Consider the following 112,762-nt stretch of genomic DNA (forward strand, 5'->3'; position numbering starts at 1 on the left):
AATACTATACTAATCAAATTACACCTACTATTTTTTTCTCCAAGGCAGTTGTCAGTAGACAAGATATTCCAGGTGCAACACTGCCCTCTCCTACTCACCTGACTGCTCCCAGGAACTTTGAGATCAAGTAGGTAGAAGGATAACAGAGATGGGAGCCATACCCAGACTGGGCATAGTTGTTCTGCCCAGGACATTGGCTTTTCTTTTCTCTGGGCCTTTACTCTGCCCACCACGTCACAAAAATTGATAGCGATGTCAGTCACTAGATGTCACAATGACCTCGGTCTTCCTCCAAATGGAAACTCTGACCCCTCTCGTTTAAAGGAAGTACTGAGTTCCTACTCTGTCCAAGGTCCTCCCAGGGGAGTGGCTTACCATCTCATCATGTTTTGTCTTCATTACTTTCTTGATGTTTCTTTGTGCAACTGCTTCTGTGCTTCCCTCTCTGTGTACTTAGGGAGAAAAGGCAAAAGTTTCAGGTGCCTTACTAGGAATTATTTTTGTCAGCTGCTTATAATTAGAAAAGCACTAAACCAAGTTGTCTGCTAGTCTTTCAGAATATTTCAAGCTTTTGGAAACCAAATCTGATTCATTGCATTCTAAATGGTTTTGAATTGTAAGCAGAGGCCTTATTTACCAATGTCCAAGAAAAAGTCATGTTCTAAGAAATATAAACATAATATGGCTGTCTTGGCCTCTAACTGATGCTTATGGAAAGTTAACCACGTACTTAACATATTTGGGTGCAAGGATAGGCGTATTTCTGGCGATTCCCAATGAAATCTCTTTTCCACCTTCATGGGGATACACAGTTTAACTTGGTGCATCAAACTGCTTAGGCCCTGAATTCCAGAGAAGTATCTGGCATAGACACAGGAGTGGCAAGAGTCTAAAAAAGATGAAAAAGACTGTATCTGTGTCTTCTTGGTCTTTCTTGTGCTTCTGCAAGTCATACGTAAAATATATTATGACCTTGGAAATGGTCTTTTCAAAATCCCCTCCCTGCCTGGCATCAAGTCAGAGTCTAATATATCATAGTGTAATGTAAGCCAGATATAAGCATCCTTTTGGATTGAGCTGGCTGGTAAATTAACTTATGCTAAGCGGCTGTCTGCCCGTGACTGTCAACTCTATCATCCTTCTCTGTCTCCTTTTCCCTTTCCCAGACATTTCATTTCACTGTGGATGACATTTCATCTCATTCTCAATACCATTGCATCTCCTTGCAATGTATGAAGTTTTCCAGTGGACAGAATACTCACTGACCCTTCTAAAACTGACAAGGATACTTGTACGCTCCAAACAAGTTCAATAATACAAGATTGTTTGTCTTCCAGTCTCTTCTAAGAGGCTGAGTTCTTAAAAAGGAACACCTGTCCCACCTGAGCTCAACTTCCAGAACTGGACTTAAGCCTTCATTATAGACACACATCCCCAAGGATAAGCCGTCACGTGAAGGTCTGTAATGGGCTAGTGGACAAAGGTCATCTAGGAATCAGATCAACAGGTATTTGGAGCACTTACAGTGTGACCTTGGATGTTGGTCTCAGAGCCAGCTTAGGAGTACATGATCACTATGTGCTTTATGATAATAAGAAGAGATCCATGTTCCTAGCATAGCAAATTTCTGGAAGTCTCCTATACATATACTAGCGCTCTAAGTTCTCCTACCTCTTCAGTTCAGATGCAGAATCACTTTTCCACACAATTATTTATTGAGGTTCTACTAAGTGCCTGGATATCTATTAAATGCTGAGAATACAATTCTGAAAAAGATAGGTGTGGCTTAGTGCCTCACAAAACTTTTGATCTGGTTGAGGAGCCACCTATGAAGAAGAAAAGGGGCTAGGAAGTATAAAATGCTGTGAGAGAACACAGGAAAAAACAATCACTTACATAGGTGTTGGGAAGCAGAAGGGCTTCCCAGAGGAAGCAATATCTAAGCTGAGACCTAAAATGTGAATACAATTTCCTTAAAGGAATAGTGAGGGGACCACATGGAAAGTCTCCAGTGGATTAGACATTGTCTAGGTTTATTGTAGTAAATACACACATACACACACACACACACACACACACACCACTGTAGACTAACTATAAATTCTCTTCTGAAACCTGAGCTGTAAGACTTCTATCACCCAGTCTTTGGAGCTCAGACTTGTCAATGTCCGCTCCGGCATCATAGCTCAGGACCTCCTAGGAGGAGAAACGTCTAACTCTTTTGTGGAGAAACAATTACAAAAATGGCAATAACTGACATTTGTTAAGTTTCTAAAGCACTGACTCAGTTTCACTTGATTCCTGTAATATGTCAGAGTTTATTATTGTCATTTAACATGTAAAGAAATGGAGGCTCAGAGAAGTTAACTGACTTGACCAGAATCACACAACTTGTAAGTGACAAACTGGGACTCAAATGGAGATCGAAGAGGGGTTAATATTTACAAAATTCCTTGAATAGTGTCTGGTTCATAGTTAGTGATACACAGAAGTAATGAAAGATGCTAATAAAATAGGTTTTCTGATTCCAAAAACAGCTTTTTTCTTGATCACCATGGTTTCTTTGGTGTCCTATGGAGCAGTAGAGTTCTTCGGGGATTTATTAATGACTCTAGGAGAAGGCAGACCAACTGGAGCTCAAGGCCCATCCTACCCTTACCCAATGCCCCAACCAGAGCAAATTAATCCCCAAATAGTTCATTTGCTTGAAGACTTTCTGGTGTTTGGGTAGAAGGGAGCAGCCTCACCGATGACATAGGCATATATTCTATGAATACTACTTGGGGGTGATGGTGATATTATTGGGAAATTGTAAACTAAGTATGAGAAAGAGAAACAACAGCTTCCTAATTTCCAAATGCATTGTGTCCCAGGAGGGAGAATAGGTTTATTAATCACAGGTACAGGTAGCATTATCTCCCCTGGAAGAAAGACCTAGAGTTTTTAACTTTGAGAGATTTATATTTAAACACCAAGCCTTCAACTGGCTAGTCTGAGCCTCAGTTTTATCATTTATAATAATGGAGCCAATAACCCGCTTTACGGGACTGTCATGATGAGGCCCTTTGTTTTGTCTCACTGCTGTATCCTGATGCGTGGAATTGTACCTGATACATGGTAAATGCTCAGTAAATATTTGTTGAATGAATAAAATTAAATGACAACCATGCAACTTTCTAACTCAGTATCTGGCTCATCGAAGTCGCGTTATTTTCTTTCTAGGAGGATGAATCAACTGGATGGAGACAGAGAATGCTTTTGGAGAGGCCAGTGGAGTGAAATAGTAATAATAAGTAACACTTCAATACTCTGTGTACCAGGTATTATTCTACATGTCCACAGATATTAACTCCTGTGCCCTTAGGAAAGTTACGTAACCTCTTTCTGCCTGTTTGCACATCTGTAAAGTGGAAATAATAGTTCTGACCTCATAGTTTAATCCATAGTGAGAAAGATATCGGTTAATCCATATATAATTCTTAGAACAATGCCCTGTGCATAGTAAGCACTCAAAATGCTTTAACTCCGATTAATTAGGTTGTGAAATCCCCACCACTGCACGTTTTATTAACGCACTGTTCTTCAGGGTTCAGTGAATTAACACTTTACCAGTTCTGAGATGAGATCAGTGTAGGGACTAGGAGCTTACCAGAGGACACTGGACGTAAGCTGGGCCTTCACTAAATTTTCATGGGCAGAGTAGAGTGGGAAGGTCAGCCAACGGGAGGGAGACGTGTAGCTGGGGATGGATTTAGAGTCTCCTCCAAAATGCTTAAATTTCTAGTTTGACCATTTACTAGTTTCCCCACCTGTAAAATCAGAACACTATCTGCTTCACAGGGTGTTATATGAAATAATGAACATAAAATTCAGTGACAGGCACGTAGTAAGCATTCGATACTAGTAGCTAATATTACTATTACCATAGCAGACATAGAAGGACAGAAATAGAAGCTTGTGAGACGATGAGAAAACTAGCCCATTCCATCCAAGAGTGGAGCTAGAACTGGCTCCCCAGAGTGTATCATTAACTTAGTAATTTTTCACCTACGTAAGACCTTAATAGCACAAACCTGGTTTAAGTGGACCCTTAAGTTCTAATGGTTTGAATCTGTGGCGTGGGAAGTGGGAACTGATTTTGGGTATACTCCTTAGAATACATTTTGTACTTAAATTGGTTAATGTTAAAGTTGCTGGGAAACTGGATTAGTGGAGAGGGGATGTCCTCTTTCTTCCAACCCTTTCATGCCGGCAGAATTGTGCTCCTTTTGCCACCTTGCTGCTGCTGGGGCATGGAGCAAGAAGTAACATGAGTCAAGTTACTTTCCAGCCCCTCTTTGGCATGCTCGATATAAATGTCTAGCTCCCAAAATAATTTCCTTGACCTCAGTGCTCTTTTAGACTCCTGCATTCCCTACTTGATCCTTTCATCCAACCCTACCCCAGATATCTTATAGAAGCATGAGCTGAGGCCTGTCTAACTTTTCCTTTCGTGTGTATGGCAGGAGTTATTATTTTAACCATTTGTTCACGTTTCTTTGTGAAGATTGCATGCATATTTAGATGGAAGGGCATTTGCTCATTGTAGCTTTATGAAATCAAGTGTGAAGTTTTGTGCATTCATCTACGACATACGCAAGCCCCAGGTGAGGCACTGGACTCGTCTTCTACAATCTACCTATGAAAACATTGTACATGTAGTCTTTCTTCCTTCCATATGACATAGAAGATACCACATTAAAAACACTTTTAGAAATTCTTCCAACCTGTGTTTCTTACGCTGCGCTTCACCAGCCAGGCTTGGGACCCAGTGCATGAGCCTTCCCGATACACCAAGCTCTGGTCTGAGCTCTTGGGTTCTTTTGTTTGGCCACACTGATTTGACACTTAGCATATAATGGCTTCATTATCCAGCACGTTTATTGTGTCTCCCCACCTAGATGGCACATTGCAAGGTAGAGACCAGGTCGTCAGCTCCTCTCTATCCTTCGCTACGTAAATGCAATGCACTGGCAGAGAAGGCTCTGAAAATAATATGTTACGCTTATGCAACACAGTCCTTCTCCCAGTTCTGAAATAGCTTGACTAATAATGATTGTGTGACTGAATCGTTCTTTTTCTTTGCTCCAAAAACAGAAAACACGGCGTTCCTGGAATTTAGCTTGGGGTCTGTAATACTCAGTGTTTAAATACTGGGTTTCTGATGCCTCACAAGAGGGTTATACCTGAGAGTGTGGCAACGAACAAGTTCTGGTTATAGAGAATCAGCCTGGTCCTAATTCCAGACCCCGTGTTTAGCTTTTAGAGAGCACAAGGCCTCAAACAATTCTATTTATTAATTGGATTTGGCAAAGGAACCTAATACATTATAAAAATACACAAGCATTAAAAATAATGTTCAATGTAGAAAGTTAAAAAAGATGTGCAAAAGGAGGCCACGTTGCTTAACTCACATACAAGTTTAAAAAAATAATTCTATTAAAAAACTTTAAGTTTATTGGTAACACTGAAGTGTTTAAAAAAGAAGAGTCAGATGTGGGATGTTCGCTCAATAGCCTCAGGGACGAGTTTTTGTTTTTGTTTTTATTTCTTTTTTAACATTTTGTATAGCTTATAGTAATGAAGACTTTATAAATCGTAAAAAGATGAAGGAGGGTTTCTTAAGAGTGCATCTCCTGAAATTTTAAGCAAGTTTTATATACACGTTCTTTTTCTGGAGAAAATCCAAAATTTTATTTGAATTCTTAGAAGGGGCTTTTAATCAGGAGAGATTTGAAAAACACAGATGTTCTTCCTACCCACTACTCTGAGTTTAAAAGGAGAGATGGAGGCATGTCGTGCAGGGTGTCAGGCAGGGTCTCTAGTCCCGCTCCCCACATAAGAACGCAGGACACGGCGAGGCCAAAAAGGAACACCCACGGAGCCATAAGTAGGGGAGTCATATCTCTATACTCTCGCTGGCGGCTGGGTTTGAGAAACAGGAAACAGGAGCCACACAATTCTCAACCCTCACTGTGCCGCTTGCAGGCTCAGCCACCGTCTTCTTGCTAGCCCCCATTTGCTGCTAGCGTAGCCACGGCAGTTATATTAGTGACCAATGGCTCACTGGTTACAGCTGACGGCCAACTAGCCACAGCTGATGGCCATTTGATCACAGTCGATGGCCATTTACTGCCTGAGCCAGCACCTTTCTATGTGAGGCCGAGAACCTGGAAACTGCTTTTTGGGGCTCTGTCCCCACAAGGCACTTCCAAATTATCTTTATCTCATATATGTCTCAAGTTCCAATGCATTTTTCACTTATTTCACACTAAACAAAAAAAACCTTCTATCTTTAACAGGCTCAAAATTTAAAAGAAAAACCAAACACAGGTAGTATTTATTCAAAGGCTAACCATATAAAGATCCCAGGGGCCTACGGAACTTGACAAGGATTTCTAGAATTGCTCTTGAGAGCTTTGGCCATCTGGAGTTCCCATAGGACGGGGGCTGCTAAGTCATTAAAAAGTGTTAGCTTTTTAGTTTGCCTGATTAAAAACGTAGTATCATCTCCCACAGGTCCCACAAAACCTACTGGAAGTACTTAACTGATTCCCACACAGTGAAACCATTCACCGGACAGTTAATTAGAAGCTGTCCCTTTTCTAGACTCAAAGATGTCTTCAAACTGCTCTGCACAGTGTGTCTATTACACACATTATTGAAAGAAAAGAGAAGTGGCCTGCGCTTGTGGGAAAAGTTCTCACAGAAAATAAAAGCAGAAGAACCATCTTCTAACCAGGGGCCTTGTGTGATGTACGTTAGTTTCTCAAACTTTTGGCTTCTTGTTAATTAATTAAGTAGGGTGGAGGTGGAGCAAAATGGGTTTTTAGTGGAAGTCCTTTTAAAGATTTTACTCCCGGTGATGTGCTCATTTTAAAGCGGTGAGTGACACTCCATTGGAGAACAGTGGCCACTCCAGTGACAACAGCATTTGCAGAGGACAGGAAATAGTTCTAAAGATATATTTTCTATCTTTTACATTAAGGATAGCTGCAGAATATGATTAAAATACCAAAAAGAATATCCAAACTAAGAAAATTAGAGAAAGAACCTTAACTGTTCTGATTTCCATGTCCTAAAATATAATTTTATTCTTCCTTCTTGACACCCAAGCCCCAATCTGTTACATAGAACATATCTTATTATACTAGATAGGGAAAAACAAGAGGGGGAGATCATTTATTAATGAATCATTTGTTCTTAAATAAACATTTATTTTTGCCATTTGCCATGTTTTCCTCCCCTCCTCATGTTTTCAAATCCTCTTTTTGAGGCTCGAACCTTAAAATACATAGCTTTCAGGTGGATTAGTTATTTCTAAACATCATTAGAGATGTTTTATTCCAAGTAGGATATTAATTTCCAATTAGGCCATTTGAGAGCATTGGCTTAACATAATTCAAGCTGCTCCATGAAAAACCACAACTCAAATGGAGAGTTAGAGGAGAATCTTGGTTATTATTCAAAATGTGCTTCCTTATTACATACTATAGTCGTACATATTTACAGAGAAGTGGCAGAGAGGAAATCAAGAATGTTAATACGAGACTTGAAATCTATTTTTTCTGTAAAGATGTATCTTATAGTATGACCTTATCTATTTGTTCCATATATATTCATATGAATATATATATATATATGTATATATATATATATATATATATATATATATACATATATATATATATATATACACACACTCTTTCCTTCCAGGTTATAATTGATACTATTTGCATAAAAGAAATAGTTTCACCACTATGGGAGTGTGTATTGGGAGGAGAGGGGCACTTTAACTCTGAATAATTAGGTTGTGAAATCCCTACCACTGCACGTTTTATTAACGCACTGTTCTTCAGGGTTCAGTGAATTAACACTTTACCAGTTCTGAGATGAGATCAATGCAGGGACTAGGAGCTTACCAGAGGACACTGGACGTAAGCTGGGCCTTCACTAAATTTTCATGGGCAGAGTAGAGTGGGAAGGTCAGCCAACGGGAGGCAGACAGGGATCTTAAATCCTCACCCCACCAACTCACGAAGTGTTCAGGGCCCATCTGCCCTTCTCCGGGGCATGTAAAAGGTAGGTTGCTCACATGGGGAAGTGGACAGGATCTGCCACGGTCTTGGAGCTAAGACTGTAATCTTTTCTGCAAGGTGGTCACCAAGCAAATAATGGCTACTGTCAAAGGAAGACTTTCCTGGGGTGCTGTGAGGAGGGAGGAGGGGTGATGCAGCTCCAGGCCCAGGCAAAGGACCCTGTCCATTCCAGGGCCCATTCCAGGGGGGACGGAGCCATCTGCAGCGCCAACTCAGCCCCTGTAGTCCCTGGACCTTCAAATAATGTCCCTGTCTGTAACCTTGGCTGTAATCTTTCTCATTACTGTGTGGCCCCATTGATCTCTGCTCTCAGGGCCTTTCTTTCTTTCCTCCCCACACCCAGAGGAAATCTTTTTTCATCTGGGTAGGAGACTCCACTTTTCTCAAACTCAACTTTCTCTCTAACATTTTGGCTATATTCTGAATCCCATTATTCTGCGATGGCCAAGGCTTTAGAAAACAAAGATAGGCAGTCTTCTCCTTTTCCCCTACATTTTTTTCTCCTATAAATAAGATAGCTAATGCTTAACTGGCCCTAACTTAGGCAGTTCCTGCAAGGCCTGGCCTCTCCACCCACCTCATCACACTTACCCTCACTCAAGATGCTTTCTTTCAGCTCCTTAACTGATTCACTCTCCTTCCCTCTCAGAACCTTTGCCTGGATATCTTCTCATTTTAACTCCCTTGCCTGGTTAACTCCTCTTTCTCATTCAAATCTCAGGCCTCAGTTCCTGACACTTCTTCAGTGATTCCTTTCCTGACCTTGAGACTGGGTCAAATTCCCAGCTGTGATTTCACAGAAGCAGGGACTATTCTTTCGGAGTATTGTTTGTGTCATTATTGAGTAACGTCTGCTTCCACCCCGCAACTAGACTGCCAATTCCATGATGGCAGGGATGTTTTTATCACTCTCACCATTAAATCCTCAGTGCCTAGTATACTGAGCGTGATAAGCTCTTCTGGAACAGTCATTTTTTTTCTTTACTACAATCTTTAGAGTGACTAGGCTTGAATCAATTCTTTTTGAAAAACCCCCTAAATAGCTAAATAAGTTAGGTAAGATAAATCTGAATTTCCAGGGATTTTGTATTATTTCGCTAAGAGAATAATTGAATCTGGCAGACAATGATCAACTTTGAAAGAAAAGACTCAAAGTTGAAATTCCACAGCTAAGAATAAGTAGATATTGTGAAAGGTTATTAGCCTTGTAGTAGACTTAACTTATACACACTGTACTCCAGGAATTCAGAAATAAACTTTTTTTTTTAAAAAAATAAACTTTATATGTCCACAAGCCCCCATTTCCATTCAGTAACAGAAAAACAATAAAAAAATCTTTCCACTTAAATATAACTGTCTTTTGGTTTAAAACAATTTCTTCTTGGTAATGATTCAGACATTGTAGGAATTAAACTCTTCCCCAGCATTACCTCTGGGTTCCAGCACAGGAACTTGAGATAAATAGAAAAGGCATTATGAATCAGTAAACTAGTCAACATACGGTGGTTACTTCCCCTATAAGAAAAATAAGATTAGAGAGATTGCCTCATACCACATACAAAATAAATCTAAATATGAAAACAAAACTTATAAACTAGTAGAAGAAAATACAGAGGAATATTTCATGGCCTTCAGTAGGGCAAGAAGAAAATAACTAACACAAATAAAAGAAACAGTTAAGTGATCTTTATTTGTAACTGAGAATGAAATGCTCTGGCTAGAAAACATTCTTGAATTAATAAGAAACTTTGCTGATGTGACTAGACACAAAACAGTCTAAAATCATTTACTTTTCTCTATACTAGTAGTAATCAGAAAAAAGGGAAAATATACAGTAGCAGCTAAACTACATTTAGGAATAAATTAATAAAGGATAGATATGATAATCTGAAACAAATGTGATAATATCAACATTATGTAAATTGGCAAATATATATATTGTATATTTTTTTCAACACTTTTTAATTAAAATTTTTAAATTAGAGTATGTCAAATTAATGATTATTCTCTTATGATATTACATGAGTCTTCTTTTTCCAAGTTTATCATTGGCTGACTTTACAGTAATTATAAGAAATTAATGTGGTTGTAGTGCATGGGTCTGAATCTTTTTCTTGTTATTTGCTTTATTTTGTTTCTTTACTTTGTGGTAACTAATAATTACATGAACATCATGAAATTCTCTGAGATATTCATTTTAGAGTGTAGGGCTGGGGCAAATATCTCTGCAAACCACTCCAAGAGTTGAGAGATGCAATTTTGGATCTTTTGGGGGAGTTGTTCCTCATTGGGACAGGTAGAAACGTGAAAATGGCACCAATCTCTACGATGAGTTCTCTGTTTTGCAATACAGGAAATAAGGCGTGGTACCAGCCAGTAACACAGGCAGTAACTCTGCATTCGCAAGGAGAGTTTAGTGGCATACAAAGAGGAAGTTGGGGTAAACAAAGGTGTGCTCTTTATTCCTAGTATGGGAAACAAGACTCTAACTTTGCATTTAGTTCTTCAATTGAGCAAATACTTAATCATATCAATAGACTGATTGTGTTTAATAGGTACTGTTGGGGAGATATAAAGGTATTTTACAACAGTCCCACCTTTAAAGAAATAAATCATGATATTGTTTTTTAAAATAAATAAAAGAAAAAATAAAACTGGAGTGAAGTGGGGTCCCTATCCTTTCAATTTTTCTCACTGACACATTGGCTGAGAATTTTCTGAGAGTTCTCTGATCAAAGAAACTGACTTCTTTGGACTTAAATTGGGCTAATGCATGCCAATAACATGTAATTTATAGTACGTTAAACCAGCAAGTCTCGTTTTTCACCAATTCAATACTGTGTTATAGGTCCTGTTTAACTTGGCAAGGAATTTTCTAGCTTTTGTGGTGATAGTAAAATGTTCAACAAGGAGAATCACAGGAAGAGATTTGTGTTCCAGAATTTACAAGTCAAACTTAGAAAATATCGACTTCAGACAGGCAAATCCGCATACACACCCACGTAAAACAAGTTAAATAAAAAGTGTAGATCTTGATGTTTCATTCAATATAAACGTGTATATTTAATCAATCCTGTAGAAAATTCAAATAGTTTTCAGTCTTTTGTATTTGCACTTTGTATTTCTTTTAAGCTACTATAAGACCACAATGTTTTATCTGAATTCTGAAACATGAAAAGCTCTGACCTGACGTGAACTCATTTGGCAATAAATCTATGATGCTATTAAGCTATTTATAACCTTTACACATCTGACTTTATATGAATGTTTCCCGCAAAATTATTAACGTTAGATTGTGCCGTGTTGCCCTAGCTCCCCACATACACATTATCTTTTCCAAATTTGAGAAATTCTGAATTCTGAAATATATGACATCGTGAACTTGTTGCAATGATGTTGCTAACTTTTTTTGATATCAGAGGGATTATTCATTATGAACTTGTACCAACTGGACAGTTAACCAAGTTTACTATTTGCAAGTGCTGAAAGGTTGCATGAAAAAGTTAGATGACCTGAACTTTTCGCCAACAATTCACGGCTCTCACATCACGACAATGCACCAGCTCACACAGCACTGTCTGTGAGGGAGTTTTTAGCCAGCAAACAAATAACTGTATTGGAACACCCTCCCTATTCACCTAATCTGGCCCCCGGTGACTTCTTTCTGTACCTGAAGATAAAGGAAATATTGAAAGGAAGACATTTTGATGACATTCAGGACATCAAAGTTAATATGATGACAACTCTGATGGCCGTTTCAGAAAAAGAGTTCCAAAATTGCTTTGAAGGGTGGACTAGGCGCTGGTGTCAGTGCATAACTTCCCAGGGGGAGTACTTCAAAGTTGACTGTAGTGATATTCAGCAATGAGGTATGTAGCACTTTTTCTAGGATAAGTTTGTGAATTTAATTGTCTGACCCTGTATGCTCCTAGGGTTTTGGATAAGGGACTATAGACGTGTATACACTACAACAAATGTCCTTGGTATTTTCATTTTGTTAGGATAAATTTATATCATGTACAACACATATTTAAGTCAGACTTTCTGGGTTTGAATCCTAGTTGTCATTCATTAGCTATACCTATACTTAAATTTCTCAGCAGTAAAATGGGAATTATAGCAGTTGGATTTATCCGAGAATTAAGTGAGGTAACACATGCAAAACACTTAGAATAATGTCTGGTGATTACTAAGCATTTAATACATGTCAGCTATAATCATAACAGAGTGTACCAATTGATGTTTCTGACAATAGTGTATTTACATCTCTATGCTTTGCCTATTATCATTCTTTACAATCTTGTCTAATGTGATAGTCCCTCCAAATATAGCCCATGTTTTCCTTGCATTCCTTTGATTTCTAGTGATGTTGAAAATATTTTCATACTTTTACTATTTTATGCTCAATGATTTTTCTTGAGTGTCACACTCTTTAAAAGATCTTCCCTATTAAAATATTACAATATTTACATTTACCTACATTTTCCTAGTATTTGCAAGTTTCTTTCCTTCCCTCCTTCTCCTTTTCCTCCCTTCCTTCCTTCCTTTCTTCCTTCCTTCTTTTCTTCCTTCTAAGAGTTCATTTTAATGCACAACTAAAAAAAAATCCTACATTGTTAGCCAGTTACCCCAATACCACTTATTGAGTAATCCATCTTTTTCACCACTGATTTAAAACCTATTTTTATCATATGATAAATTCTTTGTCTTTTTCTAGACATCATATATCATTCTTTTGATGACCTATACCATATTGTTTAAACTTCTGGTAGGTCAAATAATCAATATTTTTCTCAAAATTTTTCGATATTGATACATAATATTTATTAGCAGTTTTCAACAAACCTACATTGGGATTTTGATTGGGCTTAACTTGGATGAAATGTATACATGTATATTTCACTCTAAAAGAAACTTTATTAATACATTTTTAAGGCTTCCTATTACTAAATCTCAAAACAGAGTAAATCGATAGTAAAAAATAAAAATACTTTCTATAAATATTTCCTTCCAAATGTGTCTTTTGTTGGCAGACTAATAATAATTCATAATAAAAACAATTTGTATAACATTTTACATTTTTCAAAATATTTTTCAAAGAGGACCCTAAATTAGCTATAATAAGTTAAATAAGCATAAAATTTAACAATAGAAAAGTCTGTCACATTGTTGTATTTCTACTGTTTAAAGACTATTTTATGTATAAAGAGTAAATAATTTCATACAATATTTTAAAACATTCTGTAGATAAAACTTTCTCAAAAAGAAATTTAATCCAAAATGTTACCATAGATGGGTGGGAGAGGGATTAAATACATTAGAATATGCTGAAAGGACACGTAGTTTTTCCTGAAAATAAAATTCAGTAAAATCAAGAAAATATTAAATATTACAGATCATAAGTTTCAGCTGTTAAAATTAGAAAATTCTCTAAGAATCATATATTTTCTTTTCTAGTAACAGGATATGTAATCCTCAGATATACTTTTGAGAGTAGTCTTATTAAAATATAAATATTATAAGAATTTAATAAGTGTTTCAATAATGTATTTTTCTATCAGATACAAACATATACATACAAATATTTAGGAAGAATCCATATCACCTTCTGGTTATCGATGACAAATATCTGTTAAAGTCATAGTCTTTTGTTTAACCTTATACAGAAATAAATTGAAAATAGTTAAGACATAAATTTTTAATCATTTTGGTGTATAATTAGTTCAGATTTTATTTTCAGTAGTTTTTCTTAATTTCTAATTAGGAATATTATTCTTATTAAGAAGATTATGAGAAACATTAAGTAATTTAAAGTTAATACTTGACACCTATGAGTCTAGTTAGAATATATATGGCATATATATGTTATTTATAAAAATAGATAAACAATAATAGATATTTTGTTTCTTAGATGAGGTAGATAAAGTAAAATATTCTGGAACATGATCTGAACATAAAAAAAAGAGAGAGAGAGAGAGAAAATAGCAACACCAGTTCACCCTGTATGAATCAGATAGCTGGAGAGTTTTTTATTTTTTAACCATATATTTTATTATAAGTACAAGACCTCTGAAACACATTTCTACTTTCCAGAATCTTGCTAAATTTAAATTCAAACTTTTTACTTATTTAATCATTATTTAATCTACCTAGGGAACTTTGCTTTTCAGACCAAAGACCTTTGCAATTAAACCAAAGATTACTAGTTTTTCATTTTTTTATATTTAAGTGGTATTTTCCCTTTACATATCTCATATAGTAAAATACATCAGGAAAAGCTATTACTCTTCAGATGTTGTACAATAAGTAATTACTTAGATGATAAAGAGTTAATAAAAATTTCAAGGTCTGCTAAAGAATTATGAAGCCCATCATTCATATCTTGACTTCTAAGAAAATTTTTAAGAGTATCTAAAGCAGTTATTGCCTCATTTTTTGATGGTAAAGGGAGTTCAGTTCCCACAGTTCCTCCATCATCTTCTTCGTCAGAAGTATAAAATCCACTTTCTTCTGATTTACTTTCTTTGGTCCACACCGTATCACCATCTGGTGCTGCTTCACAGGTCTCCAAATCATCGTCCAGGGCAGCGTACTCTTCTATAGATAAACCTTCAGGAAATTCCACTCCTGCTGCTTGGGCATGAGCAACCAAATCAAGACCCCTCTCCGTCTCTGCATTTGTTTTGTCACTTTCTCCCTGCTGAGATTTAAATCCTGCCTCTTCATAGCTCTTAACAATAATCTCTGGGGATACAGCCCTCCAACAGAGATGCAACGTATCAACTGCATCTAGTAGGGAAAATGTAAATTCTTTACTGCCTTCAACAGAACTTAAAAATTTCTTGATAAGACAATGTCGATATTTGATTTTAAGGCTTTTAATAACACCTTGTTTCATAGCTATAAATTTGGAAGATAAACATGATGGAAAAAATGCTAACTCAATGGACTTTAGGTTCTTTACCTCTGGATGTGCAGGAAAAGAATCAACAAAAATCACCACTCTTCGTTGCTGGGCTTGAAATTTCTCATCAAGCTTCCTCATCCATTGTTCAAATACATCTGAGGTCATCCATGCCATTCTGTTAGCTTCATAATACACAGGCAATGATTTTATACCTTTGAAACAATGTGGATTTCTGTTTTTTCCAATGATCAGTAAAGGAAGTTTCTCTGAGCCATCCATGTTTGTCCCAACCATCAGAGTTATTCTGTCTTTGCATAACTTCCCAATTGAGCATGTTTCTCCTTTAAATGCAAATGTATTCGTAGGTAACATTCGATAAAGCAGCCCAGTCTCTTTTATATTAAAAACATTTTTAGGATGATAATCATTTAAATAATAAGGAAGTACATTTTGGTGCCAGACAGTTGAAGGGTCTACTGATACACCTGTAGCTTCTACAGGTTGAGCTCTGAATACTAAACCATACCTGGATTTAAAGCGATCCAGCCAACCATTACTGCACTTAAAATCATTATGTCCCAGTTTCTGAGCAAAATCATTAGCTTTCAGACGCAGCATTGGACCATTAACTGGTACATTTAGACACTGAGCAATTCTATACCACCTCATCAATGCTTCTTCCAGATCTGTGTAAAAAGCAGTTCTCAGTCTTTTTCTCTTTGGATCAAATCTCAGAGATTCAAAGGCTTCTAGAACTTTGTCTTTATTCTTCATAATAGAAGACAATGAATTTTTCTTTATTCCATATTCAGCTGCAATCTCTGCTTTTTTCTTGCCACTTTCTACAGCATTTATGATGTCGATCTTTTCTTCAATGGATAGACTTTTCTTTTTCTTCACTGTTACGGGAAGAGTTGAACCATCCACAGAAGCCTCTGCCATCTCAGCCAGTGCTTATACAGAGATTTCTCCTCTTCCTGTTGTCTATTTCTTTAATTAAAGTTTTTTCCCAGTAAGACATAAATTGCTGCTTTATATCCCACTTTATATATTAAAAGTTGGTATATGTCTAATCATCTTATTCCTCTGGAAATTGATAACTAAATAGATTTTTTTCAAAGGCTCTAAATAAGAAAAATGTTATATGCCGCTAGAATAGTTTAGAAGAGAAATTTCCTTCCCAAGACTGTGTGTAGCTCAGTTTATAGTTTATTCCGAGTTCCAAAAGTCAAACTAAAATAGAAATCTCATTATGTCAAACCTGTCCAGTCCTGCTGATATATTTTTGGAATGTCAATCCTTTAAGACGATCCATTTTATCCATTCGCGCATTCAACTTCCTATTAATTCTCCACAGAAGGCCTCAGAGATAAGAAGAAAAAGCATTCAGAAATTTTCATGCAAAATGTTACCCTTTAATATCCAAGTCTCTTCAGGGTAGAGAAGAAAATGGTAGAATCCTTCTAGGGCTTGACAGTGTATCTTCTGTCTCTTGAAAACGTAAAACAACAACAACAAACAAACAGCATTTTTAGCAATATGTCAATGGAATATCAAAAAGAATATTTATACTAGTTAGTTATGCTTTTAATGTTAAAAATATGGGACTACGTTTCTGAAAATACAGTAACCAAAGCAAGAGAAATGCTTACCCACTAAAGCGCCTCTGCAAAAAGCTCTTTAGCTCTGCTCTGTGCATTTGAATTCTCACTTGCCTTTGAATGCTTTGTAATATATACTTCCAAAATAAACCAGACAAATTTAATCTGTTTTGAAAATGTGGGCTTACCAAAATTAAAGAACTAAAAATGGTGCTGGATAGATCTTTGGTGGCTATTTTTTACATGAAGTCACAGACTGCCCCCTCCGACTTCTCTAAAAGAAAAACATAGTCAGACAGTAGTCACGAGGTTCAACTTTTAATAGTACGCGGGAGTCAGTGTCTCCTTTATAGGAGTCTACTAGAAAATGCTTCAATTAAAAAATCAAATCAAGTAATTTCATTACATAGTTTAAAAATCTAAATCTTATTCTATCTAAAAGCTTAAAAACCTAGTAACTTTTACATCACTTTGACACATTAGCTAGATGCACAGAGGCCAGAAATAGTTGACAAAATGCATAGAAGTAAACAAATGATTAAGAGGATGTAATGTAGAAAAAGACCTAGACAAAAAGGAAGGAGAGAGACCATGGGCTTATCGTGTGAGGATATAGGTTTTGGGGCAGACACACTTGAATTGACAAGTGACCCTGCCACTTAGTGCTTACGTGATCCTGGGTACTCAATCACTTGACCTAAGCTTCCTTATTTGTAAAATAGGGGTTAACTGTAGCACCTACTCATAGAGTTATTGCCCATTCAATGGGATTCAATGAGAAAGTGTAAAGCACTTAGCAGAGTATTTAGCACCTTACAAGGTGTTCAATAAATATTTGGTGATGATCTCATCATTACCTTCTCTCTAATGTCCCTTTGGCTGTGTAAATCTAGAAATTCACATATTTACAATATATGCTAGATCTGAGCTTCTTAAACCGAACTGTACTGTGAGTACAGTCACAGGACCTACATGGGCTTGCCCCTACCTTCCCAGGTCGGGTTTCCCCTACCTATAGGCTTCTGGCCTACTGTAGGCCAGGCTAATAAGCTAATTTGATGAGTGGGTGTTATTGCTGTATGAAATAGTGTGGGCACTCCATCCTTCCAGTTTTTCTCTCTGTCCTCCCAAGTTCCAAGATGACACATGCTTTTTTTTGCAAATTTTTTGAAAAAAACTTCTTATCTGAATTCCTCTGCCTTTGTTGTCCAAATCAAAGAAGTAATTTGTATCATTGGAATTACAACCAGTAAAGGAGTTCTTATTACTGCAAAATTGTCTCAATAATAATTATGATAGCCTAGGCTTTAGTTTCCAAACTGCTTTACTTCCTATATTCAAAACAACTCAGGAGAAAGGTGAAAATGGATTTCAAAGCTCATATAGTTATAATGTAGTTGAATGCAGTCCAGAATCCAGGCTTTCTAATATCTAGTTTACCATTTTTTCCCTATATTATAGGGTCCTTGAATCACACTGATGTAGCCTCCTCTGATACTAGTTACACATTCTATGCCCCTAGCACCAAGCCAAGTCAGCATTTTGATTTTTGATGCCTAACCAAACCTAACAAACAAACAAAAAAAGCAATGTCAGGCCTCCATAAAAGAGCAGGCCGTTATGAATTCTTTGAACACAAATAGCAACCTACGGAGGGTTAACTTTTTAAGTAAATAATATTTGACCATTCAACTAAAAAAAAGAAATCTTGTTCATATATGGGATCTCCTATATCTCTTTCTGCAATTTCTTTTAAATCTACAATTATTTCAAAATAAAAATTTTGAAGTATCTTGTTCTTATTAGGAAGACACCAATCCAGAAATTGAGGTAGTAAGAACCAAGCAAAACTACTCTGTAATCTCCCAACTTCTCTCTCCCTTCTTTCTTTTGTTCTTTCCTCCTTTCTTTTTTTCTTTATTCCTTCTGTCTTACTTCACTTGTTAGAAAGAAACCCTATCATCTCAAATAACAAGGATTACAGAAAAAGTAACTTGAATTTTCTCCTTTACCCCGTCCCAAATAAAGCAATGTAATATACATAATCAGAGATTACTGGTTATCTTGATCAAATTGAAAACAGTGATATGTTTATTTAGGAAAATAATTAGTTTTTTTCTGATAGTTAATGGTATATATTTCCTTCTAAAATAGTAGTCAAAGCTGTAATTTTCCACGGTAAGATACAATATATCGTCATTCCTGAAACAATCACATTTCTAATGCCAAATCAGACAAGCTAGACTTTTTCCCTAGAAAAGAATAAGGCACCTTCTGCCTAAAAAATGAAGCTGACATTTTCTATTCTCCTACAGTATAACATCTGGGATATTTTTTGCAGGAATTATGACAGCTGCTAATATTTCTCAGAAGTACACATTCTCTCAATTAAGCTCGTTAATCATTCTACCCCTTGAAAATATTATGGCAGAGAAATGCTGTACTATATGTTCGGGACTATTTTCTCTATGTGAACAGTAAAACTAACTAAAGAATAGGCATTCACTAAAAAGGACTTACCAACTGAACCCCAAATTAAGAAAACAATGGTCAACTCGACTGTGAATAAGAGCAATGTAAATCTTCTTTCAAAATAGAAGATACCTTTTTGTTTTTGTTTTTGCCTATTAGAATGGTATCTAGTGTTTACCAGGATGCAGAAACATAGACATATAATTTGGTACAAAGCTTATGGAGGGCAAATTAGCAATATGATATAAAAACCTTTAAAATGTGCATAACTTTTGTCCAGCAGTTCCATACCTAGGCTATTATCCCAAAAGAATAATTATAGATGTAAAAAATCGAGCTTACAAATGTATTCATTTTCTATTACTACAGAAGAAATGATCACACATTTAGTGGCTTCAAACAATAGCCATTTATTATCTCAGTCCTGTACGTCAGAAATCCAGGTGGCTCAACTGGGTCCTCGGCTTAGGGTCTCACAAGGGAGAAATCAAGATGTCAGTCAGGCAGGGCTCTTATCTGGAGGCTCTGGGGAAGAATCAGCTTCCGAGGTCATTCAGGTTATTTGCAGATTTTAGCTCCTTGAGGCCTTAGGACTAAGGTCCCTGGTTTTTTGTTGACTGTCAGCAGAGATTGCTCTCAGCTCCTAGAGGCCTATATCCAGTGCTTGCCTTTTCAGCAACAGAGAACCTTCCTCATGTCAAGTCTCTCTCATGCTGCCAAACTCTCTGACTTCCTCTGCTGCCACCAACAGGAGAAAACTCTCTGCTCTTAAAAGGCCAAAGGAAATCAGTTCTGGCTCACCCTTTTGATTAACTCAAAGTCAACTGATTAATAACCTTAATTACATCTACAAAATTCCTTTTGCATGTAATATAAAATAATCAAGGGAATGATATTCTATTATGTCTGCAAGGGGACGAAATTATACAAGGTGAGGGTCATTGGAAGTCATCTTAGAACTCTACCATACTAGAATATTCTTCATGTTGTTGTTTTATAATTATAGACAAAACTGGAAATAACCTAAATGTGTAACCAAAAGTCTTAGGCAAATAAATTCAGGAAAATCTATATGCTAAAATACTACTGAGCCATTACAGGAGAATATTTGATATGAGGAAAATTCTATAACATATTAAGTGAAAAAAGCAAAATACAAAACTGTATGCCAACAAATACAACATACATTGAAAGTTACATGAGCCCAGAGACTCATGGCTATTCTTACAGTGCTTACTGCTCAGCAAATAGAAAGCTCTCAGTAACAATTTGTTAAATAAATGAAGACAAATATATAAACATGGGAGAAAGACATTAACCAAAATGTTGAATATTAACTCTAGGTAATGTAATTATGAATAAGTTCAGTTTTTATCTCTTCGTAGTGAAAATAATTTCTACTCTTATGTTCTACTCATTCTACTATTCATGGGCTTTTTTTTTTGAATGTTCCATTAATCATTATCCTCTAATAAAGGGTTTGTTTCCAGAGAATTACAGTGTGCAATCAACAACAAATATCTCTCCATAAAAAGGGAGATGTTGATAAAGAGTGATGAAATTATTGCGACATTTCCAGAATCCCCCCAGAAAAGATCTAAAGGCAGCATCTTCCTCTTTCTCTTGAGGAAGTGATATTGATAAGCAGTATCAATGTTCAAAATCTAAAGCACAGAGAAAAGGTCGCATGCACATTTGCTTCATTCAGAAAGGAATATTAACAATATCCTTGAATCTGTTGCATCATTTCCTTCCTGGTCAATAAATGAAAGATAGGCTGAGAGAGTTCTCCTCGAGCCAAAGGAATAAATGGTACTCGATTTTTTGAAAGCTGAATAATAGCCAATAATAGTGCAAAGGTACATAAGTAGAAAATCCCCATCATACGCATATATGGCAGGCAGCTATTCTCTTTTTCTTACCTCTCCAAACATAATTGCCAACTGAGAGAAGTTATTATCTATTCTTCCTAATAGATAATAGGAAGAGAATGGGCAGGCAGAATTCCCTAAGCTCTAGGGAAAGAAAGAGAAAAAAGGAAGAAAGGAAGGAAGGAAGGGAAGGAGGGAGCAAAAGGAGGGAGGCAGGGAGAGAAGGGAGGAAAAGAGGGAGGTAAGGAAGAAATAAAGAAAGAAAGGAAGATAGGAAAAAGGAAGGAAGGAGGGAGGGAAGAGGGAAGGGGAAAAAATCTCCGTCTAAGCAGGGTTAGATCGAAAATCAGATCTTTTAGTTAGAATGAAAATTTTCCCCCATATCCACAGAATACCTGTTATTGCTTCCTTTTCCCTAAGAAAGTGCTAGAATTTCAGTTTTCTATCACTAGCTGAAGTAGCTTCCTGTGTTTTCTTCAAGCCAATCTACATTCTAATTTCCCTTGGGGCAGCAGAAGTCATGGGAAGATGAATCCTCTGTATAGCTTTGCAGAGCATACACTATGTATGAGGACTAATCATACACAGTACCAGAATCACACTAGACTAAAAGGTACCTAACATGATTCATAGTACCTTCATCAAGAAGAAGTTAGCATTACTTCCAAGTAGTTCCATCAGAATCTCTATCAAAAACATCAGCAGCTTCCAAGAAAACCATCCAGCTAACAACGAAAGCAAGTGTCCACCTTTCTAACATAAGAAACATCTCTCAGTGTAACAGACTAATAGTTAGACTAATTGTAGTAAACTGTGCATCCCCAAACTCAGGAGAGCCAGCAGGAATCCTTAAAGCATCAGCCAGCTCAAACAGTTCAGTACACATCAGTCAAGCACCCCTGCGCTCTACCACCTCCTACTCACCCTTTTGAAACCCTAAGAATAACACTTGTACACTAGCTACTGAATTCCATTCTGTTCCTACACAGTAAGAGCAGTAATTATTTTAATTGGGATCCTGTTATTATTGAGAAGACTAACAGGATGGCTTTGAACAGCAGAGTCCACAATAAGTTATGGAACTGAAGTTGCAGTTTGAGTGACTTGGCATATTTATTTGGTCTTTTCTTTTAAGGATAGAACCATTGAAGATAAGGGCCCATTATACACAAATTTATATTTGGGATTTAAGTACTGTTTTTTGTCAGAAGAGGTGTCCTGGAGATCTCAGACAATAAATACTGTTATTTTACTTTTGAAACATTTGTGGTGTCTTGGGTATTCACTATTCACAGATATGGGGAAGATATCGGTACAGGGATATACTGTCCACTGGGCTGAAATTCCCCAGAAATTTGTAGAGGCAGAGTTTTGCCTTTGGGCATTTAGTTATTAAAAGTGTCTTGTCAACTAATGTGACAAGTAAAGGCAGGTGAGAAGTACCAAAAAAAGTAAACCCTATGGAGGGCACTGTTAGCCTTCACATTTCTACAAGTGAAATGGCGGCAAAAAAGAGCATCCACGGCTGTCAAAGGGAAAGCAGTCCAGCACCTTGAAGGGAGATGTGTGTGGATGGATCAACTGTATGTAAATGAGTTTCAGGTATGCCTGGCACCACTGCGGAGCCATATATTCCTTCCATTCAGTGCCGGGGCTAGGGAGACCACCCGAAGTACAGCCTGGGGCCTCGACTTAGGAAACGACAAAGGCCTCTGACAGAAGGGATTGTCAGCGGTTTCTGTAGACAGAGTAGTCATCTACTTACGAAATAACAGGGCGAGCAAGAAAGCAGAAATCGGTCGTCTGGATAAAAAAAGAAGAGCAGGAAAGAAAAGTACCGGGGATCCACTATCAGCGAGCGAGCAGAGCAGAAAGTGATCACAAAGAAGGAGCAAGTAACAAGAACTCAGAGACGCCAGGCGTGGGGGTCTGGTCTTCCTGAAAGGGGTGGGCATGAGTGACGTAGCCGGAGGGGGCGCTCTTTAGGCACTGAAGAAGTGAGGGAAGGTGCCTGCATCCCGTCTGCTCCCTTAACCCCGCCTTCCCTGCACACTTCCACTCCCCCGTGGGACTGGAGTAACCTCCGCGCTACCCCGCAGCTAGAAAGAAGCTTTGGTTCTCCGGTGACATGCGTGGCGGTGAGCTACGTCCACCTCCACCCTCCCGCCACCGGCTCACCGTCTGTTGGGGGGACGCCTAACGCATGAGGCTGGGGTGTGTGCGTGAGAAAGAAGGACTGCTGAGGGCTCCTGAAGACCTGCGACCTCTCTAGATCAGGCCCGCGCGCCCTTCCGCAAGCTCCCAGCTCTGGCAGGTGTATGGGAACCCCGGCACACCTCGGTGATTCCGCCACAGCTAGAAAATTACCCGGGCAACGGCAGCAGCGGAGCCCCGGATGTGGTTGCTAAGGCCGCAGTGGAGGGGCGGGGCCAGCCTCTGGAGAGGGGCGGAGGGGGCCTTGTGGGAGGAGCGCTGGCACCATAGAGACGTGGCCGGGCCGGGCGAGATTGAGGGAGAGAGAGGCCGTCCAGGGCCCTGGACAGCGCTACTTCCGGTCTCCTCACTTCCGGCTACGCTCCTCTCGGTGCTGGTGTCGTAGGCCGGGTTGGAAGATCGCCGGTCTGTGTCCTCGGCGGTTGGTCAGTGTGAGGCTGTGACAGCTGCAGTTGCTCCCCGCCCCAGAGGAGCCGAGGTGCGTGGGGGGAGGGGAAAGAGGAAAAGTACCCCGTCGCGTTTCCGCTCACTTCTTCTCAGGGTTGAGACGATTCCAGAGAGCAGTGGCAAAGATAATCCTCGACGTGAGAGCTGCCGGGTTCCCAGCGGACAGGTGAGGGCGGAGCTGGCCCACCTGGCAAGAGACGGGGGAGGACTAGTCTGACGTAGTTGGCGGTGGCGGACACGTTGCCTTTGAGGTTCCGGACTTTCACAGGGCAGTTTTATCCTTAGTCTGTACCATATCTGCCCAAGTATTCGGCCTTTGGTTTCTGCCCCTTCGATCCTCCTGTCCCCCTGAGTGTGTCCGCTGAAACAGCCGGAGGAAGAGGGAGGGCTGGTCCTTCCAGGGCGGCAACCCTTTTGGCTTTGCCTGCACTGGATGCGAAAAGGGGTTGCAGGATCCACGTCTTCCTCGACTAAGTCTCGGAATGGGGCACCGTCAAGTTTTGTGTCCAGCCTTCATTTCTCTTGTCTCCCTGCATCCCTCCGCTTCCTCTCTCCCTCAGTGAGAGGAAGGGAGATAGGGATAGTCCCCCCGAGAGGTTCGTCGGGCTGTGGTGCAGAGAGGAGCCTTGCTTAGGAAGTGTCCCAAGCCTGACTGTGCTGCTGGGGACGTCCAAGGAATGCTGGCGTTCGGGAAGGAAGTTGTGCTGTCGTCTTCTTGTCTGTTCCTCTTTGCCAAGTTACTACTGTTTACGTGTCTAGGAAAAGGAAAGAGTTTTTTAAAAATTATTATTATTTTAAAGAACAGTTTCTGGAGGCTTTTTCCCTTTATTATTACTTCCTTTGTTTTGTTCTTATCTCCCTGTTGAGCCCTTTGATCTCAAAAAGTTTGTAGTTTAACTTCCTGCAAATCCTTGAGCCACCCCCACTTTTAGGATTTCTGTTCCCCTCACTTAGTTTTCAACTAAAGTATATAAGTCCTCTAACTGTTATTTGGTAAGGAAAAATGGAAGATTTGCAAGACTTTTCCTAAACGTGTCCTTTCACCTGCAAGGTTGTGTTCACGTTTGTCATTTAATTAACTTCGTGGGCATGGAACTGTGCACCGGAATTGCTTACCTTTAAATCAGTCCTCTGTTAAGGTTGCAGGAATTGGCCATTTCACTGCTACTATCCCTGAGTGATTACAACACAGTTTTATTAGTACTGTTTTAATTCCCCTTTTCTTCCGTTTGTCCTGTGTTTGTTTTCTTTGCTTAAAATGACCAACACCCTCTCCCAACTACCGTCTGACACTTATTATCTGTAACAGTAGAAAATATTTCTAATCTTATTTTCTGGATTAAAATCTCTATCTCAGTTACTTTTTCAAATTAATAAATTATGTTAATCCTGGGCTGTGTCTTGGGGTACATCGTTTATGTGGTCTGACTCATTCCCCAACCCTGAAATTAAGAGCAAAAAGGTGCATTTGGGGTGGGGGTGGGAGTGAGGGGGGGCGAATCCATTTTTTTTAAATCAAATTCTCAAAGGAGATATATAACCTCCAAATTGTATATGTATATATGTATATAAAATATATACATATATACATATATACACACATACATATATATACATATATACATACATATATATGTGTGTGTGTGTATATATATATATATATATATATATATAAAGTGTGTATATATGAGATATGTAACCTCCAGATATGTAACCACATGTTGGTGTCTTATTAAAGATAATGAAAACTTTTTGTGGGGCTGTTTTTCAAATTGTAAACAGCTTGTTTTGGGCGAGTAGAATGCAGAGATTCTAGCTTTATACTGAAATCTCTTACAAAATGTCAGTGTTTCTAAATTCCTTCCTACACCTAGAGAAGGAAGTAAGACTGCCTACTTCAGTTCCTGATTTGCGGTTTTGAGGTTTCTTTTTAGGTATAGCTGTTTGTGGCCAATGCTATGGAGATCCAGTGGATTTATAAATTAATATGTTTATTATTTTTTAAATACCTATTAAATATCACCAACCTGCTAGATACAATTTAGTGTAAAAAATTTAAATTCTGGTTGTATTTTGCTTTCATTTTCTTGTTTGTCACTTGAGGCATCTAGTGCCTTGGCTTTGCTAGAAAGGACAAATAAAATGTTTCACTAGTGAAACATTTCAGTGTGTTGCTGCTTATCTTGAAATCCTCTTTCTCTCTATTCTACATTAGGTATATTAAGGATCATTTTCTCTTGTGAATAAGTTGTATCCTTCCAAACTTAATGTAAGTCTAAAGTGCGTATTTGAACATACTGCTTTGGTTGTGAAGTGTTTGTAGATCAAGGATTGAAGTTCTAAATGTTTGACCCTTGTTTCATAGAATGTTAGAACTTGAAGAGACCTATACAGCTCTATATATAGAGTAATCCATATAGAGTAACCAGTTTCTTCTGCTCACAAAATAAAATAAGAATCCATATAGAGTAATCAGTTTCTTCTGCTCACAAAATAAAATAATTTTCTCTCTGTCTAGCATTCTTACTTGTAGGTGCAGAAAACATAACTTTATAAAGAGTAGATTATGCTAACTTAGTTTCCTTCTAATATAATGACAAAGTCAGAAGATAGATTATATCTAACACCATAACAACAATTAACATTCGATTGTTTATTGCATGCCAGGGATTATGCTAAGTGCTTTACATGATTATCTCATCTAATACAACAACCTTATTTTTATAGAAATCCCCATTTTTATAAATGAAGAAACTAAGTGATTACTAATGAAGCTAAATGATTAACTGAGCTAAATTAATCTGCTCAGAGTTAGACTGGCGGAGATAGGATTGAACCTAGGTTGTCTGACTCCAGTCTGTGAGCTCTTAGCTGCTACACTAGACTGCTTCTGCCGTATTTCCTTTACATCTTTTTTTGGGATGAGTTCGGGGTATCTCACCTGATTTTCTATCAGATGTTAAGAAAAGAAGATCTTTTCCTTTATCTTCAGTGGATGAACACTGATTGAATGTCATACTGACAAAAAGAAATAAATTTGTGGTGTTATTTGATAGACTTCCCACGGGGATGGGTATAAATCTGTATGTATGTGGTGTGTGTGTGTGTGTGTGTGTGTGTGTGTTTGTGTGTGTATTGTGACATGAGGGGTGGAAAATGTGAAAATAAAGGTTTTAAGTTATAAATAAACTCGGCATTGTGAAAGTCTGGAGATATAGATACATTCCAGAATGATAAATTTGGGATGGAGTAAGGAGTAAAGTCAACAGTGAATTTAAGATAATACGGCTATAGATGAAAAACTAAAAATATTTGTACAGACTGGCAAGACTAGTTCCACATAATATGAAAGATGGTTAATGAGGGACCGTGACAGTCTAAAAGATATGCACCAGCATTAGTTATAGGATGTATGAAAAAAACTACAAAACAAGAGAATGTGAAAATGATCTTGTTAACTTTGGTCGCTACAAGCTTTAGGCAGTCATGGAAGCCATTGAATAGCTCTTGCAGATTCCCAGCTCTTCTCTACAAAACAAAAGTATGTATTTTCTTTCTCTCTTTCGTTTGGTCCTTTTTCTTCCCTCCATCTTCTATCCCCCTCTACCCCATTACTTTTAAACCTTTGTCTTAGGATAGTTATAGGCTGGTGTTGCTGGAAATTGCTCAAATCTTTTGTGAAAATATGGCAATATCTTTGCCATATTATCACCAAAGAGTTTTTATTTTGTTTCATTTTTGTATATCTATGATAGCATTGGGCTAGCAGCTCTTTGATGTTCAGACTTGATCCTCTTTGGGTGATTGACACACTGTCTTTGGAGCAGGAGCATAAGAACTGCACATGGTGGTGAGGCCTAACTCATCCAGAGGAAGGAGTGAGTTGGCCAACTCGTTTCTGCTAGCATGAGGTCGTGTTTTAGAGCAAGTTTTCCAACTTTTCTATATTGTGTCACACGTAGAAAATGATTGTATTTGTATGACAGGCTATAACCAGGCCCTTCCTGGCTCCCTGAGGGGGTGAGGAGGGGGCGGTCAACAATTTCACCACATCTGCAATCTATTCTTGGCACACTGGTTGGAAAGCTTTGCTCTAGAGAAGAAGAATATATTACTGTTTGTTTAATACCTTTTGTCTATTTAGCATGTAATAATTTACAAAGCACTTTCACGTATATTCTCATTTTACTTTTATTTCAGTTAGGTTGAGTAGGTAAAGCAGGTAACATTACCATATTAGAAAGGAAGAAATTGAGGTTTTATAGCTAAAGTGCTATAAAGGGATGGGTCAGGAATTCAAATCCCAGGTGCAAAGAGTCCTTGGGGTTAAGCCAGTGACCTGTGACCTCTAGGATGTCCAGGACCATCCCTGTTTTGTTTCAGAGTGCCACCTTCAGCATCTAGGGCAGCTTTAGGCACAGAGAAGTCCATAATAGTTGTCATTTATTGAGTGCTATTCTGGGTAGGCTTTATAAATGCTCTCTGTGTATTAGGAATTCTTATTTTCTGTTAACAATGGAAGAATCAGGTATAGAAACCAGCAGGAATAATTAGTCCAAGGTCACCCAAGTAGTGAAAGGAGAACCACAAAACTCATAACCAAAGTTGCTTGACTCCAAAGCTTGGACTCTTCACTCTAGTGACTAAATGGTATCAGGACATTGCAGGGTAGGGCCTGGATTCCTATGAAAGTGTGTGACATTGGTAGCAAGAGGGTGATGTGATAGTGGTGAAAGGAAGATAGGCAAGTGGACTATTAAATGTTTATTCTTAGTAGTTTTGAGATAGAGTTCTAGAGATGATGGCGACCTAATAGGATTCCCAAGGTTTTTGAGGATGGGCATAAGTAGAAGAGAAATAATGGCTGGAAGTCAAAGATAGTAACTTGGATCATTGGTGCTGTAGGTACTACTAACTAAAGGGTTAAAAATGTAGATACTCTCTATATGGCTAATGTTAATTATAGATTATTTCTTAAAGGTAGGTTTACAGATTATTTTTATTTTCCTCTTTCCATATTTCCTAGTTTTTCTATATGGAATATTAATTACTTTTAAAAATAAAAATAGTTTTAATTATACAAGTAATATACCGGGCATGCCAAAAAATTGTATACAAGTGGACATTTTGGTCAACGTTGCTCAAGCAGTAGTTCGCTATAATCAGAAGTGTCTGGACGCTGATGGTAACCACTTTGAGCACCTCTTGTAACAGCAGAAGTCAAATGTGACTTGTATTCATCTCTTGTTATAGATATATACTGAGTATTACAATTTTAATATAGTTTTCCTTTCTTAAAATGTGTATACAGTTTTTGTACCCTCTGTATATTCTTGAAATAAAAATTAAAATAATAGCAGATGGAATGAAAACTATTCCCCACACCTACTGCCTGTCAATTCACAGGTAGTTGTTGAGGATTAGATGAAATCCATGAGGAAGCTCAAAACCCATGCTAATACCATAGCCACCAGCCACATGTGGCTACTTAAATTGGTTAAAAGTAGGATTTTAAAAAACTCATTTTCTTAGTCACATCCGGCACATTGCCAGTGCTCAGTAGCCACCTGTGGCTAGTGGCCACTTCATTGGACAGCGCGGGTGTAGATCATTTCCAACAACATTGGCCAGTCCTTCTTAAACTTTAATAAAATACTATGTAATTAGTGATGTAATTACTATACGATTGAACCAAGATTTTAAAAATCTGTGTCCCCATGGAGCCCACCAGTTTTTGTTTTAGCTGGTAAAATATTATTGCCATGTTCTCTCTTAGCTTTTTGTTTTAACTAAATCCAGATGGTCAAAGTCTAATGTTTTTCTTGGATATTTGGGGATTATCGTTAGCTGCTTTTCTAGGATAAAGATGATAGCTTTTCTAAGAGCATGAGTGTTTTCTATCCCCTTTGAGCTCTAGACCTGTATATGAGTATCTTGCTATCTAGTTGGCAGCCTCTCTTGAATATATTAAAGGTATCTCAAATACAACGTCTAAAACTAAACTGATTTCTCCCTCACTCCCCCCAAAACCCCAAAATGTTGGTCCTCTTTCTTTGTTTCTTATTTAAGTGAATGACTACATTATCTTTCCAGTTGTAAACTCCAGAAAACTAGGAGTGATCCTTAATAAGTCATCTTCCTGATACAACCAGTCTGTTAAGTTCTATTAATTTTACTTTTTAAATGTCTTTAATCTGTGCTTCTTCCCATTTCTACTGCTACCACTTCAGTGTATTACCATCATCTTGCCCGAAATTTCTACAGTAGCCTCCATTCTTGTCTACCCACTCCTACTATCCATCCTTCTCTAATCCGTTATCCATCCCGAAGGCACAGTGACTTATTTTGAAACATACATCTGATTGTCACTCTCCCCTCCTCCTCCTCAATCCTTTTATGGCTTCCCATTGCTTCTGGGGTAAAAATGAAACTCCGTGACAATGCTTAGCCCTCTAGCCTCCTCATTTACCATGTGCTGCTGACCTCTCCATTTCAGCCAAGCTGGCCTCCTTTTAGTCCTTTCCATTACAAGACCTTTCCTTACACATGGTTTTCTCCCTGTCTGGACCACTCTTTCTTTATTTTCACTTCACTTGATGGCCTTCCTTCATGTCTCAACTGAAGTTTTGCTTCCTTAGGGAATACTCCCAAAGTAGGTAGTAACGTACATTTACCACAGTTGCAATTTACATTTATTTGCGTGATTATATGATTGTCTTTCTCTTCCATTGCCTCCAAATGCCACGAAGACAGGGAGCACGTCTTATTTTCTTTTGGGGCTCACTGTTGAGTCCCTAAGACCTAGCTACGTGCCTGACACCTAAATACTGATTGAATTGCGAAGTTAATGTTATTAAAGATTTCAGTTCATGGATTTTTGGAATATAGGATTTTAAATAATGATATTTATAAATATAGTAGTTAAGATAGTAGTAGTTCAACTGCCACTTATACTGTTTTTTAAAGTAAATGAAAGATTATTTTAATAATACGTATTTATATTATTTTTACAAACAATAATTATAAAATACAGCACAGTATTCTTAGATTATTTTATGTTAATAATAAACTCATATTTTAGAACAGTTTTAGGTTTACAGAATATTGCAGAGATAGTACAGAGATTCTTATATACCCTATGCCAAGTTTCCCGTTATTAACATATTACATTGGTGGTACATTTGTCATAATTCATGAACCAATACTCATACAGTCTTATTAACTAGCATGTGTTCTCATTGCCTCTGTTTTTTCCTAATGTTCCTATAACAGGATCCCAGCCAGGACACCACATTACATTTCGTTGTCATGTGTCCTCTCAGTTTTGACAGTTTCTCAGACGCCTTGTTTTTGATGACAACTTGATAGTTTTAAGGATTATTGGTCAGGTGTTTTGTAGACTGTCCCTCAATTGGGATTTGTCTGTGATTTTTTCGTGAGTAGACCGGGCAATGTGTTTTTGGGAAAAAGACTCCAGTGGTAAAGTGCCATTCTCATCATAGGAAGAGTAAATACTGTCCATAAGCCTTACCATTGTTGACGTTAACCTTGATCACCTGGCTTGAGATAGTGTTTGTCAGGTTTGTCCATTGTAAAGTTACTTTTCCCCCCTTTTTTTTGCATATTGTACTTTTTAGAAAGTCCCTATGGGAAGTGCGCACTTAAGAAGTGGGGAGTTATATTCCACCTCCTGAACAGTGGAGAATTTTTTAAATTCTTTGGCAAGGGAGATTTGCCTTTCACCCACTTAGTAATTTATTCAATCATTTATATATATCAGTATTGACTCATGCATGGTTATTTTATACTCCAGTGCTGCTTTACTTATTTTGTTGCTCGAATTGTTCTAGCTTTGGCCACTGGGAGCTGATCTTTCAGTTGGTTCCTATATTCCTTTGACATATCCCCATCAGTGTGAGTTTTTTTATTGTTGTTCTTACTATTATTTTTTTAAAAGCACCTTTTTACTTTCTGGCACTATAAGATGCTCCAGGCTCATATTATATATTTCTGGCCCCAGTCCTGGAATCAGCCAATTCTCCAAGGAGCACTGGTTCCCCTTTATTGAAGAATGGCATTAGAAAACCAAGATCTGAGTGTTAATATGTGCTTACTATTGCTGGGGTTGCTTCCAGGAAGTATAAACTAACTCATATATATACATATCTATAAATATTTCTGTATGTAACTATATATTAAGCTATATTCTTAATTATGTACTCTAAGCTTTTTTCCATTGAAAAATATTACCTGTGAATATTAAGGGGTTCATTTTAGATGTTTTGGGGAACTTAGTAACAATTAAAATAACTCTCCAGTTCTCTTGGGTCTTGGTTGGCTTCACTGCTAATGTTCTGGAATTTAGTTAGCCATCTATGAAGAATGAGGCCACAGCACTCTGAATAATTTAGAGTTTATTTACAGCTAGTTTTCTTTCAGGGAGTAATTTAGTTTTGAGACTCTTATCATTTTACTTCTCATTAGTTTCTCTGTAACACAACCTGAGTGGGAAAAATAAAAAGACTTCTCCAAACAGTTAATGTAGTTACTTGGTTAATAGTTGGTAATGATGGTGAGGATGGGAATTGTTGAATATCTGTTAGGTTTATTTTTAAATTGTTTTTCACTACTATATGTAATTGAGAATTACATGTATTTTGCTAAAGCTTTCTACTTTTGAATTATCTAGATCGATATGTTTATCTTCATGAGCAGCCTGAACTTAATATCACAATCTAGAAGGACTTCTACATAGGTGTCTAGCAAAATAGCTTTTGCAGACACCAGATAGTTGTTGACATAAAGACAGCCGCGTAATGTAAATGATTACCTTATTTCTTTTTACTTGATTCTGCTTATGAAAGGAAATGTGCTGTGAACGTATTATGTTGTAAACCATTTTCAGTTTAATATCATTTGCATTGGGCAGCAGGGAAAAGGACTTTTTTCCTAATTTAAGAAAACTACCAGTATAAAGAAACAAAATTATTTTAAATTGTTTTGACTAATACAGAAAGCTTCCGTAGTTCAGATATTTTTCAACTCTAAACATATGTAGTTACTTAATGTAGTCACTGTGTGTTTTAACTCTAGACTTTTTATTGTAAATAAGTCAGTTCAACTTGAAAGTTAATATTGAATTATGAAATTAAAACAATTACGAAATTAGAACAAGTCACTCTTCCTATTTATTTATGAATGAGAAAAGATAGACATATTCCAACAGATTCCTGAGAATGAAAGAAATAGAGCCACTTTATTTAATCTTTAGCCTGGTTAGCCATTCTCTGCAGTATTAGTGATGCAGCAGTCTAAAAAAACTAAGCAAGTTCAGATCAAAGCAAGCCCAAGTTTTGCTACTGTTGCCCCGTTTTTGTATTTACTGCCTTAGCTTGTCCTTGGCGGTCAGAACTCCCTGGTCATCCAAGGTATGGTATTTATAGTACTTCTCCAGCTTTTTTACTGAGTGCCCCAGAAGAAGAACCTTTCAGAATGTCCTTATATTCTCACCCCCATTCCTCTATGCTAACATCTTACATAACCATAGTATAATTATCAAAAATAGGAAATTAACATCAGAACAATATTATTAACTAAATTATAAACGTTATTAGAATTTCACCACATTTTCAACTAACTGTCCCTTTTCTGTTCCAGGATCTTGTATAGTAACCCACATTGAATTGAGTAATTTCTCTATAATCTCTTTTAAACTATAAGTTTCTCACACTTTCCTTGTCTTTTATGACCATGACACTTTTGAAGAGTACTGATCAGTTACTTTGTAGAATGTTCCTCAGGTTTGGTTTGTCCAGTGTTTTCTCATGTTTGGACTAAGCTTACGCAGTTTTTGGCTAGAATACCACAAAAATGACGCTGTGTCCTTCCTTCTCAGTGCAGCCCATCAAAGGGATTACAACAATGTTGATATGTTGCGATCACTTGGTTAAGTGAGATCTGTTGAATTTCTTCACTGTAAGTTATGAGTTTCTGTACTTACTATCTTTCCCTTTTTTTTAGTAAATAATTACCTTGTGGAAGGTGCTTGGAGATGATGTAAATCCTGTTTGTCCTCACACTTTTGCCCTCTAATTTTAGTATTCATCAGTGGATCTCGTCTGCAACATTTATTACTGTGATGTTTACTTGGTGGTGGCGCTGTTTCCCTCTTTTTTTTCTCCGTTTATTAATTGAGATTCTGTTCTGAGGAAGAATTAGCTCTTTACCCCCATTTACTTATTTATTTGATTATTTATAGCAGTATGTGCTCATTAATATTTGCTTTATTCTATGGGTTTAAATCCAGTACTACAATTTATTTTGGTGCTCAGTTTGTTCCAGCATTGACCACTAGGGACTCCTTCAGGTTGACTCTTTCAGCAAGCCCCCCCTCTTTTTTTTCCCCCCTTAACTTTTCATTACTTTCTGACACTACAAAATGTTCCAGGCTCATTTTGTACTTCCCCTGTCCCAGCCTTAGAATCCACCGGTTCTCCTTAAGAGCTGTGGTTCCTTTTGTTGGAGAATGGAGTTTAGAGACCAAGGTCTGAGCATTAGGTCTGCTTATTAGAGCTGAGTGTCACGGCTCCTAGGCCCTATCGGTGAACAAAGCTAGGAAACCTACACAGATACACACCGTATCACCTGGTCTTATTTTACTATAATATAAGACTGGGTATAATATAATATAATTAATATAATATACCGGGTCTTATATTAATTTTTGCTCCAAAAGACACATTAGAGCTGATGGTCCAGCTAGGTCTTATTTTCTGGGAAACATGGTACATAACATACAAACATACGAGGTTAGACAATTAAGTTGCGAACTCATCCTAGAAAAAGTGCTCCACACCTCATTGCTGAATATCACTACGGTCACCTTTAAAGTGCTCCCCTTGGAAAGCTATGGACCGATGCCAGCACCTAGTCCACCCTTGGAACAATTTTGGAACTCTTTTTCTGGAATGGCCATCAGAGCTGTCATCGTATTACCCTTGATGTCCTGAATGTCATTCCTTCAACATTTGGAAAGGAATGTCTTCCTTTCAATATTTCCTTTATCTTTGGGTAAAGAAAGAAGTCATTGGGGGCCAGATCAAGTGAGTAGAGAGGGTGTTCCAATACAGTGATTTGGTTACTGGCTAAAAACTCACTCACAGGCAGTGCCGTGTGAGCTGGTACATTGTCGTGATGCAAGAGCCATGACTTGTTGGCGAAAAGTTCAGGTTGATCAACTTTTTCACGCAACCTTTTTAGCAGTTCCAAATAGTAAACTTGGTTAACTGTCCGGTTGGTACAAATTTATAATGAATTATCCCTCTGATATCAAAAAAAAGGTTAACAACATCCTTGTAACAAATTTGGGAACTTAACTGTCTGAGTATGTATATAATACACACACATACTAACAAACACACATTAAAAACACACATACAAGTATGTGTATAATACACACACATACTAACAAACACACATTAAAAACCGTGAGTTTATACTAATAACTGATTCCAGTCCAACACCACAAGTTTTATTTTAGCATTTCTCCTTTGTTTCTAGTTCTCAGTATTTATATTCTATTTACTTATTTGTTCAATTCTATTATGCACATAATGTAATTTCAGAATTATTAATCCATAACCCTGTGAAAACACTTTTACTAACTAGATTAACAGCATTTATGTACAATTCTTTTTGTCTTTTGTCTTACGGTGTCTGGTCAAGATACTCTTTTCTCCTTCCCTTTCCCATTCCCACCCCCTCCCCTATTTCTCTCTCTTTCCCTCCTTCTTCCTTTACCCCTTCTTCTCCCTTCCCTTCCTTGGGTTATTCATTTATAATACAGTTAGTTTCATTTGTTAGTGTTTTTATATCTTTTTGAGTTCCCCCTTCGATCATGGTTGGTTTTAATAGTTTTTTTTAATGAAGGATATGTGAAAATTACTATGGTTCTAAGAGTCAGAATTATTTAAAAATACGTATTTAGAGAAGTGTCGCTCCCTCCTTATCCCTGCTACTCTGTTCCCATTTCCTACTTCTTTGTACTTTTCTCCCACCTGCGCCCTGTAGTTAACCTATCTCCTTAGTTTCTGGTTTATCTTTCTTGTATTTCTCTTGTTTCAATGAGCAGAAACATATATTTTCATGTATTCACTTTCTTCTTACATGAAGGTAGCATACATATAGGTAATTTTGCGTTTTTCATGTAGCAGTATGTCCTGGAAAACTTCTTGTCATAGAGATCGTCCTCATTTTTTTACATTTGCATCATACTCCATTGTTTGGATGTTTATTCAGTCACTTTCCTGTGTAGAGACATTTAAACTGTTTCTGATATTTTACAGTTATGAAAAAGGCTGCAATGTGTATATACTTTTATATTGTTGGAGGTGTATTCCCAGGATAGATTCCTAGAAATGGGATTGCCAGGGTTCAAAAGTAAGTGCCTATGTGATTTTTCAGGCATTACCGAAGTTCCCTCCAGAATGGTTGTACCAATTTGAATTTCCATTAGCAATGCATAAGAGTGTCTGCTTCCCTATGTCCTCACTAGCAGGATGTTTTGTTATATTTAAAAATTGTTGCTGGTCTAATAGGTGAGAAATGGTATCTCAATGTTGTTTTAGCTTGAATTTCTCTAATTATGAGTGAATTTGAGCATTTTTTATATTGTGGATGGCCATTCTAATATCTCTCTTTGGTTAATTGTTCATATCTTTTTTTTGTTTTTTCTTTGTCTCTGGTTTTGGTCTTCTTTTCCCTTTGCCTTTAAGTTTGTTACATATTAGGGATGTTAGCCTGTTGTGGCATATGATATAATATGTTGTGAATATTTTATCCTAGCTTATTTATTGTCTTTTGTCTTTGTAGTGTTTGTGTTATACAATTTTTAAAACATTTTTATTTAATCAAATTTATTAATTTTTTAAAATTGTCTCGATTCTTAGTCAGAATTAGAAAGCCTTTCTGTACACCAAGTTTAAAGCTTAATTCCACTATAAAATTAACTTCTTAACATATTTCTCTTTATTCTAATGAACTAGAGCAGTTCCTAACTAAATTATTTAATGCCTGCTTAACACATTTTACTTTTAGGTATGTCTGACTGCAGCAATGATATTACTGCTCTCGGTGCATCTAAACCAGCCACAGAAGAAGTCAAGTCTAATTCTGAGGTGATTGGGTGGTTATTTTTACCGTTATTTGAAGTCGGCCCATCGCAATCAAAGTTTTAGACTGTTCAAATTGACTTAGTTGGTCTAAACATATTCTGTTGTAAATAAACTCTTTTACACACATTGACACAGGATAGGAGTGGGAGGGGAGAGGTTTCTTCATAATGAGAAGTAAGTTACCATTTGCCTTTTCACATAAAAATGAACAGAAAAGTTAGGATCAAACTATCGTAAAGTTTAAATCTGAAATGAGGTTTCTGTTGAAATGATAGTGGTCATAGGTTCACATCGGAGCTCATCTATTCCCTTATGCTCTCTCTAGTCAGGTGTGCAGCAGAATTCAAGCGTAGCCTTTTGGGTTTTGGGTTTTTTAATATTGAGTTCTGGAGTTTACTTTAGACTCACTGAATCTGAATCTATAGTGATAAACATGGGGCCATGTGTATTTTTTTTCTTTTTGGAAGTTCTAAGGGTGGTTCTAATATATACCATGTAAGAACCACTAGTTCTTTAGAATAAGGAGAAATATATTAAGTTAATTTAATATTGAAATCAAGTCACCAGCTGTCTTTTGGATATCTAATGCTAGTAACACCTCTCATATTTATAGTGCTTAAAGATTTACAGAGTAGCACTTTCATGTTGGCCCACCTTGGTCCTTAGAACAATTTGGTATCATTCAGTTAGATAAGTAGAACAACTACTATTTTCCCCATTTATTTGTCAAACATGTAACTTTCAGAGAGGTAAGTGACTGACTTGTAGGAATTGGCAAGGCTAGGACACAACATGGGGTTTTCTGACTCCAGCTGCAGTATTTCTGAACCAATGTGCCATCGGTACATGTGGCACAAAGCTAGACACAGTCTTTCTTCAGTCAAGCCAAGGCACTGAGTCTGTGTGAAAGACTTTAATAAAGGATTGAGAGCTAGATCATTTTTAGTCCAAAAGCCAGAGACGAGTTCTGGTTGGTAAAATATATATTATCTGTAGAGGATTTGGAATTCTTTGTGTTTTAAAAGTTTGGCTGTTTACCATTTGTCAAAGCAGTGTTCTAGTTATATTTAGTTCTGGGAAACTAGGGAGTTATGTATACTACATTTATCTTAACTCATGGATTTGATTTTTTTATGATCAGATCTCTGAATGTATACAGTTGAGAGACGATCAGAGGAAGTTTGATGCATGTGAACTACAGGAAGAATTGGCAGCCTAGCCAACAATGGGCCTCATAATAATAAATGAAAGTATTCTTTCTGTGATTTACCACTGTGAGTTTCATCTGTGTGAATGTCACTCAGATGCTAAATTAGAAGTTCCCTGCTCTATAGTAGAGAGTTAAGCCTAGATGACAGTGATCTGAATCAACTGCCAGGTAATTGATTGTTCAAATTTGTCTGTAAGTTAACAATAAAATCCATGTTAGGCATTGCCTGTGTTTTTAACCATAACCAAGTGTGCAGTGTCCACAGGGAATATTGTAACTTTTTTAAAAGATCAGATATGTGAGTATAATATGAATTTATGCCCAAATATAAAAGCATTATACAATTAACCAAAGTAGGATTTAGGAATATTTTGTGGTTTTCAAGTTCCCTATTTATTAGTATTGTACTAACTTAAATCTGCTTTTTTCAAAATACATAATGAAAACATTTTGGTGTCAAATTTGCTCATAAGAACTCTTCTTTTAATATATTATAGCTCTATATGTTTTATGGCTGTTCTCTTAACTGTTCTATACACCAGAATTTTCAGTAATTCAGACTAATCCTAGCAGAGCTTGGCACATCACTGGTGGTCAATTTGATGAATGAATGAATTCCCACTCTAATAGTGTAAGTGATACAGATATTGGTTTCTTGGGAATGGAATATAATGACCTGGGTGATAGTTTTCATTTCTTTACAAGCAAAACAAAACAACAAAAATTCCAGCATTTTGTGCTGAGCCAACCCTGAACAAGAAGAGACTTAAAGTTTGCTTATATGTTCTGTGAGGTGAATTGTCTTGCATATGATCACTTAGCCAGCTAATTACAGAACCCAGGGTGATTTCCTAACTCTCAAGCTAATGGTGTTTCCATTAAAATGTCTATCTCATCAGTGACCATAAAAATGCTTTCTTCTTCTACATGGTTTTTTTTTTTCTGATACCAGTTTTTTTTTAATCATTTTGAATTAAAAAAGAGAAGAAAATATGAGCTTTGCTTGCTTTGTACTCTAGTCCAGTCTTGATTAGAGAAGATAAAAGGAGATTTTGTTCTTTGTTTTTTTGTGTTTTTTTTTGATATTCAACTTCATACCTCAAAATGTGTTTAAACTGCTGCTTCTGTATCTGAGGCAGAACTCATGGCCTAATAGGCATCATTCACCAAGAGCCTGTTGGTGCCAGGCGCTGTACTAGGCTTTACATATATTATCTCATTTAATGCTACAGTAACCTTGTTTGCAGTTGAGGTTTTCTCCCTCATTTTATAAGTTAGGCAAAAGGGACCTAGAAGGGTTAACATAGCTAATAAGGAAGAGAGCTGTGATTTGAACCCAAAGAAACTGGAAAAGATAAGTAAATTTAAGAAACTAATTAGGAAAATATTACTTAAAGGTAGAAGCAAGAAAGTTTGGAGCACAAGCAAATAAGCTGTATTTTTAACAACAACAAAACAGGAAAGCAAAGTAGGTGTGTTAAGTATTTATAAGCATATCCTCGGATTATTAACTGAATTCTTCTTTTCTGTCTGCTCTTCAGTATAGTAACACTAATACATATACCAGTTTCTAATATCAAAGAAAAATATACAGATATTTGCATTCTTCTTTTATGTAAGCAACTCAGAGGTCTAAAAAGTGAACTGAGTGCAGATCCTGCGCTCAAGGTGCATGCTGATTAATAGAGGAAAGTTTTAAATGTAGAATAATAATGCCTTTAGAGTGGTACAGATGAAGAATTGGGGCAGTTCAGAGGAGCATCAGCCAGGAGGATCAGTGAAGGTGGCATTTAAACTGGGTCTTACGTGTGGGTAGAGTTTGAGCACGGGAGTGATGATGGTTGCTGCTTGAACAGACACACAGGAAGGAAATTGAGAGACCTGTATGAGGAAGTGTGAGTTAAGTCTGATTTAATATGGTATCTGAAGAAGTATAATTGGTAGAAAGAAGGTAGTTCAGGTCACGTAAGGATTTTGAGTGTCAAGAGGACTTGGCTTTTATGTTGGAAACATTGGGGAGGGAGACAAACATGTTAAACATATACATACGTTATCGTGTAATATAAAGTAAAGTAGTCCTTACTGCTATAAAGCAAAATAAGGAAATATAGAGTGTTGAAGAGTGCTGATTTACATTAGTTGGTCAGGCTTCCCTTCTTGGGTGAAGTTTGAGCAGAAACCTGAATGAGATGAGGGAGAGAGTCATGTGAAAATCTGGGAGTGAGAACCTTCAAAAAAGAGGAAAGAGCAAGGGCAAAAATAAGATTGGTATGTTTGAGGAATAGTGGCAGGGATCTGTGGCTGGAACTGAGTGTCAGTGAGGAAAGACCGGAGGAGATGTGGTTCAGGTGGTAACTAGCAGCTGAGATTGGCTTGATACAGAAACTAGAATGACAGGCAGAAAAGGGGAGAAAGTTGGGAGAAGATTCGAAAGGTAGTATTTAGGTAGGTCTGAGGATCATCTTCCTTTTAAAACCATGAAATTGCCAAGATAGAATAAAGAAAAAAAAACAAAACACGGCTACAAACAATAACATTTGTAACCATATTTGAACTCTTATCTTGATACTGGTCTGTTTTAGAAAAGTGTACTTAGGGTACCCATAGTGACAAAGTTAGGAAGAGTAGCTGTACTGGTAAATACTAGTATTGATGGAACTATTCCAGTGTTTGTCCTGTTGGTCCTGAGCTGAAATCAGGGGACTGTAATTATAACATCTTTATATAGCATTTTCAGTTTTCGAAGCAATTGCACATTTGATTCTTATAATAGCTGTGTGATATATAGGTGAGTTTAACAATCTCATTTTATAAATGAGGAAATCGAAAACTTACGGAAGTAAAGTGACTTCTAAAAAGTTATAAAGAGGGACAGAGCTAGGCCTTAAATTCATGTCTCCAGATTCCTTCATTAGTTCTCCTGAGATTTCATGCAGTCAGCTTATTCACTTAATACCTTTGAACCATATTGAATTAACACTTTGTGATAAATACATTAACCATTTTTTAAAGAAGGTTATATTTTTACTAATACAGAAGGAAATTTCAAAGACTGTTTGAAATATCAGTTTAATAGAATTGCTTTCTCTTTTTGTAGGCACACAAAAATCTAAATAATTTCATCTGACACAGAAGGCATTTGTGCTTTTTGGTATTGGAACAAAATATGGCCTCTGTTGACATACATAATTAGCCCACTAAGCATTGCAACCTCCATTGTCTGAAGCCATGACTATAACAATTAGAGTTGATTATTTGTGGCTTCTTTCTTCTTTCACACTCTTTACTTTCTTCACTGCTCTTTTGTCTAGAATTGTCTGAAATTAAGCATTTAGTCCCATAAATTAGAAGAAAATATAACTACGACTTGATAGTAAACAAAAATCCCTGCTGAACATACACAGCCAGTAAACTGAGCATTAAAAATATTTCACTGTATCTTTTAATGAATTTTCAAATAACTTTTTAAAGTGGTAGATTTATGAAACAATTAGAAAACCTTTAAGCTTATTATTATAACACCTTGTTTTTGCTTGCTCAGTGGTAAATTAGATTAAAGAGCACTGTTAAATGTGTGTTTTAGAAGATACAATGCCTACTACAGTTCCAGAAGTCTAATTAAGGCTAAGACAAATTCTTTTACATCCTTTCTAGAAAGTTTCTACCTTGTTTGTAAGCATTTTAGAAATTAGGTTTTATACCACTAATAATATTTCCAGCATGCCTTCTCTTACATTTTTAAGACAGATTTTTAGTCTTTGGATGAATTTTTGTTAATGTTTCATGTTTTATTTTCCATGGGGTATTCACCTATAAATGCTGTCAAATGTGAAGTCTTTTGTAATGTTATGTCGAGGTATATTTTCAGGATTTGAAAAACATAGGTAGTGCCAGAAAAAAATTACATGAGCTTTTTTCCTTTTAGCCTGGGTCTTGGGCAGCTACCATGTTTCCCTGAAAATAAGACCTATCCGGACCATCAGCTCTAATGCGTCTTTTGGAGCAAAAATTAATGTAAGACCTGGTATTATATTGTATTATATTATATTATATTATATTATACCCAGTCTTATGTTAAAATAAGACTGGGTCTTATATTAAATTTTGCTCCAAAAGATGCATTAGAGCTGATGGTCCGGCTAGGTCTTATTTTCAGGGAAACACGGTACAGAAAAGACTATAGACTAGGACTTGAATTGACAGGGAGAAGAATTCCTGTGCATTCTGAGGGTGAAGATGAAGTTAGTAGACATTTGGTTACTGATTGGCCAGTATGGGAGAGTTAGGGGAGAGGATGGTATGAGAAGTAGCCTCCGAAGTACGTAGGTAGGGGTCCAATTGTGCAGTTTTAGAGCAATGTTAATAGCTATTGGAGTGCCAAGAAAAGTTTGTTTGATTTTCTGGCATTTTGAGCTTTTATGTAGTAAGGACTCAGGCTCTGCCTCTCCTCAGCCTCCTCATGGGGAGGCTTTCCCAACATTGGAAGGGGGCTGTGGCTGGGCAGCCAAAAGGAGGAGATATACGCAGTGCTTGGCTGAAGCCTGATTTGGCAAACCAAAACGAGGCACTTGTCTTTTGCTGTTGTGAAAGATCTAGGATGAGGACCTGTTATCTGAAGAACAGAGAGACTTTAAATACTCTGCTGTCCTTTAAATATCCTCTTAGACGCAAGTACTTGTGATTTTCAGACTCTGAGTCAAACGGAATATACGATGTCTGTAAATGACACTTAAGACTGCAGTGATTTTTCTGGTGAGAGGGTATTGGTCTCACATATTTTTGTCATGGAGACATATTTTGGAAAATGACGAACTGTTTGCTACTGGGTTGTGGAGCTGCAATTCAGCCCCCTCCTTGTAGGTGGGCGCTATGCTCGGGCCGTATGCCTCCCCACCAGACGAGTGTGATCCCTGTGCGTGGATTTTGGGTTTGCAGAAAAAAATAGGTTCTCTGCCAATAAAGATGATAGAATGGAATTTTACCCTTAAAAAAAAAATCAACAGTTTATTGAGGTAAGATTAGCTTATGGTAAAATCCACCCATTTTAAATATACAGTCCAATGAATTTTGACAAATGTATAAACTTGGGAAATCATAATGACAATCAAGGTACAGAATATTTCCATCATCCTCAAGTTTCTTGTGCCCCTTTGCACTCAGTCTTCCCCTACTCCTCCCCTCTTTCCAGGTACCAACTGATCTGTCATAGATTGGTTTTGTATGTTCTAGAGTTCTATGTAACTGGAATCATGTAGTATGTATTCTTTTATGTCTGGCTTTTTAAGCTCAGCATAATGATTTGAGAGTAAGCAACAGTTATCGCATATATCAATGATTCATTATTCCATTATATGTATATATCACAATTTGTTTTTCCATTAACCTGTTGCTGGACATTTTTTAGTTTTTAGTTTTGGGTTCTTGTGAGTAAAGCTACTATGAATATGCCAGACGCGATGTGCTGGGTGAAAGGAACTACTGTAATTGGGCCTTTAGCAATGCAGTGAGTGGTAAAGTGTGGGGGGCGGGAAGCGTCCTGTATACAGTCCTGTGCTTAGGACTCAGCCTTCAGTGAGCCTGTGCCTTTGGACTGTGAACTTCACCCGCGTTTCTCAGCTTCTTTCCCACCCCCTGAGGGGGGGTCAGGATGGCCAGAGTGTGCTGGATTGGGATCTATATCCCCTCCTCAGGTCAGTTAGGCACTGATTATACCCAAGCAGCTTAGGCTCCGGTTTCTCCTGAAGGTAGGCCTTCTTGGAAGAATGGAGTGCTCTGGTGTATTTAAAAATGGTTCTGTTTCTCCTCCCCAGCTGGAAGGATGAGGAGAGACAGGCACCTGTTCTCTGTGAAAAGTGGAATAAATTGTTTAGCTTACTAACTCTGAAGTTTTTCAACTTTAGAAATAAGGGAAAATAGGTTATTTTTAAGGTCCTTTACAGAGATGAAATGGTCATTTTAACTTATAGCCACACATGTTTTTTTAAATCACATACAATTGGAGCAAGAAACATTTTTACCAACCATAATTAATGTTCTGTTATTGATTAATGTATTTAGTTTCTGAAAGAAATTTGTATTTTCTGTAGTTATAAAATTAAGATACGTATTTTTAAACATTATTTGACCTTTAGAACAGTAAAGTTGGAATGTAAAACACAATTCTCCTAGTATGGAGGTTTAAAATTTTTTATTACATCAGGGAAACTCTTTAGACAAAAGCTGACTAGAAGCCCATTATATACAATAGGAAAGGTAGAATTGCTTTAGTTGAATTAATAATCAAGCTTGTCTTTCTGTAATATTTTTCCATTTGTAAGTGATAGTCTATCACAACGTTACTTACAAGAAAAGGATATTGCCCCCTTGTACCTATAACAAGTAGCTTGTCGAGAAATTTGAGTGAGTTTTCAAAGCTAGATGTATTTTTTTTTATTATATTAGTATCATGTTTATTATATGTGAGTATTAGGTAGGTTGTAATTATTTCTAAAAATGCTACAATGATGGCTTTTCAGTGCCATCAACATGAATATAGTCTTTTGAATATTTGCCTTTTCTGACTTGGTGTTATTTATGACTATTTCTTTTCTCTTTTTAGGAGTCTACCATGGCTCAAGAATCTCCCAAAAATTCAGCAGCAGAAATTTCAGTGACTAGTAATGGAGAAGTTGATGACTCTCATGAACATGGCTTTAATAGGGTAAGAACACTTTTCTTTCTCTTCATGCAAAGAATCATGATAAGCCCTTAAATGTTGAGATGAAAGTAATACACAGAGTTTAATATGGGAACATTTCCTGAGATTGGCTAAAATGTCAGTAATCTTACATTATCAGGTAGGTCATGTTAGTGATTTGTCAAGATTAAGCTCTAGGCCAGTAAGCACTTTGGCTTTAATGTTATCAGTAATTCTGTTGTATTACGAGAACAAGAGTATGTCTGGTGATTTTGGCATATAACTTTATAAAACTACTTAATTTTATTTGTGATAAGAAAAAAATACTAACTATAGATTATCCTTGAAAAAATTGGCACCGTCTAATCTCTTTTCTATGTGTCTTTAGTACATAATTCCTAGATAGACTACTCCTAACATTGCTGTTCACTTTCTAAAGTGGGAATCTTGACTCAGTGGAAAATGTGATCCTTGTAATTTCGATCAGCCTCTTTTTTGAAACTCAAATTTAATTCATTTTAATGGAAACACCTAGGTTTGAAGATAACCTGGGTTCAAATTTTAGCTCTGCAATTTCTAGTGGTATAACCTTGGAAGAGTATTTATTTAATTTTTCTAGTTTTTGTTTTCTAATCTCTATAAATGAGAATCTTATTTTTATGAGGATATTAATATTAAATGAGATAAAATAAGTAATATGCCAAGTATAATCCTAGAAATAGTAGTGATTGATGGTTATTTTTTCTGGAGATATTTTCATGAAGCATCCCTCTATGACATTTGATACATGTATAAAACTTTAAAAATGTAGTTTTCATATTCTTAAAAAAGTAATGGTTGAAAGATAGTTGAATTATTTTACAGTTTAAATAAGACTCTTTACTTCATACGTTTAAGAATAAAATCATTTACGTATTTTAGTTAACAGAAGGTGATTATTTCAGATAGGGATTTCTTGGTCTCAGCACTATCAACATTTTGTTATTGTGGAGGGTTGGTCTGTGCATGGAGGATGGTTAGCAGCATCGCTGGCCGCTTGCTGCTAGACACCAGTAACACCCTACTGTTGTGACAAACAACAGTGTCTCCAGGTGTTGCCAAATGTCCCTACAGGTGGGGAGAAACTCGTTTCTGGTTGAGAACCACTGTTTTAAATAGATCACTTTCACTGATTTTAGAAAATTCCACTGAATTTCACTTATTTTTGCCTCAGCAGTCCTTTGGAGGAAATTAATATAGCTTCAAGCTTTATGTTTATTTTAATTGCAACTGGTTTAACTTGGTTTCTAAGCACCTATGGCCCCAATATAGAGTGACTCACAGAAGAAAAAGACTCTGAACACAAAAAACATTTTCACTTCACGTTTTAGCCTTTCAGGTGTTTGAAAACACTAAGACACACCTGCAATAATAAGGAAACCCAAGTTACCATCATTAGACTCTACCAATTACTTACATTAATTCAAATAACTCATTATACCAAAGTGTTAATGATTGCTTCATCTTTCCATAACAGCTCCTCTTGCAAATTTATTCTGAAGATACTTATTATCTGCTGTATACCAGGCACTGGGGATATAACAGTGAACAGAAATGACAAAAATACCTGCCATCAGGGAGTTGATATTCTAATAGACAATCTAATGAAAGCTAAGGGCCTTTGTCTAAGAAAAATGCGAAACATACAAAATGCTGCATTGTTTTGAAGATTCACCTGCCATCTTGAATGTCTTCTTGTTGATCTTTTAAGCTTTAGCTTATACACAGTAAAAAGCACAAGTGTTAGGTTCAATGGACCGCACCCACATCAAGTTTTAGAACATTTCTAAGACCTTAATTGGCTCTCTCTTGCTCTCCTCTAGGCAGCACCCCTCCCTTTCTCCCTGTCTCCCAGGGTAATCACTGCTACTTTAACTCTTAGCTTTTGACTGTTTCTGAACTGAATGTAAATGGAATCATACAGTATGTACTTATTTTTGGAGTGGCTTTCACCCAACATTATGCCTGTAAAATTTATTCATATTGTTGCTTGTGGTAGTATTTAATTCTTTATATTATAGTTTTCCATTGTGTTAATATACCACAATTTGTATATCCATTCTTTAGTTGATGGATACTTAAGTTGTTTCCAATCCATGGCTATTATGAATAAAGCTGCTGTGTCCTTTCTGGTGCAGGTCTTTTGGTGTATATAATCACCTATTTCTATTGGGTATATACCTAAGAGTGGAATGCCAGGTCATGGATACATGATGTTTGGCTTTGGTAGATATTGTCAACTAGTTTTTCAAAGTGGTTGAACCAGTTGACAATCCTACCAGCAATGAGTGAGAGTTCTAGTTTTTCCACATCCTTACCAATTCTTGGTATTGTCATACCTTTTAATTTTAGCCATTCTGATTGAAACATAATGGTATCTCATTGTGGTTTTAATATGCACCTCCCTGATGACTAATGATATTGAGCATATTTTCATATTCTTATTGATCATTTGGGTATTACCTTTCATGAATTGCCTTTTCAGGTCCTTTGCCCATTTTTCTATTAGGTGTGTGCCTTTTCTAATTCATTTGTAGGAGTTTTTTATATATTCTGGGTCATTCAGTTGAATATGTGTGCTGCAGGTATTTTCTTCTTGCTTTTGCGCTCTATTAAAGGTATCTTGATGAACAGAAGTTGTTCATGTTAAAGGAGTCCAATTTATCAATGTTTTCTTTTAGTGATTTTTGTGACCCTTTTAGGAAATCTTTGCCTATCCCAGTATGATGAAGATACTCTTTTATTTTAATAGTTTTATTTTTTTGCTTCTAATACTTAGATCTGTGATTCATCTTGAATTAAAATTTGTATATGGTGTAATGTAGGGGGTCAAGGTGTTTTTTTTTTATTCATAAATATCCAATTAATATTCACTGTTTATTGAAAAGACTATTGGTTATCCCCTGGGGGCTTTTGCTATTAATCAGGTCATCACATGTGGATTCTTTGTTTTATTTCTTGGTCTTTTTCTCTATCCTTGCAATAATACCACACCATCTTTCTTCCTTACTTGCTATGGTAATTACATTTGGAACATATATTAGGTTCAGCCTTGATACCTAGTAGTTAATTCCTCCACCTTTGCTCTTCTGCTTTGTAACTAAACCTATTTGTGAGTCTTTAGTTAAGAACCTTTATTTGCCTTTGAGTAACACTGAAAAATATTTTTTTTAATCCTTTCACATTTTAACTTTAGAATAAGAAGCCTTACTAGAATGAAGTGAATTAAACCATAATGTATCTGTGTAAGTGCTTTGCTTATGCAGTTAAAGACAGTTAACTTCCTGCTTTCTAAGTTTAGTCATTGGTTAATGTCAAATTCTCCTTTTAGAGATTCCCCTGCAATGTTATTTCACTTTCTATTGGAAGGTAGGGAAAAACAAAAATGAGATGTTGTCTTGGAGTTTTCCCCTAACTGGATATGAACTTTACCAGTGGGCAAGCCTCCTAAGAAGCAATAACCCACTTTTTTTTTTTTTTTTTTTTGCAATAACCCACTTTAACCAGTACATCCCACTTCACTTCCCTGAAGAAATTCAACATCATAAAACTTGTTTCTGTTTGTATTTGCTCTTATTACAAATGTATGGATAAGTCTCTTACATTTTTTAATATACTTTAATTAAAATGAAAATTGGCTATGTGATCCCTTTCACCATGAGTGAAAACAATATTTCAAAAGCACCTTTTGACCTTTTTGAATAAATGCTCTATTAGGCATATAGTTACTAAATTTCGACATATTTTCCCTCCTTTATTTTTTGAGCAATAAAAGGGAAATTTCATTTCAAATCCATATTTCTATTTGGATATAGATAAAAGTTCATGAAAGTGTTAAAATGTGTTGCTTAGCATTATACTATATTTTATAGACTATTAAAGAGATCTCATATGTAAAACTAGATCATAACCAGAGTTTTCTGAGGCATTTTACTTATATACATCTTCCTTTTATATCTATTTGTTGTTTAAAGTCATATAATGGTTTTTATTTAATGCACACTGCATAATGCACTTCAAAAAGTGTAAAATCTTGTATAAAATGAAGGTGGTAGCTTATTAAGTTGTCATAACTCGGCTGGCCAGTTGGTGTCACTGTGGTATAGGCAGTGAAATTGTAAATGTTTTTGTTTTTCGGTCTCATTGCAGATGTTTCATTTTTCATTGGATTTCCCTTCTTAGTCTGTCTGAGAGGCTCAGGTTCGACTCTTCACATTTATATAGGGATTATAATGGCAAAACTTGTCATAGGAATCCTCTGGTAGCAGTTTAACATATGTTAATGTTTTGAAGTTTATTACTCTTTATTAAGATGAAGGGCAACGGCTGTATGTGGAGAGGATAGGATAATCTTGGCATCATGGCAGTTTGTTTACAGCAGAAATATTTCTGCTTCTAAATAAAAAGTAATTCCTATTTTTTAAAGATTAATAAAGTTAATGTCTAAATAATACAAATTACTTTTTGACTTGTGAACTGCATATTATTTATAGTTTATTATTATGGTCCTGGTCAAAATATTAGATTAGAAATGTGCAATTTGTGTCATGAGTTAAAGAGAAGAAGCAAATATTAGCTTCAGATGGTTGAAAATTCTTGTGACTTAAATTCTATTTGACAGATTTATAGAAATTACCTTAGATGTAGCTAAAATGAAACTTGTCCTGTGGTAGGCCTAAAACTAAAATCCACAATTTTTCCACCTATGGATTTTTTCTCTAGAAAAAATTTATATATACACAAAATACCAAATACCAATTTTAGGGAGTTTAGGACTCCCTGAACCCCGCCTGTAGATCCTGAGGTTCCCTGGGTCTTAAAAACTCCTGGTCTCCAAGTTTTGAGTTAAATCACAGGATTTTAGTTCAGGGGGAGTACCTTAGATAGCCCCAAGACTCACTACTTTTACAACTGAGGAAAAGGGTCCTTGAGGTTGTGATGGAATTACTCATATAACCTAGCTAACCCAAAGCTTAGCTGACTTGACTGTAAGCCCGGTGAGGGTAAGAACGCTCCCATTACCTTATTACCAGCTCCTGGGAACAGTGCTGGCACGTAGTAGTAATGGAGGCTTTCATTAAATGTTGGGTGAATGAATGGGGATATTAGAGCCAGAACTAGAAACAAGGTTTCTAGACTTAGAACAACAGAGAAGAGATATTATACTACTCTTAGACTTGATATATCTTGTGTCCTTTCCCAGCATATATCATCTTTGTTGTTGTTATTGAAGTTTTGGTGCGTGAGGTCTTTGTTGTTATTGTTGTTTTATTCTTTAATGCTTTTGTTTAAATAAGTAGTTTTGCCATTCCCCTGTACTTATCAGCCTGGATAACTTACTCTAGCAGTCTGGATGAGATTTGGGAAGGAATAGAAATTGTCAGAAGACTGTTTCGGATATATTTCCTCCCCTCACCCCAATGTTGTAACTGTCCATTTATTTATCTGCTTTTCCCAAGAGATTGGAATCACCTTTAGGGAGAGACAGTGTGTGCATACAACAGTTTATGGTTAATAGTACTCAATAAAGGAATGAATTCCAGTATAATGACTTAAAATTTAACATGTTATCTACTTCAGTTATCCTATCCTAGAGTTTGAATAGCATGTGATGAGTTTGTCTCCATGATGTATAGTAACATTTTTGCGTTACTCACATCCGAAAAATTTAGCCAGCTCAGCCAGTGGCAACCCTGATTTGATGGGGGATTTTCTGAACTCCAGTTTTTATCAAATGTGTATCTTGAGTCCTTCAGAGGTACAGCAAATGTTTTTCATTGTTTAACCCATGCAAACCCAGATTCATTTTATATTTACTTTTCAAGTATAGAATATATTCTTGGTACTATTACTACAAGGTAAGTTTTAAAACATATGTGTTTATTATATATATCTATTAAATTAACTCTGGATTGGGAAATCTATTAAAAAGTGTGAATAAATATAAATGAAGGCTGAAACCTTATCCATCTTAATTAGAATCCATAGATTGTGCCTTTATAAACAAACGCTACCATAAATAAGTTTTTTGATCTCTAGGAGGAATTTTTTGAATATAGATACATATAAATATTTACAGTGATAGTCTTTGAATCCTTGATGCAAGTTGGTACATGATTACATTATTATCTAATTCAGTACTACTTAGAATCTAGACTTAGGAGGTGCAGGGGTTGGGTGAAGCCAAGAGGTTAGGCAGTAAAACAAACAAAAAAAAGTGATACTATAAGTTCTTATTAAATGTTTGTTGAATGAATAAGAGGGGAACAGGAGAGAGAGAAATGAGATTTTGTGTGTGTGTGTGTGTGTGTGTGTGTGTGTGTTAATAAAATGGAAAAAATAGATAAATCAAGAGATTTGCTATCTCGATCAAATGGAATAACAAATATAGGATTAGATTGTGATCATAAAGTAAGTTATTAGACTATTATTAGTTATTAGTTGTTAGAATTGTTTCTTCCTGACTGGTGACAAGGTCCAAGGAGTGGCCATGGGAGTTCCAGTTGCCAAAATAGAATGGGGCATGAAAGATGAGAGGCATTAGAGATGAAGAGGTTAATGAAATCTGAGAATAAAGTGTAGGTTGGGTTGTACTATATTAGTCTAATATATCTTTTATCTGCCTTCAACATTTTTTGGCCCTTTATCCAACTACAAATTACCAAACCTGAATCAAACTACCAACTTTAGGCTTCCTTTAAGTATACTAAGGGGAACAAAATTGTACACCTTTATAGACTGTTATTACTACAACCAGTCATTCTGCATCAACATAGGTAGACAGGCTCATGCAATAGATTTTATTTCATTTTAAATATTTCACTATTTGTATTTTTAAAAAATAAAGTAACTTACTACATACCATGCCATTAGTAGACTATGGTTTTGATGAGCTATGAAAACTCACCTTACACACCTTATATATCACTTTGAAAGGAATTGCAAACTGAACGTAGAATCGTTCCCTGAAAGTGTGCCCAGTGGCATGCAAAAGATTGGGAACACCTAGGATAATGGTAAGAGTTGGGGATAGAGGAGAAGACCTGGAATGCCAGAGCCCTCAATAAATATTGGAGATTGACTGGAAAGACCGCAGATGACAGTGTTAAGGTGTGAAGAGCGCAGTGAGGTAGGGTGATGTGGGGGGAGGGTCAGTATTGTGCAAGGCCTGGAAAGCAGTTCTGTACTGCAGAGTTCCCCAAAATATAGATAAAGGATTACCTGCACTGGACTCACCAGGCTGACTTGTTTGAAATTCTGACTCCTGGGCTCCACCTTCCAACCTAAAGCCAATTGCAACAGGCAGCTAAGAAGAATCTGCACTTTTAATAGGTTTCTCAGGTGATTCTTACCCAAACTAATGTTTGAGAACTGGTAGTTTAGAAGTGCCAGTGGAGGGCTGAGAAAAGTGCTGACCCTGCCTTCCACTCACTTGAAAAGTAGAATGTTGGAGAATCCTGGGCTTTGAGTCCAGGTAATTGCAGAGAGGAGGCAGAGAGGCCACTCACAGGAGGCTGAAGAGGTTGCAGTGTGTTTACAGTAGAACTGGGGCTGTGGAGTCTGAGTAACAGCCTTGCTTCTGGCAGCCGTTCCATATAGGCAACTAACTGTTCAAACAACAAAGCGGATTTGGAATCACCAAAATTCGTAGAACATTTAACATAAAGTTTTCAATCTGTTTCTTTAAAAAAATTCTGTAAATGCTTGAAGGTTTTATCCGTTTTGAAGAATGAGATAGGATGTTTAAATGTAGAATATTTCTTTATAAATGAAATATTAGTATTATATCTACTAGATGCTAGAAATACTAAAGGGGAACAAGATCAGTAAGCAACCTGGTCTTAGCGAGCTTACATGCAGCAGGGAGAGAAGAGATAGACAAACTAATTTTAGTGCCGTGTGAGAAGGGATGTGATAGGCCACGCATAGTGTGATCTCAGACTGGAGGCCTATGGAAGGATTGCCGGAGGAATTGCTGTCCAAGCTGAATCTGAAGGATGAGCCAGCCAGATGAAGAAGGGTGAAGGGCAACTCTAACAACCTGAAAGAGGTGTGAGACCACAGAACTGCAAATTCACCATTTATTGTTGAAGTGGAGAATGTAGGGGCAGATGTATGAGAAATGAGGCTAGAGAGAGAAGTAGGGACCAGATCCCACAAAACCTTAAAACCATGTTGAGGAGTTTGGACTTTTTCTAAAAGGCTGTGGAGGGCCACTAAATGACATAAAAATGGAAGTGTCTCAGTACAGTTCGCAGTTTAGAAAGTTGTTTCTGCCTACAGTGTGAATATGAAATTCAGGAGTGATAAGAGTAGAGACCAGGGAAACAGATCAGTTAGGTCACCCAGGGGGAAGGGAAGGAAGACAGGACTTCCTCTTGTCGAGAGACTAGAGCTGGTTAGTCAAGAACACCAAGCCACTTTTAAAGATGTACTCGTAGATAGGAAAAGTGGGGGGCTATATAGTAGTGTAAGGAAACTAAGGGAGAAGAGAGTTTGTATAAGTACTTGGAGAATCCTTACAGATTGTTGGTGGTTACAGTATAGACTTTAAGAATCACTTCTTTACTCAAGATTTCTCCTCATCCTAAGTAAAAGGGGAGGATTAATTAGTGAATCTCAAATTCTGCTTATCTATTGTAGTGTTATGCATCTTATTAAGGATGTGTATTTTAAAGCAATATTGTTGAACATTTTGTGTTCTTTACGTGTTGGTGGTCTTGCATTAACTTTAGTTCGAAAGTAGATTACCATGCTAAACTATAAATTACAAAGTTACGTTTTTAACCTTATTCCTATTCTTACCTCTCTTAAAATATACAAAACGGAGAAGTTATTTTTGAAAATGAGCACCCCTTCACAGCTTTATGGAAGCTATTACTACAAATGTTACTTTGTATCCTTTGAAAAGGACTTCAAATATACATGAAATTTTTTTGCCAAAAGCATTATATTTTGATTTAGTTTAATTATTTGAAAATTTACTTTTAAAAACTATTAAATTCTGCCGCATTATCCTCGTAACTTGACTAGAAAGTAATTTAAGGTTTATTCCATATTACTGTATAGTTTTTAAGCACGACTTTGCAAAGTCTTAAACTTTGAGTTGAATGCCAGTGACATCAAAATGTAAACTAGGGATTTTACATTGTTGGCTATAAATGGGCTCATTGTCTCTCAAATATATTTCAGAAACTATAGGAGTGAATGCAGTCACAGATATTTGAAAAGCTTCTAAGCTAGGCACGGCCTTATAGTGAGATACTTTAAAATTTTTTAATGGTTCATGTAATGGCATGTTTTAAGTTTTTTGAACTATGAAGCTAAATTATATTACTTGGAGAGTATATATTTTACAAAACAACAATCAACAAAGCTCATACAATAATGAGTGTTATCTCACAAGTCATGCATTCCTCTCATATAGCCCGTATCATTTTGTGTTGCTCTAAGCTGCCAGACCACTATCAAATGAAAATTCTGTTCAGCATCTGAATAGGCCCATTTGTACCACTTTTGGTTAGACTCCTTCTGTTATTAACAGCTTACGCATAGGAAGGCCTTAGTGCTTTTCAGATTTTGCATCTGTTTTACATAAAGGACAAGAGGTGATTTTTTGGTTTTTGTTTTTGTTGTTTGTTTTCTGGTTTTCTGGAAGCACTATTGCTTGTTGAATAAAGGACCTCTGGAAGACCAGTGGGAGGGGTTTGAGTGAGATGTAGACAACTAGAAGTCGTTTATCCTGGGGGCTACACGTGACAAGATGGGAGGTGTTCCTGAAACTTCTTGGAAACTTAGGTAATCAGAGACATCCATCATATTTACTATTTAATCTATTACTAGCTCCGCTCTTCCCAACTACTGCTACTACTATATCTCTTTTCTGGAGATTAATGCAATATTTTGTGACAAGGCAGATGATTCAAATGGGTAATGTTCTTTCAGGTAAGTTCCAAGAATACAGCAAACGCAACTCTCTTGGACCTCTATGCCATTGGTATGTTGTTTGAATGTGTTTAGCACTAATAAGTTCAGCAGTGTTGCAGGATATGAGAGTAATATGCTAAACTCTATTTTATTTCTATACACTAGAAGTAAATAACCCAAAAATAAAACTAAGAAAACAATTCCATTTACAATAGCATCAAAAATAAGAATATACTCAGGAATATGTGCAGTACTTGTACACCGAAAACCATAGAACATCATCAAAAGAAGTTAAAGAAGATCTAAATAAATGGAAGGACATCTCATGTTCATGGATCAGACAACTTAATTTGTTGAGATGGCAATGTCCCCAAATTAATCAGATTCAACATAATCTCTGTCAAAATCCCAGCTTACTTTTTTGTAGAAATTTACAAATTGATTATATATAAATGCAAGGGATCCAGAATAGCCAAAAGAATTTTGAAAAAGAAGAATAGAGTTGTAGGACTCACTACTTCTGATTTGAAAACTTACTATGAAGCTGCAGTAATCAAAACAGGATGGCACTGGCATAAGGAAGATGTAGGTCAATGGAACAAAATTGATAGTACAGAAATAGGCCCTTATATTTATGGTCAGTTGAGCTTCGACAGGTTGCCGAGACAGTTTTCAATGTGGAAAGAATGGTCTTCAACAAATGGTGCTGAGATGACTGGATATCCACCTGCAAAGAAAGAGGTTGGACCCAGACTTCACACCATGCTCAAATTAACTCAAAATAGATCAAAGACTTAAATGTTAAGAGGTAAAATTACAAAACTCAGAAGAAAAACATAGAGGTGAATCTTCATGACCGTGGATTAGGCACTTTAGTTTCTTAGATATGACACCAAAAGCAAGAACAACAAAAAATAAATTAGACTTCATCAACATTTAAAACTTTTGTGCTTCAAAGAACACCATGAAGAAGAAAGTGAAAAGGCAGCCCACAGGAAAAATGCTTACAGATCATATGTCTGCGAATGGATTTGTGTCTTACAACTCAACAATAAAATGACAAATGACCCAACTGAAACTAGGGCAAAAGATTTGAATAGACATTTCTCTAAAGAAGGTATACAAATGGCCAATAAGTACCTGAGAAGATGCTCAGCATCATCAGTCACCAGGGAAATCAGGTCCACACTACATTAAGATACTACTTCATTCTTGCTAGGATGGCTATAATCAAAAATGACAGATAATAACAAGTGTTGGTGAGAATGTAGGGAAATTAGAACCCTCAGACATTGCTTTTGGGAATGTAAGATGGTGCGGCCACTTTGGAAGACAGTCTGACAATTTCTCAAAAGGTGAAACAGAATTACCACATAACCCAGCCAAAAATATGTACACTAATGTTCCTAGCAACATTATTTGTAATAGTCAAAAAGTAGAAACAATCTAAGGGATGACCCATCAACTGGTGAATGGATAAACAAATGGTGGTATATCCTTACAATGGAATATTATTCAACCATAAAAACAAATGAACTGATATATGCTCTAATATGAATGAATCTTGAACACAGTATGCTACAAGACACTCTATGATTCCATTTATATGACTGTCCAGAGTGAGCAAATCCATAAAAACAGAAAGTAGATTAGTGGTTCTAAGGGTCTGGGGAAGGGTAGGAATGGGAGTGACTTCTAGTGGATGCAGAGTTTCTTTTTGGGTGATGAAAATGTTCTATAATTAGTGATGATGGCTGCACAACTCTGTAAATGGACTAGTAGAACCACTGACTTATACACTTTAAAAGGGTGAATTTTATGGCATGTGAATTTTATTTCAGTGAAGTGAATTCATAGTACAGTGAATACCTACTTGTCTATCATTCAATTAAGAAATAAAACTTTTAAATCATTGTCCTTTCCCCACATAGCCACAGGGCTCACTCCCTCACTTTATTCAGGATTCTTCCCACATTTCACCTCCTGAGAGACCTTCCGTGCGTACCCCAACTAAAGTAGCACCCTTTGCCTGTCACTCTGTATCTCTCTTATCCTGCCTTTAAAAAAACAAAAACAACTTATTTAGTACTTATTACTTATTCACACCATTTACAATTACCTTATATATATGTATTTGTTTACTGTCAGTCTATTCCTTCCCCACCCCCCATGTGAGTCTAATATGGGCAGAGACTTGATCTGTTTCCCACACTGCTGTATCTGTAGTGTCTAGAGCAGTGGCTGTCATGAACTTGATGCTCTCACTAAATGTGGTTCAGTTAGTAAGTAATCCTTTATTATCCAGAGCTCAAGCAGTACTTTCTTCTTTCCTATTTGGTTCTCATGGACTTAGTCCCTATTCTGAGTTCCTCTGATACTTGCTGTCTTTACTTAGGTACCAAGCTCAACTTTTGTGTTAATGTTGGTATATCTTGTCTCTCCAGTGAGGCAAGGACTGTATCTTATCTTTTTCTTTGCCCAGAAAGTCTAATGTACAGTTAAGAGTAAGCAAATATTCATTAAGTTAAATTTAAAAAGAAACCTATTACTATAGCAGCTTCTTCCGCTAATGATGTTGAGTCATAAATCCTTCAGTTCACTTAACAAATTCACTTACTTATTCATCACATATTTATTGAACATCTGCTGTATCCCATGCACTATTTCAGGTGCTAAATATATAGCAGTAAACAAAATAGGCAACTTCCGTGCTCTCATGAAGCTTACAGTATAGTGAGGGGAGACAAAAATAAATAAGTAGACACATAATATGTTACTTAGTGATAACTGCTATGGGAAAAGTAAAACAGGGTGAGCAGAATAAGGAGTTCCAGCGAGAAGATGGCGGGAGCTGCTATTTTATATGTTGTCAGGGGATAGCCTCTGGTTAAAGGACAGGGCAGATAAAGGAACAAGTCCTGTGGATTTCTGGCAGAAGAGCATTGCAGAAAGAAAACACAGCAAACACAAAGGCCCTAAAATAGAGAGAGGTTTACTGTTTTTGAAGAAACAATGTGGCTGCTAGGCTGAGGCTAATTGGACATTGAAGTCAAATCATGTAATCCCTTAAGAAAATTTAATAGACTGGGTTTTAGTCAAGTGAGATTGGGGGCTGTTGGAGAGTTTTGCACAGGGGATAAGTTTGTTTGATGTGTGGTGTTAGAGGTGTGTGTCATGGATAGAAGCAAGGAGACCAGTTGGAAGGCTCCTGGATAATCCAGGTGACATAGGTTTACACCAGTAGGTTTACACCTCGATGGTAGCAGTGGAGGTGGTGAGAACTGGCTTGGTCCTGGATATATTTCAAGGATAGGTCTGATAGGGTCTGCTGATGGTTTGGATGGGGGTATAAGAGAAAAAGAAGAGTCAAAGGTAACTCCTAAGATTTTTGGCTATGGTTTTGGTAGTAGAGATGCCATTAACTGAAAGGAATGAAAATTGTTGGTCATGTTTTTTTTGTTTTGTTTGTTGGGGGGTGGGGATTTACTGTGGAATCAATCGATTTCGGACACATTAAGTTTGAAATGCCTATTTGATATCCAAGTGGAAAAGACAGGTATGTTGTTAGATATATTGTAGTTAAAGAGGGAGACCCAGGTAGGACACATAAATTGGGCAGTCGTCAGTGTATAGATGATTTTTAAATCCAGAAGAATCAATAAGATCATCCAAGAAATGAGTATAGGTGAAAAAGTCCTCTGACTGAACCATGGGGCACCTCCAGAATTTAGAGGCTGAGGAGATGAGGAGGAATCAGCAAAGGAGACAACAGAACATGCTGGGGGTTGAACGTATAACAAGGAGAGAACATTTCCTCTTTCAGATGCTGTTTGACAGATCACATTAAGATAAGAATTGACCTCACTAATTATTCAGCGTCTCCCATACCAAATCAGGAAATTGCCTAGGCAAAATTAATGAGCTTCTCAAGAAAAATCCTTTTCAACACTTGTCGGTTATGAGAGACTGTATCTGTTTAGTTTTGACTTTGCAAATTGGAAAACTCAAAATGTCAGTTTTGAATTTTCAAAGTATAACTGTACACTCTATGTGATGGAGTACAGTATTCAAAAAGGATTTTAAAGACCTTTATCCTTTAGTGTATCACTAAACTTGTCATTGTGGAAAACCATTAAGATCCATTCATAGACTGATTATGAATGGGTAATTCATAATATCTAAACCAGAGGAAAGAAGGGACTTTTAATTAGAAATTTTTGTTCCTTGGCTTTCTCTTTTTTTTTAACGATAAGGCTGAATGTTGAATATTATATTTATTGCGGTTAAGTTCCGATTATAAGCTAATTTACAGTTAGGTTTACTACTATCAGTGTTTAATGTAAATCTAAATAGCAGGAAATTTCCCTTACCTTACCCTGATTAAAGTCAGAGAAGCCCTGTTTACCAAGCTGACTTTGAAATCAAAGGGAAATTAATATTGCAAGTGAGTGAAATGTTTATACTGACCATTAGCCATGCTTATCATGATTCTATTAGACATCAGTCTAATATATATATATATATATTTAACACTAGGCATGACTTTTTAGTCATCTTAATTATTTTCTTTAAAATGATTCTCTTGAGTAATTTCTTGAATAATTTTGTATCAGTAGATTCGAAATTTGAAAAATGTGTTTTAATGTCTGCCTGGTGTTTGTTCTAGAATAATCAAAGTATTTTTGTATTTGACATACACTTTATCTCTTAATAGCAAATCTTACTAAGTTTGCTGCTAATCATGTATTAATACAGAATACCGTGATAGCATAAGGGAATACTACATAGTAGAGAGAAAAATAGTTTAAGATGTGATTAAAAGGAAACAATTATTCTGAACTGTTTTGTGATGAGATTTTTTTCACAAAAATTTTCTCTTCTTTCACATTTTGCCAAGGATTTGAAACGTTCATTACCAGCTGGACTTGGTCTCTCAGAAACCCAAATTACATCTCATGGCTTTGACAGTACCAAAGAGGGGGTTACTGAAGCAGGAGCATTTCAAGGTATGAGCCCATATATTTTTAAAGATGGCAAGGGTGGAGAATGAGAGAAATTCATCAAATGCTACCTTTATTAATAAAGCATAAGAGTTGAACCCTTTAATTCTGTGATAAAACACCAGTTATAAACATAATCCTTTTTCTCTTCAATTTAACTAATTTAAGAATTATTTTAGTAGTCTTCTTTATATAAATCAATGCATAAGTTCACCGATTATTATTTAGGAATTGGTTTTAAAATACTGAAATAAAAACTCAAAAATTATGTCAAAAATGCAGATTTAAATAATTTTAGCTTACAACCACTAAGTTTATAGCTATAAGTCAATATTGATTTGTGTAATACATGTTTCCTATTTCAAAGCAATTAGGAAAATAAAACTTTTATCTTTTGTGCTGTGACTGCTGTACAGGAAGTCTCTACGACCACCATCAGATCAGTAATTTGCTAAGAGGACTCACAGGACTCAGTATATAGTCAGACTGTATACACCGTATGATCATTTCAGCAAAAGCATACCAAGCACATCAGCAAAGGCAAAGGATGCCTAAGGAGAAGTTCTGGGGGGGACGAGGCCTAGGGCAGTCACACAGGACACAATTAATTCCACCCTGCAGAACTGTGACAGCATATGTGAAGTGACTAACCAGGGAAGCTCCTTAGAGACTCAGTGCCCAGGGATTTTATTGGATATTGCTCCCACAGGCACCCTCTGCCTTGCATGTACCAAGATTCCAGACTCTTAGAAGGAAGACAGGTATTCAGCACAAACCACGTTGTTTGTACCAACAACTGAGGCACAGTGAGCCAGTCTTAGCATTCTAGGAATGGAGGGAGTCTTCCCAAAATTTAAATTCTGACACCAACCAAGGGCCGGTCGTGTAAGCTGGTCTTTTTAAGAATAAGCAGTTATACCTGCTGTGTTAACTCTTTTCTGGGCACATTTCATATATATGTCTGTCTATCTTTAATATAAAGGACAAAGTAGTCTTCTTTTTGTAATACTCTTGCCTAATAACAACCTTTCTAAATGTTATTTTTTTCCCCACATGAGTGAAAGTAAAATCAAGTAAACATTTGGATGTTAAAAAAAGAATTGTTTTCTTGACAGACCTGTAAAGTAGTAGCTATAGATTATGTTCAGTGAAGTAAATTAATTTTAATACTATATTGTAATGTCACAAAATGAAAAAAAAAACATATCTGCATGCCTTTGCAATCCTTAGCCGTTTTGCAAATAATAGTTTTCTATATTTGAGTGCCTAAAATTATGAGTGCTTAAAGATATAATGCTAACTTTGTACAATGTGACACCATCTCTGGAACAGTCATTAATTTTCAAATTTAAATGTTAACATAGAATGAAAAATACTTTTACTATTAAGACATTTTAAGTATTTTCAGTGAAATTATTTAGCTATTTGGTTTAATCCCTTAATAAACAGAATAGTATTATGCAATAATGGAAATCAACTGGCCATTATAGACTGCTATTATGGCATGAGCATGAAAATGCCAGTCACTTTTCACTTGCTCACAGATACATTCTAATCCTTCAAATTGGGATAAAAAATATATTTCATGATAATGGCAGTGATTTATGTGTCTTCGAATTGACTTTATAAAACATTTTTTAACACAAACTGTATTGTTGATCAATATATTTAAAAAGATAATCATTCTGCCATACTCAGATTAATTAAGCCTTTATTGGAAAGTTGTAGTTGTTTTAAGTGCCTTTGTTTTAAGACATATATAGATAAATTGGAATGAACATGCGAAAAAGCAACATGATTAAAATTTAGGCGATAGGTCTTAGGAAAAAATGTTAAAGGTGTTGGGGCTGTGTTAGCTCTCTGGAAAAATGACTGAACGGTAACTTAATATTGACTCTATTTCTTGACCAGTTACTGCAAGAAGAGTATTAGCTGTTTACTTTTCCAACTCTAGAGCAAATTTGAAAGAAATTACAGTTCATCCTAACAACAACAAATATTGAAATCTGCCTAACAAATATGTTGCAGAATCAGTAATTGTGGAAATCATGAATAGATCAAAGCTCATAAGAATGTAGTTTGCACCTGAGTTTTGTTTTAATCATTTCATGCATATATGCATATTCCTAGATTTCTGTTGTTGAAATGAAACAGCTCGTACCCCAAGTTTAGTCAACTAGCAAGATCCTAGACTTTTAAGAATTACATTTATTGGATGTTAGTGAATGATTTTAGTAACTAATTTAGTCTAAATTAGTGATTTAAAGGGTTGAAGATACAGAGAAGTGATTATTACCCTTGAAAGTAAAGCAAAAAAACTTAACACGATTGTCTTTTGCTATTTTACTTTGGAAACTTCTATATCATTTGTTACATATATTATACACATCTCCCGTTGTGTCATGGGATTATGTCTTATGCAAGTTTAATAAACAGTAATAACCAAAACAACAGTGCTTTGTTCCTGTAGTTCCAAGAAGTGGAACTACAGTAGTCATCTTTAAATAACCCTTCCTTATATAATAGAAGCCCTTGTGCCTTGGATAGTAGAGACAGTCTTTGTTTAAAATGGTGATTGGACTAGATAACCTATTAAAGTGCCTTCTGACTCAATAAGTAACTTATAAATTGGTGTTTTCTGTATTGCATTTAATGGTGGAGATATTATGGTATGGATTCAGAACATCTGAGTCTCTAATAAGAAGCTGTTTTAGCCTCTTTGGGCCTATAGTTGTTTCTCCCATAGTTTAATGTCAAACTAGTTGATTTCCCTCATCTCTTCCAGTTTTAAATTTTGGTGGTTCAACAGATTTAAAGAGACAAGTATCCCTCACTTTGAAAGGTGATGCCAATATATTAGGTCTGTTGCATGTTTGGATTTTAAATGTTAGATCCAGTCTAAATTAAGGTTTTCACATTATTAAGTGTCAGGGCCTGAGATTTTGCTTTTTAAATAAGCTCTCTTTTTTAATTATCCCTTTAATGAGATAACATATTGATATAAGTCCCTTGCATCTATACTGTGAATAGCAATCATCTACACTATGTGATATTTGATTTTTATGATTTGAAAATTTTGGCTACAATTCCTGTGAAGGCTATGATTTATTCACATTTCTTCTTTGAATTTTAGTTATAAATTTGATACTTGAAGAGCTTTCCTTCATATGTAAGAGTGGTAGCAAGTTATAAAATATTTACTTATGCTTTAGATCAGTCAACTATGGGACTTGAATCACATTCTAGTAGTTGATTTGAAAGTAGCAGAGTCCAGATACAGTCCTGTTTAGACATGATCTTGCCAAGTTTCTTCTTATAGTTATTATGTGTTTTGTTTGGTTTTAATAGTTCAATGAAAAATGTATACAAGAAATCAATGGTGGCGTCCATTTTTTTATTACTCCATTCATGTAAGAAAGCAAATATATTAATTCCAGTTTTTAATCCTAGTTTTTGAATATTTTAAAGGAAATGTCAATAAACCTATATTCAAAATGTATAGTATGTAGAAGAGGAAAAGGATTTTCACAGTTAAATATTTACCCTTTTCAGGTTCCCCAGCACCACCATTGCCATCTGTTATGTCTCCTAGCAGGGTTCCAGCTAGTCAACTGGCTCAACAAGGAAGTGATATAATTGTTCCTGCAGGTATTCAACTGCACTGATTGGATAAAGCCCTTCTTGCTGCTGCTGAAGCTAAACTAATTCACTCAGTTTCATAATCACTTGCTTTATATTCTTAGGTGTGTGTTATGCTGGCTTTTTAGGTGGCTGCTGCCTTTTTTTTTTTTTTTTTTTTTTTAACCGTAAGTGAAATAATCTTTCTAACCATACCTGTCTGGCTGGCTTTTAAGAGTTATTAACTATATCTCAAACCTGAAATTTATTTCACTTAAGATTTAAAAACATTGTAAAATTTGATTCGTTTAATCATCCTTTCTTTGTTCTGGAAAATTTAGGTTCACTTAATTGATCCTTAAACTCTCAGCTTTGCAGATCTGCTATTTTCAGTTAAACAGGAAAGGAGCCTTCAACAATTGGGTTGTTCATTGTTTGGAATGGGTCATGTGGGAACAGTGTGTCTTCCTATTTTCAGCCTCAGCTGACAAATAGTTTGCAGATTGTGACAAAATACTATATAATTTACCAATTATGCCCAATGAAAAATATTTGGGAACAATCCATTTCTTTGCATGGAATTTGCTCTGCACTTTAATTGTGGACTACAAAAACAGGAAAAATTGAACTCCATATTTTTATATGTGTTAACATTTTGTATTTTGTTTCTATGAGAATTTTGTAAATTCTTTAATGTGTTTGATTGTATATACTGTTTTCGATCTTAGATTATGGTAAAGCTGTGGTATAGGAGTAAGTAAAAAATTTCTGCTGACTAACTTTTTTAAGCCACTTGTTACAACTTTTTCTCTTCTTATTTCATTGTTTTAAAATTATTCTGGAGTTTCTATCTCAAGTCATTACTATCATAAATGTTTAATATTTTCTTCTATGAAAAATATTTACTCTTAGGAACTGTATAGCTGTAGAGTTGCTTTTATGTCAGGGCTTCATACTGCCTTTATTAATTATGGCTCTTTTTTTTTGATGGGAGAGGGTCTCTTAAGAAAAAGTGGAGGTACAATGTAGGTCTTGTTTTAACCCAGCCTTTCATACTGGTGGTAAGATATTTTTAATGACTATTTCAAGTTTGAGTTGTATTTTTAAATCCTCCAAAATTATAGTGATATTCTATTGTTGCTCTGTTCAACATAGTACAGTGAACAGAGATCCCTGTAAGAAATATATGGCCTTTCAGATTTTTATTGATACAGTTTTTTTAGTGTCACTGGGTTATAAGATTAATTGTGGGAATTTTGTAAACAAAGTAAACAGCAGTTATTTAGAAAAGAAAGGTGATTGCAGCATTTTTTTTGTTTTTTGTTAAGAAAACAGACAAAGCACACAGCATTTGTGTTTAATAGATAGAAATATTTTTTATGTGTTAGGAGATTATCCACAGTGATTCCAGGAAGTTGTAGTCCTTCACTTTGTGGGAACCTTTTCATTTTTTAAAATGCATGAGTAGGTAATTTGAACAGCATCAATGTTTCGTTTTCTTTCTCTACTTGTCTTTATCTGGTTTGTGTTTTTATCTTTTTTTATGCTCATGCAGGTGGCCAGAAAACACAGACAAAAAGTGGACCAGTTATTCTAGCAGATGAAATTAAAAATCCTGCAATGGAAAAGTTAGAACTTGTTAGAAAATGGAGTCTAAACACCTATAAGGTTTGTAATTTTTTAATGTTTCCACCCTAACTGGCACTAAGCGTTTTTATTTGTAATTTAAATTATTATTTTGCAATTACATGAACATATAGGAGAGCAAATACCATCTGAACATAAAAATACAATTAGAAAGTGAAGTATTTTGTTTTATTACTGATCTTTGCATAAATGTAGTTTTAAAAGTGTAGCAAAAGAGTAAAAAAGCTACTAAAATGCTCGTTAATTGATAGAGAACACATAATTGAAAAAGAAATATATTGCCTTAGAATATGTTTAACTGTAGAACTGCTGTATATATATTTGTCCCTCTTTTTGATACTTCATAGCAACTGAGATATATTAGTTCTTCAAATTTGGAATTCTCTGATTTTATTGTAGTAACTAAACATTAACTATACAGACAGCATCAGATTGCAAATCAGTTGGATTTCAAAAGTTTACTAATGTTGTTATTTGAACTGATTCAGAGTACATAATTGATGGTAATTTTTCTTAATGTCCTCCATAAAACAAGCAAATTATTTAATCTGTGTTTTATTTGATGTATTACAAATAGCTTAAGCTCCAAGTCCACTTAGTATCTTTGAATCTTAACAAGGACAAGACAGTAGAATTCATAGAAAAGTGGATGGAAAACCCCTAGCAGCTCAGGTCATAGCATTAGCCTTAAAGCTCTCTGTATTTGTGAATTGGTTGTGGGTCTTTATAAATCAGGAATTGTCTATATTTTTATACAGAGCACATGTCTCTCATGTGTTTTCTTAACAGTAAGGCAGAAGTGAGTTTATTCTTTCAGTTAATCCTTTTGTAATATGATCTGAAATCCTCTACAAAACTACAGGTTTTCTTAAGATGGTAAAAGTGTCCTGAAACGTGCTACGTGAATCTTCCCAAAAACTATTTATCTTATGCCCTATAGAACTGAGAAATGCCAATGGTAGTTGTCAAAAATTGATGTCTATTTATAGCGTTCTCATTCAGGACATTCTATTTAATCATTGCTCCTTTTGTTCTCAAGGATGTAGATTCTCTCATTTCATGTATTGTTTTTCCCTTTGTATTTCCTCATATCACAACAGTTCACCCAAATATTCAAATTTTGACTCATTGTCTCATTGATTTGACATATCTAGTTAGTCATTAAATGAATTCTGCTTCTTTAATATTCTTTGACTTTATCCCCTTTTCTCCATTCTAGCCTTCACAGCCATAGCTCCTGTATGTATTACTCTAATAGCTTAACAGATTCTCTTTAGACTATATACTTTCCCTAATGTGGTTCACTCTTGCTTAAAATCCTTCAGTCAATCCCCACTGTCTTTAGAATGTCATGAATCTGAGCCCATGTTCTTTTCCAACTTTATCTCCTGCTGCTCTTCTCTTCCACCCATAGATCCAGTTATCCATACCAACTTACCCAGAGATGTCCTAAACAAGCTATGCCTTCTCACACGCCTACAACTTTGTTCATGAGGCTATCTTTGCCTACTGCTTGGAATTCCCCTCTGTGCTCCCTTTCATTTCACTTGTTTATCTTTCATGTCAGACTAAGCTTCATTCATTTATTTATTAAATTTATTCAGCCATTCCTTTGTTCACTTATGAAAATTGCCTCTTTTTTTTTTTGTTTGTTTTTTAATTGGGAAACAGTGTGTACTTCCAGGACTTTTTTCCAAGTCAAATTGTTGTCCTTTCAATCTTAGTTGTGGAGGGTGCCGTTCAGCTTCAAGTTGTTGTCCTTTCCGTCTTAGTTGTGGAGGGCACAGCTCAGCTCCAGGTCCAGTTGCCATTGCTAGTTGCAGCGGGTGCAGCCCACCATCCCTTGCGGGAGTCGAACCGGCAACCTTGTGGTTGAGAGCCCATGTTCCAACCAACTGGGCCATCCTGGAGGGAGCTCAGCTCAGGGTGCCGTGTTCAATCTTAGTTGCAGGGGACAGAGCCCACCATCCCTTGCGGGACTCGAGAAGTTGAACCGGCAACCTTGAGAGCCCACTGGCCCATGTGGGAATCGAACCGGCAGCCTTCGGAGTTAGGAGCTCGGAGTTCCAACCGCCTGAGCCACCAGGCCTGCCTGAAAATTGCCTCTTAATTAGTGACATTCTATGGCCAAACATTTTGAACCCAAAGAATACAAGCCTTATTTTTGAACCAAATCCTAGTAATTACAAATTACAAAGTATAAGATTTTGTTCATTTGATCCTTCCTCTCTTGTGTCATTTAGTTTGGCGTTTTCCTTGGTCCTTATCTTTTTTTCCTTTATATATATGTTTATTATCTGTTGCTTTTCTTTTGTCTCTTACCTCTATAATCTGAGTTGCATCATTATTAAAATTCTATATTTATCTCTTATATTATCATACCACATTCAGCCTTTCTTAAAATTTGTGTTAACGAAAATGACCAGTTTTAAAAATATTGTATACATGGCATAATACTATGTGAAGGAGTTATTCTCTTCAGAGTTATCACTATTTTTAACTGAAAATTTGTTTCATCAGAGCTTAATTGGGTATTTTACTCTAAGTCAAAAGAGAAAAAGAATGTTCTAATGATCTGATTTTACGGAGTTTGTAGCCCAGTGAGTCTGTGCTGACACATGCCTCTCAAGTAAAAGAGCCTCAGAATATAATGACCTTATTGGTTCTTGTGACTTTACCTTTTCCGTTCAATTTTGAGCTAATGTAGGGCATTCATTGTCATTTGACTAATCCTTCAAGTATTGATTCTGATTGGGTTGATTTAGGGCTGTACTTGTTATCCATTTTACTCCTGGGTATCTTGATTCTCGCTATGACTGATTTTCTCTTCCTTGGACCTCAGTTCCTTCATGATTTCTAGCTTTAATTTCTTCTGTCTGTTTCTATTCTCAAGCAAACACTTTAAGGCTTTTCCTCAAAGAGAACATTTAGCATATCCTTTATTAGTTGTTAATTTTGGCTCTAAGACCAGTCTGGGGATTAAACCAAATACATAATAAATAGGAGCAATTTTAAGTTTAGACCTTGAACCCATCTTTATAAATATGACTTTAATCTACCTGATTTTTTTCACAAATTTGAACCCAAAACTTATTTATTTTCTTATGTATCCTCATCTGCAGGAGTAATTATGAATAATGAACTCTGGTTTATGTGTTTGGTTTGTTTTTATATTTTCCTAGTGTAGAATAATTATAAAGTGTAGAATAATTATAGTGTAGAATAATTATAAAGAATAATCTCACTTTTATTCATAACTGTTTGGCATCTTTTCCAAACACTAAATGCTTTTTTTAAATGTTTAAGAATTTGCCATCAGTATTTATACCTTAATCAAGTTAATCTTTGTTGTCTTTAAACCATTGTCTTTTAAGTTTTCATTCCTGGTTTTCCTGTCATATTGCCTTCTTCATTTACTGGCTGACCTATTTCCCCTTTTCACTCTATATTATTTCCTTTTATGTTCTCTTCCTCCCTGTGCTTCACCCTTTCAGTATCTATCAGTTGTTGCCATGAAATTATTTGTTTCCTTGAACTTAAATGTTTTTATTCATTTTTGGCATTACAGGAAAAGTTCTTGGTGCTATTTAAATACTTAGAGTACACAGCGACTATCTTGTAAATTCATGAACTGATGGTGATTTATGGTATTTTGTACAGTATTTATCCCTTTATTTTATCTACCCTCCCCCAAGTAGAAGATCTACATAGAGCAGTAATTTACTTTTGCTCTGCTCCATTTATCCTATTATCTTCAAAATGAATTCTTAATTTATAAGCATGGAAAACCGAATAAGACCACCAGCTCATTGTAAGTGATCTGCATTTTCAGGGACTTTGAAGAAGGGTAGAGAACTGAGATTCTGTATTCTTTCCTATTTTAAACTTGATTTATGATTTTAGTACACACTAGGAAACAACTTAAATAAAAATCTGCTCTTCAGTGATCATATGAGAAACTTGTTCAGGGACCCTGATCAGTGGAGAAATGACTTGCAACTTTATATTTTCTCACTACAGCTTTCTTTACAAAGCTCCATGTAGGCCATCTGTAGTATTCTCAGTTCCACATTACTTAAATTTCCCGTAAGAGTGTCTAGTTCCCTGTATTGGAATACAGGCTTTGTAAATTCAGTTTCAAAACTTGTTTCAAGTGTCCAGATTTATCTGAATTTGCCTCATAATCACTATTGTCTTACTCTTCCCACTGCCTTAGCTTCCTGGAAACAAAAAGAAATTTCCTCATTAAACCTTTGACCCTACTGTCTGCTTATAACCGTTATTTCTATGAAAAAAACCGCCATTCAGACAACAGTAAACATTTCTTTCATTTTGCCCAGTCTAACAAGTTTTCCTTCAGTGAATTCTGGCTTCTTGACTTTCAGCAGACTATTATATCTGGGTTGCTATGGAAGGTACCATATGCTTTGGCTTGTGAATTGAGTAAATGTCTTTGGTAATATTTTGCAGGGAAAATACTGGTGTGGATGACAAGAGGGAAAGAGTGGTATATCTCTTTAATTTTGTTACCATTTCAGATAGTATTTCTTGTTGATGCTTTTCTCATTAAAATCACAATGTCTGCAGTTAAACTTTTCTCTTGATGTGATTTTCATCTCCCAGGAGTGTATGTATGTTTTCCATAGATGTAGTTTTATCTCTCTTCTGTGAGTTTGGCCTCTCATCTTTTCTTTTATTTTCTATATAGATAATTTCTCTACTATTAAAAATAAAGAACTCCTTATAAAAAATGTTTATTCATAAAGATCCTTAATTGATGAGACTAGAGAATATGTCATAATAGAGAATTCATTTCAATTTTAAACAGAAAAATGTAAGTAGCATGTAATAGGCTAATACTAAAAGGATAAATATAACAAAAAAAGGAAAAAAGATACAGATTTATGTTTATTGACAAGGAAGAGTCTCAAGGTATTTGTTCATAGAAAAAAAAGTTTGTATATTATGAGTAGCATAGCATGGTCTTACGTTTACTTTAAAAATATTATATGTGTGATTATATAGGTTTAAAGGAGAATCTAGACTACCCATCAAACTGTTAATAGTAGTTTTCTGCTATTTAGTGCGAGTAAGGAAGAGGAAATTCATCTTTTATTTCACTCATTATTTTAATTTTTACAGCAAACATTAATTCTAACCAAACTTGGAAAGATAAAAGAGCAAATGTGCAAGTTTCAAAAAAATTGCAATACTTATTTGCCGATTTTTTAGAGTGTTTTTGTTAACTTTCAAAAATGAGTATATTAATGCCCTATGTGGTTACTATTAATGCCCTATGTGGTTACTTATTATTTAAGAATAATACTCTTAAAATGTACTATTGAGTAGTGAAATTGCTTACAGTTTTTTATTAGAAAACTTATTTCTATGTGCTCTGAAATTAGGTACTTTAAAAAATTATAAGTTTTTATGTAATTTCTGGGGAAGAATAGAATAGCATAATCTAATACTGTTTTATCTGGGCAAAAGTAAAGAAGAATTCAGGAATGTTATCTCTACTTCTTTCTCTTCTTCCCTCCTTCCTTCTCTCTCCATTCCTTCTCCTTTTTCTCTCCTCCTTCTTCCCCCTTTTCTTACCCGCTCATCTTTCCTTTTTCTCCTTTCTTCCCTTTATTCTTCCTACACACACACATACACACAGAGATGTAAGGGGAAGATAGAATGGAAAAAAGCATTTGAAACCAATAGGAGAGTATAATTTTGGTATTCTTATTATTCCTATATTAACAGTCCAATATTGTTCTTAAATCAATGACAAATATCTCAGTTGTTTTAAATAATCTACCCAAGTGCACTAAGCTTGAAATATGATTATGTGAGAGAGCATATCTGGCAGTATGTAAATTAGCTAGATAAGTCCTAAAACTTCCAATGATTACTAATAGTTATTAGACGTTTCTGGTAAATTTATTTCTGAGTCCTGATAAACTTGAAGGGGGCTGACAATTTTCAATTTATTAGGCTAGCTTGTGTAAAGTCAAAAATGGTATATGCCATATGCTCTAGCATTTGTACTTTGGATTGTTATATTATTTTTTTTGTTCTTTTTTTTCTTCCTAAACAAAGTGCATCTTTCTACTTTTAGTGCACTCGACAAATTATCTCTGAGAAGCTAGGCCGTGGGTCAAGAACTGTGGACCTTGAACTTGAAGCTCAGATTGATATATTAAGAGATAACAAGAAAAAATACGAAAATATTCTAAGACTGGCTCAGACATTGTCAACCCAGCTTTTCCAGATGGTGCATACCCAAAGGCAACTTGGAGATGCATTTGCTGACCTGAGTTTGAAGTCACTAGAACTCCATGTAAGGTTATTTTAAATAACTATTGGGAGGTGAGGGGGCAGAGAATGGCAATATGGTAGGAGTATTCTAAGAGGTAACTTGTTGCATTTCTGATTTGCTGAACTCTTAATAAAATTGACATCTTGACGTATTCTTTTTAGATATTTCATATAACTTTTAAGAAGGCCCAATTGACTTCTGTCAACATAGTGAAATAATTGTACAGAGGTTTCAGGGGAAGGGAACTTGGAAAGGAAAAAGAGACTCAGCCTGCCTGAGCCTAGAAAGAATCATAGCTATGTATAGCTGGGCATGAATAAAAAGTAAATTGTGGCACCTATTGAAAATCTCTTATGTAGTCTCCAAGTGTCTTAAACAAATAGTGACTTGTTTGACTGGATTTGTGATATACTTTACTGAAATTATAATTCATAATATAAATTATATAAATTATAAATAATATAAATTATTAATTTTAGCATGGAATTATTTTTCTGCATATATCTCTGTAAATATTCAGTAAAGCATCTCTGACAATTTCTTATGATATCTTAAGTAACTCCTTTTATGTCCTTTTTTTTTTTTCCCTCACCTGGAGCCAAAAGGTGCAGAAATCCCTTGCCTATAGACTTCTAACTTGAAGAGTTAGATAATCCAGAGTATTAAATCATTTGATAATATCTAGAAACTTGGACAAAGAAAGTTTGGTTAGAGATGGCACTATATGTCATAATAGTGAAAAATATTGAGGTTCAATTCTAACTGGGTCATTAGACAGAAAAAGAACTAACTAATATTTGGGAAGTGGAATAATCGTAACAACCGCAGTTACTGAATGTCCACAATTCCAGCGTAATGGGCTGTGTGCTTTATAGACATTATGTCACATAATTTATCTAACAACACTGCCAGAAATGTTATCCAGTTTTATAGATGAGGAAACTGAGGCCAAGAGACATTAGGTAATTTCTATAAGATCACAAAAAATAAAAGGTAGAACTGGAATTTATATCCAGCCTGTCTGTGTTTCTCCATGAGCTCTTGCTGTCTCTTTAAGTAGAATCTTTAGAGGATCTGTGACCCAGAGAAAAAGCCCCACAGCATAGAAAGAGGTAGCCAGGGTATCAGGTCTAGAGAAGTGTAGCAGCAGTGTTATCAGTGATGCTACACTCAGTAAACCCTATGAATTATTCATCAACACAGATTGGGTGCTTACTGTATGCCAGGTACAGTTCCAAGTGGTTTAAATATGTGTTAGCACATCCAATGCTCAATCTGAGCTAGTAAGTACTTTTATTATCTTTCTTTTCTAGATGTGAAATCCTTGTTTTACAGAACTGAGAGGTTAATCCTCAGTATTCAAGTCCATTGGACCCAGTTTTAATTTTTGAGTTTCTTTTTTGAGCATTTCTAACTCTTTGAAAGGACTGACATTTTCATGACTTTTATTCTTTCTTAGAGGCCTTCCAATGATAAAATTTACTTATTTTTTTAAATAGGATGATACTTTTTATATTGCAGCTCCCAGATGGGTCGGTTAGAAATCAAAGACACAGTATGGGATCTTTATGACCTTATTTTCCTGTATCTTAAAACAGTTGGCTGTTTCATCATCTTAAGAATTATTTCATCATTACTTATTAGTTATTTCCAACCATGTTAAAAATGACTTAATAGGAAAACAAAAGAATGACAGCATTGCCTAGAAGAATGATACGATAATGAGATACTTTGTGTTGCCAAAAACAAGTCTGGAGAAACCATTTCTGTGGGTTTTTTTTTAATACAGTTGAAAATTTAGAGTTTTCCATTTCCTGCCCATAATGGCGAAGGGAAGACAATACAGAGGAAGACATTTCATAATTATTAGACAAATCAGAAGATAAGTGCAAAGAGACAGGAGTATTGACTCTTATTGATGATGGCAAAATTGATAATATAAGTGAAATATTAGTCTGTGAGTCTTCTGATCATGATATCCTAAATGAATTTTCTTAAATTCAAGTCTGTGAGTCACAATATATTATTAAGGACAAAAAGGAAATCAGGATTCTCCAGAGAAATAGAACCAACAGGATGTATAGCTATATAGAGATTTATTTTAAGAAACTGGTTCATGTGACTGTGGAGGCTCAATACATTCAAAATCTGCAGGGTAGATTGGCAGGCTGGAGACCCAGAGAAGAGTTACATTTTGAGTCCAAAGGCAGTCTGCTAACAATTCCTTTGAAGGAAATAGATAATTCATTGGATTGAACATTCTAATTGATGTGTATATATGTAGAAATAATGGTAAACTGGAACCTGGTGGAGATATATTTGAAAACTGAAATCATTATTAACAGGATGCATATTTTTGTATCAGTCAGGGTTTTCCAGAGAAATAGAACCAATAGGAGATATGTACATAACACACACACTCTCACACACACACACACACACGCACGCACGCATGCACGCACACGCATGCGTACACACAGAGATTTATATATTTATATTAAGGAATTGCCCACCCAATTATGAAATCTGTACAATAGGCCAGCAGGCTAGAAACTCAAGCAGGATTTCTATTACAGTCTCAAGGCAGAATTCCTTCTTGGCCAGGAAACCTCAATCTTTTGCCCTTACGGCCTTTAACTGTTTGGATGAGGCCCGTCCACATTATGGAGGATAATCTCCCTAAAGTCATCTTGAAAATCACATCTACAGTGTTTATCATAGTGAATGTTAATCACATCAACAAAAACAATGTACCTTCATAGCAACATCTAGTCTGGTGTTTGACCAAACAACTGGATGCAATAGTCTAATCAAGTTGACACGTAAAATTAACCATCAGTCTACCCTTTTCAGTGTAGCCCTTATACACATCTCCTTAAACTAGGGATGTCCAAACTTTTTTCAACGTTTTTCACCAAGGGCCATATGCAGTAAAATAGACAAACAGCCGGGCCACTCACTTGAGGTGAAGTACGTATTGCCTCACTTGGTTTATTTAAGTAAACTAAATATATTTTTGGAATTTGCTGCGGGCCAATTAACAATGGATCGCGGGCCGCAGTTGGCCCGCCGGCCGCAGTTTGGACATCCCTGCCTTAAACCATACCTATCTCCAAATAAAGAAGACAGTAACAAAGTCTTACTTCCAACTAATGTGATAACAACTATTAGGCATACTGTCAAAGACACACGAACCCTTTCCCCCAGAAGAGGAGGCAAAGTCCTTGGGTGATGTTCACTTTTTTCTTTGATATAACTTAAATACTATGATATAAAGTTAATACTTAAATACTATGACGTAAAGTTAATACATCTTACATAACATGATAAGGGGATAAGAGGGAGGAAAACAGAGGTATTTGCTTTACACATACACACAAACACACACGCCTGGACCTTAATAGCAACATCTAGACTGATGGTATAACAAAATAAGGAAGAAATACTCATAACAAGTATAGTCCTCTTTTCTACAAATGGTCACGTGGTCATAGCTGCTTCCACTGTCCAGTCCATATAGCACTTGCCCTCAGCTAGCACTTCAGCCTTTTGTGGTTCTTTGCCTGGTGGGGTGACCTAAACCTTCATTCCTGAAGGGTCCAGGCCATTAGTAGTCCTGTCTGAAATGGGTTGTTGGCATTTTCCGTTGTACTGAGCATGACAGTACTGAGATGCACTAAGGGATTGCCTGTATTCCAGGCATACTCTTCCTTACCTCCATTGTAGAACAGTACAGTTTCCCCTTGGTAATCAGAATCAATCATGCCAGCCAGCAAAGTACCTACCTCCCTTCTTTGTTGATTATGAGGAAACATTTGTGGAGTGTAGTGGTGAAGAGCTGGTGTCCACTGCCTCCCATCTTATGCCATATTAACTGAGATCCATGGAAAATACTTAGCATAGGGCCTGGCAATGAATAATTTATGATGTTGTGATAGCTGTTGTTGGGATTATAGCATTTGGGAGTTGAGGAATAATTTAAAAATTAGTCCAATTTTTTCATATTCTAGAGAAACAACCAAAACGCATCAGTAAAAAAAGCAAGTGTCCTGAAGGGAGTAGAAAATGATCTTTTACTGAATGCCTGTCATCTTTCAGAATCTTCATACAGGTTATCTGATTATACTTCCTATCAAGCTTGTATGGGAATGATCTTCATTTTATTAAGGAAATTGAAGCACAAAGAATTTGAGTAATTCACAAAAGACACAAGTCCTAGTCAGTGGCAGAATCCAGATGTGACTCCCAGGCTGTCTGAATTCCCAAACTAGACCCTATTTTATCACATGCCTTCTGACTCCTAGTTTTGTTATACCATGGTACCTCGTTAAATTGTGTTTTCTCAATCTAGAGGGTAACATCTACATCAAGATTAGGAAAGTTCACGCCATCCATATTACTGTATTTATCAGTTAGTACTTGTGATTCTAGTTTTTTACTGCTCTATATTATTGTTTAAAATAACCCATTTGTTATAAATTAGGTAATAATTTCTGTTACTAAGACTTAATGTTTTAGATCTAATCAGATGCTTCTGTTGTTTGGTCCTAATGTATAAGTGTAATGGGAATTTCCATCTGCTAAATTCACATCTGGTAAATGTTGTAAACAATGTAGGAGCTGTGAAGGAGTAAAGAAAAGGTTCAAGTGTTGTTCTCTCTACATACAAAGCAAGCACATTTTTAGATCAAGGAATTGTATTGGCCTTCCTTCTTCAGTGGCAGATTAGAACTTCAGCCCTGTTCTTGATGTATATACCCACACCCTTCATTTATTTTCTTTAGTTTATTCGTAATCACTAAGGCAATTTACAGTAGTACCCCTGTCCAACTGAGAACACTAATATAACTTATCAACTAAATGAAGTTTAGGAGTCATGGTTTATCTTCTTTTTGGTGCCAAGAAAAGCATGTTTAATTATTTATAATCCATATATGTATGTATATTCATTTCTTTCCATTCCTAATTGTTTTATATCTTTTATCTGTCTTTTATGCCTTACTATAGAAAAGGTTTTTTAATTCTACTAGTTAAGTTTTCAAATTATACATTAAAATCTTAAGTTTTATACACATTTTCTTTATAGAATTGTTTGTGAGATTTACATTCATTAAATAGAACAGTGTCAGTTTACTCTTCCTGTCTACTTTGAATTTAAGCCTGTTTTTCTCATCTGTAAATATAGGATTCCACATTCTGCTATATAATATCTCAATCAGCTGCTATTTCATCTTACTATATTCTAGTGTTGTTTGTTTTTAGTAAGTGATCAGCCTTCTAGATTGTAGACGGTGTTTCCCCGAAAATAAAACCTAGCTGGAAAATCAGCTCAAATGCATCTTTTGGAGCAAAAATTAATATAAGACCCTGTCTTATTTTACTATAAGACCCATTTTACTATAATATAAGACCGGGTCTTATATAACATAATATAATAAAAATTATATTAATGTTTGCTCCAAAAGACGCATTAGAGCTGATTGTCCAGCGAGGTCTTATTTTTGGGGAAACACGGTAGAGCTCCCTATGGCTAAATTAGGACTTGTGGCATTTTCGAAGTTACTAATGTAGAATTGTGAATATTGAAGACTTTTAGACATGAACATTGTTACAGGAATGTGATGTAACGATATGTCCTTTGTTACGCAGTGAACAGAACAAGTTTTCTGACTTTTTGAGTTTATTTACTTTTCCTTTTCTTTTTCCTTTTTATATTTATATGTAGTCCAACTTTCATAATTTTTTTTCCTCTTGTTAATTTTTTTTTACCTTCTACCTCTTAATGAATACCAAAAGTGGTAAGTACAGTTGTAATATGTAAACTCTTTCTAAAAGTTGTAAAAATGTTTTCTCCCGTATTATTCTGTTTCTAGTAACAATTATTTAGTCTTCAGTACGTAACTTAGCTTTAAAAACTTGGTACCAATAATCTTCAGCTATCCTGCTCTTCATTTTAGTTTTTATATAAATTGATTGATATTTCTTTCATGTAATCCTATTATCTGCCAGTATTTGCAAATCACGGTCTGTAAAATTTTGAAGACTGAGTCCAGAGTAAAGAGTTACTAGACTTCTCTTAAATGGAAAATGCTTTTAGCATGATAAAGAGTTTTACTTTCTTGCTATTTATTAATGATCGAATATTTTATCAGTAGAAATGTAATTATAGTTCTAGCATTATCATTAAATTTGCATCTTCTAGGATTCTAGTTAATTTAATATTACATTTTTTCCAGCTGAAATTAAAAAATGTTGTATAACAAATTTCAGAATTCTCAAATTGAGTGATATATCTTACAATATGGTCCAATTTTTATTTGGACAGATGTATTCCTGGTAATCTATTAATTAATCAAACTTGGACTGAAAAATTTTCACTGCTGAAAATTTAGAGTTAATCCTTGACATATCTGAAGGAGTCATGTGTAATGTTTGCTAAGCCAAGATTCAGTTTATTCAGAGAAATGAATTAAAACTGGTGTTGAGTGATCCTTCCTCAGCTGTGTGCCTACATAGACCTGAGCTTAGGAGTACACTGGTCACTACGTTTACAAAGAAATGTATATTGTTAATATTTATACTGTGAAGAGATTTAGTCAAAACACAAAAATTGCAATCTATTTTATGTCTGAAAGTTTTAGCCAATTGTTACCTAATTTGGTTGTGAAAGTTATAGTTCTCTGATTAATAATCTGCTATATTTTTCTTTTTAACAGCTGTGCTTACAGTGTAATAGAAACAAAATGTAGAAATGAAAATATTGATTCTAGTACAAAGTAGTTTAACTTTTTTAAGCTATTTGATTTTAGCTGTGCATCTGAGCTCATGACAATTTTGGTTTATTAGACTTTTTTGGTAACTGTATAGTTAGTTGTGATTTAGATTCCTGTTTACTTAAACATTAAAAGAAAAAACTTCTATAGCTAGATTTCTAAATCAGATATTTTCCCATTAGTGATGTGTTTGACATTTTTTTAGTCACATTTACTAATTTAACACTGGATAAGTTAAGGTGAGTTTTTTGTTTCAGGAAGAATTTGGCTATAATGCAGATACCCAGAAGTTGCTGGCTAAAAATGGAGAGACTCTTCTTGGAGCCATTAATTTTTTCATTGCCAGTGTGAACACTTTGGTGAATAAAACAATTGAAGATACGTTAATGACTGTGAAACAGTATGAAAGTGCCAGGTAGGTAGAAATGTTCACGATATTATCTGTTTTATAGATGGTATATAGTTCAGTTAAGAATTTTGGTTGCAAGTAAGAGAAATCAACTCTGGCCAATATGGGCAGGAAAAGGATGTATTAGAAGGGTATAGAATCTCCCGCAACACTAACAGGAAAGGCAGGAGAACAGATTCTAGAAGCAGGCAAGAACCAAAGCCAAGATAATGCCTCAGAAGAATCTAAGCCCCTGAATCTGGGCCCCATGGTACTGGGTCCCCTGCCACAGCTACCATAAATAATTTCTAAAAGGTCCCTGAATACTTTGCTTCATAGTCTGATTGAACCTTGGTCATGTGCCCAAACCCTGCCTGCTAGGGAATAAGGAGGTGAATAAATCTCCCAGCTCCACCTGCCGTAGAAGAGGACAGGTAGATCCTAGATGCCTTCTGTAATCTGGCCTGAGCCCACCTTTCCACCCTTCTTACCACTGCTTCCCAGTGTAAGCAGTTACGTAGCTTATGCAACAGCCAGACTCAATTTCAATTTCTCTGAATGTACAAGCTCGTTTCTGCCTCCATGATTTTGTTTATGTTGTGTATACCAACTCTCTGATTTTCCATTTATCCAGATTATAACCAGCCTTTAAACTTTCAGATGTTACCTTTTACATAAATTAAATATTTGCCTTATATTTTCATAGCTGTCTATAATACAGTGTTTTCATACATTTTATATCTATACATACACACATGCATATATGATTCATCTTTCTCATAACCATCCTGTTAGGTAAACAGAGTATATATTAATAAATATTTATAAGTGTCTAAAAAGTAGCAGACCTATTATAGCATTTTCAACTTTTGATTCCAGGCCCAATTTTTTTTCCCTTTGAGTTTTTTTTCCTCTGACCACTTGAAATCTTTATTTTCTGTTACACTTTGGTACAATAGTTGAGTACAAACTTTACCTTCTAGAAATATAACTTTATGTTTTGGCTAGTCTTTTTTTGTGCAATTAAAGTGTTTTTTTTTTTTTTTTGAGTGCCTATTCTTAAGTAAATATTTCCTTATGCTTCACATAAGTAAAAGCCCAAATCACTTGGAAAATTAACTTCGATCTTTTCACAAGAAGAGATGCTTCTGTCCTATGCTGTATTTGTAATTTTCAGTTTAGTATTAACATATGAGATTCTTACTGACTTAGAAATTAAGGTCAAGACAAATAACTGTGGTTGTCTGGTGGGAGAGGGCAGGATGGAGCTGTGCGCCTTATTTAGGTTTTTGACCTGGGTTTTTCTTTTCTTTATTGTTTGAATTATTTACTAACATAGTATTAAAATCAGAAGGTGGAAAATAAGAAACAGAAGGAATCTTATCAATAGGGTTTTCCTCAATAACATTGAAGGAGTCTTTCAATAAGATATCCTTTGATAGGAATTCCTTTCATAACATTCCCAGTAATTGGCTGTCCAGTCTGTTTAAATCTTTTCATGGGCATTGCCTGTATTTTTCCAAAGATTTATTATGTATGTTTTTCATTTCTATATATTTTATTTGGTTCTTTTCTAAATTTGCCTGTTCCTTATTCATAATGTCCTAATTTATTCTCATCCTTTTGCATACTCTTCCTTTTATGTCTTTATTCTTAAAATAAGAATCATTTTAATCATTCTTATTTTCTAGTCTTTCAAATTGTTTTAATATTTCTGGGTTTTGGAGATGAAAATTCTATTGTTCCAAAAGTACCCCCACCTCCCTCCCAGTTATGCACTACGTGAATCTAGTTTCTGTTTCTAAACTTTGTTAATTGTCCACCTATTCTGAAATATATTTTAGTCACTAAAATATTTTAAGATATAAAATATATTTTAAGCATGTAATATCTTTCCCTTCAGCATTCATTTTCTAACATGCTTTTAAAAGTATTAACCCATATTAAAGAAAGACAAATTTTTTAGGTAAGTTACTGTTCACACACAAAATATTTTGCATTTAATTTGTAGAGGAGAAAAATACGCCTCTAGAGGTTAAATGGTTTGCTCACTTGGAACCAATTTAAAACCAAAATAAGAACCTACAGGCTCCCTACTTTCTACTTGTGATCATTAGGACTAAAGTTTGAACTGAATTAATCTCACATTTTCACATCTTATAATGAAAAATCTAACTTAAAGTACAATGTGGTAGAAGATTTCAGTTTATTCACTATATGGGTTTGTTTGAACCTTTTGAACAAAAATATAAATCAAGTTATATGTACTTGGTAGCTGGTTGTCAAGAAACCTTTAGACAACCTCTGTGTGTACTTTAAAACCCGCCAATAGTGACCTCACCCCATAATTTATTCTTTTTTATTGAAATTACAGTGTATGATTTTATTAATCAAGCTTAGCTTGAGATTTGACTTTTCTGTGCTTTTTCTAAAGTAGTTGGGGAATTGACTAGTTGTAACACTAAAAGACATAGCCTACTAAGCGATAACATTAAAAAAAGAATCCCAGATTAAAAATTTCTCGGTAGCTGAATTTTCTTCCCTGTCAAAACCAGAATTTACTGGCTTTGAGGGCAAGGGTCAACTATTTGATCCAGCACAAAAAGTGGCAATTTAGGCCAATGTCCGGCTGGCCTTTTAATGCTCTCCATTATGCATTGTGTACAAGTATTTCCTAGCCCTCTGGTGCTTCGCGTATAGAAAATCTTATAACAGCCCATTCAACACTTCTCCACAGCAGCACCAACAAGGGAGTCAATTGTGGTCAAGACTTTTCAGATGTGGACACCTGTGCTGTAGAAGTTTTACATAAGCCATAAAGTAACCAACTATCACTAACTTTATTGGTAGGGACCCAGTTCAGACTTGCAACCTTGAAGTGAAGAGTTGCATTTTGAAACCTTAGTGTGCTGTGCTTCCTGGTTGTAATGAGCACTGTTAGTTTAGAGAAACTCTTATGAAAAGTTTTACTTTGATACCATGTATAAACTCTGGATATAAAAATTAAGGGATATAAGGTCAGTATTACAACTTTGATGATGTTTAAATTAATCCTATTATTTAGAAATGTGCTCTGAGGCTATATATGTCTTCACATTAAATTACCACATATTACTGTTTATATTTATTCTACTTTTGTCTCTTTCATTTCTTACTGTTTTTAGTACATTTACTTCTGGCTATCACTTTTCTGATTTGGCCATAATAATACACACTCTAAAGATACTAGTTATTACCTAAATACTAAATACTAAAGATATTAGTATTACCTTCATGTATACTTTATATACATGAAATTTTTATGGAGATTATCATTCCCATTTATAGATGAAAAAAAAAAGCAGAAAGAGAAAAAATAGCTAGTTGAAGACATTAGAGCCAGGGAAGGACAAAGTGGTCATTCAGTTGCCTAGAACCCATGGCCTTAGTAACTTGGTATCATTACCAGGTCAGGCTTGCCTCCTAAACCGTTAGTATCTCTCTCTCTCCTTAGCTCCACTACCACTGTCCTGATTCAATGACTCATTTGTCTTTTGCCCTTAGTCTTTTAATTGGTTCCTTTACTTCTGATTTCTTAATCTTCAACTCCAGTTCATCCTCCACTCCTTATACAACCACCATAGTCATCTTCCTATTCTGAACAAATAGAACATGTTAACTTTCTAGATCAAAGTTCTTCATTGGCTTCCCAATCACTTGTCCTACCAGATTAAATCTGATCCCTGCAGCATGGCCTGTGAGGCCGTGTTTAATTTCAGTCCTGCCCACCTGTCTGACTTTAATTCCTTCTATTACCATGTTCTAACATACAGAATTACATCCCAAATGTTTCATGGTATCTTACAATGGATAAATATGTCTCTGTCCATACTGTTCTCTTCCTGGAACATTCTACCAATTTCCCTGCCCCAATCCACCTTGTGAGCTTTTGCCGTCCTTTAAAATTTAATTCTAGTGTTTTAATTCTTTTCTGAGATGCCTTTCAGATACCTAATTAGGTATTTCTTGCTGTGGGATCATGGAGTAACGATGGGTGGGTAACTATTTCAGTTAGTGGTGGGAGAATATTATGAGGAGGCATCCCAGGGAACACAAGGTGGTAACTGCCATGTCACATTCTGAATGCTAATGTTATGGAAATCCATCTAGAGTTGTGCTGTCCTATATGGTAGCCACCACCCATGTGTGTCTATTGAGCACTTAAAATGTGGCTAGCCTGAACTGAATTGTGATGGAAGTATAAAATACACGGTGGATTTCAGTACCCTCCCTCAAAAAAGTAAAATAGTTCATTAACAATGTTTTACATTGATTACATATCACAATGATAATATTTTAGATTTCTGAAAAATAAAATATATTGTTAAAAACAGGTACAATTAATTTTTATTATTTTAATGTGACTGCTAGAAAACTTTAAGTTACATATGTGGCTTGCATTATTTCTGTTGTGCATTGCTGACCTGGACTATACTTTAAGGACTGCTGACCCTCAGTGTAACTTTCTTTTATCAGTTAATTTAAATATGTCATTCTAAAGTCTGCTGTCCTCACCTGCTTGGCCTTAACGATATTAACCAATTCACGTGGGGGATTGATGACTACCCTGGATCTTGTTACCATTAGATTTTAGCACTGTTTTTTTAAAAACTGGTTTTTAAATTTTGGAAATTTTACTTGTCAGTTAATACTGTACTTTGGGAGGAATATTGAAATTAATAGGCAGCTTCCTCCCCCCATTATATTAATAGTTCTTTGTATTAAAGAAATGATTTTAAAAGCATGAAGTGTAAAATATATATGTAAATTATTATATATTAATATATAGTATCAGACTACTATATATTTCCAACTCGCCTCCTAAACTTATTTCACTCTCTTTTTGTAGTATGCTTCATTTTTCTCTTCTTTCCAGGATTGAATATGATGCATATCGCACTGATTTGGAAGAACTGAATCTTGGACCACGTGATGCAAACACTCTACCAAAGATTGAGCAGTCACAACATCTGTTCCAAGCACATAAGGAAAAATATGATAAAATGCGCAATGACGTTTCTATTAAGTTGAAATTTCTAGAAGAAAATAAGGTAAATTCATGCTTTACCTTCTGAGATCTTTCTGTGGACTGTAAAGTCACCCTAAAGAGAAATAAATAGAAATTTTTTTGTTTCTATTAACACTCTTTCGTTACAGTTGCAAAACAATTCCATTTATAATCAGTGTTTGAGTTTTTAGAAGTACACAAAATACATTTACCTTTCTGTATAAAAGTCATCATCAACTCTGCTGTCCCAGTCTTTCATATGTAACAATTGGCAAAAAATACTTGCTGTTTAACCGTTGATCTTCAGATTGCCGTTCGTGTCAAGTGCTTTAAAAAGTTATATAATGGTAGATTCTGCTATTTTGAAACCTTTTGATTAACGGTAGGTACATATTTTAGGAAGAGAAAACCGTATTCTTCCCAGTAACTTGATAGATGAGAAATGACTAAAAGGTCCAACGTAGGGCTGCAGTTAGCATAACCTGAAAGTAATAAGCCAAGAAATGAATTGTCCACATTATTTTCATGTGACATGAACACATCGAAGGCCTGAGAGAGTGAGAGCTGAGATGGACCTACTGTAGGCTTTACTTGGAAATGAATTCATATAATAACAGGCTCCTGAGTTTTGATTTAAGTAAAGGACAGGTTTCCATGTTTAACATTTCTTCCATTGCACGTGTATTCAATTTTGTGTGGGGGGGTTGCAGTTCTGGAAATGGGAGAGCTAGTAGTGCGCACAGTCCAGAGTAGGTGTAACTCAGTCCCCAGGGGATGAGGTCTCACCATTGCACATGGCTTGTCCCCATCCTGTGCTTTTCACATCCTCCAATTATGATAGGCCTTCAACTCTGGTACCCTCTTCCAGGTACCCTCTTAAAGTTATTCTTCAGTTCTAATTGTGTATTGATATCTTCTTGTTTTCCTTAACAGTTCCTTAGAACTTCTTCGATTCCCATAAAAGCTGCAGAATGATACATTTCCTTAAGACCTACCAAGTCCAGCACTTTGCCTCCCCTTTTTTTTTTTTTAGCTACAATGGGTGAAAAGTATTCATGTGAAAAACATTGCAGTGGCAATAAAGGAAACTTCAGCAGAGTTATCAGACAGATTGCCCAGCATCATTCAAATAAGAGCACAGTGCAGCCTTTAGCATTCATTAACTGAGCACGTAAGATGGCATTCATGTAATTAATTCTGTATCTATCCGTATAATAGATTCGTTACACTGTTTAGTATTTTGATGGGTAGGACTATATCAATACTTAGATACAGATGTATATTTTAAACATAAAAATATTTTTGACATACTGCCCTATAATGAATCAGTACTAGACAGTGTAGTGTAAATGAAGTATGCTAGAATTTTAACGGCTCTATCCAAGGTTAATTTGAAGGGAAAGAATTTGGGGGTTCAGGACGTCTGCAAATAGAGAAAATGATGTTAGAAATCTATAAAATGGTAATTGCATTCCATTAGTATCTAATGGTATTGTGTGCTGTTCTCTGGATAGTGAGGTTATGGGTCATTCTTGTTGTCTATAAATTTTTCTGTGTTGTGTTTTAGACAATTGCTATGAAAGGTTGTGTTGCTGTTGCCTTTATAAAAAGGAAGGAAGCTTATTTTGAAAGAATCAATAACCTTAAACCAGCTACTATGCTTATATGGTTCTTGCCAAAGTAAAAATAAGCAAATTGCACAAGGATAAACAATGGCCATTGACTGTTACTTCTCATTACTGTAACTGTTTTTGAAACTTGGCATTGACTCTCCAGATTTCCACATGAATCAGGGAAGGCACTTCTTATTTGTCAGTGAGTATGCATTTTACATAAATTTTCTCACTTACTCATAACAACCTTCATTGCGCTAGCTGTAGAAAGGAAAGAACACAGTGATTTCAAGACTACATGACAGGGATTAGGAAATCAACATAGGAAGCTAGTTTGGCTGGAAGTTTGTGAGGGAAGAGGGATGGGCATTTGTTCTTTTTAACCCCATTTTAGTTTGAGACCATGACAAGATATTCAAGTGGAAACAATTGGTAGGAAGTTAATGATGTGGGTTTGGAGTTTGGATGAGCAGGGCTTCAGAGATCAAGGTTTGGAAGTCAGTGCTTTGAAAATAGCGTCGTCATTGGCATCTTCTTTTGACCTTCCTTACTATAAAAATAAAAAAATTAAATTGCCTTTATTCTCAAGGATTTTATGTTCTTGGATAGCCTAGAAATATTACTTGTTTTTGGCTTTCCACAGTTGTCATCAAGCTAAGTGTCAATTTGACTCAATAATCGGCTATGTCTAAAATAGAATCTATAAAAAACTATGACATTTTTTATCTTTTTTATTTAACTCTTCAAAACTATAAAGAGATCATGTTGATCTTTTTGATTTATTTTAAGCAATAAATAGCTAATTTGGATAAAGACAGATCCATGAGAAAACTTTTGTTTTTTGTTGTTGTTAACTTTTTACTCTTTTCTTTAAAATCTCTAACAAAGGGAAGAAAAAGCAAGCCTTTTGGCCACAGAGCTGTCTATCATCCCTGTTTGCTTTCTTGGCAGTTTGAAATGCCTCAAATCTAGGGGGTTTTTGTTCTTTTGTTAAACTACAGCCGAATTTGTACCTTGACATCTCTTTTAAAGGCAGTTGTCAGGTAATCTACTTAACACTTGAATTTTAACAAAATGTGATATACTCTTTCTATTTCTTAAATATGGTATATTGAATTTTTTATAAACAAAACTTATCAGAAACTTCAGTGAGTGTGCTGTTTTCTAACTTGATGTCCTGACCATTGCTGTTTTTTTTTAAAGCTGTTTTTGCAGCTTGGGGCAGGCAGTGGGACTGCTTTCTTTTGGTTCATATATCATGGCTTTGAAAGTGTCTTCCCATAGCAACACTTCTTTTCTAAAATGTGTTGCCAGATAACCAAACACTTAGAATATGCATAAAGTAAAAGCAAATAGTCATTGAGTAAAGAATTAAGAACTATTCCTGTGACTATTGCAATCAATTTTAATGGACAAACATTGTGAGAATGTTTTTGTTTGTTTCATTCTTAGAACATGTTTTAAAAATATTTTGAGAGAGATTGAGAGGTAGATTCGTAGCTACATTTTAGAAAATTGAGGTGTTTATATGTAGTTAGTCTAACCTTCCGTCTCTGGCAAAACAAAGAATAGATGTGTAAAATACATACATTCCTGTCTATGTGCATGCATTAATGCTGAGTGATATGTGCACATATCTGTATTTGTCACAGATTTCTAACTATTTCTAGAAATACTTTGAATGGAAAATCTTGGATTCTTCTATTTATAATCTATACTCTCTATCCCCCCCCATGATATATTGTGTTTATCTTTAACCTAAACAACCCTTACTACTCTCTGATATTCTTTTCTTCATTTCCTAAACAACACTGAGTTGCATAGCATTAAGGACAAAGCTAGTTAGGCTCTTCTAGTGTTTCTCCTTTCATCTATATTTCTCTTTTTCTACACCTTTAAATAATATAATTTGAGCTATTTTGTGGATTAAGGCAGTTTATTTGCCTTTGATTGTTCCTTTCAAGGTTCAAAACAAAACCTAGGCTACTTTTGTAAAGAGAAAGAAAATAGACATTTCTGGTGCTCTGTAGACTCTGAGCAGAGGTGCCTTGGCTTCTTTTACCACCCTCATGATGCCTGGCCTTGCTGTTACATGTGTGTAATCATTTAGCAAATGTGCATTTGAATTTCTTCCTAGAATTAGAGGCTCGCTGAAGGCAAGTGAATGAGATGGAAGTAAATGAGAGGCAACTAGCATGCAGTGAAAGGCGAATCCTGATTACCTCACTCTGCTTTAGTGAAGGCAAAGCATCCTCTCTCTGAAAGTCTTCTGTTGTCTGCAGTGGTACTGTTTGCATGGAAAGAGAAGGGAAAAACTTAAGAGAAAAATATGCAGATCATTTTGAGCGAACCATATTTGTTTTTTTTAAACAACTTTTGATATGGCTTGGAACCACATGGAATGTGAAAAAAGTAATTTAAGATTAATGTTTCCCTTTAGATGACTATAACTTAACTTGGGAGTGTAGGGAAAAAAAGAAAACCCTGAATGTATCAAAAGATTCAACAGTGTTTTAGGGTATAAATAAAAAGTAAGGCTTCCATTAATTTTATTATATTGTCATTTCAAGAAGGACAAAATACACTCTTACTTTAAGGTAATGTCAGTGAATTAGTTATGAATTAGCTATAACTACTACATGCATTGTTTTTTCTATTAATATAGTTTAATGACTTAAAGGATGGCGGTCAGTGGGGGTGGGCGGGCAGGAAAAGATGAACCAGACTTGGGATCTGTCCTGGATATGTATTTGATTAATATAGTTACTTAAATTTTTTTTCCTCAAAATTCATAGTCATTCTGAATCTTAGGTTGGTGAAAATAACTGTCGTTTTTCACTCACACCGTGTTTCACATATGATTATAATACAGTAATATTCCTGTATATTAGGATTTCTTGTCTAATATGTTACAGACTTATTTCATATGCATCATATTATGAGTTTAACTTTCAGAGGAAAATTCAGTGAACTGAAGTGGTGAGGCAGGAGAAAGAGGAGAATACACAGAGAATAAAAAACGTACAACGAAGTAAACATACTTATGTAATATGAGATAACTGTATATCTAGTTGTGATGACTCAGTGGCTTTATACAAATATGTAATGTAATAGGAAATACTCAAAGCCTAGTTCATTTTTGTAAAAATACTCTGTAAATGTTTGGAAGTGCTTGGAGGGCAAAGGTATTCTTTATTTACTAAAAGTTCTCTTTGAGAGGAAAAAGTATAAACCTCTGAATTTAAAAGAATGGGTATTTGTTGCCAAATTTTAAGGAGCACATTAATCATTACTTAATATGTATGAGCAGATACATTCCAAAAATCTTTTTATCCATTGACAAAAGAAAATAACCCTAACTTCTTACTCTTGATACTTTTGAAATATTCATTCCAATGACTTACTGATTGTTGTCTTTACTTCTGTAACTGGAGGCATAAACAGTATTGCCTCTTGGCATTTACTCATAGGTCAAATGAAATTAAGTTCTATAGGTAAAAGAACCCTAGCTAGCTCTAGATAAAAAATAAGCATTTATGGATTGACATGTGTAAGTGTAATAAGCAAGCTCAACAACTGTGCCAAATAGGATTACCTACATTTGGATCCTGTGAAACATTCCCTTACTCAGGCAACTTTACTTCCAGACTTAATTCCTGAGTATATTTCATCATGTAATTTGACATAATTTCGTGTTGTTACTGTTATTTTTTTCATTCATTTAACAAACTTTTTTTTTTAGGTATATACTGTGTGCCAGTGGAGATGGGATAACTTCCCTCCTACCTTATAAATTTTCCTACCTGGGCTAATAATCAAATTAACATGAGACAGATTAACAGAAGAAAATGTCCAAAATTTATTACAATGTATGTGTGGAGGTGCCATAAGAATATGAGACCCGGAGATGCGTTGGGCAGTTGAAGTTTATATGCCATTTTGGTCAAAAAAAGGAGGCAGGGGTCCGGGATTTCAAAGAGAAAGTAGGCAATTTACAGGTAAATGAGAAAGAACAAAAGTGGTAAATAAATTTTTGCTGGGCCACCCAGAAACAATAGCACACAGCAGAGGGATGTTCAGCAAACAGTATTTGCTGGATTTCTCCCTGTCTGCCACAGTTTATATTACAATGCTAAGGTGATACTCTCTTCCTTTAAGCGATTTTTCCGTCTGAATTCCTTTAAGCAGGTAAGGGTTCTTCCTTGTATTTTGTTTCTGAATAACCAGCCTAAAATCAGTATTCCAAAAGGCATAGTTTGGGGTGGCAAAACTTCAGTACCCCCTCACCAGGAAGTGTTCTGGATATTGGTGATATCCAGTGAGCAAAAGTAAAAACAAACTCTACCCTCGAAGAGCTTATAAACTAGTAAAAGAAGCAACATTGATGAAATCCCACCAAAAATATAGACATATAATTTTGGTTATCACCTGTGTTTTCAAGGGGAGGTACATGATCAGTTAAGAGTAGTGAGAGCAAGCTTCCATGAGAAAGTGGTGTTGAGCATTAGCTAGCTAAAGTGAGAAGCAGAGAGTATTCCAGATAGAAAGAACAATATATGTCACAGCCCTGTGGCAGGAAGGGATGTGGTATGTTCAAAGAGTGCATGTGACTAGAGCATGGAGAAGAGCATAGAGGTAAGCAGGGGCCAGACCATGCAGGCTTTATTGACCTGTGAAGGAAAAGTTTATTTTAATATCAGTGGGAAGCCATTGAAAGACTTCTTGGCAAATGACAGGACTGAAATATGGATTAGATTAGATTTCAGTAGAAATCTAACTAATTTCTAAATTAATTAGATTTAGAAAAATTAGCAAATTAATTAGATTTGGAAAAATTAGATTTCAGTAGAATCTAAGAGTGAATATAGTAGTTTAGATAAGGAATGATGGGAGCTTGAATAACGGTAATGGTAGATAAGGGCGATTTGAAAACCTCACAGGAGTGATAGCTTTATAATCATGAATTGCTGTTTTTATAGATTTGACTTGCTTCCTTTTTTTCTAGCAGTTATGAGGTTCTTGTGTTTTCTGACACTTTTTGGTCAGAAGTGATTAACTCATTTGGAGGGTAGGGTCTGGGTTTCATTTTTCTGTTGTATATGTTAGAGGAGAGGGGATTGTTTGGTTCTTTTACGTTGAGTGACAAGGATTGATTTATAAAAATTTACTTAACCATTATTGCGGCAGTGTATCTATTCTGTAAAACTGGTTGATACCTGTGTACTACTCGATTCCACATTTAATTTATATTGCCAAGAACCTTGGGTATCTCTCAAGTCGTTGGCCAGGTTTTGTGATAAAGTTGATTTTTTTTTAAGTGATCAGTGTAAAATCTGAACAGATCACTGATAATCTATCTGCATTGTTTTGTCGGTGGTAGCATTGTTGCACTTTTTTTTTAATTCTTAGTAGTTACAGTCTCTTCAGTTTACTTAAAAGTAAAACCTTTATATAGTATTTACGAGTAAAATCTTAGAAGACACTCGCAATGTTTAGGAATTTGACTTTGCATTGTTCTCTTTAACCTTTCCTTGAAGTCCTCTCAGTAATGACTCAGCACTTTCTTGTTGCATGCGTGTGTGTGTGTGTTTGTGTGTGTGTGTGTATTCCTTCTATGACTCATCTACATTTTACTTTGTTAAATTAAAAAAAATCATTTGATTAATAGCTTTCTCCTTTATTCCTCTTAAACCTTATAACATTCTGGTTTTCTGTTGTTGTTTCTGTCTTTAAGTTTTCAAAAGAGGCTCTTTTTTAAATTCAGTAAGTTTTTTTATGGTGCTTGTTTTGAGCTATTATAATAATGCCTAATCCTAAAAAATACCGTATGAAGGTATTATGACAAACTCGCTGTTGACAAATGACTTACAACCTAATGGAGAACGTTTAGTAAAATCTGTTATATACAAAATGCTGAGTTAAGCATGAGAAAGAAGAAATACCGAATTTGATAAATCCCTGCGAGGCTAGGTGGCAGCATGACTAGGTGGCAGCATGGTGGCAGCATGTCTTAAGCAGAACCACACAAGATTGAGGAACATGAGCATTGGTGGGAAAAGGTCAGAAAAAAAAATTCTTGAAGAAACCCTGGATCATAAGTTTAAATGATTTGTTAACTTTGGTAAATTTTCTGTTCTCATCTTAAAGCAGAGCATAGTATTTCTGCTTGTGGATTTTTTTAAAGAAAAATAATGGCTTTATCATAAATCTTAATAAAGACTTTTCCATTTAGTTTGTAAACAGTTATTAGGTACATAGGATCAGAATTTTGTAAGTCGTATAAGAGATTGAGGTCTCAATCTTAAAAACAGAGTTTTCCAAGGTATACTATAGAACCATATTTATGAAGGAAAGCTATTTTATGAATGTGAAGATGAGTCTGAATAGGCCTTTGGTTTAACTGTAAGTTCCTGTTGCCCAGTGTCCTAAGGCCAGTGAGGAAAGGGTCACCTAACAAATGAGAGGACAGCCCTAGATCCTTAACTACTCTTCTGCACCTAAATTGATTTGGAACTAGGAGCTCAGATGCTAACTTGAATGATTTATGTTACTTAATATTTCCTCTAGCAACTTGAAAGTTTCTTTCTTCCCCTAAGTATTAGCGTAGTGCCCAGAGCCTTCTCCACCTAAAGCATTTGTCACACTGTGCTGTGCTGCCTGTTAATCTTTCTTCCCCTAGAACAGGGGTGTCCAAACTGCGGCCCGCGGGCCAAGTGCGGCCCATGATCCGTTGTTAATTGGCCCGCAGCAAATTCCAAAAATATATTTAGTTTACTTAAATAAACCAGGTGAGGCAATACGTACTTCACCTTGAGTGAGTGGCCCGGCTGTTTGTGTATTTTACCGCGTATGGCCCTTGGTAAAAAACGTTGAGAAAAGTTTGGACAGCCCTGCCCTAAAACAAAGCTCCATGGATCTGTAGAGCCTTCCCTTCCTACCGCAACGGAATTGATAGTACTCTTTGAGTAATCTGTATGTGGAGGAAGCTCTCCATAAGTATTTTATGTAACATCTATAGGTATATCCATCTAATCTGTGACCTAGATGATCAGGGACTAGCATACAGATGATGAGGCTGAAGTTCAGAGAGGTGAAGTAACTTGCTCAGAGCTTCACAGCCAGACTAGGATTCAAGTGTAGAACTGTTTGACTTCATAGCCTGCTTTTAGTTAAGTGACATGAAGTTACAATGCTGCTCCAAGTAAGGATCTTAAAATAGCAGAGAAAGAAGATAGATTCTTGTAAAACACAAGCCATATTGGTCACATCTAAAGCTGGAGCTCTTGGAAGGACGGGAGGAAGGGGAGGGAGCTAACGATGGAAACCATAGAACAAAAAGTCGACAGACGTTTTTGCTAAGGAGGAGAAAACCTGTGCATTGAGAATTTTATGTACCATTGAATAAAGAATTGTAAGACATTACCACAGTTCTGTGACCTGCCGTTACTGGAATTTACAGATCACGTTTCATCAGTTATCTTCTTGTCAATGGTGGACTGCCCATTTTTCCCTCTTACGGTGATTTTTTTTTTAACCTGCTTGTAGTGATTTGTTAAAACCTATCCCAATGAGTCAGAAAAATAAAATCTGTTCTTTCACCTCTACTTGTAGTTCATATTTGTCTTTCCTTTTCTGACTCCCAGTGCCCACACCCTTATTTCTGATAGTGCCTTAACTGGTAGTTGCTGTGGAGTGACTGGCATTTATTTCCAAATCTATTACAAAGTAATAAAATCACAAACCCAATGAAAGACTAAGACAGGTATACTTTCCTGTTTGTTACTCTTCTGGTCTCTTACTTACTGAAGAGGGGTCAATGGTGGGCAGAGGAATGTGTAATTACACATTTTTAAATAGTTGAGGGTAAAGAAATGAGTTAATACTTTACATATTAATGGTTGGAGATCTCTCGCTAAAGAACAATTTTCTTCCAGGTTTTACTCACATGTTTAAGCCAAGCTACTACCCCAATATTGTTGTACACGTAATATTAACACCAATTTATGGAATTATTGGGAGAGCCAATAATTAGTTTAAAGAATTTAACAATTGTAAATATATTAAAGCTAATAACTTTTAGCTAGCAATTGCCTCTTTTTCTCAATTACTTCAGTATCTCTGTTAAGGTGTGTAATCTAAATTTGATTTGGAAAGAAGTTTATTTGGTAGAAGTGAAGTGCCTTTTTATGGATTTGATGCCTATGAAGTAATACTTCAAGTTTTTCAGTCAGTAACTTTGTAAATGGTATTTATCTTAAATTGATACATGCTGTGTAGGCAGGAGAAAGTTTTCAGTGTAATCCACTTGGCATCATCTATCAGTCCTGCTCTTAAAATTCTCTTACCCAGTTTCTATTTAAAACCCCAACTTGTCTCTGCCTTAGTAGTCAGTGTTGAAGTTTGTTTTGCCCTTTAACAATTAAAGTATTGTGTGCTACATTTTAGGTCATTCACCAGATGTTGCTATAGTGGTTTTGCTTATGTCTGATCTGGGTTGCTCATTGTTTGGCAGATCTTTATGAAAGTCCTTTGTAATTGAGTTCACAGTGATTTTGTGTATTTGTAAATTACTATAATTGTTTCTGATGTTAGGTTTTGAAAATTTGTCAAATTTGTCGTCATCCTATTTCTGGCCAGAATTGTTACCTCTGTCTTCTTTTGCTCCTATTTTAAATTTCTGCTTTTCTGTTGTATTTTATTTATTCCTATAACCACTTTAAATCTTTTCTAAGTTAGGACATACATCAATAAATAGTTCCATATAGATTTTTTTCTTGCTCTGTAATTATGGAAAGAGTATATGAAAGTTTAATATTGTGTTCTTCATCATTTTAGAAAGAAATTAACTTTCATTTCTTTCATCTGCTCCAACCCTTGTGTTAGATCCTTGTCCCGAGGATGTTTAAAGGCAATTTCAGGGCAGAGACAAAATTAGGAAGGAGCTTAAAGTATTTATTTCCTACATTTCTACCTTTCCTTTAAAAGTGCTCTGTCATCTGCTTGTTTTCCCAAACTTTGTTGAAAAGCTTTCCAAAATGTTTATTGCCTTATGAATAGAGACGGGTTGGAATAGGTGAAAGAGCATGGGCCAGTCTTGGAAGAAGACATTCCTGACTTCCCCAACTCCCAGCCCATCTGCTTCCTAGCGGTCTCACCTTAGGCAAGTTACTTAACTGTCTCAGTCTGCTTTTTTTAAAGGAGAGAATAGAAGACTGTACAGAGTAGACATAAGGGCATCATATTATCTGTCACATAGGAAGTGCCTCGCAAAAGTTAGGCATCCACCATATCAAAGAATAGCCTACCAGAGATATTTGTTTCTTTCATTCTGTGTGCTCATCACTTCTCATGATCAGATAGCATAAATATAGAAGTAAATTGAAAAAGTGTAATTACCCTAAAATATTTCCTCGAACATTTTGGCTTTTTTGCCCAAAAGTAGGGTTTGACCTTTCTCCCGCCTCATTTTCTTCCTTTCTAGTAAAATGAACCTGATAAACGAGCCTAGTAACTTAAAATAATACTTTTAAGTCTTGTTAAAACACCTTATATATAGTGACAACAGCACAGCCATTACCAAGATTGCAAAACTTAGTTATCTTTAAAATTGTATTGCAGCTGCTTTTCTAATATTACTTAATTCTTCCCTTTAATTGGTAATAATTTATATTTATTTTATAACCAAAATATTCTGAGAATTCCCTGTGGCATACCAGTCAGAACTGCATTGAAGACATTTTATGAATACGTTTTATAGTGTAAATTTGTTCATCAAAAATAGCCAGAAAAGCAAAATACTTTGTTTTTAATTCATTTCATTTAGAAAGTATATTCATACCAAAAATCGATCTATTAGTTTATTTTAATTTCCCTTTCTTTTTTATTTAGTAATGGTTTGATTCGATAAAAGAGTCAATACCATTCTTATTTAAATTTGTATCTGATTTTGAAGACATACTACCAAAACTAAAATTTGTACTAGGATAACACTTACATAATCGGTGCTAATAGAAAAATGAGGGTAAGTTACCTCTTTTGGTATAAAATAGCTTCTGCGATGAAAGTGACAATGAAATTTTAAACTTTATTTCCATAATTATAATTGAAAAGCTGTGAATCCCCGAAGCCTCTCTTTATGCCATGGAACTGCTCTGAAGTGTGTGTGCTTTTAAAGGCTTTACACATCAACCTTCTCACAATTACTGGGTAATGTTTTTGTGAAAATGGGTATTGTATCATTTTGTTGTGAAAACTAGAATTCAGTCCTAGAAAGCACCTTCTTTCCTTGGTTTCCCGTGGATTAAGTTTCACTTGGGGGTTAGGAGACCATTTTGAAAACACCTGGTTTGAGGCTTTTTAGTGAGCTACCAAGATTTCTTCAGCTACAAAAAGAGGTGTGTCTCTGTGTTGGGTTTGTCATCTACCCCAAGGAATGGGGAAGCTGGCTTATGTTGACATTTGTAGTCTTAGCTAAAGATTATCTAATGCCCTTTCCACTTTTTTTAAAAAAATTTTTATTGGGGAATATTGGGGAACAGTGTGTTTCTCCAGGGCTCATCAGCTCCAAGTCATTGTCCTTCAATCTGGTTACAGGGGGCACAGCCCACCATCCCATGCGGGAATCGAACCAGCAACCTTATTGCGAGCTCGCTCTCTAACCAGCTGAGCCATCAAGCCACTCCCTCCACTTTCTTCCTGACTCTCTAACTTTCTAGACTGTTGTAACAGCTCTCTAGAGATCCAGTACATGAGTCTAATCCTGTACTCTGCTTTTATTGTCTCCTCTAATTCTAAAACATGAGAATTAAAATTCAAGTCAAAACATTTTTGTGACTCAAAGAGCAATAAAGTGGCTAGAACCTATTTCTGAAAATGAGTATTTCACGCTAAACATACAGAAGCCCCTAGTTGCTCTGTAATTCTAGGAGCCAAGGATCAGCTGAAATAGGTAAAACAAGAAAAACTAAATTATAATCATAGAGCAAGGTAGAAAATTACTTTATAACCCAGGTAGGCTACAAGTGTGAAAGCCTTTTTTTAAAAAAAAAATCTCTAAAAGAGGAACCATTTCTTATCCTTAAAAATAAATAGGAATATGGGTGGCTGGATGGCTCAGTTGGTTAGAGCGCGAGCTTTTAACAACAAGGATGCTGGGTCGATTCCTGCATGGGATGGTGGGTTCCGCCCCCTGCAACTAAAGATTGAAAACGGCGATGAGACTTGGAGCTGAGCTGCGCCCTCCACAACTAGATTGAAGGACAACGACTTGGAGCTGATGGGCCCTGGAGAAACACACTGTCCCCCAATATTCCTCAATAAAAAAGAAAAAAAACAAATTTAAATAAATAAATAGGAATACTATTTCTCTATTGAGAGAAAGAGGGCTATTTTTGAGAGCTCTTTCAGTTTCCAAATATATGTATACCTCTATTTAGAAAGCAGTTACTTTTTTCAGAAAATTTTATTAGCAGGGAACCATAAAAATTATCCTAATCTTAGTTTCTTCATGATGCAAATGAGCAGAGAGTAAACTTGTAGTAAACTTGGGGCAGATATGGGAATGGAGCCCGATTTTCCTGTGTCTTTTATTGTCCTTCAGCTATATAAGCCTCCTTCTGCAGTTAACAAGAGTCTCTACAGGCAAAAAAAATGATGATCTACTTAATGGACAGAGAAAGTAGAAAATCAGTAAGTGGTTTAATTTGTCGTAAATTTGCCTTGTCCCTGATCTGGATAATGCCATTTTAGAGAAGGAAATTTTACTTAAGTGTGGTTTGCAAAAATTCAAAATGCATCACATAGCAGCAGTTCGTGAGGATTGTAACATCGTATTTTAGGGACAGATAAGAGTTTTCTTGAATTCTCTGAGGTCTATTACTTCAGGCTCTACAAGTAAAGGTGAACGCCTTGATTATAAACAGAATTGATTTATGGCTATACAGAGAATTAGAATCTGGAAAGATTGTTTGAAACTTTCTAATTTCAGATCTATTAACTCATCTTTATATTTTTTGATCCTATATCTGAAATGAGTCATAAAGCTTCATTATTTTCCTGTTTTCTTTCTTTATCTTTAAAAAAATTACATTTGATATACATATAAAATAATATATGTAATGTGTATTTAAGTTATAAAGCATAATAATATAATGAGCGTCTGTGACCCCACCACCCAACCCAAGAACTAGAGCGTTATCAATGATTTGTGCCTCTCTGTGTGTTCCTTCCTTGACCCATCCCCTTGCCCCCATATGTTCTATCCATTCATTTTAAAGGCCATTTGCATTGTTTCTGTGTCTGCTATGAATGTTCCTGACCATGCCTGTTAGGACATTGTGAGTGTGCAACTTTGTAAGATAAAGCCAGATTGTTTTCCAATGTGGATGTACCAATTTACGTTCCCACCAGCAGTGTGTACAAGATCCCTTTGGTCCACATGCTCTCCAAACGAAGTGAGTAAAATGGTATATTTTTGTGTGCTCTTCATTTTTTATTTCCCTCATTATTTATTGACCACGTTTATTTCTTCCAGTATAAAACGCCAATTTATGCCTTTGCCCATACTTCCACTGGGTTGTTGGTTTTTTCCTGATTTGTCGGCGTTCTTCATATATTTTTATACAAACATTTTTTTGGTTATGTGTTATGGATATCTTCTACCATTTTGTGACTTGTGATTTTTACCCTCTTTACAATGGCTTTTGACAAACCAAAGGTCTTAACTTAAAGTAGCTTAAATTATCAATTTTATATTGTTCATGCCTTTTGTGCCCTATTTAAGAAATCTTTTCCAACCCAGCATTATAAGATTTTTGGCTATATTTTCTTCTAAAAGTTTGCGATTTTTTTGGTTTTTGCAATTCCAAATCCACCCTGAGCTGGTTTATTTATAGTATTATGTGAGCTGGTTTATTTATAGTATCCAGTTTTCTCCCCACATGAATAACCAGTTTTCCTAGCACCACTGTTTTTCCCTACGGCATTACGGAAGTATAATTGACATGCATTCTGCACATATTTAAGGTGTACAATTTGACGAGTTTTGATAATATGCAGACACCTGTGAAACCATCACCAAAACAAGATAGTAAGTTTATCAGCCCCAAAAGCTTTCTTGAGCCCCTTTGTATTCCAAACCCTCATTACCAGGCAGCCACTGATTTGCTTTTTGCTACTATAAATTAGTTGGTATGTTCTAAATTTGACATAAATGGAATCAAACAGTTTCTACTCTTTGTTTTCTGGTTTGTTTCACTAAGCATAATGTTTTTGTGATTCATTCATGTTGTATACGTATCAGTTCATTTCTTTTTTTATTGCTGAGTAATATTCCATTATATAGAAATGCCACAATTTATCTATTAAGCCATTGATACACATATGGGTTGTTTCCAGTTGTAGGCTATTACAAATAAAGCTACTATGAACATTCATGCACAGGTCTTTGTGTGGACATACACTTTCATTCCTCTCAGGTCAGTACTTAGGAGTGGAATAGCTGTGTTGTATGTATACATACACATGGGAATAGTAAGTTCATGGTTAACTTTTGAAGAAACTGGCAGGCTTTTCCAAAGTGGTTGTACCATTTTACATCCCCATTATCGTGTGTGAGAGATCCATTTGCTCCATATCCTCACCAATAAGGTGTAGTTACTCTTTAATTTTAACCATTCTGGTGGGTGTGTAGTCATCTCATTGTGGTTTTAATTGGAATTTCTCTAATAACTTAAGACATTGAGTATCTTCATGTGTTTGTCTGCCATATGCCTATTTTCTTTGGTGAAATGCCTGTTCAAATCTTTTCCCCATTTTTTCAGTTGGGTTGTTTGTCATCTTATTGAATTGTAAGAATTCTTTACATGTTGTGGCATCAGGTTCTTTGTCTAAAACATGTTTTGCAAATATTGTCTCCCAATATGTGGCTTGCCTTTTCATTTATATAAGTGTCTTTTGAAGAGAAAAATATTTTGATTTTGATGAAGTCCAGTTTATTAATTTTTTAAAAAATAATTTATGCTTTGTACTATTTAAAAATCTTTGCCAAACCCAAGACCATTAAGCTTTTCTTCTTCTTCTAAGAAGTTTTATAGCTTTTAGCTCTGATATTTAGGCCTGTGATCCATTTCAAAGTAAATTCTGTAGATGTTGTGAGATATAATGGTCAAGGTTCATTTTTCATGACTCCATCCTTGGATCTGTTTTCTGTCTACCCACTCGCTTGATGAGCTTTTCTAACCAGGTGGCTTTGCATATCATCTGTATATTGATGTGTTATATTGACTCCCATTTTACATTTCCAGCCCTGACTGATATCCTGAACTCTATCCAGTCTCAAAAATGCAGCTACCTGCTTAACATTTCCAAGTGTGTGCCTGAAAGGCATGTGAAACTTAACTCATCCAAAACTGAGCTGTTGAAATCCACCTTTCCTCCAAACTGCCCCTTTTTTTCATCGTGCTTCAGTAAACTTCACATCAGTTTCTGTCTTTGAAAAGGAAATAACTGTGTTTCTTCTTTCACACTCACTTCTCAAACTCTTCTGACACCAGATATGTGGGATTTTTTTCCCCACACTGACCAATTCTCTGGACACCAGCTGGGTATTCTCCAATTCAATTTAGTCTGACACTGCGGACACCACCACCACCACCTTCAGACACCAGTTGAAAGTCCAGGTTGTCACTTGGGCATCTTTCCACAACCCCTCCTCAGGTTCGATCATTTCCTAGAGTGGCTCACAGAACTCAGGAAAACAGTTTATTACTTGATAAAAAGTTTAGTACAAATATTAAAGGATACAAATAAACAGCCAGATGAAGAGGAGGTACGCAGGGCAAGGTCTGGAAGGGTCCTGAGCACAAGAGCTTCAAGGGTCCTGAGCACAAACTCCCCATGGAGTTTGGGGTGCTCCACCTTCTTGGCATGTGGACGCGTTCACTAACCCAGGTGCTCTCCAAACCCTGTACTCGGGATTTTTATGGAAGCTTCATTACATAGGCACGATTGATTAAATCATTGTCCGTTGGGGATTAATTCAATCTGTAGCCTCTCTCGCCTCCCTGTAGTTTTGGGCTGTAGAGGTGAAAATTCCCAACCTCTAATCACAATTTAGTTCCCCTGGCAACCAACCCCCATCCTGTGGTTATCTAGGGAGTTTCCAAAAATCTCATTAACATAAAGTGGGGTATAGTTGAAAAGGACTCATTATGAATAACAGATGACACTCCTTTCACCCTTATAGTTCTGTGGCTACTGCAGAAACAGTGCAAGAGACCAAGTATTATAACAAAATATGCTCCCATCTATCTTATCACTTAGGAAACTACAAGGGTTTTGGGTACTCTGTGCCAGGAATGAGGAAGAAAACCAAGTATATGTTCCTTATTATGAATCACAATATCATAATCTTACTTCTTACAAGTTCCTAATCAGTGGGTTCTAAATAAATGAAAGTATATCTTACTATATACGCAAAGTTAGTGTCGTTTGAAGATTTGACTGTCAACTAGGTGAACTTAGATTGCACTGAAACTGAATGAGTACTTATTCTGTGTCAGTGTGCTAGGTGGTATCTCATGTCATTTAACCCTTACAACAGCACTACAAATTCGGTTTGGTAACGGCACCCCTGATAAACAGATAAAGACCTTGGCCAATGAAGTTGGAAGCAGCCTGTGCCTGGTGTCACAAAGAAACTAGAAAGTGGTACAAGCAAGATTGGCATGCGTGCCTCCTGATTCCAGAGCTCTTTCTGGAAATTTCTATAAAGGAAGAGTACTAATAATGGGAATATGTTACTAATGACCTGATTAATAACAACACAAATTTGGAAAGGCTGTGACCAGTATCAGACGATGCCTAACGCAGGTCTTCCCAGAGACGTGGAAGTAAAAGTTTTCAAAGATACTTTATTACGTTTACTCCAAAACTGCAGTTAGATCTTGGGGCTGATTATAGCAGTTTCCCCTCTCTTGTTTGACTCCGTGCTCCCTAGCTGCTTTCTCTCTTAATTTCTCCCCTGACTCCTACCCTCCCCAGGTACAGGCTTTTCTTCACTTCCTTTATTTATCACCCACTTAGCCTATCCTCTCTCTAAGCCTCTCCACCTTTAGATTTCCTCCTTTTCGCTGTGTTATCGAAAACCCTCATTCCTTGCTAGGAAACTGCATTCTTAACCTTTTTCATAGATGTACCACTTAACCTTTTGCTGTATAACAAGACACCCAAAACTTAGTGGCCTAGAACAACAGTGACTTATTATTTCTAACAATTATGTGGGTTGGATAGATGGCTTCTTCTGGGTTTGCTTTCAGCTGGAAGGCCTGCTGGGTGCTGGGCACAGCTGGGGTGGACTGGTCCTCTCTCCCTGGGGGCGTTCATCCCGAAGGAGGCTAGACTGGGCTTCCTCACAAGGTGGTGTTTATCAGGCCTCCTTTTCTAATGTTACATGGCCACGCTCACTTTCATTTGGTAAAAAACAAAATTCCACCAGGTAAATTTGGAGATCTAATTGGCTTTACTAAGTTATTCATGAATCAGGCAGCATCCCATCTAACAACTAGAAGAGTGCTCCAAGGGGTCCATTGTACAAAATGGGAGGATTTTATATGCAGGAAGAGCGTGGACTAAATTAGGGGATTATTTCAGGCAAGGATACCTTCCCTTAGGGGAAGGTGTAGGGGGTCTTACCAGGCAGATTACCTCACTAGAGTGGATCAGGAAATTTCAGATTGATGAGTTTAAAATTCCACTCCTGGGAGAGGCTGAAACTGCAATTAGGTTAAGTATTAAATCCAGGTTTGGTATCATGGGCTTTTAGCGTAAGCGAGGCACGCCATATTGAGTTTGTGGGTTTTTTTCTTTTTAACACATTGAAGAATACTCTCCAAGGGTGTGGATATTGAGAGAGGTGATTCTTTGGGGCCATTATTGTAACAGTCTACTATATATAGAATACTTCACTCACCTCCTAAATTAACCATCTAGAAACCTGCTTTTCCTGTAATTATCCTATTAACTAAATAATTGCCTCTAGGTTGAGTCTTATCATCCTTTGAATATCCCCCGTATCTCAAAACCAGGGGGCAGGGTAGGTAGAGCTCTCATGTCCCAATGTTCTCCATCCTGTCTTGGAAAAACCCTCTTCTCTCCATAGTACGTGTGGTTTTTTAAAGTTAACTTGATGTATTTTTACTACCCATTTATCATAGTGATCGTCATTTTGCCTTACTTACCCTCGTGTTCTTGTATCCTTGTACAGTGCCTGACAGGCACTGTATACAGTGAAATGTTTAGTTGTGGTCCTTGCTGCAACTGGCACCAAAGGTTTTCGTTTAGAAAGCTTGCAGGCCTCAAATGCCTGACCAGATAAATTCAAGATATACCTCTTTTAGTTCGTACAGATATTGTTAGTTTTCATTGCTTCCTGCTATCTGGCCCTCTTAAACTAGATTCCTGCCAGCAACTTTCTTTGTCAGAGGAGGAGAGAAAATTCCTTTTGTTTTTAACAACTTCTACGTGAACAGCAGCACCAGGCACCCTAAAGGTTTGAGTAGTGAGAGGTGAGCCCTGCTTCGGACGAATCCCTAGGGTGTCACTGCTGATCTGGTTTCTTGCCTCCCCCCTCCCTTTCCCCATTCCCTAAGAGTGTAAGCTCGTGAGGAATGGGTTTTTTCCCCTATATCCCCAAAACCTAGAACAGTACCTGGAACATAGAAGAAGGTACTTAATTAATATTTGTTGAATGAATAAATGAATGGGATAAAAAAATACCTAAAATATTTCAAGTAAAAACCAATTACTGAAAGTGTGCATAGTGCAGTCCATTTGTATTTTTAAAGATTCTATAAAATTTCTCAAAGGATACACCATAAAATGTTTTGTAGTGATCCTCTCAGTTGTGAAGGGAGGGAAATAAGTACAGAGAGAGGATCGAGGTTCGGGAGATTTTAATTTATAATTTTGAGCATATGTTATTTTTATAATATGTTAATTTTAAAAATAAAGACTTCACAAACCAAAAATATCCAATATAAACATGTTGTGTTATTTCCTTCATAGAGGTAGGTAGATGAAGAAATGGCTTGAGAGACTATGCATGTATGTGTTTATGTGTATATAATATAGTAAATACAGATGTCATATATATAAAATGTTATATCCTATTTTTTTCACTTAGCACATATATCAGACATTTTTACATCATTAAAAATTATTAAAGTTCAGTTTCAGTGAAAATTGGATTGGATGGTTAAATAAGAGTATATTTTGTACTTTCTCTATCAAACATTTTACAGTTATAAATAAGACTCCTGGAAACATAAGTCTTTGTGATGCTTTGCTGATTTCTTTAAGAAAGATTCATAGAGATAGTGTTATTTGGTTAAAAACATACTCCTGATATCATTACAAGAAATAAACAATTGAAAATAACTGAGAGTCATATAAACCTTAAATAAATTGGCTTTCTGGACAGCACTTCCTGCCATTTTCTTGATTCTTTGCAGAGAACTGCAGTATTTAGAAGTATAGTCTGCTCAGTTTTACATAAAGTTTAGCTTAATGATGTTCATACTTGGTGTGTAGCTATATGTAATATAGCGATCATTTATATATAATTTTCCCTCTTCAGTGTTTGATTTTTAATAGTCTTAGTTTGAGAGGAGATTGAGTGACGTTTTTAATTAATGCCCTCAATAATGTTTAAAAATGGTTAACAGAGTACAAGTGTGCCTCAGAGGTATCGCAGGCTCGGTCCCGTACTCCGCAATAAAGTGAGTGGTTAGCTTTTTGCTGGTGGAGGGTTTTGCCTTCACTTTGTAAAAAATGCAACATCTGTGAAGTGCAGTAAAGTGAACCACAATAAAACGAGGTATGCCTATACATATTTAGCGTCTTAAACTGACCTATTCCCTTTAGGGAAATTAAGTCATCAAAGGCTCAGTGACCTTGCAAAGCAGTGTACTGTAGGTGTGCGTGAATTAACTTTGTATTATTGAAACAGCTTTTCCTGAAGAGAGAGACACTAATTAAGACATGTAATAAATCACCTTATATTTCACTGTCATCTGTGTTAATGCTTGGTCTTGTAACTCTGCCCTGTTCACAGGTCAAAGTATTGCACAACCAGCTGGTCCTTTTCCACAATGCCATTGCCGCTTACTTTGCTGGGAATCAGAAGCAGCTTGAACAGACACTTAAACAGTTCCATATCAAATTGAAAACTCCTGGAGTGGATGCCCCATCTTGGCTTGAAGAACAGTAAAATCACTCCTGGAGGGAAAAAAAAAAAAGAAAGAAAGTCACGTTGTCATATTTCTAAACAAACCTAATAAGAATTAAGCAGTTTGGGGAAAAGAAGAAGGGGTGACAACCATTGTAGAGATTCTTGCACAAACAGTTTTAATTTTTTCCCTTTTTCATATTTTAACAAAACTGTTCCATTGGATGGGAACATGGGTGGTTTTAATCTAAGCAGAATTTCTATAATCTGAACACAAAAATTTTCCTTTTTGAGAAATCCTTTTGTATTGTGAGGGTTGATGGCTATTTCTGTAGTTTGAAACCATCTAATGTAGATTTGCACTGACCAGATAAAAATTCAAGGTTTTTGGTCCTGGAAATGATGAGGGCCAGTTGTAACTTTTCCAAAGGGAGGTTTACATGATTTATATCAACATCAGATATTTTATATATGAATATATTAAACGTCTTTAAGAGATTCATTTTCATGTATTGTCCTAAAGAAAAAAGGAACCTATTTTGCAGAGTAAAATTATATGGTGTTCCTGCGGCATCCACGCAGAAGTGGCCACTCTAATGAATGATTGGCTTGTGGAATTGTGGCAGATAACTTTTTAAAAATGAATCTGTACCACTGTAATTTTGTTTAGACTTTTTTTTTTAAGACGCAGGAATCACACTGTCATTTCTATGAGGCATTTGAGCTTATGAATTTGCATCATCCAAAGTCATAGGACGGTTGTGTTAGCAGTTTCGTTTGATTCATAATGAAACCTGCTTAAGAGAATTTTTTTTGACAGGTGGATTTGGGAATAGAAATTCTTGATGATTCCTAGGATAGAAATCTGTGCTTAGAAAGCTAATATTTTGGTAAATTCCATTTTGACAGAAGTGAACTCCTAGACAGCTTTCATTGACTTCCATATGTAACAATACCGGTTAAGCCTTAAATCACAGATATGTGCCTTCTTAGATACAGTAATTCTCATTCAACCAATGTACATAATCCTAAGGAAACCCCTTTCAGATAATATACAACGTGTCTGTTCCTTCCTTGGAAAGGAGCAGTGTGTATACCTGTTGGGTTTCTTTGTATTTGTTAAACCACGTTTAGGGTTTATGGTGAAACCAACTTTTGAATTTGCTGTTTGGTTTTTCTTCGTTCCTCTTGTGGAATGGGAAGACAGGGGGATTTTTTTCATTTGAGTAATGGAAAGGCATATGGGCCATTGTGGTGGCTACAAGAAGGGGATTGGTGAGACCATAGCTGTCGTAGTTGCTCAGCACTGTTCTTGTGGTATGTGGTTGGCCTGTCAGCTTTGTGGTTGTATCAGGAACGTAATCCTTTTTAAATATAAGTTCTTCTGATTTTTGTCATAGATTTAAATTAATATTTTGAGAGGTATCCCTTCATCTGTTCATTTCTTTTGTGTTGAAATGAAGTACTTAAAATTACTGTTATACATGAACCTTGTGGACTGTAAGATTTGTTATATATGTTCAAATGCCTTCTAGCTGGCTTTTAAAATAATATGCCTGTTTCCAGTGCTTAATACAATGTAATGTGATTGTAAATCATAAACCTGTTTTAATCATTCCCTCCTGTATATTTGTACTCAGAGAGCCTTATTTTATTCTTTCAGCAGAATTACTACTTGTGATAGTGCATTTACATTCCCCAGAATGTGCCTCTGGTGTGAATTTTGTATTCTTATTAAAAGTGTTTGCTGCAGTGCCTTGCTTCTCTGACTATTCATAATTTAAAATACGCAATGACTTGGAAATTCTGAGACATAGGATTTGTCTTTTCTGAACTTTAAAAACAATAACAAAAATGGTGCTTCTGTCACTTATTTTATTTCAGTAAGTTATTCTTTTCCTTCAGTTGGCATCTCTTTTGGGAGAACATGTCCACTCTTACCACATTTGAGTAACAATTGTAGTTGCTGAGGAATCAAGTAGTTTCATCAATTGATGAGTTTTTTTCAGAATACACGAAAAATATTAGTGATTCTGAGTCATGGGTCCGTGTGTGCAAAAGGAGTAAGTAAATTAACTTATTAGCCAGTAACATACAAGGTGTGCTCAAAAAATGTGGTGAATGTTTAAATTAAAAAAAAAAATTATTACAGTAAAAGACACATTGCTATTAATCCCCCTCAAAATACTCCCCCTTGCTTCGAACACATTTATGCCATTGTTTTTGCCATTTTCTGAAGCAGTTCTGGAAGTCCTTTTTCATGAGTGTCTTTAGTTGTGCTGTCATGGCTGCCTCGATGTCCTGAATCATTTTGACTTTGGGGAAGAGCCAGAAGTCACATGGTCCCAGATCTGGTGAATAAGGTGGATGAGGACACACCATAATGTTTTTATTTGACAGAAATTGCTATACCAGAAGTGATGTGTGACACGGAGCCCTTCCATTGTGATAAAAAAAATACAGTGAATGCTACTGCCAGTGCCATCCAACGGAAAGGCAGGGATCTTCAATAGGGAAGTGGTGCATTGAAAGTTAGTAACAGTGTGTGACAAGTTTCAACTTGTTCAGTGCAGTCAGTCGGTTGAAAGAAGGTGTGTTTTAAAGTGTGCCGTAAATCATCCTCCATCATGACTATGCTCTGTGTCACACATCACTTCTGGTACAGCAATTTCTGTCAAAAACATTATGATGTGTTCTCACTCACCGGATCTGGCACCGTGCGACTTCTGACTCTTCCCCAAAGTCAAAATGATTCAGGACATCGAGGCAGCCACAACAGCGCAACTAAAGACACTCACGAAAGAGGGCTTCCAGAACTGCTTCAGAAAGTGGCAAGAACAATGGGATAAGTCTATTCGAAGAGAGGGGGCGTATTTTGAGAGGGATAAATGGCAATGTGTCTTTTACTGTAATAATTTTTTTAATTAAACATTCACCATGTTGTTTGATCACACCTCGTATTTACTTTGTTAAGAAAGTGATTCATATTCATTGTAGAAAAAAATTAGAAGTTAATTTCAAAATAACTTCCCACGTCAATAAGTACTGCATGGGACCACCTAACTCCTGTGAAGTTACCTATTTTACTTACCAATTATTTATATTATAAACTCTAGTTTAAATATCTTTTAACATGCATGCATTCATTTTTATACTCTTACCTAGTTATTCCCTTAGATTAGATTCTTAGAAGTGAAAATGAGCTCTCAAAGTGTTACATATTTTAAGACTTTGTTATGTATTGCCAATTGGCTTTCAAGAAAGATTTCATCAATTTATGCCTCCAAGAGCATACACACATGACTGTTTAGCATGTTTTTAAAGCCAATATTCATAAAAGGACATAAAGCATATAACCATCAGAACATCACTTTATGAATGTTTTAAGTGGAGAGGGAAAAGCTGTCAGGAAAGTAACAGTGCACAGTCAGGATTCGGGGGAGTTACGGAGTATGGGGCAGAGAGATGGTTGACTTTTATTAAAATAGAAATTATTCAAGAAAAAAAACACTGAAGAGCATGTCTGTGAAATTGAACTCTTCATCCTGTTAAAAATAAACTGAGGCCTGTTAAAAAATTTTAAGAATTTATTCGAGCAAAAATTGATTCAAATCATGCAGTGCCAAACGGGAAATGGTTAGGAGCCCTCCACCAAGAGGAGCTAGGGGAAATACTTTTATAAAGAAGAGGTGGGAGCAAAGCAAGGAAGTTATTTGATTGGCTGTAGCTTAAGTGGTTAGGGAAAGGCTACGTTGGCTATTTGTGATTTATTTCTTAATCTTGAGGCATTTCAGGCTTATGAGGCTACTAAGGCATTGAAAGCACCTCAATCTAATAGTCCCCTTGTTTAATTAACAATCCCAAAGCTTCCAAATCTTAGGGCCTAGGAAGGACCACAGCCTACAGAGGCAAGTTAGCTGAAACCTAGACTTTAAGATTCAAAAAAGCATCTTTTCCATACTCAAAGCACTGATAATGTTACTGAAGCTTATTCCATAGAGTGTGAAATAGAAGGTTCCGTAGAGATTATCTACTTAATACCCTTTTTTACAGATGAAGACAGGAAGGCCCCTAAATATGTGAATTCCCCCTTTAAATCCTGCCATTTCAACTGCATAATTAAAACAATGGGTCAAAAGTGTTGTGTCTTCTAAAGTTAAATACATGTGTATTCAATGTCTTCTTAGTTGGAAAAAAATAATAATCCATTCACCCCCAAATGGATTCATATTAGGTACATTTCAAAGCGTGTATGATGGTCATCTTTTCAATCTGCTGATCTTAAGGTGTTCTGAAAAACATAATGTGAACCTGAAAAGTGCTATATAAAGGAAAATTATGTATATTGAAAAGCTAAAGATAAGTGTCTTTTAATCATGGGACTGTTAATTTGAAGAATGTTTCTACATTAAAATGTGCCCATGCTCCGTTACCCTTCACTGGAGATGACTGTAGGTGTGAAAAATAAAAGTAAATTACTTAAATTGCTAGTTCAGTGCAGCATTTGTATATAGTTTGTACTAATTTTTGTGAAGTAACTAAGAATGACCTATTTTGTAATAATATTCCTAAATTTCTTTTGCCAGTAGCTGTTTTCTTGAACCTTGTGGGTTATCTGGGAGAGTTGAGACCATCTGAGAGCTTTCATTACTAAATTCTAATCATATTTAGATATTTTAAAAAACCTGATTCCTCCTGCAAGATTATAGATTTTTATATTGGCGAAGACTATCCAGTTGTGAATAGGCTATTTCCTGATCAAAAGGCCAGTTATATTTTGCATTAGTTCAAAGCTTTTCCAAGGACCACAGGTCCTTGACTTTTTACATATAGCAAGACCTATTAAAATAGAATGGCAATGCAAACAACTTTCCTCTTTTGAGGACTTTCATTAAATTCTGTTCTATGTTTACACTTGAAGGTTTCCTGCTCAACAGGTTTCCTGGCATAAATGGGTCTTTATAATAAATTACTAAGTGGTCCTCCGAATGTACAGGAAACTATGAAGTTCAGCTTTGTTTTTGTGGAATAAAGGTTGACTCTTAGTTATGTAAATTGAGAACTATGTTATTCTGGTGTTAAGTCTGATATGGAAAGAGGAGATCATCCATATGAGGAAGGGAAATTAGACCCATTCTGAGAACTGTAACTCTATTTCTGTGCAGTTGATTGATTAATATACTATCCTCTCTGGGAATTTCAATAACATTTTTACAAATGAAATTTCCACAAAAATCAAAACCATGGTTTGTGTTGTTTGGGCCTACGCTAGGCTTGGCCATAAGCATCCTCTGTTATAGATTGTGACCTTTTGTTTTGTTTTTTGTTTTGTTTTTCTTTAAAGTTTATTGGGGCAACATTTGTTAGTAAAGTTACATAGATTTCAGGTGTACAATTCTGTAATAAGATTGTGACCTTTCTACAACGACGTTTTATCATGAATTGTTGATTCATAAGAAAGAAGAAAGAGGAAAAAGATACTTTTTTGTTGATCTTAGACAAAAGTAACTTTGCATGACTTAGACTTTCATATCTTGCTTTTGGTACAGGTGGATGTGTTTGCATAAATATCTTAAGAGTGAAATGTACACCTTGCTGGCATGGGGGTACATAAGGAAGAAAAATGTAAACCATATTAGTTTGCAACACATCGTGGAGTCTGGCTATTGAAGTTCTAAAGAAAAAGCAGTCTCGCTGTAAAAAACTTTTTTTTCTTTTTCAAATGGGTGGAAGTATGGGAGAGGGAGAGAGAAGTTAACTAATCTGGTTGGCCTTCCTGAGAAGTTTTAAAACTTAAGTTTTCAGAATAATGAATCAAGTACTCAAATTATACATGTGAATTTATTTTTATCCTCCCCCAAATGATGTCTAATTCTATATTGTATTAGGAAGCTTTTTATGAAAAACTTACAGGTGAAGTGGCATACTGTCTGCAGCTTACTTTTAAATAGTTCAACAATACATACATTCATACATACATATATGGAGAGAAAGCTGGCGGAGAGAAAACGGAAGGAGAGGAAAATGTCTTAAATACGGCAATATGTTAGCAATTGTTGAAATAGGGTAGTTGTGTGGGATTTCATTGTACTAGTCTTAACTTTTCCTTCTTTGAAAGTTTTCATAATAATTGGAAAAAAAAAACCAAGGATATTTGATCCAGAAATACAGGTAGTTTCCTGCTACGTTTTCCCTCTTGCACCAGAGTGGCAATCAAGCTTTTTTGGGTACAGCTTATGACTGACACACTCCTGCAGATATCGGAATCCCTCCTCTATGTAATATGTGAAAGACATTTTGGTTTGTACTTGGAAACAGAAATTCAGGAACAATAAAATTCAGGAAAAATAAAGTTGAACAGTTTTCTGTTTTTCAGTAAAGGTTACAGAAACGGCATCTGAAATAGCAGAAATAGCTTAGGATAGTGAGACTAGTTAGAAGCAAGAAGTCATGTAGGAACTACATGCATCACTAACTAGATTTTTTCCCTCTCCTTTTCCCCTCAACTGTCTAGCTATTTGAAACTCTAAGGGAGCTTAAGCTCAAAAGTAAAACACTAACTTCATTTTAGCTTTACTACAAACGGTTTCTTCTGTCTCAATTGTTCTCAGAAATAAGCATACACTACTGTACAACTCTAGATTTCTTAAAACATAGCTAGCTGTTCATGGCTTCATTTATAACTTACACTGCTTACAATAAAATATTTGTATACATTGGTAATTTTTAACAACTTATTCTCAGTCTAAAAAGATGTTTTATGAGCTGGCCGAATCTTCCTTAATTCACACTTCTTAATTTGGTCAGTTATTAGCTTAAATCTTTAAAGAACTCCCCCCAGTAGTGGAAATGGGATGGCTCGGTGCGATGTCAGAGAGATAGTGGATGGGGGTCGGGGGGTCCACAGTGTGAGGGATGTAAATGATAAACGTCTAAGTAAAAAAAACAAAAACAAAAACAAACAAAAACACAACCTCATAGACACAGACAATAGTGGTTACCAGAGGGTAAGGGGGTTGGGGGGTGGGAGATGAGGGTAAGGGGGATCAAATATATGGTGATGGAAGAACTGACTCTGGGTGGTGAACACACAATGTAATTTATAGATGATGTGATACAGAATTGTACACCTGAAATCTATGTAATTTTACTAACAATTGTCACCCCAATAAATTTTTATAAATAAATAAATAAATATTTTTAAAAAAATAACAAAATTTGAGGACTTAAAAAAAAAAAAAGAAAGAACTCCCCCCAAAGAAATAATGGATGTTTATTTACATTGCTCTCGAATTCTGTTTCCTGTTCCTTCGCCCCTACCTTAGGTCAGAACAAGGAAAATCCAGTGGATTAACATTTTCTAACTAGTTTGCATCAATAATAAAAGCAGCGAAAAAGCCCAGATGATGTTTTGAGAATTGAGTTTTTACCATGACAATGGTTACTATATAATCACTGGTACTATCAAGTGACTTGAAAAAAAAAATCTAGGTTTAAACGGTCATGAGTATTTACTGAATGACTGGTCAGCTTACCGGTGTTGACTTTCATCACCTGATTCCACTACACCCTCAAGAGTTTCAGATGGTCCCTGAAGTGGGTCTAACAATTTCTTCTTGGACTGGTGTTGGCCACCGGAGAAGGACAGACCTTTTTTTTATTTATTTAATTACAGTTGACGTTCAATATTATATTAGTTTCAGGTGTACAGCATATGAAGTGGTCACCTTGGTAGGTCTTGCACCCATCTGACACCATTATAATTGTAATATTATTAACTAGAGTTCCTAAGCTGTATTTTTACATCCCCATGGACTCTTTTACTACCAATTTGTCCTTCTTAATCCCTTCACCTTTTCATTCAGCCCCCCAAACCCCCTCCCATCTGGCAACCATCAATTTGTTCTCTGTATCTGAGTTTGTTTCTTTTGTTTATTTTGTTCTTTAGGTTCCACATATAATTGAGATCATATGGTATTTCTCTGACTTATTTCACTTAGCATAATACCCTCTAGGTTCATCCATGTCGTCGCAAATGGTATGGCCAAGTAATATTCCATTGTATATATGTACCTCATCTTCTTTATCCATTTGTCTTTTAATTGGAGCATTTAATCCATTTACATGTAAAGCAATTATTGATAGGTATGTAGTTATTGCCATTTTATTCATTGTTTTCTGATTGTTTTTGTAGTTCTTCTCTATTCCTTATTTCTCTGGCTTTCTTGTATATTGATGACTTTCTGGAGTGCTATATTTGGATTTCTTTCTTAATATTTCTTGTATATTTCTTACAGATTTTTGGTTTGTGGTCACCATGTGCTGCATATATATCAAGTTATGTTTATATCAGTCTGTTTTAAGTTGATGGTTGCTTAATGGAGAATGCCAGACCTTTAATTCATCATTTAGATCTCCTGTGGTATAGTTTTTAAAAAAATAATCTGTTATGTTCTCTAAACTTTCTCTA

At 35.8% G+C, this 112,762-nt stretch overlaps 2 protein-coding genes across 11 annotated transcripts; one reads left to right on the forward strand and one right to left on the reverse strand.

Moving 5' to 3' along the window:
• Positions 1–14,343: 14,343 nt before the first annotated feature.
• Positions 14,344–23,483, reverse strand: TIGD4 (tigger transposable element derived 4). 4 transcript variants are annotated; one of them, XM_033133551.1, is made up of 2 exons: positions 23,357–23,483; positions 14,344–16,536 (listed from the first exon to the last, which is right to left on the reverse strand). In XM_033133551.1, exon 2 carries the CDS (start codon positions 15,985–15,987, stop codon positions 14,449–14,451), a length of 1,539 nt encoding a protein of 512 aa, XP_032989442.1. In that variant the 5' UTR covers positions 15,988–16,536; positions 23,357–23,483; the 3' UTR covers positions 14,344–14,448. The 4 variants fall into 4 exon arrangements, with proteins under 4 accessions (XP_032989442.1, XP_032989440.1, XP_032989443.1 ...); XM_033133549.1 differs by having other exon boundaries at positions 23,168–23,365; XM_033133552.1 differs by lacking the exon at positions 23,357–23,483 and adding an exon at positions 16,835–18,199.
• A 50-nt stretch (positions 23,484–23,533) lies between these two features.
• Positions 23,534–106,046, forward strand: ARFIP1 (ADP ribosylation factor interacting protein 1). 7 transcript variants are annotated; one of them, XM_033133554.1, is made up of 10 exons: positions 23,554–23,681; positions 36,746–36,825; positions 44,631–44,732; positions 59,572–59,680; positions 63,227–63,322; positions 64,848–64,960; positions 71,046–71,267; positions 78,277–78,434; positions 83,323–83,497; positions 104,179–106,045. In XM_033133554.1, exons 2-10 carry the CDS (start codon positions 36,748–36,750, stop codon positions 104,332–104,334), a joined length of 1,209 nt encoding a protein of 402 aa, XP_032989445.1. In that variant the 5' UTR covers positions 23,554–23,681; positions 36,746–36,747; the 3' UTR covers positions 104,335–106,045. The 7 variants fall into 7 exon arrangements, with proteins under 7 accessions (XP_032989447.1, XP_032989449.1, XP_032989450.1 ...); XM_033133553.1 differs by having other exon boundaries at positions 23,630–23,816; XM_033133556.1 differs by lacking the exon at positions 36,746–36,825 and having other exon boundaries at positions 23,534–23,681; positions 104,179–106,046.
• Positions 106,047–112,762: the final 6,716 nt, after the last annotated feature.

Source organism: Rhinolophus ferrumequinum, chromosome 18 (assembly GCF_004115265.2).
Source record: "Rhinolophus ferrumequinum isolate MPI-CBG mRhiFer1 chromosome 18, mRhiFer1_v1.p, whole genome shotgun sequence".
NCBI classification, from domain to species: Eukaryota; Metazoa; Chordata; class Mammalia; order Chiroptera; family Rhinolophidae; genus Rhinolophus; species Rhinolophus ferrumequinum.

Bases quoted from the DNA above. Each gene is read 5' to 3' on its own strand.
- TIGD4 (XM_033133551.1), bottom strand. From the start codon at position 15,987: ATGGCAGAGGCTTCTGTGGATGGTTCAACTCTTCCCGTAACAGTGAAG.
- ARFIP1 (XM_033133554.1), top strand. From the start codon at position 36,748: ATGTCTGACTGCAGCAATGATATTACTGCTCTCGGTGCATCTAAACCA. The intron at 59,681-63,226 runs GTATGAGCCCAT...TACCCTTTTCAG, and splicing joins TGAAGCAGGAGCATTTCAAG to GTTCCCCAGCACCACCATTG. The intron at 78,435-83,322 runs GTAGGTAGAAAT...TCTTCTTTCCAG, and splicing joins AAACAGTATGAAAGTGCCAG to GATTGAATATGATGCATATC.